General features: G+C 53.5%; 9 protein-coding genes across 17 annotated transcripts in view; 3 read left to right on the forward strand and 6 right to left on the reverse strand.

Moving 5' to 3' along the window:
* The first annotated feature begins 3254 nt into the window (after nt 1-3254).
* Nucleotides 3255-15341, forward strand: NAALADL1 (N-acetylated alpha-linked acidic dipeptidase like 1). Its single transcript, XM_077822372.1, has 19 exons — nt 3255-3478; nt 3917-4103; nt 4550-4663; nt 5743-5865; nt 6503-6692; nt 7367-7460; nt 8982-9086; nt 9852-9937; nt 10343-10462; nt 10654-10739; nt 11020-11083; nt 11518-11585; nt 11675-11766; nt 12246-12336; nt 12756-12837; nt 12938-13114; nt 14124-14214; nt 14663-14755; nt 15173-15341. The coding sequence occupies exons 1-19, from the start codon at nt 3255-3257 to the stop codon at nt 15339-15341; spliced, it is 2256 nt and encodes a 751-aa protein (XP_077678498.1).
* A 5978-nt stretch (nt 15342-21319) lies between these two features.
* On the reverse strand, nt 21320-25519 carry LOC144268356 (prospero homeobox protein 1-like). Its single transcript, XM_077823149.1, has 4 exons — nt 24315-25519; nt 22425-22533; nt 21800-21994; nt 21320-21505 (listed from the first exon to the last, which is right to left on the reverse strand). Exons 1-4 carry the CDS (start codon nt 25310-25312, stop codon nt 21320-21322), a joined length of 1488 nt encoding a protein of 495 aa, XP_077679275.1. The 5' UTR covers nt 25313-25519.
* A 6356-nt stretch (nt 25520-31875) lies between these two features.
* SAC3D1 (SAC3 domain containing 1) lies at nt 31876-34692 on the reverse strand. Its single transcript, XM_077821432.1, has 2 exons — nt 33783-34692; nt 31876-33035 (listed from the first exon to the last, which is right to left on the reverse strand). The coding sequence occupies exons 1-2, from the start codon at nt 34336-34338 to the stop codon at nt 32572-32574; spliced, it is 1020 nt and encodes a 339-aa protein (XP_077677558.1). The 5' UTR covers nt 34339-34692; the 3' UTR covers nt 31876-32571.
* Nucleotides 34693-39174: 4482 nt separating this feature from the next.
* Nucleotides 39175-48063, reverse strand: SNX15 (sorting nexin 15). The gene is made up of 8 exons (XM_077821386.1): nt 47880-48063; nt 47203-47238; nt 46592-46712; nt 45533-45648; nt 44531-44792; nt 42269-42415; nt 41707-41985; nt 39175-39560 (listed from the first exon to the last, which is right to left on the reverse strand). Exons 1-8 carry the CDS (start codon nt 47976-47978, stop codon nt 39454-39456), a joined length of 1167 nt encoding a protein of 388 aa, XP_077677512.1. The 5' UTR covers nt 47979-48063; the 3' UTR covers nt 39175-39453.
* A 1655-nt stretch (nt 48064-49718) lies between these two features.
* Nucleotides 49719-54161, reverse strand: ARL2 (ARF like GTPase 2). Its single transcript, XM_077822220.1, has 5 exons — nt 53072-54161; nt 52297-52407; nt 51360-51522; nt 50763-50843; nt 49719-50392 (listed from the first exon to the last, which is right to left on the reverse strand). The coding sequence occupies exons 1-5, from the start codon at nt 53248-53250 to the stop codon at nt 50258-50260; spliced, it is 669 nt and encodes a 222-aa protein (XP_077678346.1). The 5' UTR covers nt 53251-54161; the 3' UTR covers nt 49719-50257.
* A 1752-nt stretch (nt 54162-55913) lies between these two features.
* LOC144267383 (uncharacterized) lies at nt 55914-78695 on the reverse strand. 8 transcript variants are annotated; one of them, XM_077821319.1, is made up of 7 exons: nt 65711-65858; nt 62236-63236; nt 60712-60843; nt 60092-60162; nt 59913-60003; nt 57540-59183; nt 55914-57044 (listed from the first exon to the last, which is right to left on the reverse strand). In XM_077821319.1, exon 2 carries the CDS (start codon nt 63176-63178, stop codon nt 62255-62257), a length of 924 nt encoding a protein of 307 aa, XP_077677445.1. In that variant the 5' UTR covers nt 63179-63236; nt 65711-65858; the 3' UTR covers nt 55914-57044; nt 57540-59183; nt 59913-60003; nt 60092-60162; nt 60712-60843; nt 62236-62254. The 8 variants fall into 8 exon arrangements, 7 of the variants coding, with proteins under 7 accessions (XP_077677445.1, XP_077677444.1, XP_077677442.1 ...); XM_077821318.1 differs by having other exon boundaries at nt 57540-57679; nt 58950-59183; nt 59913-60162; XM_077821316.1 differs by having other exon boundaries at nt 57540-57684; nt 58950-59183; nt 59913-60162.
* A 349-nt stretch (nt 78696-79044) lies between these two features.
* BATF2 (basic leucine zipper ATF-like transcription factor 2) lies at nt 79045-84706 on the forward strand. Its single transcript, XM_077822810.1, has 3 exons — nt 79045-79121; nt 80950-81051; nt 84453-84706. The coding sequence occupies exons 1-3, from the start codon at nt 79110-79112 to the stop codon at nt 84645-84647; spliced, it is 309 nt and encodes a 102-aa protein (XP_077678936.1). The 5' UTR covers nt 79045-79109; the 3' UTR covers nt 84648-84706.
* Nucleotides 84707-96663: 11957 nt separating this feature from the next.
* GPHA2 (glycoprotein hormone subunit alpha 2) lies at nt 96664-100077 on the forward strand. The gene is made up of 4 exons (XM_077821514.1): nt 96664-96672; nt 98518-98632; nt 99155-99339; nt 99976-100077. The coding sequence occupies exons 1-4, from the start codon at nt 96664-96666 to the stop codon at nt 100075-100077; spliced, it is 411 nt and encodes a 136-aa protein (XP_077677640.1).
* A 5172-nt stretch (nt 100078-105249) lies between these two features.
* Nucleotides 105250-108751, reverse strand: part of PPP2R5B (protein phosphatase 2 regulatory subunit B'beta) — an 18259-nt gene continuing 14757 nt past the window's right edge. For both annotated transcript variants that reach the window (XM_077821159.1, XM_077821158.1), the window contains one exon: nt 105250-108478. In XM_077821159.1, coding sequence (XP_077677285.1) covers nt 108331-108478 — 148 coding nt within the window. In that variant the 3' untranslated portion in view covers nt 105250-108330. The remainder of the gene's footprint in view (nt 108479-108751) is intronic.

Raw genomic sequence — 108751 nt, forward strand, 5'->3', positions numbered from 1 at the left:
ACACCATCTGCACGCTGGAGAGACTCAATGTGAGCTCAGGGGTGGTGGGCGGCCTGGAGAGCACAGACTGGGGGAGCACGGGGCGTGTTCCTGGTGGAGAGGGTGAAATGTGCGCTATGGGGAGGGGGCAGGCAGAGGTGGTGCTGGGAAGGAGTGGGAAATGCTTCCAGCTGTGGAGTCAAAAATCCAGTACCAAGGAAATGTCGCTAGATTCCGGAGCCAGTGGCAGCCATGTATTTTTAAAGCCCAAGAGGTGAGGAATTAGTGCCGTGTATCTCTGGAAAGCTGGGACTCAGCTTTCTAATGGCACAGAGAGACCAGGTCTAACCCCCACGGTGTCAGAGATATGGAAACTCAGTCTGCCACCAGCCCTAGCACTTTGCGACCCTTTCAAACTTCTGTGGCCTCAGGGAAACAAGCTCAAAGGTAATCAGAATGATGTGGCTGGGGGAGCCAATAGCTTGACAATCCTCAGGCTTACACAAAATCCCAGCTTTCCATCAGGGCAAGTCTTGCGTTATTAGCTTGAAGACTTGAGGAGATACTGCACCTTAAACAGCGACGGCTGCAAGCTTTAGCAGTTTTTGAGGCTGCTAAACTCACACCAGAGTTCCAGAGGGTAATCAGACTGACGGGATTGAAAAATCCAAGGGCTCAGCAACCGTAGAGCTCGAAATAAATGCCTGACACCACTGAAAAGCTGAGGGTACAAAGCATTCAGATACAGCACTCGCAGTTAAGGAGATATCGGGCTTTAAACCACCACTGGCCCCTCTGTCTCATTGCGCTGGGCACGGCCGCGCTAGGCTGGTGTGACATCCCCTCACCTGTCCCCGCAGATCTCGGCGCTGCTGTCAGAATCAGCGGGGAAGCACCGTCACATGGAGAAGGCCAATTCCGCCGACAGCCTCTACTCCATGCACATCTCTGATGTGGCGCCCCCTCCCGCCTTCATGGACAGTGCCTCCGACGCCCACACCACCACCACCACCCCCAGCCAGTCTGACTCGGCCACAGAGGCCAACAAGCCGGGCTGCAGCTCCGAGTCGGACACAGCCACGCCCAATGGAGACAGGACTCCGGCGCCCAACTACCACAGCCTCCCACCCCTGGGGCAGCTGGAAAGCCACAGGAGAACCACGGCCTTCATGCCGTGGAAGCAGCAGCGGCCTGGGGAGCTGCTGGAGCACGTCAACTCAACAGAGAGTGAGTGCAGTGCGGAGGAAGGGGCCCAGATCCACACTCTCCCCATGCCGCACTTCCTCTACCTGAGGCAGGAGGCGCTGGTGGCTCCCTCCGGGCCCACCCTCCCGCCCACTGATGCCCTGCGCCCTCCATCCCCGCAGGGCCTGCTGCTCGGTGGGCAGCTGGAACTAGTGCCAGTGCCGGAGCTCAGCAGCACCGACAGCTCTGATGGGGATGAGGCCTGGAGCCAGGGCCTTGGGGAGAAGGAGCCAGGGGTGTCTCTGGATTACCAGTCAGCTCAGAGGATCCTGGACAGCCTGCTGAGGCAGCACCAACACCTGGAGAAGGAGCCGGCGAAGGCGAGTGGAGGGGGCTATCAGGACAGGAGCGAGATGGGCCAAGCCAAGGAGCACCAGCGCCGGATCCACTACTACTGGGACTTCCAGAGCCCGGGCAAAGAGCAGCCCCAGCTGCACCAGCCCCTGCTGCACCAGCCCCAGCACAGAGGGGGGTCCCTGCCCCGGGCCAAGGGCGAGAAGGTGTTGCAAAGGGAGCAGGAGTGTGGGGATGTGGTTATGGACTCCACACTGCTGTAAGGGGGCCCATAGGCAGATGAGACCCCCACCCCACAGCCACTTCATTGTCTACCCCCTGCTGCCCTCTACCACTTCACTGTCTACCCCTCACCACGGCAAGGAGCCCAGGGGATCAGGAGCACCCCACTGAGCATAGGGAACTGTAGTCTGGGTTTGCTACAGACTGCCTGGGAGACAGACAGAACGGGGGGGCGGGGGGACACGTTGACCCAGAGAGATCTGTGGGGAGAGGACAGACAGACAGCCCAGAGAAATGAGAGGAAACAGATAGAGACAGAGACCCAGAGGGATGGGGTAGGAGATGGACAGACAGAGCCAGAGATGGTGGGGGAATGGGATGGGGACTGACAGGCAGACCCAGATAGAAAGGGAGGGGGACACAGATAAAGGAAAGTAGGAGGGAATCCCACAAATCCATGTGGGGCCAGCAGCATCAATCCTGGGCTGACCCCTATGGCTGCACCCCACCTTGCTGCTCTCCCCACCAGCCCCACCTGCATAAACTTGCATTTACCTTGTTGACTGTGATCTGATCCACCCCCACCTCCCCATCCCACTGTATACAGGCTCCTGGACCGAGCCACTAGCATGACCCGACCCCTTTTAATTAAAATTACAGGCACCAACGTTAAAGGAATAAACTCCGAAGGCCAACGGGTGTTTGATTTTAGCCCACGGAGCTGGGCCGGCACACGGGGAAGAGTCACCCGGCGCCGAGATGAAGCCGTCTCCAGGGTGGGACACGGGGATGCTTATAGAGAGATTCCCTCAACTAGTGTTGAGATGCAGGTTCTGTCCCCAGCTCTGGGAGGGGCATGGAGTCAAGTGGGTTAGGGTGGGAGGCTGGGAGCCAGGATGCCTGGGTTCCATTTGCCCGTCTGAAAGAGGAGAGCTATCTATCTGCCAGTCTCCCTGCTCTAACTATCAAATGTCTCCCTTCCCAGAGCCAGGGATCGAACTCAGGAGTCCAGCCCCAACTCCCTGCTCTAGCCAAAATACTCCACTTCTTCCCCAGGACCACATGTATGACCCAGAGTCCTGACTCCCAGCACACACCCCCAACTTGAACCCACAAGACTGCACGCCCTTCTCAGAGCTGAGTATAGAACCCAGGAGTCCTGTCTCCCCTTGGGAAGCTCTCAACCCACCAATGCCCTTTCTAATGGGGGTGGGGAATGGAACCAACCGCCTTTCCATCTGTTTCCTGATTCCCATTTATGGAACACCGGCTTTATGGGCCAGTCCCTGGTGTCCAAAGGGCATCCCTCAGTGCCATGAATTAGGAGTATTGTGTGGGGAGGGAGATAAGGCTGCCAGGCTGGATCTGGGAGCTAATGAGTAACCCCATGAGCCCTGGTGACAGTATCAGAGGCATGGGTTGATCCAGAGGGTGTGGGGCCCCATCTGCTATAAAGGGCCCACCACACACACCTCACTCCCAGGAAGAGGCTGGAGCCCATGGCAGGCTGTGGGATGAGCTGGCTGAAGATCCTAGGGGCCGTGATTGTGGGGGCCCTGCTGCTGACGGTCGGAATTCTGTTGGGCCACTTCGCCATCCCCAAAGTGGGGAATGGCCAGGGGGCACCCAGCCAGGGGATGCCTAACTGGGTGCAGACCGTGGGCCGGGATCTGAATGAATCCCTGCTGCAGAGCTTCATGGATCAGGTGGAAAGCGGGAAGATCCGGGAGAATCTGAAGTAAGGAGGGGAGGAGCGATGGAAAAGCCCCATTGAATTCACCCATATTCAGGAGATCCAGGACTCCTGGGCTGCAAGGCAGGATCATCCCTTACAGCCTATTCCCACCCAGGGGGATGGGATCATCCCCTATAATCTATCCCCTGCCCCACCCCATCCCCTGGGGATAGGACAGGATTGTCCCATACAGTTTAGTCCCTCCTTGGGCCAGCTAGCCTCCTCTCAACCTGTGGCCAGATTGGAACCAGTGCCCCATCGAGGGAGAGGCCCTGTATCCCTAGCTTGTAGCCCCAGTTCTGGGAGAGGAGTGGTGTTTAGTGGTTACAGTGGGGGTGGAGGGAGGAGCTTGGAGCCAGGACTCCTGGGTTCTATCCCCCACCAGAACCTGCAGTCCTGAGGGAGCTGTGATCTCAGGCACTCCCCTGTACCCTTCACCAGGACCCTGGCCTCCCAGCCCCACATGGCTACAACTAAGGGGGATGAGGAGCTTGTGAAGCTGCTGCTGAGCCGCTGGCAGGACCTGCAGATTGGTCTGGACAGCACCAGTGAGGACGTGTACGGCGCATTCCTGTCCTTCCCTGACCCACAGAGACCCAACAGCGTGGCCGTGGGTGTGTGTGGGCAAGTGAGGGCTGGGTGTGTGTGTGCAGGGCACAGGGCTGTAGTGGTGGGATCAGGGTACTGGAGGGAGGGCTGGAGTGGTGGAAGGAGGGCAGGAGAAACTGGGAGACAGGGCAAATGAGTGCAGGGGTGAGGGGGACACTGGGGCAGCTGGGCACAGGGGCTTGTGGGGTGCTAGACAGGCCCTGAGGCAACTGGGGCTAGAGAAGGGACAGGCAGCAGGGACTGGGGCAGGTCTAAGAGGGAGAATGGGGCAGGGGACAGGCCAGGAGGCCGGGGGGGGGGGGGAATTAAGGCAGCGGAGGACAGGGAGCTGGAGGGACAGGACTGGGGACAGACAAGGGCAGAGAGGGGCAGGAAGAGATGAGGCAGATGGGGGCAAAGGTCAGAACGGGATGTCCCACAGCAGGCACCCCACACTGACGAGATCTGCCTCCACCCCCAGTGGAGAACAGCAACCAGATCTTCTCAACCCGGCGCAGCGAGAAGAAAGTGACAGCGGACCAGGCCCACGCAGATGTGGTTCAGCCCTATGCTGCCTACGCCCCCCCTGGGAACCCCAGGGTATGGAGCAGGGCTGGTATAACCCCTCGAGACCTCCTCATGGCCTCAGCTCAGACCCTCCCACTGCACCCAGGGGCTGTCAGCGAGTTATCTTATCTCCTCTCCCAATCAGGACCATGTCCCTTCTTTTATGAGCCCATCAAGGCTGCTAGGAGATCTCTGTCCCTAGGGTGACATGCCAACCACTACGTATCTATGGAGACAGTCAATTCCCTGCCCTGCCCAGCCCAGGTCCTCATATAGCCACAAACAGCTGTCACCAAGCCAACAGCCACTTATCCCCAGCCAGCCACACAGGTTGTCATGCCACATCTCTCCAGATATAAACAGCCACCCAGACAGGTCGCCTTGCCAACAGCCACGTGTCCATGGAGATAGTCACCCCAAATGTCACCACAAGACAGCCACGTATCCCCAGAGACAAACAGCGAGCACTACATGGGTTGTCACTCCAACAGGTGGGGTATCCTGAATGACTGCCCTCAGGCTGTGGTAGCAACAGCCGTGTATTCCAAGCTGCCCCCCACATCCCCATGCTGATGACCACATGACCACAGAGCCAGGCAGACATATTGCCCTGCCGACAGCCACACAATCCCAGAGATAAACAGCGAGCACCACACGTATTCCTGCCAACAGACACCTCTCCAGACAAACAGCCACCCAGACAGGTTGCCTTGCCAACAGCCATGTGTCCAAAGAGACAGTCACCCCAAATGTCACCACGAGACAGCCACGTATCCTGAGACAAACAGCGAGCGCCACATATCATCCTGCCAACAGCCACGTACCCCCAGAGATAAACAGCCACCCCCACATGTCATCATGCCAACAGCCACATATCCTGAGGGATAAACACCCCTAACACACTGCTGTGCCAACAGCCACGTATTCCTGGAGACAAACAGCCTCCCCTCAGCCCCCATCACCAAAGTGACAGGCATGTACCCATGGAAACAAATGGCTGCTCTCACATCAAAGACCCAAGTGGACCCTGACCCCATGACAACTTTATCTTGCCCCCCCCCCATCCTCTCTCCCGCAGCGCCCTGGGGCTGACTCCTCTCTTCTCCCCTCAGGGGAGGCTGGTCTATGCCAACCAGGGCAAGCGCAGTGATTACCAGGAGCTGGTCAACATGGGCATCAACCTGAATGGCACCATCGCCATCACCCGCTATGGGGGGGCTGACCGTGCCGCCAAGGTGAGGGGAACTCAGGGCCTACTGGCCACGGACACCAGGCTGCCCCCTCATGTGGCACTGAAGAGGGGGCCTTTGGGCTCCCTTCCCCCTCATCCAGTTGCTCCCTCTCTGCCCCCCCATCCTTATCCCCCCCATCCTTTGTCCCCCAGTTTTCCATCCCATCACCTCTCTCCCTGCTCTCCATCCCATCATCCCCTCCCCATTCCTCCAATCCCTTTCCCCCCAATATCTGACCCAAGGCCCCTTCCCCCCAAGTCCAATCACCCCTGTTCCCACTCCCCCAGTTCCATCAGCTCCAGCACTTTCTGCCCAAGGCCTGTCCCCCCAAAGCCTGATCAGCCCCAGATGGGGCACTGCACAGATCCAGGGGTGGGGGATGCCAGAAGAGTGGCCCACCTCAAGATGGGGGGCTGGATGGAAGAGTCACGGAATGCCATTGCTGCCCCTCAAGGGGGTGGGGGCAGGGGAAGTCCAACTAGAAGAGGGGGAACTGAGGCAGGAATAAGAGAACAGCTCACCACACATACTCCAGTCTGGGCCACAGTGTGTGTGGGGGACATTCCAGCTGCCATTCCCGTTCCCCCTGGCAATGGTGGTGATGGTGGAGTGGATAATCTGACTGACCCTAACCCTCTAGGCAGTGAACGGGGCAGAGTTTGGTGTAGCTGGCGTGGTGGTGTATACAGACCCTGCAGACATCAATGATGGGCGGGCATCCGAGGAGGAGACCTACCCCAACTCCTGGTACTTGCCCCCCTCCGGTGTGGAGCGGGGCTCTTACAATGGGTACTTCGGGGACCTGCTTACGCCCTACTATCCTGCCAAAGGTAACATGGCAGGGCAGGGCGGGACTGGCTTTGACCCACAATGCTTCTTGCTGTTCCCTCCCATGAAGAGGAGGGGAGTCTGTCACAACCCCCTGCGGATGAGGCCAAAAGCCTCCTTGAATTCATCCCCCCACCCCTGCTCTTGTTCATCCAGATGACACTCCATCCTCTGCCCCCAGCTATATCCTGTAGCAGGACGTTCTGCAGATTAACCAAACCCATGGGGGAATTGCTGCCCTGGAGTGCCCCCTATTCCCTGCACTATAGGAGCCCATCTGGCCTCCTCCACCCAATTCACCTCTCCTTCCGCCACCATCTGCACAGAACCCAAAAGTCTTGTCTCCTAGTTCTACGGCTCTAATCACAAGACACCACGCCCCTTCCAGAGCCAGGAATAGAACCCAGAAGTCCTGACTCCCAGCCCCCGCTGCTCTAACCACTAGACTCCATTCCTCTCCCAGAGCTGGGATAGAACCCAGGAGTCCTGACTCCGCAGACCCTCTGGTCCTCCTTGTGACATACCTCCATCTGGGGTATGTCCCCTGCACCCCATCAGATCCAAGTCTGGACTGCCCACCATCTTTGCAGCAAATGACCCCCCACCATCCCAAACAGGGCACTGGGGGAAGGGGGATAATAAGCCTCCTTCTGATTCACCTGCCTTTCTCTTGTAGAATTCACCTACAGAATCAAGGAGTCAGAGATCCAGGGGATCCCGCCAATCCCAACTCAGCCAATTGGCTTTGAAGACGCCCAGACACTAATCTGGTGGGTGACCAATTCAGTGGAGTTGGGGCAAAGAAGCTGTGAAATCTGGCTGAATCCACCCCCTTAATGCATTTCAGTGCCCACTACCCATTAGACTCACAATCATCTCCCCTGGCCCTGGCGTTGTCCTGTAGCAGGACATAGCAGGTGAGAATGGCTGCTGGCTGGTGCATGGATTGGTACTCAGGACCCTTGGGTTCTGTTCCCAGCTCAGCCACCAGCCTTCTGAGTGACCTTGGACAAGGCACTTCCCCCTCTTTGTGCTTCAGTTTCCCCATCTCTAGAATGGAGATAATGGCATTGACTGAAAAGCACTAGATAAGAGCTAGGGGATATTACTAATCATGGAATAGTTTGAAAGGGGAATACACATGTGCACCATCAGCTTTAGCCACTAGGTGGCGACAACTCAGGCCCCAAGTCCCTTTGTTAAAAACACAGTCATTAAGTGCAGGGAAAGAGTGCAACAAAATTAAATGCAGCCAGACCACTGCCCCTCTGCTTCTGATTCTGGCATTGATGCACCACTGAGGTCAGGAAATTCACCTGAACTGAATTACTTTGATCGTCAGCAATTTGGGGCAAGCACCCCAACCCAGAGGCGGCTGCATCTCAGCCCCAGGCAAGAGATCCCTGTATAAATGGCCCCCGCGCCGTAACCCAGAAGCGGCGGCATCTCAGTAGTGGGGAGGAATCCCTGTATACATGGTGCTTCTGGGCACTACCACAATAAGATAATAAATAACCCCCAAGGCAACGGGAAATGCTTCATTCTCTCACAGTCCTGACTAAGTCCTGACTACACCATTGTACACCTGCTGTATTGTATATGCCATGGCCCCTCCATAGAGGGCCATGTAGATTTTATGAGAAGTGGATTGAACAGCCTAATAGCACAGGTTTATGGTGTAATGTATATATGAAGGGGGTGAGGTTCAATGGGTAGAGCAGGAGGAGCTGGAAGTCAGCACTCTGGGTTCTTTTTCCAGCTCTGGGAGGGGAGTGGGGTCTAGTGGTCAGAACAGCAGACCTGAGAGCCAGGGTTAGACTGTGGTGGAGGGCAGGCTGGGAGTAAGGACTCCTGGGTCTGTCCCCAGATCTGGGAGGGGCATAGGGCCCAGTGGGTTGGAGGAGAGGGGGCTGGGAGTCAGGTTTCCTGGGTTCTTTTCCCAGGTCTGATTCCCTGCATGCCCTTGAATGACACACTTCTCCACCTTGTGCCTCGATTTCTCCATCTATAAAATAAAGACACCCACCGTGCACCTCCTGGGTAGTGTGGGGGTCCCCAGTGTTTGAACTGTTCAGGGGTGTAAAGCACTTGGAGTGTCCTAGGGAAAAGATGCTGCAGAGTAAACAAAGGAAGGTTATTATCAGGAGTGGGAATGCAGCCTTCGTGGCCAGGGCAGAGCTGCTGAGGAGACTGACAGAGGAGGCTTGGTGGTTTTGCGGGGGCAGCAAAAGTGGTTTGTGGGGAGCAGAGACTCTAATAACCCCATATATCTCTGGCTCTATGTCTTCTAGTAACCTGTCTGGCCCTGTGGCCCCTGCGTCCTGGCAGGGCTCTCTGGGCTGCTCCTATCCTGTGGGACCAGGATTCCGCACAGGGGGGCTGTTTCCCAACACCAGGTATGGATGTATACATGTGGTCCAGGATTGCATCCCACCCCGCCCCAGCTCCCACCAAAAGTCACCTGGGAATTTCGACTTCCCCCTCCTTCTCAGTGCTCACTGTGTTAACCCAGGCCCTCAGACCCTGCATTCCCTAGTGGTGTGTTCCCAGCAGACACAGAGTAGTTAGATCAAACCATACAGTCTTCTTGCTGGGAGGCAACACTGCTTTTGATCTCAGGAGTCAGAACAAGAACCCAAACACAGAGAGAGACAAAGCCCAGAGGCTCAGCTCACTCACCTTACTCCAGGCTGGCTTTCTGCAGACTGACTGCTGCAAGGCCCAGATCCACGCTTCACTGCCTCTGAGCCCCCTGCCTGCAAGCAGGACCAGAAAAATCCCTGTGAATTTAAAGTGATCACAATCTGAACAGGTTTCAAGACACCACATCAAGACCCTAGCTGACCCCAAATCCCCTCTTCTCCACTCCCCTGGCACTGACCCCAATTTCCTCCTGCACCAGCTCCCATCTCCAGACCCACCCAACTGCACCAACTCCCCCCGGACCCCACTGCATTGTTACCACTTTCCCCTCCCTGATCCCCATTGCAATGACCCAGACCCCGCAACCTCCCCTAGACTCCTCCCATGCTGGCCCCAATTCCCCCATCCCCTGTTCCCCGCTCCAGCCCCCATCATGTCAATCTCCCACTGCATTGACCCTGACACACACACCCCAACCCCCACTAGGCTAACCCCAGCTCCTCCCGCTCTCCCCACAGCGATGTCCAGGTCAACGTCTACAACCAGCGAGTCATCAAGAATTCCTCCAACGTGATGGGGTTCATCCGGGGCAGTGAGGAACCTGGTGAGTGTGCCCCCCCCGAACAACCACCAAGCACCCCCACACCTACCACCACTCCCACCACCCCAACCCCCTCTCCCCCACCCCACAAACCTGGAGTGTCCCCCACCCTGCCCCATTCACCATACTGGGATACACCTCTCTCCATGCCCATTCCCCCAAACCTCTCATTCCCTTCCCCTCTCCATGCCCTGGAGCACTCCTCAGTGGTCTCCTCTTCCCCCCATGCTCAAGAATGCTCCCCAGTGACCCCCACCCCTCTCCAACACTGCTCCTTTATCATCTGGGCTCACAGCTGGCAAGTTCCCCCCACCACACTCCATCCTGAGCAGCCCTCCCCACCCCCGTGCACTCCCCGCAACATCCCAATCAGCAGCAGGGCTCCGTCTCTCTCCTCGCCCCCCCCAGACAGGTATGTCTTGTACGGCAACCACCGAGACAGCTGGGTGCACGGAGCCATCGACCCGAGCAGTGGGACGGCTGTCATGCTGGAGATCACCCGCGTGCTGGGCAAGATGCTGAAAGAAGGTATGAGGGCTTGGGGGGGCGCACAGGAGTGCAACTATCCCCAGTGCACAGCTAGGGAAACTGAGGCACAGAGTGGACTTGCCTTTGAGGTCAGCCAGCACATCAGTGGCAGAACCCAGGAGTCCTGACTCCCAGAACTGCCCTGCTCTAACCACGACGTCTGAATCTCCAGGCTGTGTGTTTCTCCACAGGGAAGTGGCGCCCCAGAAGGTCCATTATCTTTGGCAGCTGGGGGGCTGAGGAGTTTGGTCTGATCGGCTCCACCGAGTACACGGAGGTAAAAACCCAAGAGAGAGAGGGGAGGGGGATTAACAGCGGCTCCCCTTTGGAGGGGATAAAATGGGAGGGAGGGTGGATGTGGCTGCTGCCCTCTGTTGCATCCAAGCAGACCTGCACCCAGGTATGTGCTGAATGTACTGTAGCGGATCAGGATGTTACAATGAGCCTGTCACTCCCTGCACCAGACTCATGGGCCCAGCGAGCCCAGAGCAGACCCATGGGCCCACGCAGCTCACCCGATCCCATTGCACTAACTGCTGGGTCTCTCCCTTGCCCAGGAATTCTACAGCACACTGCGGGAGCGGAGCGTGGCCTACATCAACGTGGACATCTCTGTCTTCGGTGAGCGTCCGTCTGTCCTGCCTTCCCTCCTCCGTGCTTGCTGCACCATCCCCTTCTCTGCGTTGTGTAGAAGGGCTGCGACACCGGGCCCAGGCGGGCTGGGGTGTTTTGGGGAGGAAGGGGTGAAAGGGAGCGTGCAGCATGCGAGTGCATGTCCAATCAGACGGGCACAAGTGCGAGAGCCTGCATGCAACTGAATACGTGTCTGAGGAGGCGCAGCTGAATGGTGGTGCGAGAGCACACGTGCCAGAGGGTGCGACTGAACAGCCATGGAAGGGAAAGCATGTGCCACATAAGCAGGTGGCAGAGAGTGCAGGTGATGCCGGTCTGGCTGTGCTGCGGGCCAGTTGGTGCCGCAGAGCCCCAGGGCGTGGCGGGTCTCCCTGTACGATCCGGCACAGCCCCTAACATTGCCTCACCTGTGCTTTCCACAGCCAACGCCACCCTGAGAGCCCAGGGGACACCGCCTGCCCAGAGTGTCATCTTTGCAGCTGCCAAGCAGGTACCAGGGTGGATCTGTGGTGGGAGAGGTGTGTGTGTTCGTCGCCTCTCCTACTGCAGGGGAGTCTGACTCATGTGAACCTATTCCAGGTCCAGACCCCGGCCAGTTCCTCCATGTCCGTCTATGACAACTGGAGAAACCACTTCAACCGCATCAGCCCCAGCTACGGCGTCATCCCCAAGTGAGAGCCCAAGTCAGTGGGAACCACCACCCAGGCCCCCACACTCCAAGGGTGGATGATAGGGAGTGGGAGGGACCAGAAAGGGGCCAAGATCTTCTCCTCCCGACCCCCTTCTGTGGCTCAGATTGAAGAGAAAGCTTAATTGTTGGGGGAGTAGCAGATGGGGGGTGGGGGATACTGGACTGGATGGACCCACTGTTCTGATCCACCGAGGGGGATACTGGGCTAAACATGCCCATTGGTCTGATCTGGGGTGGCAGAGAGGGAGAATATCAGGAGCCTGGGCAACTCTGAACCATGACAACAGCCATAGAACATACCAAAGAATGGGGGCTTGGGGATCTCCCCCCGTAGGCAGGGGCCACATCAGCGGAACAGGAGATGGCAAACTCTGCTCTCCACCCAGGGATGTTTCCCCTTCCCACTGTCTCCCCCCTGCCTGGCCCTGAGTCACTCACCCATCTCCATTCCCCGCACAGCTTAGGGTCCTTGGGTGCCGGGAGCGACTATGCCTCCTTCATCCATTACCTAGGCATCACCTCCATGGACATCGCCTACACCTATGACAGGGTAAGGACACCTGCTGTTCTGGGATGAGCCTGCCTGAGCTGCCCCCTCCTGACAGACATGGCCTCAATCCCAGATCCTTGCCCACGTGGGGCATTCACTGGGCGCTGGAAAAGAGGCAGGGAGAGCGCAGAATTGGGCTATCTCGCTGCTACCCTCTGCTCAGTAGGGGGCACTCTCCCCTCAGTCAGTGCTGACCCCTGTGCTGTGCCTGGGGGGCACTGTATTGCAGGGAGTACATGGGGGGGCCCAGTAGAGGGCACTGTCCCTCACAGTGCTGACCCCAGTGTGGGGCTAAGGAGCTGGGCAGGTGAGTCAAGGGGAGGGTTTGCTGGGGGATCTCACCTCACTAGGGGAAAGGGGGGGGCCTTGGGATCTGTGCCCCTTTTGTTTTCAGCTGCTTTGCCCCTTCCCTGCCCTAGAACAAGACATCTGCTCGGATTTACCCTGCCTACCACACGGCCTTCGATACCTTTGACTATGCTGACAGGTTCATCGACCCAGGTAAAGGGGCGTGGCATTCACCCTGGGCAGGCATGGGGGCCTGGGTATTGCGGGGGAGGTTTAGGATGCATCTAATCCCTTTATCCGCATTTGGCCACAGGGTTCACCAGCCACCAGGCCGTGGCCCGGACGGTCGGCAACGTGCTGCTACGGCTGGCCGACAGCCTCGTCCTCCCCCTTAATGTGAGCGACTATGGAGAGAAGCTGGATGAGCTGTACAGTGCGGCCGCCCAGGGGGACTTCCTGGCCAACCTCACTGCCAACAATCTCTCTCTTGGTGCGTGCTGGACTCCTAAGTGTTATCCTCAACAATCTCTCTTTTGGTGCGGGCGGCAGGACTCCTAGGTGTTATCCCCAACAATGTCTCTTTCAGTGTGGGACTCCTAGGTGCAGGCAGGTGGGACTGCTGGGTGTTATCCCAAACAATCTCTCTCTTGGTGTGGGCGCGCAGGACTTCTAGGTGCTATCCCCAACAATCTCTCTCTCAGTGTGGGCGGGTGGGACTCCTAGATGCTATCCCCAACAATCTCTCTCTCAGTGTGGGCGGGTGGGACTCCTAGGTGCTATCCCCAACAATCTCTCTCTTGGTGTGGGTGGGTGGGACTCCTAAGTGCTATCCCCAACAATTTCTCTCTCGGTGTGGGTGGGTGGGACTCCTAGGTGTTATCCCCAACAATCTCTCTCTCAGTGCAGGCCGGACCCCTGGGTGTTATCTCCAAAAACCTCTCTCTCGGTGCAGGCGGGTGGGACTGCTGGGTGTTATCCCCAACAATCTCTTTCTCAGTGTGGGTGGGTACGACTCCTAGGTACCATCCCCAACAATCTCTCTCTTGGTGCGGGCGGGTGGGACTCCTAGGTACTACCCCCAACAATCTCTCTCTCACTGTGCTCCAGGGTGGGGGTTCAGTAGGGGGCGCTCTCCCCTCTGGGTCAGTGCCAGCTCCAATGACCAAGTGCAGTTCTGCTCAGTAGCAGCTGCACTCCCCGCAGTCAGTGCTTTCCTCACCATGGTGCTAGCGGGTGCCGTGCTGCAAGATGGGGGGGCTCAGCAAGAGGTGCTCTCCCCTCTCAGTCAGTGCTAACTCCTGCACTGCGGGCACTGGCTGCAAGGAGCAGAGCAAGGGGCTGCTCTCCCCTCGCAGTCAGGGCTGACTCCAATACTTCAGGGGCCCATAGCCTGGCTTCCCTGGAGAGCCCAGATTGGTGTGGGGAAGGTGCTGATGGGGACCATAGGGAGAAGGGGCTGCAGACCTGCTCCCTTACACTTGGTCCTGCCCGCCTTGCAGACCCTTTGAAGGCTGCGATTGGTCAGTTCAAATCGGTGGCTGCTGACTTCAACCAGCGAATAACGAAACTGAAGGAGGAGGAGTCTCCCAGGTGAGACGTGTCCCTGACTGCATGTGCAATTGCACTGGTGGGTGTCCATGCCCGCCTGCCTCTGTACAACTGCACGGGTGCACAGCTTGGAGGCACTGTCCTACAGGGAGTGGTCACACGTGTTAGCATGTTCACATATACATGCATGGCCATGCTTGTGCAAACATGTCACCTGTGAGGGTTGGGGAGTCTCCCTTATCTACAAAGGGCACATAATCCTTGGACCCAGGGAAGGAGGGGTCTGTTGTCCTTAGTGGAGACCCCTCTGGGAATGGAGCTTGGAGGGGAGGGTCTCTTCCAGTCCTCCAGAAAGGGAAAGGTTGGGACAAGGTCACAGGCCTGGAGAGCAGTAGGCAAGGCTGGATGAGATGATGGAGCCCCCCCACAGGTCATCTGATGTAAGGGGGACCCTAATCCTACTCTGGTCTCTCCTTCCCACCCACCCCAGTCCTCTCCAGATCCGGATGGTGAATGATCAAATAATGCTACTGGAAAGGGCCTTCCTCAACCCCCAGGCCTTCCCCAACAAGTACTATTACAGGTAATGCCATGTGGGGGGCTGGACAGGACACCTGGGTTCCATTCCCAAGGGCCCATCCTCACCAATCCCTGGTGGATCTTGGGTGAAAGGGCATCAGCAAGAGAATGACATCTAGGAGGGGCGTGGGGTCTAGTGGTTAGAGAAGACAAGTCTGGAGTGGGGATTAGGGTTTACAGCCTGGGGGCTAGGAGTTGGGACTCCTGGGTTTTATCCCCAACTCTGGAAAGGAGTGGTGTCTAGTGGTTCAAGCATGGGGGTGCTGATATTCAGGACACCTGGAGTCTATTTCCAGCTCTGCTGCTGACTCCCTGCATAACCCTGGGAGAGCCCCTTCACCTCTCCATGCCTCAGTTTCCCCATGTGTATCACAGGGCTAACATGATACTGACCTCTCCCATTCTCTTTCCAACTCCTCAGCCACGTGATCTGGGCATCCAAATCCTCTGACCAGGCCACCTTCCCAGGACTGGCCGACGCCTACACCAGTGCCCTGGAGACAGGGGACTGGGACCAAGTCCAGAAGCACCTCACCATCGTCGTGCAGGCTGTGGAGAGCGCTGCCTCCACCCTGGAAGCCGTGGCCTAAAATCTTGGGGTCCACCCCAGTCCCACCCTGTCACTCAAAACCCAGCAGCTTATACATCTCAACTATCCTACTCAGAAGGCAGTCCTGGCACCCCATCAATGCCAAATGCCTCCTCCGTGCCTTGTGCTGAACTGATGGCGTCCCCTAGTGTGGGCATTGGGGGGAAGAGCATGACATCCCCAAATCCCAGTGAAGTGGGGTAACCTGCTCTCCCTGGGACCCCTGACAGATTAGCCTCCACCCCACCTCCCTAACCCAGCCTGGACTATTAAAGAACAGATGACAGCAGCAGGTGCTTCTGTTTGTTCATATGGTTGGTGGGAAGAGTGGAAGGTGAAGCTCATAATGGCGCAGGGAGGCCATCTTGGCCCGCAGGAGCTCTGCTACCACAGTGCAGTGGCCAACTTGGACCCAAAGGCACTGCTGCCATCACAGGTAGGGCAGCCATGGTGGGGCCCCTGGGCCTCGTGCCCACAGTATTGCCCCCCCCATGAGATCAAAACTCACCGCTCTGACCCCAACCATGATGGGACTGGCCCACACACCAAGGGAGTTTTGTTGTTTTAAAAGACTAGATTGTAATTTTCAGTCTGTCTCGATATTGAAAGTCCTCTGGCCCATCCCCAAGTGGGGGTGGGGGGACAAGTGGTGTCACTCACTCTACCAAATTTAACGGGTATGGTGATTTTGGCCCCCTGCTGCCTGAGCTCTCACCCCAACATCTGCCTATCCCTTGCTCCCCAGCCCCTTCCTCAGTTCAGCCCCCCGAGCCTGAACTCTGCTTCTCCTGGGGTTCTTCAGCCCCCTCTCCCAGGCATAGGGGTTGTAGTGTGGTCCCCCCCCTTCCAGGCTGGGAGAGGCAACTCCAGGGGCTCTTCACCCCGCACCCTTCCCAAGCCGGGGATCAATCCCAGGGGGAGGAGGGAGCAGAGCCATGCTGAGCTGCTGGGGTCTTTGCTCCCTCCCTCCTGGAGGAGGACTTTTCTGGCTTCCAGCCATGCAAGGGGCTGCAACTACTCATGGCATTATCAGATAGGCTCCAGAAATCCATCCTGTCACTCACAAAAACACTGTGAGTTGGGAACACTTCCATGGCCTAAGGTGACCATCCTGGGCCCGGTGGGCCCTGCTACCACAGCACTGTGGCCGTTAAAGGCCCCACAACCACAACACGGAGTGGGAACGGGGTGGGTCTGGATTCCTGGGTTCTATCTCCACCTCTGGGAGGGGCATGGGGTCTTGCAATTAGCCCAGTGTGGGGTGCTGGGAATCAGGGCTCCTGGGCTCTTTCTCCATCTCAGCCACTGCCTCAAATCCAAGTCCCATTCCCTCTCCACATCTCATTTTCCTCGTCTCCAAAACAGCAATAACAATGCTCCCCCACCTCTCAGCCCACACAGGCCCTGCTGCTGTGGCATGGCAGCCATGCTGGACCACGTGGGCCCCACTCTACGGCTGCTACCTCTGAGGTATACAAATTAGGACGTCCACATGTCACAGTTCAGGGCAACTGCATCTGTATTTCCCCTCAATGGCCCAGCAAGGGCCCCCCCCCCAGCTTTCCGCTCCTCAGCTCTTTACTCTCCTGTTGGAGACCCACGGCCCTCTCCCTTCTGACTGGGAGATTTGGAAGCTGCACAGGTCCCTGCCTGCACAGTGTTCCCTGCAGCAGAGGCACCTTGCCCAAGCTAGACCTGTTTGCTTTCTCTTTAGAGAAAGAAAGAAAAGGAGTACTTGTGGCACCTTAGAGACGAACCAATTTATTTGAGCACAAGCTTTCGTGAGCATCTGTGCATCGTGCATCCGATGAAGTGAGCTGTAGCTCACGAAAGCTTATGCTCAGATAAAAATGTTCGTCTCTAAGGTGCCACAAGTCCTCCTTTTCTTTTTGCGAATACAGACTAACATGGCTGCTACTCTGAAACCTGTCTTTAGAGACGGTTAACACATATCATTGCTGCAGTTATAAGGTACGCCCCAGCACTTCCTAGGCAGGCCTACATTATTCTTAAGGTAAAAAGCACGACAGAGAAAACATTCAAAACAATACGAGAATCCACTCACATGCTGGCTGTTTGCTGGATCAAGAAGAAGGCCTTGAGTCAGGTTAAAACCAGGCTATTTATCCAAAACCGCTTTCTTTGTCTGTTGTGCCCTCGAGAATCCGGTTCGATCTCGTGTACGCGCAGTGCTCCAGGGGGTGTCTCCTCTAGAGATGTTACAGGCTGCTGGGGTGAATTTCCTTTACCACCTCCTGCTGTTCTCCTATTGACCTGTCCCGTGGAAATACATGCAATTCTGCAGTAACACAGACACCATCGCGTTTTCAGTACACGGAGAGCAAAGATGTTAAAACAAATGCAAAACATTTTAATTTAATTCAGTAACGTTCAGTGAAGACATTGCAGGAAGTTATCAGCCTGTCACACCAGGATGATCCTGAGCCCATAAAACCATACAGCTTGCAGTGTGTACCGAACACCTGGACAAACATCCCAGGGCAGGGACAATCCTGGGAAAACCTGGACAGGTGGCCATCTTGGACCACACGGGCCAGGCCCTGTTACCATGGCGCAGCGGCCATCTTGGGCTATACTTGTTGGGCCCAGTTACCATGGCGCAGCGGCCATCTTGGACTACATGACTTTCACAAGGCCCAAGTTGCAAAGAAGCCACTGGCCCTTGGCTTTAAGGTACCAGACACAGCTACAGGCAGCAGCACCAACGGGGAGGGGGAGAGCCTCCAGCCCAGCAAGCCCCACATGCTGGCACAGACTGAAGGAGCAGTCGCACGTTACGAGGGCTCTGTACCAAACCGACAGCTCTCATTTACCCTTTGGTCTCTGTCCCAAGACTATGGGGTCAGCTCCCGGCCCCGATGGAGTAGCAGCAGCCTCGCAGCGATGGCAGCTCCCAGCTTGCGGGTCCTAGGTGTCTCCCACTCTTTCCTGCAGGGATTGGGGCTGGGAAAGCGAAAGGAAGACGTGTTAGTTCCAGCCACTTTGCAATGGGATCCATCTACAGCCACCCCTGGATTTGGGCAGGCAGCCTCTTCTCTGCTCCACCCCAGACTGCTGGCCCCAGCTCCTCCTGCTCACTGCAGTACAGCAGCTATGGGTTGTCATCCCCTCTCTCACCCCTGTGGCCGGTGGCTAAGGGGTGGGGAGATATAATTCTCTAGCTAAGCACTGCTAAGCAGGGGCAGGCTGAGTCGGTGCTGTGCAGGGAGCAGGACAGAGGCTCAGTAGGGGGCGCTCTGCCCTCACAATCAATGCTGACCCCAGTGCCTCGGCTAAGGGGTGCTGTGCTGCTGACCTTAACATGAGATTTCAAAATGAGGCTCACTGACACCGCCTGGTCACTAAACCTGCCTAGCACTTTCCCCAAGAGCCCCCACTATCTGGCCAAATTCCAACATGGCCCATTCAATTTGGCCTCCTACCGACCAGCTGGTTACAGGAGTGTACTTCTTCTGCTGTCCCATCGGTTGGGTAGTGTTTCTGTGCTTTCCCTGCCCCAGAAACAGCTACATCTCAGCATGGGCAAGAAATCCCTGTGTAAATGGCTCCCACACCCCTCCCCAGAGGTGGCTGCCTCTCAGCATTGAGCGAGAGAGCTCTGTATAAACAGTTCCCATGCCCCACCCCAGAGGCGACTGCATCTCAGCACCGATGAGGGAGGGAGCCATGTATAAACAGCTGCGGTGCCCATCCCAGCAGCAGCTACATCTCAGTGCCAGGCGAAGGATCCCTGTATAAATAGCGGCCGCATCTTCGTGCTACCCGAAGAATCCCTGTATAAGCAGCAGCCATCACCCATTCTCCCAACTCCCTCTGACCTGGGGTTGGATCGGGATTGGTACCCAGAGCTGATAGACCCCATATCACATTCCACCCCCCCTCCCTGCGCGGTGGCCACCAGTTACTGCATTTTAAGAGTCCTTGGCAAACTCCACCGCCTCTCAGTACCAAAGCAGGAGACTGCTGGACTCTGAGCCCCTCTGGTCACTCCTCCACCCCTCTGGTCATTCTGCCCCATCCCTCAGGTCACTCCTCCACCCCATCTAATTCAAACTAGCCCCTCCCCCAAAGCTCTTTATGTCCCCTAGTTCCTCCCAGTGTCTTTAAGCAGAAAGCTTTGGAAAAATCCTGCAATGATTGTGCAGACTGAGGTCACCTTTAGCTTCTGCTGAGAAATCCTCCCCCACAGGGACTAGGGGACAGGATTCCACAGCACGGGGGCGGCTCTAGGCTTGTGGGGTTGCCAGCAGAACCTTGGGCTTTGAGGCCATCATGCTAACATCATCCCTCCCTCCCCCCACGGTTAATCGGGTGTATTAATCTGGCCATTTGCAGCTGGGCCAGGCGGGGAGGGATTTGTAATTTTAAAATGCACCACCAGCTGTTCAGCCACCTGAGCAGGGCAGCCATTTAATTATTCAGGATCCAGATGGGGGGTGGAGGAATTGTCCTCCGCACTCACTCTGGCTCTCTCTCTTTCTCCACACTTCCTAATCCCCACAAGTTGGCAGCGTCTCATCCGCATAGGCATCAGCAAATCATCGCCCCACTGGCCCCCCTCAAAGGCAGTATCACATCACCTGAGTCTTGACTCCAGTCTCAGGCCTGGTACTGTTTGTGTACAATAGTAGCTAGAGACCCGCCCCCAGAGATCGGGGCTCCATGGTGCCAGGCACTGCACAGACCCACAACTGAGACTGTGGCCCCCGTCATGCCAGGTGCTGCACAGGACCCGTACTGAGATCGGGGGGCCCATTTTACCCAGTATTGCACAAACACACAGCAAGAGAGAGTCCCTGCCCCAAAGAACCTAAGCAGACAAGGGGAAGGATAATTTTCCCCATTTGATGCAAAAGTCAAGGCATGGAAAGGTTACATGATATGCCCGAGGTCACATGAAGTTTGGCAGAGCCAGGTGTCCTGACTCCCAAGGTAGTGCCCTAACCACTGGACAACACTGCCTCCAAATTCCTCCAGAACCCCCAGACCAGGGGAGTATGAATTGCTGATGTTCTGGGCTCACACACAGGGCTATGGGTAGGGTGATCTGGCACATGCACCCGCTGGAATTTAACCCCAGCACCCCAGTCCCAGACCCAACCCCAGGAGACAGACAGCAGCTTTTCAATGTGTCTTTATTGGCAGGGTCCAGAGGGAGCGTGAAGTCTCAGCAATACATACACTGGGAAGCACAAGCCCCTCTCCCCGCCACCCCCCTCCCTCCTCCCACAGGCCTTAAACTCATGGACGTGGGCAAGTGCAGCCACTAACACAAACCACCCACTGCTTAGGGTGTGGATGGGCCCCATGTGGGTACTGTTCCTAGCTGTAGATCCCACCCCAAGAAGAAACTTTCACCTGTACCTGGTCTGTGCTCCCCATGCCAGCCGCCTCCCTCACTGCTGGGATCCCTCCCCCGGCTCCACTCCCCAGCCTGCGCTCCCCACACCACCTCCCCTGCAATTGCTGGGATCCCTCCTCCATCCCCACCCCCGGCCTGTGCTCCCACAAGCCTGCCTCCACCATCCTGCACTTCCCACGCTGTCTGCCTCCCTCCCCTACTGCTGGGATCCCTCCCCCATCCCCATTCCTTTCCTGTGCTCCCCACGCCGCCTGCCTCCCTCACTGCTGGGATCCCTCCCCCATCCCCATTCCTTTCTTGTGCTCCCCACACTGCCTGCCTCCCTCCCCCATCCCCATTCCTTTCCTATGCTCCCCATGCCGCCTGCCTCCCCCACTGCTGGGATCCCTCCCTGGCCTGCAGTCCCTACACTCTCCCAATGCAACCTTCTCTGCTATGTGTGGGGAGGATAATTTTGAAATGTGGGTGGTGTCAAGGCCACCCCGACCTCAGCCAGCAATTTAGCAACATTGTGGATTACATCAGCAATAAATTACCAGAGCCCTCCCCCCTCCCCCCCCGCCAAGGACCCCAACTCTGCAGCGCCCCTCCCCCAGTCACTCATGCACAGTGTCTGGCAGACCATGGGGGGATCTGAAGGCATCGGGTATGTCGCACTCCAGTTTGCAGATAACCTTGTAGATGGATTTCTTCCAGGAGGGGTCAGCATCACAGCCCCGGGAGATGGCACTAAAGAATTCACGCAGGGTGATCTGGGAGACCTCCAGGAACTTGCTGGGGATCTGGGTGGGGGGAAAAAGACATGAGGGCATCACCCTGTCAGGACTGGTGACACCTGGCGCAGGAGGGGTCTTAGCAGGGCTCTTTTATTCCTCCCCCAAGGTCAGTTTCCTCTTGTCAATTGCTCCCATGCTGCCAAGATCACCCCAGGCCTGCACTCCTCACCTCAGCCGGGATCCCTCCCCAATCCCCAACTTGGCCTGTGCTCCCCTTCCCACCCACGTGCCCCACTTACGGGGCCCCTCCCAAATCTCCACCCGGTCTGTGTGCCCCACTTTGCCTGCCTCCCTGCCCACCTCATAGTCATTGGCTTTGTTGTAGTGCTGGTTGAGGACACGTGCCAGCTCCGAGTCCCGGGTGACAGTCAGCATCTCGACGCTGAGCACCCCATCGCTCAATGCCTGGCGTGAGAACTTCTCCATCTGGATGTAGAAGAACTCCCGGAAGTTGCTGAACCACTTGATGAGCTGGGACGTGATGCAGCGATTGAACTGTGGGGACAGCAAGAGGAGAGAGACGATGCCATCAACGCAGCCCTGGGCCTCAGTCCCGCAATTCACTGAAAACGGAAGAGTGACCCACATTCCCTGCCCCAACTTCCTGGGAAAAGGGGGGGTCCAATCTCCCCTTCCTGCCCCCCAATTCCCTGCAAACAGGGGTCCAATCCCCCTTCCTTCCCTCCAGCTCCCTGGGAAAAGGACAGTCCAATTCCCCCCCGTCACATCTCTCGTCACATGATCTACCTAAGTGTCTGTTTCTGGCAACAGGGTCAGTGGGGGGGGGGGCGGGGGGAAGGGACCCTCCCTCCATGGATGGATGGTGCTAGAGGACCTGCATGGGCTATACAGAAGGGGGCCTGGATCCATGGGGAGGGTCCATGGTCAAACTGTCCCAGAGTTGGGGAGGTTCTGAAGGACCCACCTTGACGTCGGAGAAATAGGTCTTGAGCGTCCCGGAACTGGGGTAGCGAGTGTAGAAGAACATCAGCTTGGCCTTCTTCAGGTGCCCAGGGGTGAGGCCCTCCTGGGAATGATGGGGTTAAGGAGCAACCAGGGTAAGGGCTATAATGGGGGCACCTCACTCCAAGGCCCTCCAGAGAGCAGACTGCCCCTGTCCCCCGCCCCCCCCCAAGAAAGCAGTGACCCCTGACCATGAGCTGAGAATAGAACCCAGGAGAGTCCTGACTCCCAGCCCCTCCTCCCCATTGTACCCCACGAATCTCACCTCTCAATCTCTTATCTCCACCCCGGCAGCTCAGCTCAGGCTGTAAAGAGAGAGGGGGTCAGTGGGTCATAGGTTGTGTGTGTGGGGTGTATGTGTGTGTAGCAGTGTGTATGGGGGCTTTCGGGGGAGGGGCAGTGTAGGGGAGATGGCTGTAAAGGGACAGGGCAGTATGGGGGAGGCAGTCAGGGAGGGGCAGTGTGTAGGGTAGGGGATAGTCGAGAGGGGGGCAGCACGTGGGGCGGGAAGCAGTCAGGAGGGGGGCAGCATGTAGGGCGGGGACAGTGGGGGGAGAGAGCAGTGTGTAGAGCGGCGGACAGGAAGCAGTGTGTATACTGGAGGGCAGTTAGGGGAGGGGGCAGCATGTAGGGCGGGGGATAGCAGCAGGAAGGGGCAGTGTGTAGGGTGGGAGGCAGTCGGGAGGAGGCAGTATGTAGGATGGGGGACAGCGTGCAGGACAGGGGAGGGGGCAGCATGTAGGGCGCGGGACAGCGGGGAGAGGGGGGAGTGTGTAGGGTGGGAGGCAGTCAGGGGAGGGGGCAGTGTGTAGGGTGGGAAGCAGTGTGTAGGATGCAGGGCAGCGTGTAGGGTGGGCAGTGCGTAGAGCGAGCAGTGTGTAGGATGGGGGGACAGCAGGAGTGTCTTTGCCAGCCCACCCCCACTAATCCCGGGGATTATTCCCAGCAGGTGCCTAGTGGGTTTCAGGAGGAAGCTCTTTCTGAGCTGGTGCAATCAGCTTAGGGTCCGGCTCAGCCTGGTTAACCATTAAACCTACGCCAGGCCTCAGGGGACTAGCGGTGGGTGGGTGGTGTGGAGGGAGCAGGTGATGCTAACACCTGCCCTGCCAATGCCTCACAGGTGGCAGCAAGATGAGAGCAGGTGTGGAGTGGAGCAGGGCAAGGCCAGAGGGGAGGGCTGGCTGAGCTGATGGCAGGGCTCAATGAGTGTATGGGGTGTGCGTGAGATGGGGGGACAGGAGTATGTGTATGGGTGTGGGTATGCTGCATATGGGCCGGGGGAGGGAGAAGGAAGAGGCTGTATGTGGATGTCCAGGTCAGTATATGTATATGAGGCAGGGGCCAGTGTGTGGGAGTTCAGCAAGGGGATGCCCGCGTGTGGGTCTATGGGAAACTGTGTGTGCGTGGACGGTGAATGTGTGTAGGTTGGCTTGGGGCAGAGTGTGTGTGTGGTGGATCAGTGGAGGATAGGTTGTGTGTGTGGAGTGAATGCGTGTGGGCTAGTTGGGAGCAGGATTGGGGGGGCAGTGTGTGTGGATCGGGGGGGACAGGGTGTGTGGGTTAGTGTGTGTGCGGGTCAGACTGTGTGAGTGGGTCAGGATGTGCATGGGGGTGAATGTGTGTGGGTTAGTTTGGGGCAGAGTGTGGAGGGCAGGGTGCATTTGAAAGGGGTGAACCTGTGTGGGTTAGTTGTGGGTAGGGTGTATGCATGGGTCAGTGGGGGACAGGATGTGTGTGTCGGGGGTGAATGTGTGTGGGTTAGTTGGGGGCAGGATGTGTGAGGGAAGTGTGGGGCAGGAATCAGATCCTCTCCCCACTCTACCCCAGTCCTGGCCGGCTACTAAAGGATATTGAGGGCCTGTAGAGTGCTGGCTCCTGGCCATGGTGCGTCTCCGTGGCCTGACTCTTGGGGAGTTGGTGGTCAGTTGGCCCTGCCAGCTGGAAGAGGGCACAGTGCGGCTGCAGCAGGTGGCGTGAGGACAGCTTGGTGCGCAGGCTCACGCTCTCCCAGTAGGCCTCTCCTGCTGCTCTGTCCTTGAAGGCAGCCAGGTATGGGGGCACAGCCATGGGCTGGGGGAAGGTGCTGGCCACCAGCTCTGGGGGGGCACGGGGCAAGCTCTTCCTCACCACTAGGGGCAGTGCCTCTGTCTGGTCACTTGGGTAACTGCAGGGGGGCTCCTCCGGTGGGGGTTGCTGGCGGGCAAACACCTGCATGACCGTGTCCACCACCTGGGTCATGGCTGCCCCAAGCTCCTCCTTCAGGGCCTCGGCCAGGGTGCCAGGGTGCCTACTCCCTTCCCCAGGATGCCGGGTGCTGGCTCCAACTCTGCTTGGCTCCTGGGACCAGGCTGCCCCCATGTTGCTTCTTTCCTCCTGGGCCACCCCGCTGTAGATCTGGCACAGTTTCTCCTGCAGCTGGAACACTTGCTCACGCATCTTCTCCAGCTGCTGCTTGAGCTGGCTCCGTTCCTGGGCCCGGCGGGAGCGGCCATACCCAGAGCCTCCTTCTTCCAGGCCCCCATCACGGTATGAGCTGCTGATGCTGCACACGATGTTCTCTACCCGGGCCCGCTTAGCCCAGACAAAGTCCTTGGCACTTTCTGGATCCAGACCCCTCTTCGCCGGGACCTCCCCATCCCCCTGGGAAGACTCGCCCAAGTCACAGGCCTCCACCAGCTTGGCCTTCACACTCCTGCGCAGCCATTGGGAAATGAGATCACTGTCAGGGTAAGGGGCCGCCATGTCCCCACAGCCCCTAGGTTGGTTCTGGAGGCTGAGCTGGTAGCCGGGGTCCTCCAGCTGCTGCTCCTCTAGCCGCTCCAGCTTGAGATTGGTGCCGGAGAAGGACATCGTTGTTGGGAGTCTGCAAAAAAGATCAGACACATGGGAGTTGTGGAGCCGGCTGTGCACTGTGCTCCCTCCTGCAACACAGCGCCCCCAGTACTGCTCTGGGGCATTAGGGTCAACACTGAATACAAGGGGAGAGTCCCCCTACTGAGAACCTGCCCCACTCCCTGCAGCACAGCACCCGCTAGCACCACACTAGGGCACTGACGGTGAAGGGAGAGTGCCCCCTACTGACTCCCCCAACCTGCTCCTTCTTTGGCTTTTCTCAGAGGATCCCGCTCTGTGTGGTGGGGTGGGGTCTGTCTCAACCCCAACCTAAAGGTGGGGCAGGAGTTGGAAGGGGTTAATACAGCTGGCTCATGCAGAGATCCCAGCTGGTGGACCTTGGGCTAACAGGTTAGGGGAGGGTGCAGGGCCATTTAAGGGCTGTAGGCAGAGGTGCCACTAGAGCAAAGGTTCACTCTCCCCCCGCCCCCAGCAAACTCTCCCCTCCATGGTCTCTGGCCAAAGCAAACAGGCCTCTGGCTGCTCCCTGAGAAGGCAGACGCGTGTGGGCCTGATACAAACCTAACAACCCCCTGTTTTGCACCACGCACAGTGCCCCCAACCCTCCATCCCCTGCCCCCACATCCACCCAGGCCTGGGCTATGGCAGACCTCCCAGTTCCCCCTCTGAGAGCGCCCTGTCCCCCTTCCAGCAGCCCCCCCCCCGCCTCTCCTCTGCTGTGATCCCCTCGCTGCCCCAGGCTGTGGCAGGCCATCCTGCTGAGATCCCTGCCCCCCTCCCCGCAGCCCTCGCCTCAGACCCCCCTCCCCGACTCCTTCAGGGCCAGGATGCTGCTCTCCATTGTTTTTATCCTGACACAAGAGTGCAACCCCTCCTCCTCCCACCCCCCTCCCCCGCCCCCCAAACCCCTACTAGGAACAGGCTGTGTTATGGGTAGAAAGCAGGAGGATGGGGCAACGGGCATCTAACAACCCCCATGACGTTGGCTGGAGGGGGGCAGCAGCAGGATTCTGGGATCTGTGACTCTCACTCTGGCTAAACTTTATAGTAAACAGGTAAGTCCCCTACCTCCCTTCTGCCACCCTGCATCCTCCGAACCAGGCCCTGCCTCCCGCAGCATCCTCCACCTGTCTCCCCCCAGCCAGCCCTCTACATCTTCCCACCCAGAACCTGCCTCCTTTCAGCCCTCCTACATCCTCCACCCAGACCTTCCCTGTTCCCTTGCATTTCCCATCCCAGCTCTCCCCTAACCTCTTCCTGCACCCCCAACCCGGACCTTCCTACCCCCCAGCCCTGCATCCCCTCTGGCTCCCCTAATTAGCCCAATCCCCCAGCCCCTCTGCAACCCTGCTTCACCCCCTGCACCGCACCCCCAGACCTTCCCTGGCCCCAAACCCTGAGCATCACCTGATCCAAACTCTGCACCCAACTCCCAGCCTTCCCCTGCTCCCTGTATGCCAACCCTTATATTCCAATTCCAGCTTCTCCTCACCCAGACCCTGCCTCCCCTCAACTTCCCCACCCTGCTCCTGAACCCCCATGACCTCTGTTCCCCCTCCTCCCCAGCATCCCTGGGGTGCCCTGGAAGTCCCCAGTTGACTCTGCCCCTTTTGCCCATGCTGGCACCTGAAGGCAGGTGCCAGGGGCAGATGGTATTCTGACTCACCGCTTGGCAGGTGCCCACCCTGGGGAGAGCCCCTGAGCCCTGATTCCTGATGCCAGCTAGTCTCTGCCACACTGATTGACAGAGCCAGGAAGGACCTGGGTCATTCCTCTGGTGACATCACACCACGGGGACACAGCCCCACGTGGGGGGAGGGGAATGCCAGTAGTAGGGGAGGAGCTGAACCATGATTGGGCAGAGGGTTATCCCCTTGTCAATCCTGAGGCAGAGTGGGAGGAGGGACAAGCTGGACCCAGATGCCAAAAGGAAGAGCCAAGTCCTGGAGACCATTAAGGGAGAAGGAAATGCTAGGAAATAAGTGGACACAGGAAGCCACCCCCCTCCCAGAACTGAGGAGAGAACCCAGGAATCCTGACAGCCCCCCACTCTAACCCATTACACCTTGTTCCCCTCCCAGAACAGGGGGGAGAACCCAGGTGTCCTGACTCCCAGCCCCCCTGCTCTAACACCCATTACACCCCACTGCCTTCCCAGAGCTGGGGGGAGAACTTGAAGTCCTGACTCCAAGTTCCCACTCCTGACCCTGTCCCACTAGAACTCACTGCCCTTCCAGAGCTGGAATAGAACCCAAGAATCCTGGCTCCCAGCTGCTCCAGTCCCCAGACCTTTGGCTAAGTCAGGTGGCTACAGCCCTCGCCTCCCAGCTGCCACTCTGGGGTGCTGTAAATCACACCATAAATACAACGGTACTTCCCCTCAGGCAGCTGGCAGCCGGGGCAGCCTCGGAGCACGAAGGGACCTGCCAGAATCCAAGGGGCCACAGTGAGTGAGTGAGTGTGTGTGTGTGTCAGTCAATGTGACCCCAGTGGGGGAGGGGATCAACAGGGTCTGGGGGGTCCTACGTGGTTGGGATCTGTGGAGTCCCAGGAGGAGGGAAGGGGACAGGGGGAATTGCAACCTAAAACTGCGACATTTATGGGGCAGCTGTTCAAACAGACAACCCCCTCCCCTAAACACATGTACCCACTCGCATTCAGACACCTTCCTCATGCACAACCACACCCAATGCTCACAGCCAGGCGTACCCACACTGCTTCACATAGGGCCCACTATCTAGCTGTCAACACTCCCCTCCCTGAGTCGGGACAGAACCTGCCTCCCAAGCCCTGCTGTTCCAATGACAAGACATCACTCCCATTCCTGTGGTGTGGACACAACCCAGGAGTCCTGATTCCCATATCCCCAATCCTCAATGCTCCACCCTGCTCCCCTGCCCACAGGGTCTTTAAGGGTCTCTTCCCCACTCATCCCAGACCCACTCCCCAGGGCTGGTTTAATGAGCTAACCCTGGGAGAAGCCTTTAGCCAACCCATCAGGAATGCGGGTGGATTAGTCTGGGCCTGTGGCCGCCACAATAACCACCCAGCCCCGTACGTGGGTGGCAGGCCAGGGCTTAGGCACAAGTGCTGTGTCTGCTCCTATATTCACGTCTCGATGCGTCCAAAGGATTTGTGCCCCCCCCCCGCGCTGCCTGGCCCATTCACTGCCTCCATTCAGCCCTTAATCTCCAGCCCCCACCCCGGCCACTCCGCGCCTCTTGTTTTCTGCTTGCTGGCATTATCAGGGCCTGTTTTCATGCCCCTTTGACACAGCAGAGTTCCAGGGACCCATAGGGTCTTTGCACAGAGTTGCACACCCCAGTGCAGGGAGTTGTTCCCCTGGAGGCATGGGGGGAAGTCATGGCTCTGGGAATAGAAATCCTGACTCCCAGCAGCCCCGCTCTAATCACTAAACTCCACTCTTCTGCCCACAAGGTATTTAAGGGCCTATTCCCTTCACCCACCCAGTATCTGCTCCCTGCCTGGGGCAATTCTGGAAGGTGCGCAGATTGGCAAACTCCCTTGCACACTGGCAGACAGATCCTCCTGGTTCTTTGTGACCAGTGCCATAGGTGACCCATGGGACCAGAGACCTGCCAGCTGTTTTCATGTGTGGACACACAGTACCCATTGAGTCAGGCACTGTACAGACTCACAATGGGGATCAGAACCCTTGTCATCCTGGGTGCTGCACAGACCCATGACTGAGACTGGGGCCCCTGTTGTTCTGAGTGCTCCACAATCCGCAGCTGGGACTGGGGTCCCCTTTGGGCCAGGCACTGCACAGACACAGAGTGAGAGACAGTCTCCTGCCCTGAAGAGTTTGCAGTCATGGACAAAGGCAGGATTATTCTTCCCATTTGTCAGACAGGCAACCTGAGTCACAGAGTGGATGATCACCCATAGAATTTGCAGCAGAGCTAGGAATTGAACTCAGCTGTCCTGAGTCCCAGGCCAGCAGCCTAGCCCCTGGAGCACCACCTTAAAGGGCAGACGTGACCCATCTGGATCACTACGGAACAGAGTCACCTGCTCTGATGATGGCAAAATTCCCCAGACTAATAAAAGCTCCAGATAAGCAGATTCATTAATCTCCTGGGAGAGACAGGCCCCTCATCCATTACCTGAGGATCTGTCACTTACCCCGTCACAGACATCACGGGCAGGAGTTTCCCAGGGGCTGGAAGGTCCCAGCTTATCAGTCCCAGCTGGGCCCCGTGAGAACATGGGCCTCCAGTTCCTCTTGAGAGGCTGCTGTGTGTTTGCCTGAGTTGTTTTAAGATTTAATTGGACACCATAAAGGGGAGGGAGGGAGAGGCACCTTGCAGGGAAATAAACACAGCCCAGATTCTCAGGCTGTCGGATTCTGAGTTATAGACACCCCCCACCCATCCTGGGGATACACAAGGGTGCCTGGGAATGGGACATGGGTTTTTTCCTAGATGGTGCTAGCTAGCTCCAGTCTGGCCTGAGTGGGAGACTGGTAGGCTCAGGAGGCCTGGGAATAGGATACAGCACCTTTCACCTCTAGGGGGCACTGGCTTCCATCCAGCCCCAGGTGAGGGGGACCAGCTGGCTCAGAGGGGTAGGTCCTTCCCTCTTTAGGGGACATCAGCTCCGATCCAGCCACCGGGCAGGAAATGGAACATGGGGTCTTTCCCCTATAAGGGGCATCAACTCTAATCTAGTCCCAGGACTGGGGGCCTGGCTAGCTCAGGGGGGCTTGGGGATAGGATATGGGGCTTTTCCCCTATAGGGGGCCCTAGCTCAAATCTGGCCTTACAGCAGATAGACTGGCTGGTTTAGGGGGTTGGGGAATGGGACACAAGCCTTTCCCCATCCCCATTTTGGGGCAGTGGCTCTGATCCAGCCCCAGGTAGGGGGACTGGCTAGATCATGGGTGTGAGGAATGGGACAAAGGGCCTTTCCTCTCCAAGGGGAACTGGCTCTGATCTGGCCCCAGGCCAGGGAGACCAGCAGGCTCCAGGAGGCGGGGAGTAGGAAACGGGAAACAGTGGGAAACCCCTTTTCTGTATGAGCACAACCTCCTCAGGTCTCTGGCCTTCGCCTCTCTCAAGGAGGAATCTTGTGATTCTCCTACTCTTGGCCTGGGTGCTGGGCTACATCTGGGCCCATCCCGGGCCTGCTGTGTTCAGGTACCAGCAGATCTTCCCTCTGGGAGCCTGTAACTAGTGGTTTCAGAGTAACAGCCGTGTTAGTCTGTATTCGCAAAAAGAAAAGGAGTACTTGTGGCACCTTAAAGACTAACCAATTTATTTGAGCATAAGCTTTCGTGAGCTATAGCATCCAATGAAGTGAGCTGTAGCTCACGAAAGCTTATGCGCAAATAAATTGGTTAGTCTCTAAGGTGCCACAAGTACTCCTTTTCTTTTTGTAACTAGTGGGTTACAGCTACCCCTAAGAGCCTTCGTCAAACCCAGGTATCAATTACTGAACCACAGGAACAAAGCACAAAGGAAAATGTTCTATCCCAACCATCGGCCAAGGCGCATGGCTCTCTTTTCTGGCATCCAACTATGCTTCTGGTGGGCATCCTGTAGGGCGCACTACCCCCCAGATGAGCAGGCCTCGGGCTTTAGTCTCAAAAACCTGGGTCATTTTAAACTCTGCCAAGATTTGGGATTCCCATCCCATTCCCAGAGCTAGGGATAGAACCCAGGAGTCCTAGCTCCCGCCCCAGCCCTCCCCCCACGCTAAACCACTAGTCCCTACTCTCCTCTCTGAGATCCTCTGGCAAGGACGCGTGTGCATCCCAACTCTCAGACATCACACACAACCCCCATTCCACACTCAAATTCACACACACACAGACCCCACCTCATAACGCCCCCACTTGAGAAACCTCACACACAACCCATCCCCCAGTAACACCATGACTCCCCACATACACACAAGGCAACCACACACAATACCCCTAGACAAACACAACCCCCCATTTATCCCCAATGATTCACTCACTTCCCCCCACGCACTGCCTCAGAACACTACATACTCAGTCCCCCTAGACATTAACACAATGCTCCAGCATGGCTGGACCACACCACAGACAGAGGTGGATTAAGGTTTCGTGGTGCCCTGAGCCAGAGCAAGTAGGGGGCCCACTCCCCATAGCTTCTGCCTGTGGTCCCGTTCCTGTTCCACCTGTGGCTCCGCCCACAGCCTCACACCTTGTGCCCTGTCCAGTCCCCCCCCGCGGTGTCCAGTCCCCCCTGCGGTGCCCACTCCCCCCTTCGGCTCAGCCGCTGTAAGTGCTGTCTACCCTCCACCCCCGCTAGGGCCACAGCAGGAAGAGAGAGCTCCCCCCAGCCCAGAGGCCACAGCAGGGAACCAGAGCTCCTCCAGTCCTGGGGCCGCAGCCAGGGTGAGGATGCTAGGTCTTCTCCTGCCCTGCCCGGCACTGCGACTCACCCAGCCCCACCTCAGTGCTTGTCTGCTGGGGGTGGGGCTCCCCAATTGGCCAGGGCCCCTGGGCAGGGGTGCTATGGGCCCATTGGCTAATTCGCCACTGCACAGACCCACAACCTCTTACAAATCAACATTTATTGTAAAACTGACTTCTACTCCCTTCAGACACCCCAAAATTCCAGGGGCGCTCTGGGCTGTGTCCTACATCTCCCACAACCTCCCGCCTGGGGCAGGGGACACTGGCTGCCATTCCATACAGCTCCCCGCCATGTGGATCGGGGACCCAAAACCATCACACCAAAGCTCAGACCCAAACCAACTCTCACAAACCCCAAGATCCAAGCCAGCTTCCTGAATCGCAAACCCACGAGGGGCGGGGAGGAGGGGCAAGACAAATTATGCAGCACAAGGGGTCAAATGGAGGAAGCCGAGCCCATCAACAGAGAAAGATTGCCCAGAGCCATCCAGTTGCACTAGGCACAGGTAAGTTACTTCCTTTACCCTCTTTTATGCAGGGGGAAAAAGAGGCAAAGGGAGTGGCTTGGTGGAGGTGACACACAGAGAATCAGTGACCGAGCCACTAAGAGAACCCAGGAGTCCTGGCTCCCAGTCTCTTACTCTAAACCTGATTCCTCTTTCACTGCAAGGAGCAGAAGCCAGGGACAGGAACACAGGAGGCTCCCTCTCAGCCCTTCCCAGAGCCAGCAATAAAACCCACAAGTCCTGACTCCCAATCCAGCCAACTAGACTTCATCCCCCTCCCAGAGCCAGGGAGAGGAACGCAGGAGTCCTGGCTCCCATCCTCACCCCAAGGTCTCTTCAAACCATTAGCTACAAGCATCTTCGATGATCTCCAGCAGGGGGGCCTCCCCTCGTTTACTGTCCACTAGCAGCTGCGAGGGGCTGTGGACCAGCACGTCTGGGTCCCTGAAAGCTGCTTTCTGGAAGACCACGGCTCCATCCAGCACCATGAGCCCATGATGGCGGCAAAGCTCTGCCATCTCCTCAGGACCGTCCACTGCCAGAAGCCGGGCGAGCCAGGTCAGGGGGCAGCGACAGTTCCTGGTACTGAAGCCATGGCTAAAGGTGAGCAGTGCCAGGCGCCGGGCAGGGCCCAGGTGCCGATGGAGGGCGCAAATCGGCAGGTAGGGCAGGGCCTGCACCAGGCGGAAAAAACGTGCCCAGTTGCGCTCCAGGTAAGCCCAGTTGACAGCCAGCGCTGTGCGGAGTTCGAGGGAGGCCCGGACAGGGTCTGGGAGCTGCAGGACCTGGCGCAGGGCTTCCGGAAAGCCTAGGGTGGAAAAGGGGCAAATCAGAGCAGCACCCCCTGCTGAGCCCCCCATGGCTACTTATTGCAGCACAGCACCCCCTGCTGAGCTCCCCCCCACTCCCTGCAGCACAGGGCCCCTACTGAGATCCCCCATCCTGCTCCCTGCTGCACAACACCCCTCCCTGACCGCATGCCCCTCTCCCTGTCATCTGGCTCCCTATGAGCCCCTTGCACCATTCTCTTCAGTCCAGCACCCGCTACTGAGCCCTCTGTGCCACCCCATGCAGCACAAGGAGCCCGCACTTCTCCCCGCAGCACAGTGCCCCATACTAAGCCCCTGCCCCCTCTCTGCAGCCCAGCATCACCCACTGATCTACCCACATTACTCCCTGCAGCACAGCATCGCACTGGGGTCAGCACTGACTGCCATGGGAGAGTGCCCCCTACTGAGCCCCTGACCTTGATCTCTGTGGCACAGTGCCCTCTACTGAGCCACCACGCTATTCCTTGCATCACAGTACCCCCTGCTGAGCAACACGTCCCACTCTCTGCAGCACAGCACCCCCTACTGACCAATGAATGCAGCACAGCGCCCCCTACTGAGCAACCCGCCCTGCGCTCTGCAGCACAGCGCCCCCTACTGACCCCCTCCCACTCCCTGCAGCACAGCACCCCCCCCCGAAACCTCCCCCCACTTCTGCTTGCAGCAGTGACCCCCACTGACTCCCTCCTGCTTCTTGCAGCACAGCACCTCCCAGTGGTTCTCACCCAGGTTGTAGAGGAGGAAAAGGGCCTGGAAGGCCGGCTCCCCGTGGTGACAGCTGTCCCGGTAGCAGCGCCGCAGCCAGCTGAAGCACTCCTGGAGCTGGGTGCAGTGGAGGTGGGGATCGAAGCGGGCAGGGGGTTCCCGGCACAGCTGGTAGCCGGCATGGAGCAGGTAGCCCAGTGATCGCTCCAGCAGGGCCACGCATGGAGCCCCTCGCAGCTGCTGCAGCGTGGCATCCTGGTGCACAGCACGCAACCGGTCAGAGATGAAAGCATGAACCTCAGCTGGGGGCAGGTCGGCTCGCGGAGCCACCTGGCCCAGCAGGTAGTGCACAGTGGCCAGCAGCACTGGGGCAGGGCGCAGCTCCTGGGGCTGGGGCAACTCCTTGCCTGCAGCTGGACGGGAATACTCCTTCACCACACGGGCAGGGTCACCCTGCCGCATCCCCTCCCTCAGCTCCAGCCGGTGCAAGCGGCCCTGGCGCTCCCGCTGTGCCAGCTCACCCAGTGGGCACATCCCAGGGCATGTGCCCACTGGGAACTCATCTGCACCCCCCATTGGGCAGGCACCTGCAGCAGAGACAGAGAGTGTGAGGATCTGGGCAGGGGGGCTGTTGGGGGTCCCCACAGCATGTGGGGCGAGATGAGGAGGATCAGGCCCTCCCTGTGGGGACTCTGAGGAGGGGCAGGTCTGAGGTAAAGGCCTCTCCTTGTGGGGCCTGGGAGGTGGGTGATCTGAACTACACCTCTGGTGGGGCGCCTAGGAGGAGACCTGGGGGTCACGGCTGTCCCTGTGGGAGAACTGGACCAATCCCAGCCGCCCTGCAAAATTATATCCTCCCCCCACACACCTGCCCAACGCCAGGGATAAAACCCAGGAGTCCTGACCCCCAGACCCCCCACTCTCCTCCCCGCTCTGAGGAAAGAGCCCAATCGCCCCTCCCCCCAACCAAGGAACCGTCCCTGCGTCCCACAATGCCCAACTGCCTCCAACCCGCCCCGCAGCCTGCAATTCTCCCACAATGCACTGCGCCAGAGGCGGCTTCCTCCCTGCAGGCAAACGGCCCGTCATCATCATGTGATATCATCATCCAATCCCAGCCGTGCAGGGCTCGGGGCGGGGAATGCTGCTGCCTAGTCCCTTAGAAGGCGGGGGGACGGCGCAGTAAAGACCTGGGTTCTATCCCTGGCTCTGGGGGGTGGGCTGTGAGCCAGGACTCCTGGGTTCTATTCCCAGCTCTCCCTTTGGCTCCCCTCTTGACACCGGGAGGGAGTTCTTTTGCCCTCTTTGTGCCTCAGTTGTTCCCACCCAAGTTGGCAGCTGTGCGCTTTGTTTCCTTGCTGCTTGCAAAGTGCTTTGCAATTGTGAGCAGGGAAGGGAACTCCTGGAGCTCCTTCCCCAGCCATCAGGGCAACGGGACCACATCCCTTCCAGAAGAGGAACCTAGGAAGTACCATGCCCGGGGGCCCATTTAGCCTGGTATCCTATCTCCCAGAGCAGCCGGTCCCAGCTGCTTGAAAGGCAGGTGAAGGAGCCCTTCAGTAATGACATAAGTGGATCATAGGGGCAGATTCCTCCTGACCCCCCATTAGTCAGGAGTGAGCTCTTGCCCTGAAGCATGAGGATTTCAGCCTCTTCCCCAAAACTAGGGGACATTTTACTCTTTGCTCTGGATGTTCTCGTTATTCAGATCAACATCCAAATCTAGTCTGAATCCCTTTAATTTGGCTTCAATGAGACCTTGTGGCAATGAGTCCCACAGGCTGTGTGGAGACATTGTATGATCAGACCCACATTCTCTAACTCTCTGATCAGAATTCACCCACAAGTTCAGCCCCCAAGAAAGCCATAAAGCCAGGTTGCAGCTACACACCAGGACACTGAAGAACCAGGGAGATTTCTCTCCATTGACCCACACCCTCCCCAGCCAAACTTTCTCAGACACATGAGGGGTGGGAAATTTACAGGCAAAATACATTTAACACGCAGAATCAAGACTCCTGGATTCTATTCCTGGCTTTGGGAGGGGACTGGGGACTAGTGGTTAGAGTAACAGGGTCAGGACTCCTGGGTTCTATTCCCAGCTTTGGGAGCAGACTGTGGTCTAAAGGGGGCTGGGAGTCAGGCTTCCTAGGTTCTTTTTCCAGGTTTGGGAATAGAGTGGGATCCAATGGGTTGGGAGGAGGCCAGAGAATCTGGTCTCCTGGGTTCTATTCCCAGTTCTTGGAGCGGGGGGGGGGGGGGGGGGAGGAGACAGGACTCCTGAGTTTTTTATTCAATTTAAAGAGAATCCAACAGACAGCAGCTCTCCAGAACTGTCAGCTCTCCCTGACTCGGAGGAGTCCATCAGAGTAGTTACAAGTCTCAGAAACATTAAAGGATGTACCCTGCCAGTACTCTGCAACTGAGGCACAGAGATGGGAAGTGACTTGCCCAAGGTCACACCCTGAGTCTGTGACAGCACCAGAAATCAAATCCAGGTCTCTGGAGTCCCAGCCCTGGGACCTTAACTACCAGACCTCATAGAAAGGCTCTATCCAATACTTTTCTATGGTAGTCATAGTTGAGAGCCATTAGGAAGGGGACTGAACTCAGGCTCTTCAATGCAATCACCACAGGCCTCTACCAGATAAGCCACAAGAGAAATGCAGCAAATTAGTTGGCAGCAGCAGTAGTAGGCTCTTATCCATTGTGCAGACCAGGTAAAACACAGAGAACCTGGTCATTATGCAAGCAAGGCTGTGAGGCAGAAAGCCCTAAGGATTCCCCCAACAGTTAAGATTACAAATTAAAAATGCCCCCGGGGTAAATAATTCACCCTCTTCTCTTCTTCTCCCAAAACAACAAGACATGCCCCACCCAACATTTCCCCATCTCTGGGTGAGGCTCACCTGCTTCTCTGAACTGAGAGCTGAATTTGATGGGTAGCTAAAGGGATGCAAGATGGAGGACCATGTATTTATAGATTAAGTCCTGCCCAGAGGCGGGATTTACCTGGGGGTGTGTGTGGGGCTAAGAGCTTTACATATAGATGAGAGCCACTAGGCTAGTTCTGGATTGACTGAGGAAGGAGAGTAGAGCTAGTCAGGTAGCAAATCTATATGACCTGGATGAGTGGGGATACAAAGAGTTCCTGGAATAAGAGGAAATGGTGAACCTTGGTATGGCGGGAGGAGCAAAGGGGTCACATAAAGGCCCTAGTTTGTGGGAAATGGAGGGCACACAGAATCCCTGGCATAGGGGAGAGAGGGGAATCGAGGGCATGCACATATTCTGGCCTGGGAGAAAGGAAAAGGGGGGCACACAGAGCACCTGGTATGGGGAGAGGGGTGGGGGGAATCACCATGAGTCATTGAAATAGAGGGCTGTGACCCAAAGACCACTTGATGCCAACTAGCAGAGGGTACAGTGATACATAAGGGTACAAGGATCCCCAGAGTTCACCAGAAAGGTCATGGAAGGTCTCTACTAGAAGCCTGCGTCACACTGATTGTCAAAATAATTGTGAGCTGGATGTATGGAAAACATGAGGAGTTGTGGCTATGCTGAAAATTGTGTTCTCTAGGCCTTGTAGTTAAAGGCAAGGCACTCAAAGCTGTGTGGGAGGCACCTATCTTCCCTGGTTGGGCCATTGTGTGTGCCCCAGGAGAAGTCTGCCAATGCACTGAGTCCAATGAAGAGCTCCTGCAGTCTTCAGAAGGAAATTAACAGGAAGAGGGAAATGGGGGGTGCAGGACGGACCCTGTTTTCAGGAAAAGCTCAAAGGTTTAGTCTGGTATTTCTGGGGTGCAGCGAGAAGCCCTGGCATCCCACAATCTGCAAAGACAGACTGCCAGTGGGCTTGAGCTTATGAAAGGGGGATCTCAGCCATGCTGGCTGAAAAGGCTGGGAAAAGGACTTGGGGCAAGCCGTCCTGCAGGAGACGGGGGCAACGTCTTGTGAGTTAAGTAAGTCTAGGCATGTGATTATTTTGTTTTCTGTGTAACTGAGATGGTTTCCAATATTCTTCCTGTCCCTCATTTGAGTCTCTCCTCTGCTAATAAAGGTGGTTTGTTTTCACTCTGACTGGCTAAGTGCTGGATGTTCAGCGGAGCAGGGAGCCGGAGCTGACTCTTGGAAGTTGCTGTGTGCTGCTCCTGCGGGCATGGCAAAGCTGAGTGCATCCAGTGGGTCAGGGGCTGGGTGCTCCAGGGCGACAGGTGGAGGAGCTGGGGGTCAGTGTGCACCTGGGGCTGAGCTGTAGAGAGGGGGAGGCTGGGCTTGTGTTGCCAGAGGCAGGGGGCTGCTCCACAGCAGGCACAGACAAGACCCCCTCAGGCGAAGGGCAGGTGGCAGGGAGGTGCCTTGCAGCCTTGGGAGGGCGGTGCCCAGAGAGCTGTGGGGAAAACGGAGGGCAAAGAGCCCTTCTCCGCTAGTCCCCGTTACCCAAGCAGCCTCATGTCCACACCGGTTCGTTATTGACAGAAGCCTGCTACAGAACGGCCTGCAAGCCTTGTGGTTATAGATTCTGGGTTGTTGTTGTTGCAGGGTCTCTTGCAATCACTGCCCTGTCCGATTGTGCCTCTAGGGGAAAGCTTGAGGGTTAAATCCTGACCTTGCTTTCAGGGGGAAGATGAGAGGGTACCAGCCCCACAGGACTGATGCAGGGCCACCTGCTAAGGACAGAGCCCTGGCCACATCCTGGGCTCCGCTAATAGCCCCCTGTGGGCTCCAGTGCTGCTGTGAGAGTGAGTCAGCAGCAGTCCCACTTCAGGCTTTCACACCAGTCACCCCATGCAGCTAAGTGAATGGGGGAGGACAGGTGGTGCAGGTCATGCCCACGTGCAGCAAGAAAGCAGGACCACAGGAGTTCCTCTGTATTCCATTCTCCTCTCCTCCCTTCCTGCTATAGATTCCTCCATCCCTTTAGTGTGTTGGCCTTGTCACCTACTAGTGGCTGCAACACCGAGGATAAAAGACCTGCTGCTGTCTGAGGGAAGAGCCTTGCTCAGCTCATGTGGGAGAAGCCGAGCCCTTTGACCATTACATTCCCATGTTCAAGTCCCAGGACTCCTGTGGTCTATGCCCAGCTCTGAGAGGGGAGGGGGAACTGGGAGTCAGGCCCCCTGGCTTCTATTCTATGCTCTGGGATGGGAGTGAGGTCTAGAAAACTAGAACAAGAGGGACTGCTGGATTCTATTCCCAGCTTTGCCACCAGTTTCCTATATGACTTTCGGCAAGTCATGTCTCTGTGCCTCAATTTCTGCAAAGTGGGGGTGCTAACCTCTCCCTCTGTGGTTGTGGGGGCTCCAGGGCTTGTTCATCTTTGCAAAGAGCTGGAGCTTCCTGCCCAATGACGATTCAAAGCACAAGCCAAGGCGGCAGAAGAATCACCCACTGTCTGGAGAAGTGCTGTAGACACAAACATCTTTAGTAGTGCAGAGAGAGATTTCCCCCCTTCACCATACAGCCCTGTGTTAAAGCAAACCATGGAGGCTGTGTGAGTGGTGTGTTTCTAGCCAGGACCTGTAGTCCTGCTTCTGAGCCCGGGCGGGGGGACATGAGAGAAAGGCCATAGCTAAGTCACCAGTATGAGAATGCATTGGCCCTAGATCTCTTTGGAAAGGCAGCTAGGGGTTTAGATCTCAGCTCAGCCCCATGTCCTGGTGGCAGGGAGGGGACTTAGATCCTGGCTCATGGCTGGAGATGGGTCAGATGCAGCTGGACCAGCTCTTCGGCCCGATGTAGATACTCGGCTGTCTTCTTTTTCACCGCTTCCCGGCGGGCAGGATCGGGGTCTCCTGGGCAAGGAGAGGGGAAACGCACAGATGTGCCCATGACCGTAAGCAAAGAGCTGGCTCCCTGCACTGAGCTATGGTGCTAGCCCACTCCTCCCTGCAGTGAAATGTATGACACTGAGGGCTTGTCTTCAGCTGCAGAATTAATGCAAGTGCAGAGGTGGTTTGAACTCAGGCTGGCCAGCCCCGGAGGGGGTTTAGGCTAAAACTCCAGGGAGTGAATCTCACCAGTTGCTAGCACGACAACAGTGCAGGGTGACTGCAAGCTAGTGCTGCTCGACAGCAGCTAATCTTTCAGTGCCTTCCCCCAATTCCTCCCCGTCTATGTGCCTGCAAAGGACAGACAGGTTCTCCCCCAATTCACTAGAAAAGGATGAGAGCCACTCAGCTCACTGTGGTAATAAGAACTATGGGATGCCCCCCACCCCCGAAATCTTAGCAGCTCCCAGGAGTGGGGCAGACACATCAGCTGAGACGAGGCTAACAATTTGCATGCAATCCTAGAGTTAACTCTGCAGGAGACATTGTCTTGGCATGCTGCCAGCTGGTCCCAAGGGACTGGTGCATAATCTGGGTTGAGGACCAGGGATTTCAGGACCAAGACCCACACCTCCAATCTCGGTGAAATCTCGAGAAAGCAGCTGTGGGTTTCTTCTCTACGCTGGCTTGTTTGGCCACAACAGGCCAGATTAAACGTGGGAGGATCCACACTGCTGTTAGGTAGTCTGAGTTAATTTGCAACCCTCCCATGGCAATAAAAGGCCCCCCCCCAAGAATCAGGGAAGGGCAAAGAGCCACAGCAAAATCTGTGCTTAAGACCGAGAGGAAGGGCAGCCCTGGCAAAGGGACATAGGATCAATCTCACACCCTGGGTAACCTTGATGTTGGGTGGCTCTTCCTTGCTCCTGACAGCAGGCTGAGGGTGGCTGGCTCATTGGCAATACCCAGCTGCAGCTGGGAAGCTCTTTGTGGCAGGGACGGGCTGTTCCATGTTTGTGCAGCACCTAGCACACCAGGGTCCCGCACCAGGACTGGGGTGGCCAGGTGCAGCCTCACTCGTGGTTACTGGTCAGGAGAAGGGAGGCCCACCCTGAACTCCAGGGCCTTTCTGTTTGTCTGGCTGGAATGTGGGAACGTATGAAAACTGCCTCCAACCACTTCCAGAATCTCCGGAAATGGTCAAGATGCCAGCACCCTGCGGCTCTGGGGACAAGGAGCAAACCCTGATTTCCACTAGAAATCGGTTCACTTGGTGCTGCAGGCAGAGGCTCACTGGCGCCCTCTGCTGCTGTCTGCACATAGCACAGGCAGCAGCTCACCAGGGGGCCATATACTTTGCTGCTCAGGCAGGCCAAGCTCTGTGTGTTATCCAACTTCTTAAGTGCTAATGGAGGATTGGATGGTGAGGGGTCCAGCTGGGGATGGAGGGGCGGTAAGGGTCGAAGGCCCTGGCTGGGCAGGGGGCTGGACACAGCCGGGGCAAACGAGGGGCTGGCCAGCAATGGGGCGGGGCCGCTGGCTATACAGCTTGGCCTACCTACACCATGAAGGGTGCAATGTTCCAGTAATGACAGCGCTGGCCCAGGCCAATCCCTGGATTGACTCTCATCCCCTCATGTCCCTGTGGGTGAGCGGGTTGGCTGTTGGTTTTCCGCTGTGACGTGGGGAGGGTTGTTCCACCTCAGCTTGTGAGAGCTGCCCCAAGTCCCTGCTTGGGGTGATTTAGGATCCTCCCCGCCCCCCATAGAGAGGGGACCAAGCACGGCCTGATGGAATCAAGGCCTGTGACTCTGCTCTGTGGGGGCGGAAATCGATGGAGGTGTGACACCGCTGATGGGAGGGAGGGTTCCAAATGCAGACACTAATGGGCAGGGGGCTAATAGCTGCCGTGACACACAGACATATCTGGGAGAGTAGGGGAGGGAGCTGGGAGTCAGAACTCCTGGGTTTGATGCCAGGCTCTGGGAGAGGAGTGGAGTCCAGTGGTTAAAGCAACGGGCAGGGGGCCAGGACTCCTGCATTTTGCTCTGGCTGTGCTGCAGACTCCATGCCATGCCTTGTGGGGGATGTCACTTTCCCCTCTATGCTAAGGAGGATACTGGTTTATCAATGAGGTCAGACCAAATGGTTCCCCCACCCCTCCAAGTACCTTGCACCCCCTTCAGCAGGATGTCCACCCCATTGCGGTAGCCACAGAGGGCCCCTGCGTAGTCTTTGGCTGCTTCTCGCTTCAAGGCCAGTGTGATCTCCTCAGTGGCCACTGCCAGGTAGCCTCCAGGGTCCAGTCCCTGTATTGCCTCCTGCTCCGCAGGCTGAGAGATCTGCAGGTCCCACAGGGCATCAGCCGCCAGCTCAATGTCCTGGCCGGGGAGCAGCTCTGATTCCAGGGCCAACATGGCCCCCTGGGAAAGGCTGGCTGAGCATTGCTCTGAAAGCACAAAGTGTGTGTGTGGGGGAGGCATGTTAAAAGGTAGCAGGGACCCCCTGCCTGCTTCATGAGACTGAAACCCTCCGTTCCCCCCCTCCCACTATGGGGAGCACCAGGCAAGCTTCCCACCCCCACATCCTCCACGTGGCCTGAGCCCGCCCAGTTCCCAGAGGAGAAAGCCTCCATGTCCCACTCCCCTGAGCCAGCCAGTGCTCCCATCCTGGGCTTGGATCAGAGCTGGCATCCCCTAGAGATGACCCAGACCCATCTAACCCCCTCCTACCTTCCTTGATGAATGGGTCAAAGAGGGCCAAGTCCTGGTCAGACAGGGGGCCGCGGAGAGGCGACCCACTCTCCTTCTCCTCCTCCCCCATAGAGGCAAAGAGCAGGTCCAGGTCCTCGTCTGATTTAGCAGCCAGTGCAGGGTCCCCTGATCCAGGCAAGAAGCACAGGAGAAAGTGTGGGTGTCTGAATTGAACCCCACCCTGAGAAGCCAGCCTGCCTACCTGCCCAGGGAGCAGCCCCACCATTAGCTGAGGGTCTGGTGCTCAAGGCCTCAGTTTCCCCATCTGTACAACCAGGAGAATCACCCCGTTTGTCTGTGAGCTCTTTGGGGCAGGGACAGCCCCTCGCCACTGTAATACTACAACTAATGCACCCACCACAATGGGACCACAGGCTTGGCTGGGGCCTCTAGATGCTACTGTCTGATTAATAATAAAGCACACACCCTAATGGGGCCTGTGGGCACCACCCTACTCCGACTAATAATGTGCATGCTATAATGGGGTGCAAATCTCAAGCTGGTTTCTAGATGCTACTGTAATGCTACTAATAGACAACAGAATGAGGCCCTGATCTCAGCTGGGGCCTCTGGCTGGGACCATAATACACACACTATAATAAGGGCCCAATATTGGATGGGGCCTGTACATGTTACCATAATATTACTAATAATGCACACGCATAATGGGGCCCAGATCATAGCTGGCGTCTCTAGATGCTATTCTACTACGACTGTGTACCTCATAGTGGGGTCCCAATCTTGGTCAGGGCCTCTGTGTTCTGTACTCTACTGTATTCCACCATAATGGAGCCTCTAGGTACCACCATCACATGAATAGTGCTGCTAAGTGTGTCTAGGCTGGGCCAGCTGAAGAACCTCTGCCCAAGGCAGGAATAGAGCCTGGGATCCAACAATCTTCACTGGCGAAAGTGATGCCTTTCATTATAGGCTCAGGCCCCTGAGCTGCCTCTTGTCCAGTCCCTCCCTGGTGCTGGGCTGTGACTACAGCTCTTTGTTCCCCGCTCCTGACTCGCCTGCTGTAGCAGCAGAATCCTCCCTCACTCCCCAACCTACGAACCACATGATGCATCATCCCCCGTCCCCCCCTGAATCAGCTGAATGTCATGTGCTCATGGTGCATTGTCCCCTAATCCTGCTCCCTGGCCTGCAGAGAAGAGGAGGCCTAGGATTCTGAAGCACCTGCTGCCCCAATCAGAGCCATGGATAGTCAGTGCCTTTGGAAGCCAAGCCCTTGGCAAGGACAAAGTCCTTCACAGAGATCAAGGCTGCGATTGATGTTGTTAAATGCCAAAATCCTCTGGGAGTTGGGGACCTAATTCCCAATCGCAGCCTCCCTACTAGGGAGTGGCTCTTAGCAATTGCACTTGAGACAGCTGATCACTGGGCTGGTCAGTTTCACATATACGGAGATGCAGCATGGGCCAATAGCTAGGGAACAAGGCTGGGCCTCAGGACTCCTGGGGTCTATTCCCAGCTCTGCCACCGACCTGCTGGGTGACCTTCGACAAGTCCCTTCACCTCTCTGTGCCTCTGTTTCCCACCCTTTGTCTATTTAGAGTGTGAGCTCTTCTGGGCTGGGACCATGTAACACAAGGAGCCCTGAGCTCAGCTGGAGCCCGTAGGTGCCACCGCAATACTGGTGAGAATGTGCGCATCATAATGGGGCTCTAATATGGAGGGGTCCTCCAGGACCAACCTTAATACTCCTGCTAAGGTGCACCCCATAATGGGGTCCCTTCATGCTCCCACAATATAAATAAGAGTTGCTTAAATCTTTGCTCTGAAACACAGCTGGCAAGTTTCCCTTCCTGCTCCCCCTGCCATAAGCACAAGGTTGGTCTGTTTGGTTAGCCAGGGTCAGGTTTAAATGGGAAAAAGGTTCCTGAACGTCACAGATCACCAACACAACATTTAATGGCACAATAATGTTTTTGCCCCTCTGTTGTGCCTTTCCGCTGTGGAAGTCAAGAACTTTGCCCATAGCAATTAATTAACCCTTCGCAGTCCTGCTGAGAGGCTGGTCAATATAACTATCCCCATTTTGCAGACTGAGGAAGAGCAGCACAGACAGGGGAAGCAATTTGTCCAACGTCACACCACGAGTCTTTTGCAGGGCCTGAGACTGAACCCAGAAAACCCAGCTTTTGTCACTCGGTCAGACTCCCCTGCTCCCAGAGCTGGGGATAGAACCCGGTCGCCCTGCTGTAACCCACAAAACCAATAGCAAGAATCTCGTACCTGTCTCCTCTCCTTCGTCTTCCCTGTTATGCTCCTCTTCTGCTACTCCCACAGCTCCCCGGGGCACTGGGCTCTGTGGTTCCGTCTGCTCCCTTCGGTGCGGTTCTGGCTCCCCCTCAGGCTCCAGGCTCTGCCGTCCCAGCTCAGCCACAGATCTCCGAGCATCATCCCCAGCATCTGTGCCCTCCTGTGGCACTGGGATCAGAGGGGGTGGCAGGATGCGTAGGTCACAGCCCTCCAGGGGCCTCTTTACCTCCCCTCCCTGGAGGAAGGGAGCAGCATGGTAAAGGGGCAGCCAGGGACTAGAGTGCTAGTCTGGCCATGGGGGCAGGGATGGGGAGCAGCGCAATGATGCTTCCCAGGACATTTTGACACGCACAGTGGGGAAGATGGGCGCAAATGGGAGAAGTGACCTGCCCAGAACCACATCCCAGTTCGCCACTGACCTGCTAACCACATCCCAGATACCAGCCCCACCCCGTAACCCACCAGATCCCACATCCCTCCCAGAGCTGGGAATAGAACCCAGGAATCCTGACTCCCAGCTCCCACTGTTCTAACCCACTAGACCAGGGGTTCTCAAACTGGGGGTCGGGACCCCTCAGGGGGTCATGAGGTTATTACATGGGGGGGTCGCGATCTGTCAGCCTCCACCCCAAACCCCGCTTTGCCTCCAGCATTTATAATGGTGTTAAATAAATAAAAGTGTGTTTTTAATTTATATGGGGGGGGGGGTCACACTCAGAGGCTTGCTATGTGAAAGGGATCCCCAGTACAAAAGTTTGAGAGCCAGTGTACTAGACCCACTCAGTCCTGACTATCATCTTTCAGATGAGTCTCTGCTGTACACTGGGATGGGGAGAATCTCCTCAGCCCAAGCTTTTCATGGGAGGTGTAGAGCAACTGGGTGGGCCGTTGGTACTGCCATGTATGTGAGCAGCTTGATGCATCAGCAATGGACTCGGACCACTCGGTCCCTCAGCCCAGCCCTACCCCATGTACCCTGAAGAACTCCTTGAGCTGGGGGCTGTTGTTCAGCGCAGGAATGTGCACCGTGAACCTCAGCATGGACTCAGCTGCTTTCCTGCGCTCCTCGATCACCTCGGGCTCAAAGCGGCCTGCAGGAGAGAGCTCCTATTAGCATAGGTCCTGCAGCACAACCCCCTCCCCAGACAGACCATCCACTCCACCTCTAGACCTGTGGTAGATTCCAGCCCACCCACCCCTGCCACTGTCTGGTGGGCATCCCACCTCAATTCACTTCACATGGTATGATCCACTGTGTGCCTCGGTTCTGGGAATTTGGTGTGAGCCCCCCTGCAGCATGCCCTGGCATGACCTTTCCCCTTTGGGGACACCAGCTCCAGTCTGTCCCCAGGGCAGGGGACTGGCTGGTTCAGGGTGGCAGGGAATGGGCTATGGGACCTTTTCCTGCTAAGGTGCACCAGCTCTGATCCAGTCCCAGGTCCCTAGTGAATTAGGTCATTCCCATTTGAGGCCCGTTTGGTGATCTGGTTGTGAAGTGACTTGGAGGGTAGGTCCAAGCGCCCCACACCAGCAGTCTCTAGGGGTCCACTGGAGACTCAGGCTGTTGTGCCTGGGGAAATGGGAGGTGGGATGTGTGGATGGCGGGGTGGGGTCTGGGTATGTGGGAGGGGCAGTAAGGGAGCTCTGAGTCTGTGTGGGGACCTATGGGAAGTTGCAGGGTGTTGGTGGGGGGACGGGACAGGGCTGTTGGGGGAAGAGGAGGAAGGGGACTGTGTGAAAAGAGCTGGGTGTGTGGGCAGATGTTATAGGATGTCGTGGAGCACTGTGGGGAGGAAGAAGCTGTGTGGGAGGATGCGAGAGCTACATGGGGTAGGGGGCTGTGCTGTGAGGATAGGAGGAGTTGGGCATGGGAGAGGGAGCTGTGGTGGGGGGGAAAGGTGGAGGGATGGGGAGAGCAGAGTGCATCTGCGTGTTGGGGAGAGCTCTCTCTGCCACTGCCCCTGCTCTGCGGGCACCCAGATGAATCAGGCTCCAGGGGCTGCTGAGTCCCCTACCCCTTGGGAAGCCCCTTACCGAAGACCTGGGCTTTGGGGAAGGCAGGGAACTCCTCCATGCGCCGGAAGAGGTTGCGGTGGATGTAGGACAGGTCCCCATGCAGCTTCTTGAAGTCACTGTACCGTTTCCAGACCGTGATCTGAAGGACACAAGCCCCCCAGGTGCCCCAGTTAACTAGCCACAGATGTGCTCTAACCCTGCAGCTCCCACAGACCCTTCCCTTATTCCCCAAACTGCAACCCTTCAACTCAAACCCCCAAATCCAAACCTATGGACCCAGCTCCTTCCAGGCTGAACTTTGATGTCAAACTCCTGGATTTCTGTTCCCTAAGGCCCTCCTGAATCTCACCCCCAGACCTCGGTCACTCTGCCCCTGCCCCACAACCTTTGCCATAGGACTCAAAACCCCAAGACAAAACCATCCCCAAAACTCAGCTCCACCAGACCTCAAATTTTGGAACTTTGCCCACCACTGCTGAGCAGTCGTGCATGTGGGCTAACCTGGAGTGGAGACCCCCCCAGAATTCTTTGCTCCCTCTCTTTGAGGACACGGATGATGGATATGGATTCCTTCCCACCCTTTCTTGGCACCCCTCCCCAGCATGAGCAGATGGGTTTAAAAGAGTCACCTCCTTGACATCCTCCGGTTTCGTCTTCGAAACAAACTAAGGAGGGAAGAGACAAGGAGTCAGTAACTTCCAAGCCACAAGGAGGAGATGGGGAGAATTAGGGTTAATGAAGGGACCAGCTGAGCGGGGCCATCAGCCAAGGATGTGGGAAATGTGGCAGCCATGGGGTGCAGTGTGGCAGGGGTCACCCCCATGGGACATCCCCAGGGTGTCCCTGGGACATGGGCAATGTGGGACATGCCTTTGACCTGTAACATCCGCAGTGCCTAGGGCTTATGGCAGGGCCTCCCACCTGGGACGCCCCTGGGGTGTGGAGAGCTGTGGCAGGTGCTGGCCACGACACTGTCCCACGTGCGGGACAGTGCGGGACCCAGGGACACAAGGCTCCCCCTGCAGGAAGCTTCCCTCTTAAAGGGGCCACAACCACGACACGGTTCGACACCCCAAAACGGAGACCCGACAGGGCCCACACGCAGCTCCCCACCTCTTAAAGCGGCTACGCACAGTGTCCTTCCCCCTGAAAAGTACCAGGGACAAGTCTCGCCCCACGGAGGCCAAGCGAGGTGCCCCCCTCTCATGGGAGTATCAGCAGCCCCTGCTGCCCAGCAGGAAGGGCCCTTCACCTTAAAGAGATCACGCGCAGCCCCCTGGGGAGGGTCCCAGGAGCTGCCCCTCACCTTGGCTGTCACTTTATACTCGGTGTAGCCCTTGGGGTGGCTCCTCGGCTCCGTGACCGTGTAATGCCGCTGGTACTCATCCTTCACCCTGCAGGCCATCACCCTCTTCCCATTGGGGCGGCGGCCCCTTTAAATACTGAACCCGCCCTCCCACACATCGGCAGCCAGCCGCCCAGCGACTGTGACTGCCACCAGGGAGTGTGGGTTTGCCGAACAGCCACTACGCATGCGCAAGCGATGTAGGCACCTCCCCGCCCATACTACGCACACGCGGCTGGACCTCCTGTCCCCGCCCCAGCCCAGGGAGCGTGTGTAAAGTGCAAGGCTGCAGGCGAGCTGAAAAGTCAAGGGCTCTTCTGGAAAGTGTTACAGGCAGGGTAAGCGGGGAGTTGAGCTTGGAATGGGGAAAGGAATACAGAGGGGAAGACTGGCAGGGGCAAAGAGGTAATTGGGACAGCACTGGTTCTGAACCAGGGGTACACATAGCCCTGGGTGTACACCAAAGACTTCCTGCGGGTACATCAATTCGTCTAGTTATTTGCCTAGTTTTACAACAGGCTACACAAAAAGCACTAGCAGAGTCAGTATAAGCTAAAATTTCATACAACGATTTATTTATACTGCTCTATGTACTATACACTGAAAATGTAACTACAATCTTTATATTCCAATTGATTTAATTTAGAATTATTTGGTACAAATGAGAGAGTGAACAATTTCTCAGTAACAGTGTGCTGGGACACTTTTGTATTTTTGTCTGATTTTGTTAGCAAGTAGTTTTTAAGTAAACCGAAACTTGGGGTACGTAAGACAAATCAGACTCCTGAAAGGGGCAACGTTATCTGGAAAGGTTGAGAGCCACTGGGTTACAGGGTAAGGTATAAAGGGGTGTAATGTTATAGGATTGAAAGTGGAAGGTAACAGGGTAGGGCTAGGGCAGGTAAATAGAAAGTGGGGAGAAAAACGGTGTCACCCTTCTAATGCTGATGCACTTTACAAGCAGGGCAAAAAGCTGGGAATAAGGTTCGAAAACTTGATGCTTCCTGGAACCTCAATCCTCATGTCCCATTCCAACTTCAACCAGGCTGCTCAAGCCCCACAATTCAATGTTGGGGGGCAGCTTTGAGGTACATCCTTAAAGTCGAGGTCTTGCTATTGCTGTATGGACACAGCTGACCAGAGGGTATGTCTGCAGCAGCCCAGGGGTTCTCACTGCCTGAGGGACCTTGGCCAAAACAGTACCTCTCATAGCTCTGCCATCCCTTCTCCACCCCAGAGGTTGCTGCAGCATGAGGGTGAGTGGAGAGCTTGCAGAGCAAGATGAGATTAAATGCACTGGAAAGAGGTAAATTATTAAACTGTATTTGACAAAGATTAACTTTCTCAGTCACTAAAATGCAGCTGCCTCCGGGGTGGGGCACAAGAGCTGTTTTTACAGGGATCCCTCACCCAGTGCTGAGATGTAGCCCCCTCTGAGGTGGGGAGCAGGGGCTGTTTATTCAGTGACTCCTTGCTTGGCTCTGAGATCCAGCCACCACTGACTGGGACAGAGGGGGCTGTTTAACAGCTCATAGTAAAAGTTAAGAACAGGAAGTGAATCTCTCTCTGCTTAAAACCACAGGGGGTTCAGGATAGAGGGTGAGGGAGATCCTTGCAGACACACCCCACTGCCTGCAACTCAGCTGAGGCTGGAAAAAAATATACCAGCATCACTAAGCCCATGTGAAAAACAGATGCTGTAGCTGGGCATCTGGAGCCACCCCTATGGGTAGTCCATCTCTCAGGGGAAGCTGGCACAATAAACCAAAACCACAAGGCAACCCATGCAGGGTCAAGGACTCCAGGCACAGCCAGGACACAGGCCACTGATTTTATTAGCGCAGGAGATGAAAAATGTGAATGAATGTTTTATACAGAGGTGGGTTGTTTTCTTTCTTTTTTGGGGGTTGAGGTGGGAAAGAGTTCCTCTCTGCCAGTACCACTCATGCACACAGTTCAGCAGGCCTTGTGCTCTAGTGATGGGGTCTCAGTTACGCCACGCCCTGTCCCCCCCCACCCATAAATGGCTTGATCCTTCTACTTCCCCCATCATTTTGGTCCAACTGATTGCCAGCATTAAAGGTTCAAACCCTGAAACACATGCACAAGACCCGGGTCAGGGGCACTAAGCCATGCGTCAATCCAGGGGGCAGCTGGGATCTAGGCAGAGTCCAAGGAGAGTTGCTGTCCCGATGACTGACTGTTGGAGGAAAGCATGATGGGAGGGTCCATGGAAACAGCAGCCACATGGTCCTGGGAACTCTGTTCAAAGCTTGAATGCAGCCCCACCCCCACTCCCGCAGCCGCCCACAAAGGAGGGGGCCAGGTCTGGGGCATGGTCAGTCCGCAGTGAAGATCCGGCTGGAAATATCATCCAGGAGCCAGTCGATCCCCGTCAGCAGGTTCTCCCCAGTGAAGGCACTGCAGGCCTGGATGCACCAGTGGTGGCTTTTGATGCTGTCTAGTTCCAAGGCCTTAAGGGAAGACAAGACGACGCTGAGTTACCTGAGTGTGCTGAGACCAAACTTGTCTTCAGCCCACATCTCCCAGCACTAGCACACCCTCCTGTCCCCGTCCTGGGGAGGGAAGGATTAGGCCCTTACTCGCAACCTGGTAAAACTGAGGCACGGAGAGGGAAAAGATCATACAGTGAGTCAGTGATAAACTGGAGACAAGTCAGGAGTCCTGGCTGCCATTCATCTGGTGTAACTCTTCTACCCCACTCCCCTTCCAGAGCTGGGAACAGAAGAGCTGACTCCCAGACTCTGACCCCCGTCATCCAACCAACAGACCCCACTCCCCTCAGTCAATATCCCTGGTTTGCTTCAGGCCAGTGGCTCTCACCTCACGGATGGCATTGGAAGACAGTGCCCCCGGCAGGTCCTGTTTGTTGGCGAAGATGAGCAGGGTAGCTCCAGCCAGGCGCTGTGGGGAAGGAATCAAAGGGTGAGCTGCATGGTCCTGTTGTCTTGGTCCCCCATTCCTGTTAGCCCTTCAAGCACCCTCCCACCCAGTCAGCAGCCAGGCCTACCTCCTCCTCCTCTGTCCCAGACAGGGGGCTGTTTCTCAGTCCTGAGGGACATGGCAGCAGGGAGACTGGGGTCCTCTCTGCAGCAGAGGCAGGTGCTGCCTCCAGCAGGCCAATACCAAACCAGGCACCTCAAGGACCCCAACCCAAATCCCAGCTACCTCCAGCCTAGTTCAGTCAGAAGTTGTCCCACCGACCCACAGGATACAGCCCCCTGAAGGATACTTTGTACAGCCCACTCCCTCATGCCCAAAAGATACACCCCCCTCTCCCAAAACACTTGATATAACCCATCCGATACATATAACTTTTCCCACAGGATACACCCCCCCCATCCCCTCCAAGACAATTGGTACAGCCCCCCACTCCCAAATATAGATCTTCCCTTCCCCCCAGACAGATGCAGTTCCCACCTCTTCCACCAGGAGGCTCTGCAACTCCTGCTTGCAGACTTGCAGGCGCTGCTGGTCAGCGCTGTCCACCACCCAGATGAGACCGTCAGTGCTCTCAAAGTAGTTGCGCCAGTAGGAGCGCAGGGATGTCTGTCCACCCACATCCCAAATGTTCAGCTTGAACCTGAGGAGCAGTAGAAAAAGACACAGACTGTGGAGGTAAAGGGGCAGCCAGGCAAGATCCCAGCATGCAATGGGGAACAGGCATCCTGGAGCAAGGAGGGGATGTTGCCTCTGCATCTGGCTCTGGGGAGACCAAACTTTCTTGGCTCCAAATTCCTTAAGAGCAACAGAAAGTGAGCAAGGGGCTGAGCTGGGGGGGCGGGGGGCAGGGGATCTGTCAATAAAGCCTCATCTTGCTTTGGTTAAGTGAAGCTTGTGAGGGCAGAAAAACCACCCACATGATCTGAAGGGAGTTAAGCTCAAGGGGAGCAGGAACTCTTAGGGGAATGCGGTGAGGGATCTGTACAGAACTTACAGTAAAGAAGACAAAACCAGCTGGAGACCAGGGTTGTTGAGATCTCTTAGGCAGGGGAATCAGCTCTCCAAGGGTGCACTATAGAATCACATAAATGTAGGGCTGGAAAGGATCTTGAGAAGTCATCAAGTCCAGCCCCCTGCACTGTGACAGGACCAAGAAAACCTAGACCATTATATTCAATTTGTGATCCATTGAAACCCCAAGGTCCTTTTCCACAATGCTACCACATATGGCTAAGGGGGTTTGAAACTAGGGTTGAGCAGAGACTGAGGGTTTACAGTGTGGGGAAGGGTGGATAATCCTGCCTTGCAGGTGGCAGGGGATCAGACTTTGGAGGGACAATCCTCTCCAGGGGATGGATGGGCTGGGCAGGTTTGGGGTCCTGTGGATGGATTAGGCACTCCGCTGGGTGCTCACCCCCGGTGCTCCAGGGTTTTGATGTTGAAGCCCAGTGTGGGTGAGATGGTGTCGATATCCTCCCCATTGAACTTCTTCAGGATGGTGGTTTTGCCAGCGTTGTCCAGGCCACTGGGGGAGGTAGGTCAAGGAGATGGGATAGCTCAGTGGTTTGAGCATTGGCCTGTTAAACCCAGGGTCGTGAGTTCAATCCTTGAGGGGGCCATTTAGGGATCTGGGGCAAAAACTGGGCATTGGTCACCCTTTGAGCAGGGGGTTGGACTAGATGACCTCCTGAGGTCCCTTCCAACCCTGATATTCTATGATTCTATGACAGCTCAGAACAGGGAAAGCCACCAGGGGTGGCAATGGCTGGATCAGCTGGATGGTGGATCAGCCCATAAAAAGGAAACTCCCAGTTCGGACTAGTGCAGCCCCTTCCTCTTCCATCACCCCCTCACAGCACTTGGTACAACCCCTCAATTCACTGGATACAGCCCCCCAGGAGAGTTGGTACACCTCATCCCCAAACCCACAAAATACAGCACCCCTCCAGGACACTTGGTAGAGCGCAGATCCCAGCACCACAGGATACACCTCCTTCCCCCAAACCCTTGGTACAACCCAGCCCCACAGGATACACCCCCAAGAACTGTTGGTACAGCCCAGACCCACAGGATACATCCCTCCCCCCAACTCCTTGGTACAGCCGTCAGCTCCCACATCTAAAAGATAGAAAACCCCTTTATCCCGCGATGCTTGGTACAGCCCATCCTCTCCTCCTGCAAAAGGATACAGCATAAGTAGCCGCAGCTCCCGCTCCTTCTGTCGCATCTTCTTCAGAATAGTCAGCAGCCCCATCACCAGCAGTCCAGACGCCTCTTCCGCCCCGCCCGGCACCTGCTTCTCACAGACCAGCGCCCATTGGGTCCCGTCGCCGCCAATCATCATGACGCTGATCCCCATTGGGCACATTCTCTACACCTTCCGCCCCCTTGCCGAAAACCAAAGAGAACGGATCCGCCGCCAGGAGAGATCCTCACAACGCTAGATTTTCCGACATCGCCACCTAGGCGACGGGGCTGAAATTACAGATCCCACCCCCAGGAATCACAGAGGTGGTGGACTGTCAGGTGGAAGAATCCTTAAAAGGAGCCCACAGCGTCACCTGGGGGTGGAGACTGGTATTACAGCCCCTCAAAGGGGTTCATTTACAACTGATGGGAAAGCAAGCCCGAAATGGGACAGCTGGATGGGACCCCATCTAAGCCAGGTGCCAGCCAAGCCCAAGGGGAAAGCAAGCTGCCCCCCCAAGCCAGGGGAAAATGAGAGGGGGCAGTAAGTCACTGACCCCACCCTAGATGGGGTGGGGGGGAACCAGCCAAACAGCAGTGCACCCTAACAGCCAGGCTGGCTACTACTGGCCCTGACCCCACCAACTAGGCTCCTGCCATCTCTGCTGGTGGCACGAATCCCACTGCAGAAGGGAAGTTGCACTGGTGGCTTAGCCATGTCCGCTCCCAGTTTGTGTCATCACAGGTCTCTGAATCATCTTCTGCTGTTGGTGATAGAGCTAATAGCAAACAGGCGACCCTTATCAAGGCCAGGGGTTCCCACACCCCAGATCCCTTAAGACAGGGCAATGATCTCTGCTTTCACTGCTATTAACTCCTCCCAAGCCCCTAGGGATCACCCCTCCCCAACCACAGCTCAGAGCTCCTGTAGGCACTAGATTGGGGGCTAGGACCTTTGTGGGGGTGCTTATTCCGCAAAGCACCCATCACTTGCATAGCTGGTAGATGATATACTATGTTTACACATTTTAGAGTAGTAGCCGTGTTAGTCTGTATCCGTAAAAAGAAAAGGAGGACTTAGGGCACCTTACAGACTAACAAATTTATTAGAGCATCAGCTTTCGTGAGCTACAGCTCACGTCATTGGATGCATCCGCTGAAGTGAGCTGTAGCTCACGAAAGCTGATGCTCTAATAACTTTGTTAGTCTCTAAGGTGCCACAAGTCCTCCTTTTCTTTTTATGTTTACACATCTCACTGTCTACCTTTACTGAAAAGAGAGGGTGCTGCAACAGCTGCAGAGCACCAAGCTGGTGCTAGGCCAGGTGTACAAATGCCTCTGCGTCCCTCGGCTGGAAGGAGGTGCTGCAGCACAACCAGGTAGCTATTCAAGGTGGTGAGCACAGAGAAATACAGTAGCATCACAAATGTTCCAGTAGCAGGGAAATTTGTAGCCATTCTTCACTTCACTGGTTATGGCTGTCACCTCCAAGCCTCCCTCCTCCACAGAAGCCCTTCAGGAACCAGGATGGAGAAACTGATTGAGCTATTTGATCAGTGCAAAAATTGGTGCCCTCTCCATTCTGGGACTGAATTTCATACTAGCACGTGATAGTGGAGTACAAGCTCTGGAGAGTGAAGTCCTCTCTATCTCAGCAAAAGAGCAAACGCCCTCCCGTGTACCTACAGGGGATCCAACTCTCAGGAGTTAGAGACAAACCAGCCCTTCAACCCTCCACAGGAGTGAGGCTGGAGAAAGGAGCCAGAGGGGAAGTGACCTGTTTTTCAGAAGTGCAGAGCAGCCCCCAACTCATATGAAGTACAGGAGCTGGAGGTTCTCAACACTGCTGGCACTGATAAAGGACTGTGAGACTGAATGCCAGACAATGGAAAATTAAAAACAAAACACTTGACTCTTTCACTTTCCTCATAGGAGCGAGGCTACTGGCAAGCAGAGTAAACAATGTTCTAGGAAATAGTACCTAGGAGGGCACTGACTATCAATCATTTGGGAGATCCCCATCCTATGACCACACCCATAGCCTGGGAACTGTGCTCCATGTTTCCAGGGGAAGGAAGAAAAGGCTACTGGAAGAAGTGGGAGGCGGAGTCAGTCTAGCTTCAGAAGTAGCCTTTCCCATTATATAGGATTCCCCTTCTCCTTGCTCTGGGGTAGGTGGCCCTCTAACACCAACTGTTCTGTACTTCTGACCATCTAAGGTACTTATCTGGTCCCCATTAGGAGAGCCTGTGTGGCCCAGGGGATCATGCACCGGACTAGGACTCAGGAGAGTGGGGCTCTGCCACTGGCCTGCTGGATGACCATGGACAAGTCACGTTTCCACTCTGTGCTTCAGAGTTCCCCTGAATGGGGGGGGGGGGGGGCATGATTCTGACCTGCTTTGTAAAGTGCTCTGAGATCTGCTCATAAGAGCCAGGGATTGCCTTTATTTGGTGCCTTGAAGCCTCACCTCTTTTTCCTCCTCCCCATCATGAGGCAGTGTTGAGCTATTATCCCCATTGTCCAGATGGTGAAAACCAAGACAGAGTGGCCTGCCCAAGGTGAAACCAGGAGTCTGTGGCAGAGCTGGGAATTAAACCCAGGTCTCCCAAGCATCCTCACCACTGGGCCATTATCCCACCACAGAAGCAGCTCTATGGACAGAGAAGAGAGGGAGGTGAGGGATGGTGTCTCCTGCATCATGAGATCAGCTGGGAGGAAGATTTCAGGGTCTGTGACTCCTCAGAGAGGAGCCCATTAGCAAAGCCAGCTGGCCCTCTTCAGTGACTAGCAGAGAACCACGGACCGAGGTAGACACGAAATAATCAGCCGCCAGCCCAAATGCTACTGAAAACAAGGATGTTTATTAGTCCCAAGCGTTGCCCCTACAGCCCCTACCTGTGTGATGCTGTACCAGGTGCCACCCACCAACCCCAGAGCCCTATGCCAGGGCGACAAATTTCACTCAAGTGCAGTTTGGGCCTCGGATGAGGGCTGGAGCCAGGTAGCCAATGGTCACTGATACAGCAGAAACCAACTGCTTTCAGAGATGCTAGGGTTCTGCAGAGGGGGCTGCCCCTAGTGCTGATGGAGTTCCAATGTGAAATGTCACAGCAGCTTAGCACCAGCTACACAGAACTGGCAGGCAATCCAGTTCTGGGTCCACACACAGCTCTGCTGATGCGCCTCAGTCCTGGCCCACAGCCCTGATGCTATCCCAGGCTGGGCTCCACTTCAAGCCCCCACCCCGCCCCAGCTCTGCCAATGCTCCTTAATCCCAACCCACAGCCGCCCAGCTATCCCAGCCTGACTCCCCCGCTACACAGTTCTGTCAAGGTCCTTCTCAATCCTGACACACAGTCCCCTGGCTTCCTCTCCCGGCTCTGCTGACCCCCCTCAATACCCATCCCAGACTCCTCTCTCACGCAGCAGCCAATGGCCCCCAATCATGTCCTGTAGCACCACCCTCCACCTCCACCAGTCCATCCTGGGCTTCTCCTGAGCTGACACTAGCTATCTGGCCATCCGGGGGGGGTGGGGGGGGTTAGTTCATTGGGGAGCAGCAAAACAAACTCAACCCGTCTCATGTAGCTCCTGTGGTCAAGTTTAACCCAGATCTCTAAAGGAGGGAGGCTTTATAGTTACTGCTGCTCAGGGCCTCCTAGGAAGTTAACGTATTCCACTGCTCCAACCCACAAAGCACTGAGCTCTAGCCTTCTACCCCGCCCTTGGCCTCCACACACACACCTACCAGCCTCAGGAGCAGCTCGCCATGCTCATCCAATGCAGAGGAGCCTGCAGTCCCCGCACTCCATTCTTCTCTGCTGGAGCCAATTGCAATAAGGAGTCGAGACTACTGCTGAAGGTACCCGGTGGTAGACACGCCTCCGTTCTCGTCCCACACACGAGCTCTGTTGGCCCCATCTCTGATGCGGGACCCCCCCCATGTCAGGGGGCAGGGATCAAGGAGGGAAGCTGTGGAAGGTGTGGTGTTGGTCAAGGCCCCGGGTTAGACAAGGAAGCAAGGTGACTCCCACCTAGAAGCAGCGGTTTAGAGATCTTTCTGAGGCAGAGAAGAGGCCCCGCCAAATCTGAGCTGCCTTGGTATAGAGCGAAGATGCAAGGCTGCCCCCACCAGTCTCACCCAAACCAAAGGCTGCAGGAAGAATTTTATCACCCAGAAGGAAATTGGGACAACCTGGATCTTTACGCCAGAGAATTCCCTCCTGTCCCAACACCCCTAGATGGAGAAAGCATGCCAGCCTTACAAGCCGGCATCCCACCCACCAGGTGATGAGAGTTCTCAACACCTTGAAAGATCAATCCCACCCCAAGCACCAGTCGTGATCACAGGGAAAGACCTCTCCCAACTCCTAGCTCCATGCAGATCTCCCCGGGCAGAGCTGGGCCAAGGCTGAGTTTGCGCCCGTCGCCCGTTACCCAGCAGCCAGGAGGTGTGGAGAATCTCACCGAGCAGGGAGCCTTCCGACAGCATCCAGAGCACTGTGGCGGGGATGGAGCTCGCTGCTTTCGGAGAACAAGGGATGGTGGAGTTGGGCTGGGAGGGAAAGAGAGAGAGACAGAGAGAGAGAGAGAAGGCCCAATCCGCTCTGCTCTAGGAGAGAGTAAGAAGAGAAGAGAATTTCAGCTGGAGGCTCCCCAGCTCCAGGCTTCCTTTCAGTTCTCGTCGTCGCCAAGCCGTTCCACACACGGATCATGTTGTGGGTGGTCTGTTGTGCCAAAGGCCTGGGTGTACCTCAATCTGCCCCTTCCTGTTCAGGTTGATGAGGAAGAGGAGAGCGCACCCATTTTGATGCAGTAGTGCCAAGGAATTGAAGCTGGGAACTGTCAGCTGCCCTAGATCTGTATGTTCACCTTAGGCTGCATTCACCCCACACTGAGCCTGGGCTCATGGCACTAGTAGGGCCACCTAACCAGAGCCAAGGGTCTGTATTTCTTCAAGCAGGCAACCCTAATGTTACGTAACTTAGAAGATGAAGAATGATCTTAACGCTCAGGTGCAGGACTGGGAGTCAGGAGACCTGGGTTTGAGTCCCTGCTCTGCCAGTCTGTCTGCGTGAACTTGGCCGAGTCATTTAGTTGCTTTGTGCCTCAGTTTCCCCATCTGTAAAATGGGGAGAACAGCGTTGCCCTGCCTCACAGAGGTGTTGGGAAGATAAATCTATTCAAAACTGAGATGCTCACATACTGCGGAAATGATTCACTGCTTTGAAGACCAGAACGGCCCATTCTGATCATCAAGGTTCACCTCCTGCATACTATAGGTCAGAGAATCCCTTTTCCTGCATCACTCCTGTAATTCGTGTGAGGTACAGTGCAGGTTTAGGAAAGAGAGCCAGTCTTGACTTAAAGACTCCAAGTGATGGAGAATCCACAACGTCCCTATGTTCACTGGCTAATTCCTCTCGGGGTTAAAAATCTGTCTTATTTCCAGTCTGAATTTGTCTCGTTTCAACGTCCACCGATTGGCTCTTGTTCTGCCTTTGTCTGTGAGATTAAAGACTGCTCTACTCTCAAATCTCCACCCCGGCTGCAGACAGTGATCAAGTCACTATGGGAACCATATAAAGACCTAAACTAGATTACCACAGTAAGGCAGGTGGTACATGTTTTCAGAACATAACCTCTCCGCGGCAGGGATTTCTAATACTACTTGACTCAGCATCAGCCAGTGGAGATCTTAACCAAACTTGAATCAACCCTTCCCCCTTTTATAGAGGAGATCCACAGACTTGCCCGGAGGACAGTGCCAGAACCAGGGACCAGAACCCAGATCTTGTGCTGTCTGTGATAGAAGCACACGACTATTCCTTCCTCTTGGAGTGTGAGTGAAAGGGAAGGGGGGAGAAAAGCGCTTACCTCCTGCTTCATCTCAGGTTGGAGTCCCCATGGGTGTTTAAGGCTCACAGTGGTTAGAGAGAAGAGACTGGGAGATCTTCAGGGAATCCCTCAAGTCATCTTTCACCTCTGCTAGCAGGATGCTTGGTGGGTCCTCCAGAAATCCTGCTCTTCCCCTGACATGTCATCTGAGGCCAAAAGAGTTCCTGGTCTGGGGGTTACCTTGATGTAAGGTCTCTTTGGGATAGGGTCAATCTAGAATAGACGGGGGAGTTAGATTCACTAGCCCCTCCTTCCTGAGTTTCTAAAAGGATCTAGGGGCTTTGCACCCTGCCCTTTGGTTTCCCATTGGCCTGGAGGGGCTTGGGTTAACAGCTGGCCTTCAGCATAGAATGCACAGATTTAAACACAGAGCTCGGATGGTGCATGGTTGCCAGCTCCAAAGACTCTGGGGAGTCAGCAGACTTGACAGTCCCAACAGGATGGCTCAGAAGTCAGGCTGACAAATGTCTGTCCATGAACCGTGCTGAAAGCAGATACCGTGCCCCCTCTTTGGATGGTTATGGAACTAAGACTTGCTCCCTAATGCTCCCCCACAGCCAGATCCAGACAGTTCTGATTGGACGCTCAGAGCGGCTTCCCGTGAGCTGTGGGCTCCTCCAAATCCTGTTCTTGGGACACATCATCCCACCCCCGCTTGGTCAGGGGATGGAAGCAGTCTGACCTTTGAGCCTGGGCTAAATGGCAATGATGCGTATACAGCCCTTTCCATTAGAGGCTCTCCAGGCACTGAAAGGCTCCCTCAGTCACACATGGGGAAACTGACACAGGGAGAGGAAGTGATCTGTCTACAAGCTTATAGTGGTAGACTCTCCCTGCTCTAACCACTACACCATTCCCCCCTGTACCCCACTCCCCTGCTCACAACATCATCTCCAATAAACACAGGCTCAAACACTCATCAGGAAGGTCTTTCTGCCTTACCTCAGTCTGCCATGGACAGATGCCAGAGGGAGACGTTTACCCTGTCGACTGTTTTTTTCTGATGCTCCCACTTCACCTCCCAGATGTGCTGCTGGGGGAATGAAAGGGTCTCTCTATCACTTCTCTCACACACCAGTGGTCCACCTAGTTCTGTATCCCACATCAATAGAAGGCATTACCCAATGCTGTACCAATGGGGGGTGCAATTCCTGGCCCCAGCCGGTGACCATGTTCTGCCCAGAGTCTGCTCCTAGGAGAGAAAGCAGCTCAAGCTGACTATTCAGTAGCACAATGGATTCCTATGCCATTATCTCTGGCAACTGAAGACAGCTACTAAAAAGCAAATGGAAGCAGCGTGTGCTAGCCCTAAGCGGATGCATGCAGGGGGATCTGGAATGACCAAAGCGATCCCCAGGCTGAGACATGCATGTGCTAAGGAGTGGGTCTGTCCCTAGATCTTCAAACCCAGTAAGGGCAGGAACATGAACTAGCCAGAGTACATCACAAGGGGTGGGGTTGGGGTGGGGTGGAGCGCTTTAGATGGGTGGAGGAAGCATCCCCAGCAAGAAGCCAAGATCTCTTTGCACATGTAGTGCTTACTCAAAGATTTAAACACAATCTCTGCTGTGGGAAAACCGAGGCACAGGGAGGGGAAGGGAGTGGCTAGAAATAGAACCCATGAGTCCTGCTAGCCTTGCGCTCTCACCAGAGGGTGCCCTCTGGACTGCTGAATGGTTAACCCAAGAGCACCAAAAGAGGAAGAAGCGCAGGTAGGGGACAAGGGGAGTGGTATATTCACTCAAGCTTGTAGTGGAGGCTTCACGCTTCCTTCAGCAGGGTGGTGGTTAAAGGCATTGCGCTGTCTTGAATCAGCTCTGCCTGCACCTTTGCAGCCGAGATCCCTTTCCCCCTTACGCCTCCGAGCACCGGGCTGTGTATGGAGAAAAAAAAAAAATCAATGGGGTGGGGGAGAAAGGGTTACAATGTTAGATACCTGACAAGTGAGGTCTAAACAAATGTGTGTGGGTGGGGGGGGGGGGGGGGGGGAGTTGGCGTCAACAACAGGAATAAACAGATAAGGGGCTTGCAGTAGGTCAGAGTTACAGATGCCCTGGCTAAGTTAGAGCAAAGGAATGCTGCGGCCAGAAGGCAGGAGGGAAACCCAGGCAGCCTGTGGGGTTGCTAACAAGGCACTCGCTGTGGGGAGGGCACATGGAGACGGGAAGGGAAGAGGGTCGCTCCATTAACTGAGGCAACTGCGGTGGAACACGCAGCGCGATACGGTCAAGCGAAATTGGGGTGTCAGTTTTGCCATATGCCAGGCACAGAGGAGGGAGGCAGAAAAAGAAGAGCCGCACAGAGGGTTGGGCACAGTTAAAGCGACGCAGCAGCTGATTTGACGACGAGACGCTGGGAAGTTCTGTACAAGCTGTTTAATCATCAATGTAAAAAAATGAAAAGGGAAAAAGAAGCCGTGACACGGACAGAGACTTTGGATGCACCAAAAAAATCCACTTCCTTCTGTCATATTGAGGTACAGAAACAGAACAAGGCACCCCTCCCACCCTCCAGTCCTAGCTACGGATCTAGAGACACACATTTCAAAACTCCGCTCCGCAATGCATAACACGGGAAGACCGTGCCGACGAATTAGCCAGCAAAAAATGAAAAAAGAGCACTGCAAGTTACAACAGTTAAAACTGATGAGATGGGAAGGAAATCAAGAAAGGATCAGCGCTGAATTATGAGTAGAACTGCCTTGGCCTTCAGTGCAGAATTGCAGGGGGCCAGTTCGTCACAGTGGGCGACAGATCTTCCAAACTGGGATTATTTTCTTAGAGACCGAACCAAACCAAAACATGAGGAAAGGAAACCAGGAGGGAAAGGGGATGAGGGGGGAAAGTAGAGAAAAGATGCAACCTAACAAACCTCGGAAAGTGGGAGCATTGAAAAGACTGAAGGAAAAAGAAAGCAGGTTAATATCTTAATGGGGAGGGAGGGAGGGAGGCAGGCAGGCAAACTCACTTCTCGCCAGCGCTACTTGACCTTCAAAGGAAATCTAGGCTATCTTTATATATATTTATATATATATATATATAAACACACACACACAAAAGGTTCTCTAGTTCATAGGAGCCTATTTACCGCCTTTCAGGAGGCATGGTAATCTCCATCCACTGTGGATGGCATCAGAGAGCTACTTTAGGGAGGAGTGGCGCTCCCTTACCCCATAAAAAACTGTGCCAATAAGGAGTTCTAGGGCTAGTTACTCTCCACCCCATGCCGCCGCCCCCCACCGAAGCTAAGATCTCTGGTCACTTACTACTATGAGCCCAGTCAGATTAGTACGTCTGGGCATACTGAGTGGCATAGCCGTTGCTGTATTTCTCATAGTACTCCCCTGCACTGTAGGTGGCACCCATGGTGTACTGGGAGTAGGTAGCTGCTGCTGCGGCTGCAGCCGCCACTGCTGCATAACCCGTTTGGTTGTACACTTGGCTGTATGTCTGGGCGGCAGCGTAGGGATCAGTATATTGGGCCACCACAGCGGTCGTCCGCCTGCCCACAGGGCTCCTCTCTCTGTATGCGGTGGGGGTAGAGGGCGGAGGTGGCAGGGCCCTCTCGTATGCTGTCCTGGCAGTCATCGCCCGGTCGTAGAGCTCATAGGCATAGCGGTCGTAATATTCCCGGTCATACCAAGATCGGGGCGCATAGTGGGTATACGGAGGTGGTGGCGGGGGGATGCGCCCCCTGGGAAAGTAGTAGCTGGGGGGGGTTGGAGGTGGCACAGAGGTCACCTTGGTTGTCTTGAGCGAGTTGTTGCTCTTGGACAGCGTTACAAAGATCTTCTGGTCCTCCAGAGGCATGTCGTTGAGGTTCAAGATGGCATCCATGGCTTCCCTCTCCTTGGCCATGTGGACAAAGGCATAGTTCTTTACAATGTCGCACTCCACCACCTTGCCAAACTTCTCAAAGAGCTCCTTGATCTGTGCTGTCGTGGCCTTGCTGGACACATTGCCCACATAGATCTTGGTGGCGTTACGGATCTTGGAGGTGGCATACTCCACCGTCAGGTGGGCCCCGTAGAACTCCTGCTTGTGCAGCTCGCTGATGGCCTTGTGGGCCTCGTCCTCCTTCTCCATGTGCACAAAGGCGAAATTTTTCAGGATGTCACACTCATTCACCTGTCCATACTGCTCAAAGAGCTTCTTCAGCTCATCCACTGTGACAGAAGGGGAGACCCCACCCACGAAGATCTTCACCATGGCGGGAGCCTGCACTTCCAGCCTGCAATGCTCTCAGGAATCACCCACGCAAACTCCACTGAGAGACAGAGGGGAGAAGAGTTATTTCCTGCTTACGTTCAAGCTATCACAGTGATACCAAGTAGGGCGGTCAATCGCAGTTAATGTTGCATGAGTTAACTCAAAAAAATTAATCGCGATTAATCGCACTTACCACAATAGAATACCAATTGAAATGTATTAAATATTTTTGGATTTTTTTTACATTTTCAAAATTGATTTCAATTACAACATAGAATACAAAGTGCATAGTGCTCACTTAATATTATTTTTTATTACAAATATACACACTGTAAAAATGATAAAAGAAATAGTATTTTTCAGTTCACCTCATACAAGTACTGAAGTGCAATCTCTTTATCGTGAACGTGTAACTTACAAATGCAGATTTTTTTTTTTTTTGGATACATAACCGCACTCAAACAAAACAATGTAAAACTTTAGAGCCTACAAGTCCACTCAGTCCTACTTCTTATTCTGCCAATCGCTAAGACAAACAAGTTTGTTTACATTGATGGGAAATAATGTTGCCTGCTTCTTATAATACAATGTCACCTGAAAGGTGTTACAAATGTTTAGCATATCTGACATGTAAATACCTTGCATGCCCCTTCCATGCTTCAGCCACCATTCCAGAGGACATGCTTCCATGCTCGTTAAAAAAAATAACTAAGTAATTAAATTTGCGACTGTACTTCTTGGGGGGAGATTGTGTGTCTCCTGCTCAGTTTTACCTGCATTCTGCATGTATTTCATGTTATAGCAGTCTCGGATGATGACCAAGCACATATTCATTTTAAGAACACTTTCACAGCAGATTTCACAAAATGCAAAGAAGGTACCAATGTGAGATTTCTAAAAATAGCTACTGCACTCGACCCAAGGTTTAAGAATCTGAACTGCCATCCAAAATCTGAGAGGGATGAGGTGTGGAGCATGCTTTCAGAAGTCTTAAAAGAGCAACGTTCTAATGCAGAAACTACAGAACCCAAACCACCAAAAAGGAAAATTAACCTTCTGCTGGTGGCATCTGACTCAGATGACGCAAATGAATGTGCGTTAGGCCACACTGCTCTGGATAGTTAACAAGCAGAACCCAACATCAGCATGGAAGCATGTCCTCTGGAATGGTGGTTGAAGCATGAAGGGCCATATGAATCTTTAGCACATCTGGCACATAAATATCTTGCAACACCAGCTATAACCGTGCCATGCGAATGCCTGTTCTCACTTTCAGATGACATTGTAAACAAGAAGCAGGCAGCATTATCTCCTGCAAATTGTAACCAACCTTGTTTGTCTGAGTGATTGGCTGAACAAGAAGTAGGACTGAGTGGACTTGTGGGCTCTAAACTTTCACACTGTTTTGTTTTTGAATGCAGTTTTTTTACATAATTTTACATTTATAACTCCAACTTTCATGATAAAGAAATTGCAATACACAGTACTTGTATGAGGTGAATTAAATAAAATTTGTTTTTTACAGTGCAAATATTTGTAATAAAAATATAAAGTGAGCACTGTACACTTTGTATTCTGTGTTGTAACTAAAATATATTTGAAAATGTAGTAAACATCCAAAAATATTTAAAATAAATGGTATTCTATTGTTGTTTAACAGCACGATTAATCGTGCTATTAGTTGCAATTAATTTTTTTAATTGCTTGATAGCCCTAATACCAATCTCTCTAGGGGTGAGGATGGTCTCAATTTGTGCTCGCTATGCTCTCCTAGATCAAGCTCTCCTGGGGTAGGGATGTGTCTGATTTGTGCTCTCCAAGCTCTCCCCAACCAAGCTCTCAACAGCAGGAGATGTGTCTGATTGGTAGATCATAAATGTATGGCACTTTACCTAATACCTTATAACACCATGAATGTACTACAGTGATCAGCAGAAAACCCAGCTGCCTGCGTGGGGCTGACAGAACAAAGCTGGACTGGGAATCCTGTGGCTATTTTCACAGTTGCTTATGGAAGTGGATGGCCTACACAGGCTAGCAACTAGAGCGAAACCTGTAGTAAACCCGTAGCTGCTTAGCTTTGGCAGCATGCAGCCCAGACACACAATCTGCACCTCCTCCACTGGGGAAAACTCAGCACGGCGATGGGTACTAGAGAAATGGAGAAGCCAGGCAGGATCTCAGACGCCTTCGCCACCTGCAGTGATCTCCCCACCTCCAGTGGGGCAGGAACGAGGGCTACAGAGGAGGAGCCTGGTGCCCTGGGCAGGGAGGGGGGCGTGGCTCGAAGCAGGGGACTGTGAACTTGAGGGACAGGCAGGAAACCCTTAAGCCTCGTGACCAGGCCACTCGGGGTCTTCATAGGGCCAAGGGACTCTGCCCCTCCTCAGTCCACGGTGCTCCCCAACGTCCCTCAACGGTATCGCCCCCCGTGTTTCCCGCGGATACCATCCCCGCATGCGCACTGAGCACAAGCCAGCCCGGGGCCGTGATCCCTCGGGCTCCTTCCCGTCCCGTTCGCCTGGGACTCACCGCGGAGGAGGGCGGAAGGGCCAGGAGACCTAAAGCAGCGCAGCGCCCGACGGAGTCCAGCTGTTCCCGCAAAGCCACAGAAACAAGATGGCGGTGCTCACTTCCGGTCACCCCCGGGAAGTCCAACTCCAAGCGCGGAAGTGATTAGGGCGCCGCCATATTTGGGACACGTGATGACAGACACGTGATCACCATCACGCTGCCAAAAACTATGGCGAGGCGGAGGGAAAAAAACACTACTCCAGAGACGGCGGGACCATCGCGTAATCATTTGATCGCGGTCCCCCCTCCCCTCCCATTCCTGATAAAGCCGCATGGTGGCGCCGTCTTTGCCTCCTAGGATCAGGAAGCAGCAAGAGAGAGGCCGTCCTCCTCCCAGACTAGAACAGAGTTTGGGGCCACGTTTTGTGCCGGGCAGATCCCCTGCCCCAAGGAGACCTGGCTCAGCTGCTGGGTCTAGCCTCCCTACTCCGCCCAGCTCACTGCCACCAGCCTAGACATAGCTGCTGAAGAGTTTGGCAAGGCAGGTGGCTTCAGGTGTTAGGAAAAGTTACCAAAGCATAACCTGCCCTTTGGGTGGAGGTCTCACAGCACATGGCCCTGCTCGATGGCTAGTAGCAGACTAGGCTCAGGACCTGCTTGAGGATACAATTATTCTAGTGAGAAACAGCACAAACAAGCAAGGATGAGGGGTTGCTTAGCTTGTCTCTACTCCAGGAAGAGGGGAGATACCGCTGTCTGATAGCAGACACTGGCATACAACAAGGATGGTTTCCAACATAAACACACACCAGTGGTGAAGCAAGGATGTCTCAGAAGAGCAGGAATGGGGTATGAAGCCTTTCACCTTTAGCTTAGGAGCTCCAGTCTGTCTCTAGGAGCAAGGGGGGGAGGGCAGGGGAGAGACACAAACCGGCTCAGATTATTCCACCTTTAGTGCACGGATTTCAAATATGACCCATGTCAGGAGTGGCTGAATATAGGAATAGTTACTGCCAGACTGGACCAGCTCCAATATCCCGTCTCTGGCAGTGGCCAGTGTCAAACTGTTTTCCATCTGACACTCGTTCAGTGGCCCCACAGGATACAACTTAATTCTCAGTCCCACTCCCACTGGACAGGCAGCCACAAAACCACCACCACTTTTATTAGCAGCCTCAGTTCAAGCAGCAAAGCGAGGAAAGGTGCCTCCTGGTGGTGGGACACAGAGACAACTTCAGTATCCACGTTGTCACGTGTCCCAAATATGGCGGCCCCCAATTAAAAGATGCCTATAGCTGAACATATGATCTTTCAAGTAACCACAGGTCTGGTGTTAACCTGTGACCCTAAAAAAATAACTAGCCTCTCAGCTTCCCTCACAACAGCACTCAGATATGCCTGACTCCTGAAAACCAGGACCTGGGCCGTGTATAATGAAGGATTAGTGTTAGTAAAGCCCTTTAAGTGTTGATATGTGTCTAGGATTAGACACTTAAGCGGCCCCTCCCCCCCCCCTTTGCCCTCTGGTAGTTCGACACCCCTCCCCCAAATTCATCTGCTGGCTGCTCCCCAGCTCCATCCCTTCCTGCTCCAGCCACCCCGCCAGCACCCCACAGCCCCGTTCTCCTCTCCTGCCCCGGGGGGCTCTCCCCTCCCCCACTGACGGCTGCCCCCACCTGAACGGGGGGGGAGGGGCCACTTCTCATTCACTCACCGGGGAAGCCCCAGAACTGGCGTCTTGCCTCCTCCTCACAACACGCCCCCACCAGCTACTTCTGCTCCAAACCAGAAGTCCGTCACTTTCTGCCCTTAAGTGTCCGAGTCCTCCCAGTGCAGCGCCATGTTACCTGGGTCATGTGATCAAAGGACTATTTTTCTCTCCCTCTTTCTCACGAGCACACACTTTAGTCTCCCTGCCCATCCCTACACAATGGAGTTTCAGGGTGGAGGGGGAGCTGTTGGGGATGATGTGGAGCGAAATATGCCATAACATCCTGTTGGCATGGTGCCCACTTGGGATGAAATAAGTCATGGGCACACAGACCTGGAACACAGACTATGTGCTTTGCAGCATCAACAGGGTGTGAAATAAATCACTGGCCCATGGCATCACCACATGAAATAAGTCACCACAGAGCATCAGGGGTGTGTAAAATAAGTCACTGACCTGTGGCACCCCAGCATGAAATATATCAGCACGTGTTGCCTACATGACATGAAATAAGTCATTGGCTCATAGCCCTACAGCGCAAAATATGGGGAAAGCTGAGGAAGATGAGACCAGGAGTTTGAATGTCACCTCTTCTCTGTGCCCCATGTCAAATATGTAACAATGCAGAGTCAGGGTGGTGTGAAATATGTCACCACTCAACAGCAGCCTGAGCTGAGTCACTGACCCATGGCAACAGGGGTGTTAAATATATCACAGCACCACTAGGAGTTGCTGGGCCTCAGCCTAGTTCCCAGCAGGATGGGTGTCCCCATCACACAAATCCTTCACTGCAAATCACCCACACATCACCACCACTCCCAGAAGCTAATGATATAGCTGTGCACCCAGTTACACCAGAGTCCTGCTTAATCAAGGCTATAGCATCTCTGCCTATTACTTACTATTATTATTATTATTACTAGTAGTAGTCGTAGTTTTATAGCACCAAGGAGGCCCAATCTTGGACCAGGACCTCAGCAGGACCTGTGCTAGGCGCTGTAAAAACACAGAACTAAGAGACAGTTCCTGCCCCAGAGAGCTGACAACCTCAGTATAAAGAACATAAGAACAGCCATACTGGGTCAGACCAATGGTCCCCATTTGGCCAGTATCCGGTCTTCTGACAGTAGCCAATGTCAGATACTTCAAAGTGAATGAACAAATAGGGCAATTACAGAGAGATCCATCCCCCGTCATACACTCCCCTTCTGGCAGTTGGAGGCTTAGGACACCCAGAGCATGGGGTTGCATCCTTGATCATTTTAGCTAATAGCCATTGATGGATCTATCCTCTATGAACTTATCTAATTCGAGAGACTATAAGATGGAGACAGACAGGGGAGTACAACCAATAGATACAGACAGACAGGGGGAGTACAAGGAAACAATGAAACAATACCAGTCAGCATGATGGTGTGTTGAGACCACAGAATAGCAGCCTAACCATTGCCAAGTTTTCTGTAGGACTCACAGTAGAAGAGAATTTTAAGGAAGGTTTTGAAATAGGATAATAGAGACAAACACCTACAAGATCTCTGTCAAGCTTTCTTACAACTACAATACCCACCTGCGGAAGTAAAGAAACAGATTGATAGAGCCAGAAGAGTTCCCAGAAGTTACCTACTACAGGACAGGCCTAACAAAGAAAATAACAGAACGCCACTAGCCGTCACCTTCAGCCCCCAACTAAAACCCCTCCAACGCATTATTAAGGATCTACAACCTATCCTAAAGGATGACCCAACACTCTCACAAATCTTGGGAGACAGGCCAGTCCTTGCCTACAGACAGCCCCGCAACCTGAAGCAAATACTCACCAACAACCACATACCACACAACAGAACCACTAACCCAGGAACTTATCCTTGCAACAAAGCCCGTTGCCAATTGTGCCCACATATCTATTCAGGGGACACCATCACAGGGCCTAATAACATCAGCCACACTATCAGAGGCTCGTTCACCTGCACATCCACCAATGTGATTTATGCCATCATGTGCCAGCAATGCCCCTCTGCCATGTACATTGGTCAAACTGGACAGTCTCTACGTAAAAGAATAAATGGACACAAATCAGATGTCAAGAATTATAACATTCATAAACCAGTCGGAGAACACTTCAATCTCTCTGGTCACGCAATCACAGACATGAAGGTCGCTATCTTAAAACAAAAAAACTTCAAATCCAGACTCCAGCGAGAAACTGCTGAATTGGAATTCATTTGCAAATTGGATACTATTAATTTAGGCTTAAATAGAGACTGGGAGTGGCTAAGTCATTATGCAAGGTAGCCTATTTCCTCTTGTTTTTTCCTACCCCCCCCCCCAGATGTTCTGGTTTAACTTGGATTTAAACTTGGAGAGTGGTCAGTTTGGATGAGCTATTACCAGCAGGAGAGTGAGTTTGTGTGTGTATGGGGGTGGGTTTTTGGAGGGGGGTGAGGGAGTGAGAGAACCTGGATTTGTGCAGGAAATGGCCTAACTTCATTATCATGCACATTGTGTAAAGAGTTGTCACTTTGGATGGGCTATCACCAGCAGGAGAGTGAATTTGTGTGGGGGGGTGGAGGGTGAGAAAACCTGGATTTGTGCTGGAAATGGCCTAACCTGAAGATTACTTTAGATAAGCTATTACCAGCAGGACAGTGGGGTGGGAGGAGGTATTGTTTCATATTCTCTGTGTATATATAAAGTCTGCTGCAGTTTCCACGGTATGCATCTGATGAAGTGAGCTGTAGCTCACGAAAGCTCATGCTCAAATAAATTGGTTAGTCTCTAAGGTGCCACAAGTACTCCTTTTCTTTTTGCGAATACAGACTAACACGGCTGTTACTCTGAAACCTGTGATAATGGAATGGAATGCTAAACTGTATTATACCGTTTTGCCACTAGGTGGCACTGTGCATAAACACCTGATTTAAAGCGAACCTTAGGTATAGTTGCCAGACCATTAAAGGATCTCACGATGAACATATCTGGTGTGTATAAACCAGCTCTGTGACCAGTCCATATCTGGTACAGAAAAACATGACATGGTGTCAGAAGTAAACTGAGAACAGAAACAGAAGGAAAACAGCAACAAAGGTTGCAAACAGAAGGGACAAAGCAACAAAGGTTGTAGGATCTCAACAGCATGCCACTCTTCAATGCCCCAGAGAACTTCAACTTTGACAAACATTAAGAATGGACACACTGAAAACAATATTTTGCAAGATTTTGCATTGCTACCAAGCTGCACAAAGAAACTGGAGATGTACAGGTATCATTTATATTTTATGCTATAGGGAAGCAAGCAGAGCATATCTTTAAATCCTTTTAAAATGTGGTTTAAGAAAGAGCATGTTTCCATCAGAGAATTCAAGAACCAGAAAAAAATGCTGAATCGTTTAAAAGAGCTCTGCATACAGTGGCTGAAAACTGTGATTTTGGGAATGCAAAACATGAAAATATTAGAGACAGGCTGGCTATTGGGTTAACAGGCAAAAACCTTTACAGGAATTAAAAATAGATCTAACCCCACACACAGCTCTTCAAATTGCAAAATAGTCTGAACTGGTGAAACAGCAAAACCTAGAGCAACTTGACTACCTGAAAAACCTGAAACTAGCTTAGAAACTGTAAACAGACACTTGAGCGTTAAAAGTTAGTATCATAAAACCACCTAGGTGAGAAGAGAAAACTCCCAGGCTAAGGCTATGTACACACTACAGCTTACATCAGTATAAATTATGTCACTCAGGGGTGTGAATAAGCCACCCCCCCAGAGCGAGGTAAGTTACACCAACCTAAGCACTGCTGTGGACAGAGCTATGTCAGTGGGAGAGCTTCACCGCTCACGGGGGCTGAAGTAAATAAGTTGATAGAAGAGCTCTCTCCCATTGACTTAGAGCATCTGCACTAGCAGCTCTACAGCAGCGCAGCTGCACCATAGTCTAAGAGGGACAAATTCCAGCCTACGTACATAAGGTGTGAAAAAAGTCATATCCAAAGAGTTTATACATGTCCAGCCAGAGGCACATGGTGTAATACAGGGGTTCTCAAACTGGGGGTCCAGACCCCTCAGGGGGTCACTGAGGTTATACCCGAGGGTTGCAAGCTGTCAGCCTCCACTCCACCTGCTTTGCTTCCAGCATTTATAATGGTGTTAAATATATAAAAAGTGCTTTAAATTTATTATGGGGGGGTCGCACTCAGAGGCTTGCTATGTGAAAGGGGTCACTAGTACAAAAGTTTGAGAACCACTGGTGTAATACATGCATGAAATATGAACATTTTGCAGCTGTTAGTCGCACCAAAGCAGTCAGGGAGTTGATTCATATTACAGACAACCAAGAGCCATTGTTTCTGAGATCCACCTCTTGTGATGAAATAGAACCTAGCTGGAGAGTGAAGCTGAGTATTCATGGCAAGTCTATTGACTTTAAAATGGACTCAGGAGCTGACGTCATAGTCATCTCAGAAGTGACTTACAATCACCTTCAACCCCACCCAGTGCTTAACTCTGACACAGCTCTGACTACCCCTGGAGGTATTTTGAATTGCATTGGGCCAGTTCACCACAGAAACAACTTACAAAGACAAAAACTATGCATTCAGAGTGCATGTGGATCAAAGGATCAAAGACCAGCAACCTTTTCAGCCACAGTGTGGCAGCCATTGTGGGCCTAGTGTGAAAGGTGGAAGACCTTGATGGAGGACTTGATGACATTGGACATTTGAAAGGAGATCCAGTACAAATCAACTTAAGAGACAATTCTCAGCCATACAGTGTACAAGCATCCCTACCAGAGAGACCATGGAAGAGACAAGCTGCAGATTTATGCAAATTTAGAATTAATTATTTCCTAGCCATAGTGGACTATTTTTCCAGGTACATAGAAATAATGTACTTGAAAGACATAACATGTCTCAGTGTTACTGAGAAACTGAAGAGCACTTCTGCTCATTTCAGTATTCCAGAACAACTAGTGATGGAGGATGGATCACAATTCACTGCAGCAGCATTTAGATCATTCCAAATGAAGTATGATTTTGATCATATTACTAGCAGCCCACATTACCCACAAGTGAATGGAGAGGCTGCGACAGTGGTACAGACAGCCAAGAAAATCCTACAGCAGGAAGATCTAGTCCTCACTCTTCTGAGTTACCGATCAACACCAATAGCAGCTATTGGATATAGTCCAGGACAATTCCTGATGGGAAGACAATTCAGAACTACTGTTCCAACTTTGGAAAAGAGCCTCTCTCCAAAGTGACCAGACATGACGAGAGTAGCCAAATCGGATACAGATGCTTAAAGCCCTTATGAACACTTTTACAACAAATGTCACTCATTTAGAGAACTAACAGGTCTATAACCTGGTGACTATGTTCATGTCCAACTGGATGGAGAAAAAGGAAGGACAACTCCATGTGTTGTAAAGAAAAATAATTCAGTGTCCAGACCATATGTAATCAAGCCTGGCAGTGGAGAATGCAACAGAAACCATCAACATCTACAGTTTGTTCCTCAGAATGAACAATCAACAGAGAACACTCCACGGATGGCAGATGCAGAAGAAGATTCAAGGATTCCAAACTAACCACAGCCAGTTGTTGTAGCTAATGGACAGCCAGAAGACCACGCTGTTATATATTCAGGTTGTGTAACTAGAAAACCAGTATGACTAAGAGACACTTAAAAGACTGATACATACTGAATTTCAAAAACAATATGATAGTGTAAATATTGTAAATGTAGGAAAGTGGAACTTTAAAGGGGGAGCTGTAATGGGATGCTAAACTGTATTATATTGTTCTCCCACTAGGTGGCACTGAGTGTAAAATACCTTATTTAAAGCTAAAATTTAGCTATACCCAGCAGAGCATTCAAGGATCTTATGATGAACACATCTGGTGTGTATAAGCAGGGGCTGAGACCAGTCCATATCTAGTACAGGAGCACAACAGATAACGAGGTAGCTCTGAGGGTATTTGCCAGGAGTTCCTCCCAACCCTGAGGGGCAGCATTGGAGAAAGTATGAAGGTGCTTAGTTGAAAATTTAACAAGTGGGTGATGAAGGGTGCATCCTGGGACAGTCAGAGGTGGGAGTCAACCTTTCAGTACTACTGAATGAGAGATGATAGGTAAAGTGGGGTTAGGTCAGGAAGGGCCTTCAAAGTGAAAGCAACCAGCTTATGTTTAATAAGATAAAGAACAGGAGGCCCATGAAGGGATGCAAAGAGAGGAAAGACTTGACAGATGTGATGGGATAGGAAAATAATCTTTGCAGCTGTGGTATTCTGAATGGATATGAGTGGGGCAAGATTGCATAGGTCAGCATAGGCGCCAACTTCTCCTGGTGCGGGTGAGTGCTCGATCCCTCCCTGCCCCGCCTCCACCTCTGCCCGCCATCTCCTGTCCCTGCCCCACCTCCATTCCAACCCCTTCCCCAAAGTCCCTGCCCCAACTCCGCCCCCTCCCTGCCCCTATTGGACTCCTTCCCCAAATCCCCACCCTGGCTCTGCCTCTTCCCTGCCTCCTCCCCTGAGCGGGCCGCATTCCCGCTCCTCCCTACTCCCTCCCAGAGCTTGTTACACCACAAAACAGCTGTTTCACGGCGGCAAGCACTGGAAGGAGAAGCGGGGATGCAGCGCTCATGGGAGGAGGTGGAGGCGGAGATGGGGTAGGCTGGGACAGGGCATGGAGCTTGGCTGCCAGTGGGTGCAGAGCACCCACCAATTTTTCCCTGTGGGTGCTCCAGCCCCAGAGCACCTACAGAGTCGGCGTCTATGTATGTCAGTGCGAGAGAGACGGATATTGTAGTAATTAAGACATGGGATGAGAGCCTGGATGAGCAGTTTAGACAGGCTGTATCTAAGAGATGTTATGCAGAAAGAGTCTGCAAGATTTAGCCATAGACTGGATATGAGGCCTTAGAAAGTGGTCCAAGTTGAAGATGATGTCCACGTTACAGGCCTAAATGACCAGCAGGATGGTGGTGTTGTCCTCAGTGCTCAAGAAAGAAGGTAGCGGGGTGGGCTGGGGGAGGAAGATTAGGAGCTCTGTTTTAGTCATGTTGAGGTTGAGTCGACAGCTAGACATCAATGAGGAGATGTCAGAGAGACAGGGCAAGATTTCAGTTTGGACAGGAGTCAGGTCTGGAGCAGAGCAGTATCTGTGAGAGCCGTCCACATAGAGATGGCAGCTGAATTTATGGCTGAGATTACCAGAGATAAGGTGTAGAGGGAGGAGAGGTCCCTAGACACGGTTGGTGCCAATCAATGATTAACTAAATCTCCCTCAGTTCCTGGTAGTGATGAGGGCCTGCTGCATCTCTTTACCAGAAACACCAATAAAAATCTGATAAGGATATCAGCAAAAGTTAGGGTGCCTGTGGGTGGATGGGAACAGCTTGAAAGTGGTATGTACGATAAACTCATAAACCCACAGGTATTTAACTCTCCTCCAGTATTGGTTGGTTATAGTCAGTTGCAGTGTGAGTGCCACTCCTATGACCTCTTTCACCCTAGAGCCAAGGGTTAATGTGTACCCTGGGCAATACCTGTATTAGGTAATTAGATGGCCCCCATTACCATGGTATCTGAGTGCCTCAAAGTCTTGAGTGTAGTGTTGCCCCTCTGGCCCAAGGAATTAGCCATTACCTGGGGCCTTGCAGGGCTGCTTCCATTAGTAGGAGAAATCAGTGAGATGAGGTAGGTCTATTCCTAGGTGTAATCTCATCTATTCACAAAGAATGCACACAAAGTCCTGTTTCCCGGAATGCAGTAGAAACTAACAACAGCTGCTAGTTACCTTGCTTTGAAATCCCCAAGTCTGCCCCTCCAGTGGGCTCTGTGCCCAAAGAGCCCTGCCTTGCTGCTTCCTCTCAGGGTCCCACCCACGACAGCTTCTTCTCTTCCTGGCACTGGCCAATTTGACCCTCTACAACGCAGGAGAAGGAGCTTGACTGTGGGGCCTATCACAGTTGCAGGGTGACTGGATCTGTATTCCCTCTCCATGGCTTCTCAAGGTCACCCACTTAAGTTTTCTAGCTCCCAGCCATTGCCTTTGTTGGGTAGAGACCCGCGTTTCTCTCTCCCTTCTGACCAGGATTTCTTTTACAGCTGCACTGGTCCCTGCCTCACACTGTGATATCCCCAGCAAGCCAGTCTGCCGAAAGCCCAGTCCTTGGGCTTTGCTCTCTCTCTGAGGGTTATGAACAGTCTATTGCCAGCAGTTACAAATGACCGCATAACTCTTTCTAAGCAGGCGCATTCAGTGATGAGCTGCCAAAATCTTAACAACGGGTTCCCTCCTCACCCTATGAGGGGGTCGTTGCCCACCCCCTCCCCCCGGGATTCCTGCCTCATCCAACCCCCCCGAATTCCTTGATGCCCGCCCCCCAGGACCCCTGCCCCATCCACCCCCCTCCCCTGTCCCCTGACTGCCCCCAGAACTGGGCAGGAGGGTCTCGTGGACCACCGTAGTGGGTGCCCACCCCACCCCTAAGAGCCAGAGGCACCTGCCAGGGGGCAAGGTGGGGAGTCCCGGCGGTGCTTACCTGGGGCAGCTCCCAAGAAGCATCCGGCAGGTCCCTCTGGCTCCTAGGGGCGGGGGAACGTAGCTAGGGGGGAGCAGGGGGAGAGGACGCTCCCCCCATTGATCACATCAAAAATGGGGCCTTAGGCGCCGACTCCCTGGGTGCTTCGGGGCTCGAGCACCCACGGGGAAAATTGGTGGGTGCAGAGCCCCCACTGGCAGCTCCCCACCCGGCCCCGGCTCACCTCCGCCCCTGAACCCACCGGCCCACTCTGCTTCTCCACGCCCCCTCCCCTCCGGCTTCCCGCGAATCAGCTGTTCGGCGGGAAGCCGGGGAGGGCTGAGAAGCAGGCCGCAGCTTCCCATTCAGGCCGAGGGTGGCGGAGGTGAGCTGGGGCAGGGAGCGGTTCCCCTGCGCGCCCCCCCCGGGGGTTATCTTCTGCGGCGTGGGCGGCCCTCCTCACGCCCCCCCACACCCGAGCTCACCTCCACCTCCCTGGGTCTGCTTCCCGCACGAACAGCTGATTCGCGGGAAGCCGGGGGAGGGGGGGTGGAGAAGTAGAGCGGGGAGGAGGCGGAGCGGAGGTGAGGTGAGCTGGGGCCTGGGGTGGGGTGGGGAGCTGCCGGTGGGTGCTCTGTACCCACCAAATTTTCCCCTTGGGTGCTCCAGGGCTGGAGCACCCGTGGAGTTGGCGCCTAAGGTGCCACTTTTGGCCGGTTAAATTTAGAAGCCCTTTTAGAACCGGTTGTCCCTTGCGGAACAACCGGTTCTAAAAGGGCTTATAATTTAACAACAGGTTCTAGCGAACTGGTGCGAACCGGCTCCAGCTCACCACTGGGCACATTTATTCTTAAGGTAAAAGCGTTACAGAGAAAACATATACAACCAATAAAAAAATTTAAACACATGCTGAACGCACCAGGAATCACCTATCAGTCTCACAGGGCCCTAGTAACCCAAAATCTTTCTAGCCCCTCCTCCGGGGTTGAGGGCCCTTGGATATAAGGTCCTGGCCAATCGCTGGATCAGAAAGAAGGCCTAGTGTCAGTTCAAGGTCATCCTTTTATACCAAAAGCCTTTTCCTTTGTCTCCCAGTCTCTGGAAAGCCCAGCTTGAGCCAGTATATGCAAACCCCTCCAGGGGTCATACCTCACTCGAGTTGTTTATCTTTAGGCCAGGTCTACACCTGGAAATCAGGTCAGTATAACTATGTCACTCCCGGGTGTGAAAAATTCACATCCCTGAGCGAAGCAGTTCAACCGACCTAACCTCTGGTGTAGATAGCACTAAGTCAACAGGAGAATTCTCCCATCAACATAGCTACTGCCTCTCGGGGAGGTGGATTTCCTACACTGATGGTAGAATCCCTCTTCTCAGCCTAAGTAACATCTTCACTGAAGCGTTACAGCAGTGTAGCTGCAGTGTTTTAAGTGTAGACCTGCCCTCAGTGATTCACCTTAATCACCCCCCACTGTCTGTAGTCCCTGTAGGGGCTGTAACCCACCCCCAAGGAGTAGAGTGCAATCATACATAAACCAATCATAGACTTAACACAAAATGGTCCCCAAAGATATTGCAGAGGGCCTATTTCCGTTCTCTTGTTGCCTCACATCTCTGGGCAGAGTTCCTCTGGGCAGCATCCGCTGAGTCCTTGGACTCCTTTGTGGACAGCTGGCCGCTGTCTAGGGTTGCCAGGGAATTCTGATTCCCAGTCCCCACTGCCATGGGTGGTGGGTGAAGCTTCCCCTGGGGGAAGCTAGCTCCTTGCCCCGCCTCTTCTACCCATGACCATGCCCATCCTCCACCCCAGCTCTGCCCCACCATCTCCCCCTTCCTGCTCGTCCCCTCCTGCCACCACTCACCACATTCCTCCTCCATAAGGCCCCTACCACCCGCCGCTCCCTGTGTCCCTCCTCTCCTCCACACACCCTCTTCCCCTGAGGTCCCTGCTGCTCGCACTCTCCACATCCCTCCTCTCCTCCCCCACACGAGGCCCCCCCACCCCGCACAGCATCCATCCTCGCCTCCACTCCCCTCCCCTGGAAGGCCCCCCCTGCCCAGCCCTTGCTGCAGAGCAGAGGCGGGCCCATCATGGCCCAGGCGTCCAGTGGTGGGGCGGCGGCAGCTGCGCCAGGGGAGGCTTAGCCTCCTCTGGCCTATTATACCCGCTGCCTATGCCCATTGTTCTAACCGCTAAACTGCCCCTCCCCCTACTACATACATTAGAACCAGCAAAGGAACCCAGGCATCCTGCCTCCCAGACCTGTGTTTAAGCAACTAGACCTCACTGTCACTTTTTACTGCTAAATAGTAACAATATATCTTGAAGGGAAAGTATCCGCCATGGGACAGATCCTCGCTGGTGCAAATCCCGCATGAGCCTTCCCTCCTTTGGCTTGGAAGGATCTGCAGATTTGCACTATCTGAGGATATGCCCCAGGAGGATATTTAAAGCTTGAGGACTTGTCTTCTCCCCTAGTGTGGCCTTGAGACCTGGGACTGGCTGCCAGGCCAGCAGGGTGGTGAGGAAGCTCTGAACAGACCTGGGGACAGGGGCAATCATGGGCAGGAATAGGGTGACCAGATGTCCCAATTTTATAGGGACAGTCCCGATATTCTGGGCTTTGTCTTATATAGGTGCCTATTACCTCCCACCCCCATGCCCCGTTCATACTTACTATCTGGTCCCCGTAGGCAGGAATGAGGAACCAACTGCCTGCAGAAAAGTGAAAGGACTTAGGGAACTGGCCAGGGGACGCTGCATGTTCTGTCTCCAGCCAGATAGGAGGAAGCTCTTGGGCTTGCCCACAAAGCAGGAAATTCCAAACACGTGTCTTCCAGCTGAGCCAGACTTTTCTGAGCAAAGGTCTGGTTTAGGATAAATCGAAACTGAGGCTGGCGTCACGAATATAAAGGCTGGCGTCTCGAATGCACTGGACTCTTAGGAGATGGCTGGCAGCCTGTGAGGGAGAGCTTGGCCAGGCCAGCGAAGCACAGGGGCTCTCGGGATGATCCCAAGGTCCTAAGCACCCCTCTGCCTGAGGACACTTTTCCTTGGTGGTCTGTCACCTCAAGAGCTAACCCCATGCATGTCCACAGCATGGAGCGGTTTGGGACTAACCCTCTGTCCCAGAGCAGCACTAGCTGCCTCTCTGAGAACTTGCAGGGTGGGAATATACTAATGTCTGGAGTGGTAAGTACAGAGAGAGCTGTGTGAGAGAGATTGTGTGAGTGTGTGACAGAGAGAACTGTGTGAGTGTGCCAGAACTGTGCATGTGTGACAACGTGTATGTGAGACACAGAACTGTGTGACTGTGTGTGTAAGAGAGACAGAAAGATCTGTAAAAAGAAAAGGAGTACTTGTGGCACCTTAGAGACTGACAAATTTATTTGAGCATAAGCTTTTGTGAGCTACAGCTCACTTCATCGGATGTAGCTCACGAAAGCTCATGCTCAAATAAATTTGTCAGTCTCTAAGGTGCCACAAGTACTCCTTTTCTTTTTGCGAATAAAGGCTAACATGGCTGCTACTCTGAAACCTGTCAAGAAAGATCTGTGTGAGACAGAGACCTGTGTGTGTGTGTGGCAGAAAACTGTGTGTGTGAAATGTGTGTGTTTGCCAGTGTGTGTGTGTGAGAGGGAACTGTGTATGTGTGCAAGAGCATGTGTGTGAGAAAATGTGTGACAGAAAGAACTGTGCTTGTGTGTGTGACAGAGACCTGTATGTGTACGTGAGTATGTGTGACAGTGAGTGTGATAGACAGAGAACTGTGTGTTGTGTGACTGTGTGTGTGTATGAGACAGAGATCTCTGTGTGTGTCTCTGAGAGAGAGACCTGTATGTGTGTCAGTGTGTGTGAGAGAGAGAACAGTGTGAGACAGAGACCTGTGTGTGTGACAGAAAATAGTATGTGTGTTTGACAGTGTGTGTGTGTGAGAGAGAGAGAACTGTGCAAGAGAGTGTGTGAGAAAGTGTTTGTGTGACAGAGACAACTGTATGGGTAGGAGTGTAGTGTTTTTGTGTGTCACAGAGAGAGAGATTGTGTGTCTGAACATTTGACAGATATTTTGTGTATCTGAATGTGTGTGTATGTGTCTGCCTGTGTGAAAGGGAGATTGTGTGACTGTGTATATGACAAAGACTGTGTCTGAGCCAGATTGTGTGTGTGTAAAAAGTGAGAAAGATGTGGGGAGACAGGCAGAGGGTCAGCTGTAGCTGTCTGTCACCCAGGAATAACCAATTCATGCCCAGCATTGACTCCAGGTTCCCCTCAGGTAGTTGGGATCACAATAGGGAGACTGACTGCCAGCCTGGGTGGGACTCGCCACAGTGCCTAGGTCACCTAGGAGCCCCAACCCACAGACAGTCACTGGGCCTGTGCTCCTAAATCCCCTGGGGGCTTTCAAAAGCCACAGCCCTTGTATGCATGAAGGAGTGTGCCCATGGCTGCCATGAGGCATAGCGGGACAGGGTCAGCCCTGAGCAGATTCACCATTGAGCCATGACTGGTGTGTGTTCAAAGTAGCCAGTGCCAACAGCCATAGTCCTATGTGTTCTATTGCCCCAGAACTCTGGTGCTTTGTTGTTGGCTTGGGTTCACTTGGGATGATAAAGAGAAGAGAAGAGACACCTCTAAAGTCCTGAGCGCCCTCCCCAGCTCTAACCACTAGACTCTACTCCCCTCCCTGAACCAAGACTAGAACCCAGGAGCCCTGACACAGTCTCCTGTTCTAACCCAGTGGATCCCACAGCACCCTGTTTCTATCCCCAGCGCAGGTACAGTGTGGGTAGCAGCAGGGCAGGTATCCTCCCTTCTCCCCTTGCTCTTCCCCATGGTTGGCTTCACTTCACCCAACTTCTAGGAGGGGAGAAGGGGGTCAGCCCCAGTGGCCCATCCAGCCCTCGGCCTCACTGCTAAGAGGGTGGGTTGGGGATCAGCTAGTGCCCTCTATTTTGGGGAGCCCCCTCAGCTGAGGCCCAGCCAACTCATCTCGTGCCTCACTGGTTGATTTGTCTCCCAGAATTCTTTGGAAGAAAAGAAGCTGAAAAGACGTCAAAAGAATCGGGCAGCTGCCCAGAGGAGCCGACAGAAGCACACGGAGAAGGCGGACGAGCTCCATCAGGTCAGTGAAGGGGGCTAACAGTGACAAGACAGGATGAAATATAGGGGCGCTGGTGCAGGACCCCCCAAAGGGAAGGCTCCCCCATTAGCAACTTAACAAGAACTGATGGTGGGAGTCAGGGAATTCATAGGTGCGAGGACTACTGCCCTCTGGTGGAGGTGATCAGAACTGTATAACTATGTGTCCTAAGGCCTATACTTCTACCGGTGAGCAGGGATTCTCTGTCAGCACAAGTGGCAAGGCCCTGAGGTGGGATTCCTTAGTAAGACATGCTGGAACCACAGCCTTGGAGGAGGGAGGATCTCACTCTCTAGCCCTGGAGCAATCGCTGGCTCTTTAAGACCCAAGCATGGGATGATGGGGTGAGGTGCCATCCCGGCTGTCCAGAGCCAAGGATGGGAGGCAGGATGAGGAGCTGGGGCTCTGCAAGATGGTTTCCTGCAGCACCAGAAAGTTGGGGTTTTGTGAACCAAAAATAGCCACATGCATTAAGTGTGGCCCCTGGGCCCCTCACAGTTTGCTGGTGTGGGATCTGGTGCGTTTGTGTGAAGTCAGTGCAGGCCCATGATCACAGCAGGAGACTGGGAGTCAGGACTCATGGGTTCTGTTCCCTGCTCTTGGAAGGGAATAAGCTTTAGTGGCTAGGGCCAGGGGAACACTGGGACTCATTCCTCCTGGGCTCAACTGCCACCTTCATGGAATTGATTCTGAGCCCTCTCCCTGCTCTAGCCCATGAAACCTCCCCCTCCTCTCCCAGAGCTGGGGCTAGAATCCAGGAGTCCTGGCTCCCGGTCCTGCGTGTTAGTCCTTACATCACTGTATGCCCTGAAGAGCTGACAGTTTAGATAGACAAAGGGTGGGAGGGGAAAGAGGCATAAAGCGGGGAAGGGACTTACCCAGGCTCACCCAGCAGGTCAGTGGCAGAGCTGGGATCAAGCTAGGAATGAGCTTCTCTGGTTTGTGCTATGCAGGAGGTCAGACTAGAATCGATCATGATGGTCCCTTGTGGCCTTAAAATCTATGAACCCAGGTGTCCTGACTCCCAGACCATGCATACCCATTAGACTCTCACAGTCTCTTACTAGTCTGTTCCATCACATTTGTGAGCTGCAGAATTTCTAGCCCTCCATTCTCTATTACATCCCAGTAGCAAGGTACCCAGGGGGTTTTCCAAACCATTCCCTTTGCATGCAATTGGTTAAGGAGACACCGTGTCTAGCAAGGACACAAGGCTATGTCCAGCTGAGCTGTCAGAGGGAAAGTGATAGCAAAAGCGCTCAGTGGTCTGGACTCTGCTGGGAGCCAGTGAGAGACAAGAGACCTTGCACAGAGCAGGAACATAGGATGTGCCAGGCTGGCCCAGTAGCCTGTCTCTGACAGTGCCCAGCAACAGATGCATCAGAGAAAGGTGTAAGGTTCCCATAAAAGCAGCTATTCCTGTTCTCCATATCCGTTTCCACACTCCTTTTTCAGAGTCTTCCTAACCTCTTGGCCCCAGTGACTTGCTGTGGCAGAGAGTTCCACAGTCAAATGCCATGTTGTATAAGTGAGCTTCTCCTTTGATTGGTTGTGAATTTCCCTCTTTCAATTCAATCGAACAGCCCCTTGTTCTTATGGTACGAGACACATAGAACAGAAGCTCTCATCTCCCTTCTCTAGACTAGTCAGTATTTTAGAGACTTTGATCATGTTCCCTCTCCTTTGTCTTCTTGAAACCCATCCCAGTCTTTTCAGAGAGTGTTTTCAGGCCTCTAACCCCCCTGCTCATTCTGCGATGTTCTTTTGGAGATGGGGTGACCAGCAGTGCACACAGAACCTAGCTCAGGTACCTGTCTGCACCCCATTACCCTAGTCACTGAGCATTTCACTGGCCTTAATGCATTTTTATTCTCCACACCCCAATGAGGCAGGGCAGTGCTATTATCCTCATTGTATAGAAGGGGAAAGTCAGCCACATAGAGACTAAGGGACTTGCCTAAGGCCATAGAGGAAATCTGTGGCAGAGCAGGGAATTGACTCTGACCACTGCGCCCACCTTCCTCTGCTATCCAGTATTCCAGAGGAGGCCGCACCGTTGATGTACAGAACAGCACTGGAAAATTTTCCTTATTATTCTTTACCCCAGGGCCTTTTTGGCCCCTCATCAACCCCCACACCTCACCTTCAATGCAATCAAGGTGCCTAGAAATCCTCAAGCCCCATCCATGCGAGGGGAAGGCTGTGGAGTTAAAGGCCCGGGAAGGGATGGCAGCGCTGAGGGCAATGCTAACGCAGCCACAGGGCGTATAGTGTGATGAATGTGCTGGCACAGCAGCGTCCCCTGCTGGATAGAACCGGAACTGTTCAGCCAGGAGTCCTAGATCCAGCACAGCCAATAGCAGGTGGAGGGTGGGGGAAATCAGGCGTCTATCCTTGCACCAGCAGGATTATGTTATTGGCCATGGATTATCTACAGTTTTTAGGGCCCAGTTCTGTCCCTCTGCATGACCCTGTAAAAGCAGATATGGGGGTAACTAGGAGCAGAATTTGGCTCATGAGAGCCAGTGACCAGCCTATTCACCCGGCACCCATGTCCTGCTGTATGGGCATTGATGTGAAAGCACCATCAGAGCCTGTGCCCCGCTGTTTGGAGTCAGCTGCGTACCTACTGTTGCTGTTTGCTATTCTGTGACTGTGCCTGCCCCCACATCAACCACTAGGGATCACTGGTGTTCTGCACAGAATTGGCTAGAAATAATTAATAGAGCTGATCTTCCTAATAATTAAGGAGAAGATTACATCATGGATTCCATGACTTTTAGAGACCTCTGTGACATTTTCCACTTCAGCCCTGAGGGGACAGGCTGGAGCTGTCAGCCAGCAGGGGCCCTGGAGCTCCCAGCTGGCATGGGGACCCAGAGCTCCAAGTCATCAGTCCCAGAGCTTTCAGCTGTGGTGGGGGGTCCCCGGAGCTCCCAGCTGCCACGGGTGGCCCCCAGCGCTCCAAGCCACAGCAGCAGTGCATGCTGGACCCCTCCCCCCTTCCACAGCAGGGCTCAGGCTCTTCCCCACCCCGCTCGGGCTTCAGTCCTCCCCCCATCAGCCCTATTTTGTCACAATTATTTTGATAAAAGTCAGGGACAGGTCACAGGTTTCTGTGAATTTTTGTTTATTGACCGTGACCTGTCCCTGACTTGTACTAAAAATAATGGTGACAAAATATTAACCTTACTAATAATCAAGTAGTAAGAATGAGAATTGAGAACAGAACCCAGGAGTCCTGACTCCCAGCATCCCTCTCCCCTTCTAACCCATTAGACTCCACTCCCTCTCCTTGCTGAACCTGGCCTCCTAGAGACCCATTCTCCAGTGTTGCCTGAATTTTAGTCTAAACCCTTCTTTCTTTGCTCCCTTCACCCCAGCAACATGAGCAGCTGGAGCAGGATAACACAGCCCTGAAGAAGGAGATTGAGACCCTGAAGGAGGAGCTGAAGTACTGGACTCAAATGCTCAAGAACCATGAATCCACCTGCCCAGACATGCTGACTCCCTCCTTGCCAACACAGACTCCCATTCTGCACTGGCTGGCTGAGGAGCTGAACCAGGGGATACAGTGACCCTGGCTACCCTTTGGGAGTCATAAGATAAGGAGGGCTGTTAAACTGTGAGAGAAGAGCTGCTGCACTGAATCAGACCCATGGACCCATCCAGTCCAGTATCTCTCCCTCCCTGCTGCCCTGGCTCAGGCCCATAGCCCATGTAGTTCCATCTTTGACCTCAGCCAGAAGCCGATGCTTGAAAGGACAGCACCAAACGTAATCTGGGAGGTGGGCTGGTGAGTGGATGCAGCTTTGCTTCCTTCCAGGCAGCCAATCTCTCCACAACAATCAAACCATCTTCTGCAGGTCATGGTTAGAGGGGGAATTCCTGACCAATCCCTGAGGTATCCCAGAATGGGATCAGGCACAGACAGAACCCAGCACAGAATGGGGAGCAGAAGACCCTGTCTGATGCTGTCTAACACTAAAGCCAAAACAAACTGGTGCCATGTGAGGAGACTCATAAAATTCACACTCCCAACCTCCAGCCAACACCTGACCTTGCTCTAGCCAGCCTGGTTTCCCCCCTACCACAGAACTGGGGATGCCAATCCACTAGGATTCCCTAAAAGGTGCAACTCAGAGGGGCTAGTGCTAGGCCCTATCCATTTAGCCCTCAGTGCAGCTCTGTTGCATTATGGTGTCCAGGCTTTTTCCCTAGCCTTAAGTACAGGGTAAATTTTACCCTAAGGAGCCATTACCAAGCTGCTGTCTGGGCAATTGTTTGGACTGAAAAAGAACTGTTATTTTCCTGGGTTCTTTGCTAACTGGGTGCCATGTTTAATGAGACAAGGGTGAACTTCTGACATTTTTGTAAATGTCTGTTCTATGTAATAGACACTGTGTTTCTGCATGAGAGTCTATTGGTTTGGGGTTTGTGTCTGCACAGGTGTGAACCTTAAATTAAACTGGGTTTATTCTCTTGTAGGAGGGGGTTCAGTTTTTGAGGCAGAGGCTCACTTATTAGATTGGTATATTATGAGCCAGGCATCCCATTATGGTGTACACATTAGCCATATAATCAGAGTCCAGGAATGTCACTCTCACAGGAAGCCCAGAAGGGACCACAGTGATTATCTAGTCTGACTTCAGGCACAGTGCAGGCCACAGAACCTCCCCCACATACTCCTGTGATAGACCCATAACCTCTGGCTGAGTCACTGAAGTTCTCAAATCATGATTTAAAGACTTCAAGGGACAGAGACTCCACCCTTTACACTAGCTTAAACCTGCCTTTGATACATGCCCTAGACTGCAGAGGAAGGCAAAACCTCCCCCGACTCTCTGAAGACTATGATGGCTATAGAATGAGTGTGAAGCAATGGAAACAGCTACAAGCATGCTTGAGGGCTCTTTTTGTTCAGCAGGGCACCAGGTTGAGGCATGATGGGCTTTGCCATGTGGTACCAGCCATTTTTTAATGAGTGCCCCCTTGTGATGCACAGCTATAGTAAGGCACTTATCTGTGCCATGGCAGGAGTCCTAGCCCATTGGTCGAGTTACTTCTGAGATCACCATCCTTACTCTGTAGCTATGCTGCATTAACAATTTTCATTGGTTGTATGCGTGAGACTGTACAGACGCTGGATTACTTGATTCAGCTACCACAATTCTTCAAAACTACCCCCACCGCAACCCCACGCACACAGCCCCAGCACACATGCTTCACTCACCACTGACACACCAAGACAAGCCTTCCAGGACTGCCATTGAGTCAGCACACAGCGAAGCAGCGCCAAGCATGGCAGAGAGTGTTTTTCGCTTAGCATATCACCAGGTTCAATCATCCCTGGGCCATGGGAGAACCGGATGGGATGCTGGAGGCCAAAGGTTCTGAGGCAGTTGAAGTATGACAGCTGATCAGAGAAGATGGGCACAACAGGGCTGTGCCTCACTACACCACAATGGATAGAAACCCAGGGTCCCAAAAATACTACTTCCCTCCGTAGCTTTACTGCTGCTATTCTCTATTTCCTGTTCACAAATACATGGCACTTTGTGCTGCGTTAACATGTTTGCTGCTGCAATGTTCAGTGAATAGTAGACAGGAATACTGGGGAAAGCCTCCCACGGGTACTGAAATAATCAGATTCCAAGCCCTACAGAATTGGGCACAGTGCCCATACTTACCGGTATATGGCAGCACTGTTTCCCATGCCACTCTAAGCTTTGGTCACACACACAATGCAACAAAAGAAAGCTACCCTCACCAGCCACAGAGAGGCTAAAGGAAGGAGAACCCTAAGGAAAAAATGCCACGTGTACAAGCATGGGCGTTTAGCTACTAGTTAGTAGCACAGTAGCATGTAGGACCAAAAAGAAGCTCAGGGCCCAGCTGGGGTGTGTACATTAGTTGGGCTCAGACAGAGATCAGGGCCCATATTATGGTGTGTGCATTATTAGTATTTGGGTAATGCCTAGGCACTCCAGCCAACATCGGGGCCCATGATAATACGTGCATTAGCAGCCGTAATATTACAGGAACATCTATTGAGCCCAATCTGCTTCAGAGCATAAACTCACCTCTAACTAATGGGGGTCAGGAGGCCACTGTCCCTGAGGGCAGGTTATCCCCTAAATGCAGAGTTCCTTGCAGCTTCCTGGGAAGCAGCGAGTGCAGCCAGTGTCAGAGATAGGATACTAGGCTAGATGGGCCAACAGGTCTGTACCTCCTGTAGTGTGACCAGCACCAGCTAAAGTGCAAGTCCAGGAATGCCCTGTCTGGATGGAGCTTTCCAAGGGAAATTAACTAGAGCTAGTTGGGATCCGGAATCCCCCTTTTGAGGAAGGTTCTGACATTGCAAATGTTTCATTCTGAATCTAAAAGCTGAATTTTGGAAGTTTTCCTGAGAAACAAAAGATTCAAACGCATTGAGTCATTTTGTTTCAAGAAGACAAAACTGCGTTATTTCAACAATGACAAGTGTTTCATTGAAACTTTTATATAATAGTAAAATTCACTTTACTATTGGTTATAATTCTACATGTTCTATTTGTAACATACCATATATATGTTCTGTTGAATATTTTAACATAAAGTCTAAAGAAAATGAATCAAAAGAAGAAAGTAAAAATAAAACACTTCTGACACTGATGGAAATTTCTCACTTTGTTTCAATGTTAAAACAATACTTTCTGGTTTTGAGAATTTTTCATTTTTTTTTTCTTCTTCAAAAATGGAAACCTGTTTGGTTGAAAAATTTTCAACCAACTCCAAAATTTACCCTCACATACTGAAATGCCAAGTGGAAATTCTCACACAGCTCACCAGCTTCAATCAATACCAACTCCTTTGTGCCTGAAATGCTGCCTTTTGTGTCATCCACTACCTTAGGATGAGATCTCTGCCAACCCTATACCCCTCCTGCACTTACCTGCTGCTGGGAGACTGTAGACCACAGAAAGCCATCATTGTACCCTGTCCATTCACCACCCGGATTTGATTTCAATTGCTGCTTCCCACATGGCCAGTTTGCTTAAACAGAGAGAAATTTCCACTTGATGTTTGCTGAGTTTCTGTGGGGCTGAGGTCTCCCTAGGTTCTTAGCTGGCCTGATGGCTTTATCCTCACAGCACTCCCCCTAGTAGGGGATCACCGAGATTTGGGACATACTCCCTGAAAGGCAAGTACAGTTAAATGGACGAAACTAGGTGTGACACAGAGGTGGTTCATTACTGTCAACAACGCGTCAGGCCTCACACACACACACACACACACTACACCCAACACATAGTGGTCATGATATAGACCCAGAAGGTGGCATGTAATATACCACTGGAAAACTAATAACTCCCTGCAACTGTCCTCCCTTTCAGGGTCAGGGTGTCACCTCTTGGTGGCATCAGGGAGTTGGTATGTGCAGCTGCCAGGTAGAATGGCTGGCGGACAATCACCCAGATACCAGTTCAGGTCTCCAAAAAGGAGGAATGGACATGTCAGCTGGTAGCCCCAGCCTCCTGGCTAGGGTACACGGCAGAGTCTAAGTCTCCGGTCCTGTGGGTGAAGCATTCTACAGCCCTCTGCCTCCTTGCAGGGGCAAATAGCAACAATTAAATTGTCCGTTGCTGGGCTTTGGACCTAAAGGTTAGTGGGTGGCCAGCCCTGAGCAGGGGGCTGGGGTTAAGGGGACCCAGCCCTAGGCCCTACCAGTGGCAGGCGATCCTGCCACTGGGGAAATACTCGCTGCCTTACATCCCAGCAGCACAAGCAGACCAAAGTCTTGTTTCCTTGGGCTACTTCTGACTAGTTCCTGCTGTTGCTGCTCTGTGACCATTGGGATCTGTCTCTGTCTCACAGTCAGGCGGCCCTTCCTCTGGTTTCTCCCCAGGGTCTTCATCTCCTGGGGCCATGGGTTGCCTTTTCTTCCCTGCTACCAGCCACAGGCTCAGCTGAGGGCTCAGCTCCCTGGGAGGGACATCTGCCTCCTTCCCTGGTCCAGCCACAACTGAGCTAGTGCAGGGCCCTATTCTTATAGTTTCTGTCCACCCCCAACACTTCCTGCAAGGGAGGTGGGCATGGCAAGGTTGGCAACACCCACCAGGAAGCATTAAACCCCTCTGTGGTGGAGGGAGGCCACTCTTCCTCACTACACTCCCTGATCATTAATATTCTTGTGTGATGTATGTACAGGGTGTGTACAAGTAGTCATGAATATGTGCTAGAATTATGTTCTTAAACAGTGTTTGGCAAGCACCACATAAGCCCAGTCTGCCTTGGACAATGGGATGTGTATTTGCTTGTCTGACAAGCCTGGTCGTCAAGCAGAGACATTGAAGATGTATTTACATATGCAGTAAACAAAGCCATCAAGCTAACAGGAGAAGGAGGTACCAACTCATCTCTCACCAGCAGGGGAGGAACCAGAATGAAGTTTTCTCCAGAGTGCATGGCAACTGTTCCGAGCAGGAGGAAAGGAACTTTATCTGAGAATCCATTTCAATGGTTTACCGGGCTGTAAAGACAGGGGGTCTGCACTTCAAGTGCTAAGCAATTGACTCAACTGATTTTTATAAAATTACTGTATTATAAAAGTGTATTGAGTATGTTGGATTGAGATTTACTTACTTAGCAGATGGGTTTAACAAATTTATTAAGGCAAAACACCCGGCAAGCCATGATCAATTACACACAAGTGGGAAGCTTATCAGGACAATCTTATTACAGTTGCCTTTAGCACCTGCCAATACAGCTTCAACCTCCCTTTGTTACACAAACTTATTTATAACTTGGTTATTTTTTTACATATATTCGTTTGTTTTTATATTAACTTTCCTCCCCTGGTTTAAATTGTTGGTTTAAACATTTTTTCTAGCTTTTTAGTTACTTTCTTTGTTTTGGCAAACGTGATTGCTTTTCATTTTTTAAAACACGTGCGCACCACTAAACATAATTACAATTTGTTACACATACATAGTTCTACTTATGCTTACTCTGTTAAACATTATTAAAACAAACTTAAAATTCACAGCAGGATTTGTTGGGTCTAAATATGCCTTTGCTTCCAACAGAGTAAGGTGTTTTATGAAAGCCTGTGACACACTGGTGATTAATGTCATGCTGCATTAACACTGAGGAATGATGGATGGTCACTGATATTATACTTTAAAATTTTTGACCAAACTCAGGGAGAAACAGGTTCTGTGCCAGAAATGAGGGAAGGCAGCAATTTACTCTTTCCAATATGTGGAATCCAAACAATAGGAGCCCCATTTACATACGAATCAGCAAGGCGATGGGAAGCCCACAGAAAGGGAAGAACAGCAAGAAACCTTCTGGCTCTTGAAACCTAGACAATGAACTTTGGGAGGATATTGGGGGCCACAAAAAGTCTTTTACGTAGAGACTGTCCAGTTTGGCCAATGTACATGGCAGAGGGCAGATGGCAAATGATAGCATATATCACATTGGTAGATGTGCAGGTGAACGAGCCTCCGATAGTGTGGCTGATGTGATTAGGCCCTGTGATGCTGTCCCCTGAATAGATATGTGGACTCTACATAAAAGAATAAATGGACACAAATCAGACATCAAGAATTATAACATTCAAAAACCAGTCGGAGAACACTCAATCTCTCTGGTCATTCGATTACAGACCTAAAAGTCACGATATTACAACAAAAAAACTTCAAAAACAGACTCCAAAGAGAGACTGCTGAATTGGAATTAACTTGCAAACTGGACACCATTAAATTAGGTTTGAATAAAGACTGGGAGTGGATGTGTCATTACACAAAGTAAAACTATTTCCCCATGTTTATTCCCCCTCCCCCCCACTGTTCCTCACACGGTCTTGTCTACTGCTGGAAATGGCCCATCTTGATTATCACTACAAAAGGTTTTTTTTCTCTCCTGCTGGTAATAGCTCACCTTAACTGATCACTCTCGTTATAGTGTGTATGTTAACACCCATTGTTTCATGTTCTCTGTTTATATAAAATTGTCCTACTGTATTTTCCACTGCATGCATCTGATGAAGTGGGCTATAGCCCACGAAAGCTTATGCGCTATAAATTTGTTAGTCTCTAAGGTGCCACAAGTACTCCTGTTCTTTTTGCAGATACAGACTAACACAGCTGCTACTCTGAAACCTGTACTTAGCAGTGAGTCAGTGGCAAGATTAGAAATAGAACCCAAGAGTCCTGACTCCCTCCCACGTCCCCTGCTCTAGCCACTAAACCACATCCCCCTTCCAGAAACAGGAACAGAACCAGGAGTCCTGGCTGCCTGCCCCTCCCCCTGCTCCCTTCTCTAGCCACCAGACACCCCCTCCTCCTTCCTGCAGTTACACTGCTCTCAATGAGATCAGACTCCGGCCCCGGCAGCTATTTGGAGACGAGTCACCTTAGCTACAGCTTTTATGATGGAAAAATAAAGCCAGCCCCAAACTCTGACCAGTCCCTCACTGATTCTTTAATCTAAGCCCCCTGCTCAGCATTTCTCAGTTAACTCATTTTCCTTCCCCCTACACGCACAGACAGGTACTTGCAGGAACAAGACCCAGCTCGAAAGGCCTTTGTCTTTCAACACAGGCAGCCACTGAGCTAATGTCAGCTTCCTCCAAACTGTCATTCAGGCGAGGTGGCTACCTGCCTGCTCACGTCCCCCCCAGTTCCTCCCTGCTCTGAGGGGGTCAGCAGTAGGGCACTTCCACATGGGACTACCCCAGCAGCACAGCTGGCCCCACCGTATATCATCAGATGGGCCTGATTCTGATCTTAGCGCCTCCGGGATCAATGCAGAATCACCCAGTGGGGGCAGGGCTGGATTCTGATCTCAGCTCCTCCAAGGTCAATTTGGAGTCACCCCCCAAATGCATTGGGGTCAGGATCTGTTTCTGATCTCAGTTACACTATGTACATTCATAGTCACCCTCACTGGCTTCAGTGGAGGCAAAGCAGATTCTGCCCTGGTGTTAACCTATTCTGCTGCTTACCCAGCAAATAAAAGGCAGCCCCACCCTTGATCCAAGCTCCCTCACTCCTTCCCTGGACTCTGGGGTGTTCCAATACAGAACAGAACTTGGCTACGTGGACCTTTCTTTCCGGCAAACCACAATCCACTTCTCTTGCTACAAACTTCCCAAGACCTCCCCTTTAAAAACCACACCCCACAGATGCAACATAGAACAATTAACCAAACAGAGAGCAGCGATGGGTCAGTTGTTAGGGCCCCTCACCTGGGTTATGGATAGACCAGGGTTCAATCCCCTGTTCTGTCACAGATTCCCTGTGTGATCTTGGGCAAACTAGCCTCTGTGCCTCAGTTTCCCCATCTCTACTGCCCTGCCTCACAGGGGTGTGTGGGGATAAATCCATTCAAGACCAGGAGGTGCTTAGACACTACAGTGATTGGGGGAGGGTGCAGATGAGTACATAGGAGAGACAAAAAAAGCAGAGGGATATTGATATGTGCTTGGCTTCTTGAATGGACTAAAGGAGAGTGGGCAGTTGGTATTTCCACAGGCTGAGAGTAATACAGAAATAGCCCCATGAAATATTTATTGTAATGACTCTTTTTGCATGATCATTTCCCATAAGATTGACGAGGCCCTGGGACGGGTACATGTACATGTACAAATCTATGGCTTTGCTTAGAGAACGAAGTGTAAGCTCAGGGATGCTAGAGATGGCTTGATACAGGATGCAGTTACTTTTCCGCAGTGATCTTGTGCTTTCTTCCTTGGGACCAATGGCCAAATCCTGATCTCTGCCAGTGCCAGATGTGACCCACACTGCACTTGGAAATAGCTGACGCAGGATCTGCTTGCTGCACTGCAAACCAGCAGGCAAGGGTGAGATTTTTCCAAAGAGCCCAGCATCTACAACTAGGCTTGTAGCAAAGCAAACTTCTGGAAATCAGGCCCAATTGGGGGTCCTGAGCCCTTGGGAAACATAAGCAAGGAACAGCTCAAAGTGAGGAGCTGTTTACAGGCCAGAACTGCAAGGCAGAGGCGTCTCACCTGAAATTCAACATGAAGCCACGGCCCTTGTGGGCTTCAGAGATCCCTTGGCACTTCCCCCAGCCAGGGCATGAACCTTGGCATCCCAGCCCAGCTCCAGTGTTTTGCCTCCTTAACTAACCCTTCGTTGTTTCAAGATCCTTAATTTCCTCCCCTAAACTCTTGCCTGTCAAACAGCTGCCCTGCTCCACCCCAGAGACGGATGGATTGAGCTGAAACACACAAGCAGAAGTGCCACTAGAAACACAGCTGATGATCTCCTCACAAAGAACCCAACTCAGTCACGCCAGCTTTTCAAAGCCCTCTTTATCCAGGGAAGTCTGACATCTCAGCCCTTCTGGCCAAATTCCACTTTCTTTACGCAGCATTAAGCTTTCTGAGCCAACCCTCCATTTAGAAAAAGCTTGGCCCCAAGACTCAATCCAACAATAGCAGGTTTATATATTGAACTTAATCCGATGCCTAAAATATGTCTGGGTGATATAAATAGTTGCTGGTAAAGAATTGGAGCTTTCTCCCTGCTCTTTTCCAACATGTTAAGTCACAACCCCCCTTAGTTTAATTCAACTCTCCTGGAATTAAAGATTTAATTGGCTTGGAGGAGAGAGGTGTTAAGAGCCCTCAGTGCTTTGAGGCTGGGCAGAGCTCTGCTAATCGAGTTAGTGTCTGGTTTAGTGACCCCACGAATACAGAGGCCCAGGGGAATCACATTCTCCAAAGATGCTTATGCCCCATTTTCAAAAGGACTCCAAGTCACTTTTGAAAATGGGGCTTAGGCAATTTGGAAAATTTGATCTTTAAGATTTTAAAAGTCAGGATCCTAAATCCATTATCCCCTAAATAAAGACAGGCCAGTGCTATTCTTACAGCAGGAAGGATGGTCTTGTAGCTAAGGGGCTGGACTAAGCCACAGGAGGGCTGGGTTTGATTTTTGTCTCTGCCACTGACTCCTTCGGTAGCCTTGTGCAAATCACTTCCCCTCTCCGTGTCTCAGTCTTCAGCTAAAAAACAAGGCTAATTCACCTTCTTTTATCTATGTAGACTGTGACCTCTTTGGGGCAGGGACGGTCTCTCGCTCGCTGTCTGACTGCCTGGCACAAGGGAAGGCCTGATCTTGGACAGGGGTGTGTACGGCACCCACCACAATGGGGGCCCCAATCTCAGTCTGGGTCTGTGCAGCACCCAGCACACCTGGGGTTCCCCAGTCTCGGTCAGGGTCTGTGCAGTGTCTGGCCCAACTGGAGGTCCTGATCCTGGCCAGGGCCTCTAACAATCTTGCCCTACCATGTATAGCAAATAAGAAACCCCACCAAAAAACCCCCAAACAAAACCACCCAAGTTGTTGTTTTGGTTTGAAAAAGAATCTTTAAAATGAGTCCCCTCTCCCCCAGATCTCCTCCTCCGCCATTGGTCAACTTCAGCCATTTCCAGCCTGGGTTCAACTGCCTGTCATCCCCACAGCTGGATTTAACCTCCTCCAGAGGAGACACTGGGATCCCTTTGTTCTATAGTGGCAGTTTTGTACTTTTGGGAAGGATCCTTCCCTCCCCCCCGCCTCTGGGTGGCAGGTTTTCATTTAGCTTTCAGAAGCAAGATCAAACCTGTCAGTAAAGATTAGGAGAAGGCAGCCATTTTCCTAGATGATAAGGCCAGAAGGGACCACTGGGATCATCTGGTCTGACCTCCTGCACAGCACAGGCCACAAGACATCCCTGCATTAACTCCTGTGTGAACCAGAGCAGACCTGCTAGAAATACCGACAATTTTTAAATCAAGATTGGATGTGGTGGAGAATCCACAACCCTTCCTTTTGGAAGTGGTGAATTCCCCCTCACTGTTACACATTTGTGCCCTGCTTCCAGTCTCAATTTGCCTAGTTTCATCTACCAGCCACTTGATCTTGCTTCACCTTTGTCCATTGGAATCCATTGCTCTGAGAACTGACTCACCATTTCACCTTGGGCAAGTCACTTCCCCAGCTCTGTGCCTCAGTTTCCCCACCATTAATGTGACCCACCCCACAGCAGAGCCAGAAAGGTTGATTCTTGTTTCTAGGGTACTAAAGGAGGAAGTGACGTCATCCAAGGGCTGCAGCAGGCCAGGAATAAACCCAGGTGGCCCGAGTTCTAGCCCAGCATACTAGCCATTGTACAACATTGTCTACTTGCCCATGCTTTTCCTGGAAGGTGCTGGGGTCTCTGCAGAGCTGGCACCGTCCCCTATCAAGCAAGAGACAGCTCAGTGATGGATGGAGAAGAGCAGGGATTTTGAGGGTTAAGGCATTTGGCTGTGGCTCAGGAGATCTAGGTTTTGGCTCAGCCACAGACTCCCTGGGTGACCCTGGGCCGGTTGCTGACTCTCTCTGGGTCTCAGTTTCCCCACCTGGAACATGAGGTTGATCATTCTTCTTTTGTCTTATTTATTTAGATTATAATTATCCCTTTAATCACAGATGGGGAAACTGAGGCCCAAAGAAGGGTGGTGACCCACCCGAGGTCACTCAGCAAGTCTATCACAGAGCTTGGTTCTAGAGACCAGTGATTAATTAATACTCCCTGGCACACCAAGGAGAGCCACTGGACAAGGACAAGCCATTGTTCTTCGCTGAGCTGCCCATGGAGCCAGAGCTGTGACCTGGAGTGACCCTGCACCAGTCTGGAGAAATTGTTATTAGCAAGAAATGGGCACATTTTGCAAAGGCAATGCAATTATCTCCCTAATGCACCGGTAGTCAGATGCACGCCGGGGTGTCTAGCAGGGGACTTACTCCTGAGCTGGAAGCACCTACTGTGCTCCTGAGCTGGAAGGCTGCCTGCAGGAAGACATTATTGCAGTTTGCTTGGTCTGCAGAAGCACAGTTTGCTTGGTCTGAGCGGGCGCTTGCCATTCATTGGTTCTTTGGATCGCAGCATCTGGTACATCAGATGAGATGCAAGACCCATGTCCTCAACACTCATTAAAAGTCCCCTGGCTCGGTACTGTTAAATAGCTGCTGCTTCTCACTGGTGGATGTATAAGTCTCACCCCACCCCAGAAGCAGCTGCATCTCTTTGGGAGGTAAAATGGGGTGAATACATAGTTTGCACTGTGCTCAAAACAAGACATACAAATCTAGCAACACCCCTGTTGTCTCTAGACAGCATGCACAGCCGTGTGGCTAGAGCTCCAGGCCTTTCCTTCTACAAGGACAGGTCTGGAGTTTACAGATAATCCCCATTGGCTGTTAGCAATATGGGGCTTATGAAACACACTTGAGTCTTTCCAATTCAGTCTAACAGAGGACAGTGGCACTTTCTGTCATGCACACGCGCATGAACTTTCTATGCTAACAAACTATTTCTTGCGCTGCCCCCGAATTGATGGTTCTAAGGGGAAGGGAGTTTACTGTAACCACGAGTGGTCTTTTACCCAGCTCCAAAGCCCCTTTTAAGCCAGAGCTAAGAAGGGCTTGGCCTCAGAAGCTGATGGAAGTTGTTGGGGTGGGATCTCTGAAAAAGTGAGTGGCTCTGGAAATCCAGAGAGCAATTTATTTCTCTTAGCTGGGAGGGCTGGTGGGGGCGGGGCAGGAGGTGGAGATGGGAAAAGTAAGAGTCCTAAAGGGGCAGGCTGAGGTGTGGAGATGCAAATACCTGAGCTAGATATAGCACCTGGGAGAGCTTGCAGCAGGATACCATGACTCGGGAGCTGCCCAACAGGACCCTGGTGCAAGACAGCTGCTAACACCCTCTGCTGTGGACTTCCTGCCAGCCAAGCACAGATGGTAGGATACACTCCTGGCTGTGGGGAATTGAAGGGGGCAGAAAGCTGGGGTCTGAGCTGCACTGAAGGCAGAGCAGGTTCCTGGGTCCTTTCAATCCTTGAGGCAGGAGGAGTTTGTAGGTGAAGAGAGAATAGTCATTAGAGGGAACAATTGAAGGCTCACAGGCTTGTGCTAGCCAACTTGGCTCCCAGAGCGGGGACTAGAACCCAGGATGCCCAGCCCACTGCTCTCACCACTAGACCCTCTCCCAGAGTTGCTGATAGAATCTAGGAGTCCTGACTCCCAATCCCTGCATACTAGTCAATGCACCTTTGATCACTGCTCTTTTGATTTGCAAGAGAAATTGAGTTGAAAGAGCTTGCTATAGCGAAAAGGAAAATCTATTTTACTGTATTTGCTGTTCAGTTTTACTCCAGGTAGAACTGTACAAATCTGAGTGGGCACAAGCAAACAATATGTGCTTTAATTGGACTAAATCGATTACTTGATGAGGGACTCTATCCTGGGAAGTTGCGGCTCTGAAAAAGATTTGTGGGGTGTGGTGTGGTAGAGAATCAACTGAATGGGAGCTCCCAGTGTGATGCTGTGGCCAAAAGGGCTAATGTGATACTTGGATTCACAAAGCGGGGAATCTCGAATAGAAGTAGAGAGGTTATTTTGTCTCTCTATTTGGCACTAGCGTGGCCAGAACACCCTGTTCTGGTTCCACAGTTCATGAAGGATGTGGATAAAGTGCAGAGGGTTCAGAGAAGAGCCACAAGAAGGATTAAAAGGAGGACTTGTGGCACCTTAGAGACGAACAAATTTATTTGAGCATGAGCTTTCGTGAGCTACAGCTCACTTCATCGGATGCATCCGATGAAGTGAGCTGTAGCTCACGAAAGCTTATGCTCAAATAAATTTGTTCGTCTCTAAGGTGCCACAAGTCCTCCTGTTCTTTTTGCAGATACAGACTAACACGGCTGCTACTCTGAGAGAAGAATTAAAGGATTAGAAAACCTGGGTGACAGTGAGAGACTCAAGGAGCTCAATCTACCTAGCTTATCAAAGAGAAGGTGAAGGGGGGGACTTGATCACAGTCTAGCAGTACCGACATGGGAAACAAATATGGAATAATGGGCTCCTGAGTCTAGCAGAGAAAGACTGGAAGAAGGTGCACGTTTTTATCAGTGAGGATAATTAACCACTGGAACTAGTTCCCCAGGGCAGAGGTGGATTTTCCATCATGGACCATTTAAAATCAAGATTGGTTATTTTTCTAAAAGATCTGCTCTAGGAATGATTTTGGGGAAGTTCTCTGGCCTGTGCTGTACAGGGGGTCAGGACAGATGATCACAATGGTCCCTTCTAGCCTTGGAATCTATGAACCTGAGTGTGTGGGGAGGGGGGATAGGGACAGCCCAGACTCTGAAGCTTGGTCTATGGCCTTTGCCTCAGCACATCCCAGTCTCTTCTGTTCCCAAAGGCTAGAGCCCTTCCACTCAAGAAGGATCCCCATTAGCAGTATAGGAGCTAGGACACACAGCTCAGAGGTTCAGATTCCAGCCAGCAGAGGGTAGCTGTGCACACATGCATGCATGTGCACACCATTCTAATCAGAGCAGTCCCTTCGCTCCCACCTCCTGCTGCCCTGATTCTGTACCCTGAACATGTGCCATTCCCGTTGCAGAGCCCAGGCACCATGCCGTCCTGCCATGCTGTCATCATCATCTCCCTGCTGCTGATCCTGATGGCTTCCACATGCTGGAGCTATGAGACCATCGGGCCTGGCTGCCATCTGCACCGTAAGGACAGAGGAGGGGGGAAATGGAGCGGTGCCAGGGCTGAATATGGCACCAGGGAGCCAGGATCTCCCTAAACCTGGATCTGATGCTGACCCCCTCCCCGTGGACTCCTGAAATTGCTGCATTTTACCATCTGGGAAACTGACGCACAGCAGGGGGAAGTGACTTGACCCTGAGGTCAAGCATAGACTGTGACAGAACCAGGAATAGAACCCAGGAATCTCGGTTCCTAGCCACTCTGCTCTAACCACTATAGCTCCCTGCCCCCCACAGTAGACTTTTGTACACCTGTACTTTATAGGGATGCTCATGGCTGTAAACCCACTTGAGTGTTCAGTGCAGGGGATGGGTCTTTTGGATCCTAAAGTTGCCAGTTCAAATCCCAAGCAAGTAGGGTCCTTCCTGCTCTGTGGGCCTGGTGTGGAATGAGTTAGTTGGCTCTCTGCCCAGCCCCTACCTCATCAGCACAGATGTTGAGGGCAGGCCAGGCCATGAAGACTGAACTCTCCTCTGTCTCCATAGCATTTGATGTAACCATCAAGAGCGACCGCCGTGGGACCTGCCGTGGGACCCATGTGGTTCAGGCCTGTGTGGGCTACTGCGAATCCAGTGCCTTCCCCTCCAAGTACTCCGTCCTGCTGGCCAGCAGCTTCAAACACAACATCACCTCTGTGTCCCAGTGCTGCACCATCAGCAAGATGCAGAAGGTGAGCGGGGCTGGGGGATATGCCATAGATCCTGCCCCACAGTGTGGGCCCAGGCTGGTATGAGTCTTCCCACAAACTAAGCCAGACTGGGAGACATGGGGCTCCCGTGTGCATGCAAAAGCTGGGATGATAGATAGAAGCAAGAGAGAGGGGGCTCGTTTCGAGGATACACAGGTATGGGGGAATCCAGTAGCTCCCCAATGATTCACCAGATCCCAGAGACAGCAGCTGGGATCGAAGCACTTAGGGGAAGCTGGATGGACACAGCAGGGCTGATTCTCAGCTACTTTGGGGATTTGGTGCACGCTACAGCCACACGAGTGATGTGACTGGCAGAGGTGCAGCGCACCCTGGTCTGGCACAGCGCTCACGAGAGGGGATCTTCAGCGCTGGCTGGAATCTCAGGGCTACTCTGTGGCCCTTTCAGAATCCATCCCTGCCAGTCAGTGTGGCGTTAAAAGGGCTCTGCTCCTAGGAAGGGGCGTGGCCAGAATGCAACATTCTCTGGCTATTCTCTGCTCCCAAGGGATCATGGGAAGTGGCATCCGCTCTAACTTGCACCAGGGCCTGGAATTCAGGGTGGGCACCGGGGGTGGGCACCAGTCCCTCTCTCACCCTCCCATCCCCCTGCCACAGATCAAAGTCCGCCTGCATTGCCGGGCCGTCCGCCACGAAGAGATAGAGATCTTCACTGCCAAGAGCTGCCAGTGCGACATGTGCCGCCTCTCCCGATACTGACTCGGCCAGGGAAGCCCTCTCCTGCGACACCCAGGAACCCACAGCCTGGGCTTGTCTAGAACTGTGCATATGAACATGTGTCAGCAGGGGCCACTGCAGTCCACACCAGGCTTGCTTTGCCACCACGAGAGGGCACCCCGGCTGCTCCCAGCTTTACCTAGAGCTTCAATTTGCCAGTTTGCTGCTGCTGTAGGTTTGTCTTTGCAAACAGATACCATTAGCAGTCAGCCCCCAGCCGGAACAAACCGCAGAGCCAGGCTCCCCAACCCAAGTAGGGCTGTAAATGGGTGTTGACTGTACGCTGGGCCTAGTCAGAGAAATTCATGGGCTCCTTTCCCCTCTGCTGTGTTGCCAAGAAGCCAATACCTGATCTCAGGTTAATGTATCTGGCTAGAGCAGGGGTGGGCAAACTTTTTGGCCTTAGGGCTACATTGGGGTTGCAAAACTATATAGAGGGCCAGGTAGAGAAGGCTGTGCCTCCCCAAACAGCCTGGCCCCTGCCCCCTATCTGCCCCCTCCCACTTTCCACTCCCTGACTGCCCCCCTCAGAATCCCTGACTCATCCAACCCCCCTCCTCCTTGTCAGGAGCTCAGGGGCCGGGTAGGATGGGCCCGCGGGCCGGATGTAGCCTGTGGGCCGTAGTTTGCCCACCTCTGGGCTAGAGCATAAAATATGTTCCTTCCTGACCCTAGAGAAGAGATCAGCTCATGCCTTGGCCCCTGAGAGTTGATTGTCATTCGCAGGAAAGATCCCTCCATGAGTAGAACATGACTGAATCCTGACCCCATAACAAACGGAACTCTTTAAGGCCCCTTTATTTACCAAGCAGAGCATCCTAGTACAGAACCAGAACCTAGGCCTCCTAAGGAGTCTATGGAAGGAAAGTGGGTTCCCATTGCTCATTTTTATATGGGAGTGCCAGAGGCAGAGCCAGAGACATAGCTTGAGCCTGCACACATCTGACCTCACCCACACCTGGTAAAAGGCCAATTGGAGCTGGTATAGGGCGTAATGTAGTGGGGTAGCCAGAGGGCTGTGTTTTATATACTGGTGATATGGGGTCTAGTCGTTCTGACTTGCTTTGTGACCATGTGTACGTTCTTTCTTCTTACTGTGCTTCCCATCATTTGCCTATTTCGATTGTGAGCTCTTTAAGGCAAGAACTCCCTTTCACTCTGTCTGTGCTCCCTGATGGGGGCCCTGATCTTGGTCAAGTTGCCGAGACTCTAATATGAATAACAACACTGCGTTGGGGCCAAGGCTACCTGTGCTTCCGCTCTCTGGCTGAGTGCTATAGTATGTGAGCTATTCAAATAAATGATCTTGCTGAAGAAACTTCAACTTGCCCAGCAGTTTCTGTGCCAAACAAACCTTTCCAGCTGGGCTGCTTAAAGGTGTCAGGCCCAGCTGCTAAAATTAAGCAGCACTTTAAAAAAAATCCCACTCATCTTGGATCACCTACAGTCTTGGTGACCAGGAGTTTTGCTGGCTGCAAGAAGCAGCATCTCCTCTTGATTCTCACGTCATAGGTGTTAAATCCCTAGATGGGTTCTGTACAAGTCATAGAAATAGGCAGGGCCAAATTCAGCCTCAGACCATGCCCCCACCAGGGAATAGTGTTATACCAGGGAGCCAGTCTGCGTAGGAAGAGGCAGAAAGGGCCAGTGGCCAAAGCCCAGACCGTGAACAATTAGAAGATAAGAATTCAGTCTCAGCTTTGGGGGGTGGAGGTGTGGGGGGTGGGGGAGCGAATCTAGGGGTTATAGTGTGGGGTTTTGGGTTCTATTGCTCACTCTGTGAGGGGAATGAGGTCTAGGGGCTAGTGGTTAGAGCAGAGAGGGACTGAGAACCAGGACTCCTGGGTTCTATTCTCAATGCTGAGAGAGGAGTGGAATCTAATGGGTTAGAGTCGGAGGGGCTGGGAATCAGGATTCCAGGGTTCTATCCCTGGTTCTGGGAGGGGAGTGGGGTCTAGTGGGGTAGAGCAAGTGAAGAGGGGAGCCAGAACTCATGGGTTCTATTGTAGTCTCACCATGTGACTGTTGTCACTCAGTGCCTCCGTTTCCCCCTCTTTAAAACAGGGATAGCAACCTTCATTGCACTGGTGCAAAGGTTAACATCATCAGAGGAGGGAAGGGGACTCTGGGCTGAGATAGCCTCTTGCTGAGCTGATGCCCTAGACCCACAGTCTGGTTGTGTAAAGGGCCTCATCTCCCAGCCAGGTGTGTAGGTGGTTCAGAAGTCTGAACTGGAGCCCCCACCCCACTCCCAATGTGCTCAAGCCATTGTGTTCCCAAGCCAGGAACCACTTGGCCTTCAAGGAAAGCTCTACTCTGCACACGTGGTGGGGGTAAGGGCATGGGGTTGTGGCAGAGGGGGACTAGACATGGGAGCATGGGGCAGAGACCAGGGTGGGGCTGATTTCTGTGTCAAGGAAACTGACTTCAGCTAGGAAACTTTATTCTGATTAGAGAACACTAGGAGACCTGCCCCTCCAAAGGCTCTTTCCCACACACAGCTGCTATCAGTCCAGGCCACTCCTGCAGGGGCAGCAACAAGCCACGGGGGGCATGATCAATGGAGATCCCTGCAGGTCCATGAGCAGCTGGTAGCTACTGCCCTGCTGGGGCATCCAGGCTAGGAAGAATTCAAAGCCTTCACCGCTGGCCCATGGTAGGGACCCGCTGCCTCACTGGTCCATGGGGGCAGGTGCTCCTGCTGGCTGGTAGACAGACATACTTGCAGGGGCAACTCATTGGCTGCCCAATGGGGAAGGTAACGCCCGCTCTGGAAGCCTGCTGGTCTGTTGGAAGTGGTCTGCCTACTGAAGACGTATTTGTGGCTTGAATCTCAACACCATGCCTCCATTTTCCCAGCACCCTCCAGGGGCAGAGTCCCACAGGTTCCCCACCTCTGTTTCCCCAGCATCCTCCTGGAGGGGGCTTCCTACTGGCATCACCCCTAAGTCAAGGCACTGGCTGAGGGTTCAGTTCACCAATTTCTCCCCCCCTGGTGGCACATGGGTGAAAACACTCCCCTCTCCCCTGCTGCCAGCATCCATGCCTGCAGGAAGGCAGACAATGGGTTAATGCTGGGGTAGATGTTCCAGAAGCGGCCAGAGGTGCAGAGCTGGTGATAGGGTTCCCTGTAGGGCACTCACAGGATGGGCTTCTTCAGCCTCCTCTGACATACGACTACCTATGGTATGGGGAGTGATGTATCCTGCCCTAGGATGGAGGTGGGGGAAAAGCAAAAGGAACCGAGTTAGAATCAGACCATATAGATCAGCACTTCCCAAAGTTTTGCTGGCACAAGTGCATTTCAACAAAGTACTTCCTGCCGGGACCCCAGCCAGTGTGGAGGGCACCATTTTGAAGAGCAAAAGGGCATTGTCCGCACTGAGTGACCAAGACCATGTACCCACTACGTATGCAATGTCACACTGCATAGATGCGGCCATTTTGCTCTACAAAATGGCAGCCTCTACAGTGTGATCTCATCCATATGGAGCAGACGAGGTCACACTGTGTGGAGGATACCAGGCTGTAGAGCAAAATTACATCCTCCATGCATCATGACCTCTCACACACAAGGGTCACACTGTGCAGAGACAAATGGCATCCTTTGCATATTAGGGACTGCCCCAACCTCATCTGCTGATGGGGTCAACCCCCCTTTGGAAACTGCTGATATACAGGCTCTTTAATGGGGTGGCTGCTGCTGCCCTCTTCTGGAGAGAGTCAGCTGTGCCTGGAGTGTGACTTGAGCAGTCCTGCTAGTGGAATAGCAAATGAAGATCGCTATTGGCTCAGACATTAGAGTCCTCGCATCCCCTTAGAGTATCTGACCCTTCCAAGTGTGACTGGGATTATACCCCACTGGAAACGCTCTGATCCCCCTCTTAGAGACAGGGAAACACCACACACAACTAGGATTTGAAGCCAGGACTCCAGGGTCTCATTACAGAGCTGTATCCACAAGGCCAGCCCTTCCTAGGCTGTAGGGAGAAAATAATGCTGGTTTCTATTCGTACAGGGGGAGAGCTGGAACCAATTCATTACTGGGTGCTCCCCACTAGGACACTGATACCCCCTGCCAACAAGCAGAGCAAAGAGGGATAACAGGCCACTCCCCAGCCCCAAGGCACAATGAGCATGGCTGGCCTTCCGACTTCCATCCCCTGCAGAAGGATTTAGAGCAGGGGTGGGCAAACTTTTTGGCCCAAGTTTTGCAAAACTATACAGAGGGCCGGGTAGGGAAGGCTGTGCCTCCCCAATCTGTCCCCTCCCACTTCCCAACGCCTAACTGCTCCCCTCAGAATTCCCAACCCATCCAACCCCTCCACTCCTTGTCCCGACCGCTCCCCCCCCAGACCCCACCCCCTATCCAATCCCCCCATTCCCTGAGCACCCACCCCGAGAACCCCCAACCATCTCCTGCTCCCTGGCTGCAGCCCTGGGACTCCCCACTCCTCACCCCCTTACTAGGCCAGAGCCAGCCACGTCACCGCGCTGCCCAGCAAGAGCAGCCGGACAGAGCGCTGGCAGCGTGGCGTGCTCTGGCTGGGCGGGAGGGGCCGGGGGCTAGCCTCCTCAGTCAGGAGCTCAGGGGCTAGGCAAGACAGTCCCACGGGGGCCGTAGTTTGCCCACCTCTGATTTAGAGCAAGCTCTGAACACCATGGACCTGCCCCTCCCCAACAGAGGGGACCACTAGCATCTTCTACCCATCAAACTCCATATGCTGCTCATATACAGATTCCGCCCCAGTCCCAGCCCAGTCACCAATTGTGAAGGCTGGGGGGTGGGGGTGGGGAGAGGGGAGGACTGGAACTCGGAGTCCAGAGTTCTATGGCCAGCTTTGGATGGGGAAAGCCTAGTGCTCTTCCCACCCGGCTTTTCAACTCGTGTTTCTCTTTGCCCAATGAGCAGTTAATACTTTGCCCTCATCTACTGCCACCCAGCAATTAACACTGCCACCAGCTGTGGTGAGTATTTTACATAGCAAGAGAACTCCGTGATCTGCAACCTGCCCAAGGTCACAGAACAAATCAGTGACTGCGAAAAGAACCCAGGTGTCCTGACGCCCAGTCCCCACCTACATGCCCCTTCTCCCACCTTCACAGCCTAACACTTTGTGAATGGAATCTGCAGAGCCCAGTGACATGAAAGTATCTCTTTATTGAATACAGACTTATCCAGCAAACAAAAATAGGGGGGGGGGGAAGAAAGAGGGTAGCTTTAAACCAAATTATCTTAAATATAGTAATTTAACTTCTTGTTTTTCACTCCACCCCTCCCCCCGAATTCCTCCTCCCTCAAAAATAACCCCTGGTGTCCATCCCCAACCCCAATTCCTCTCATGGTAACTAAGTCGCCGCTGTATCTAAGAGACAACAATTGTGCACCCGGTTACTACAGTCACCATATGGTGTGAGTTGCTACAAATAAATTAAGGTTTAAATTAAAAATATCCCACTACTCCCACCAATAAAATAGTAATTAAAAAAATAACAAACCCCCCAGGGAACTGTAAAATATTTTAAGTCATGCCTAGTATTGAGGGCACGATGTGATACCCGGGATGCCTTTTGGCCAGCGCCGGCACTCAAAGATGGGAAGAAAATTAAGACATTGGAGATGCAAGAGCATGGGCTCAGCAGGACTAGAAATGGGGAATTTTTCAACCCCCACGCCCCAAAATGGTAAGTCTATTCAACACCCCCTTCAAATGGCATAGTCTATTCAGGCCCCTCCTTCTCACCCATGAGATACATTACCATCCACCCAGCCAAATGGTGTAGTCCATTCAATGTGAGACAGAGCAGTCAACTGCCCCCACCCCCGCAATGGCAGGTTCCATCCAGCTCACCCCCTTTAATATAGTAGAAACTATGCACTTATCCCTTTCCCAGTGCTGGAATGCTGAGTCCAACCTCCCTTGCCCTGCGACCACACAGTCTATTCTCCCCCCCACACCCAATTGCTAGACTTGGAAAAGTCAAGTTTAACTTCCCCAACCCAGCAATGATCATCCATACAGTTCTCCCTGCTCCCAGAATGAAACAGTCCTAAATCCGTTTCCCCTATCTCCTGAGACGGCACAGCCTATTTAACACCCTTCTCCCAGTTCCATGGCAGGGCCTATGCAGACCCCTCCCTCTTTAGCCCCAAAGATGTAACAATTGATTCCAGATGGTACAAGCCACTCAAAGACCACATCAAATAGTAATCTTCAGCTCATCCCTTTATTTCCCCAGATGGTACAGTCTTTCAAGGCTCCAAGCTGGAAAAGGGGTTGGTTCAACTTGATCACTCCCTAAGGAAATGGAGCAGAATGGACCATACCATCTAAACAGGGAGGGGGTATACTGACTCTACCATCTGGGGAATGCTGCAGGATAGAGTGCACCATGGGGGGAGGGGATGTTTTGAATAGACTGACCCATGTTTCCAACGGAAATTGAAAAGGAAGAAGGAAGCAAACTTTTAAAGTGACAGTAGCAGCTGACAGCTGCTGCGGGGAGGGGTCATGGCAAGAAGGAATGTACCCCCAAGAGCTGAACCAAGAGGACTGGGAGGAAGAGGCAGGGGAGATTGATATTAGCTTTCAGGGCTGTAAGGCTGCTCTCTTCCTTGCCTTTCTGCACCACCCCCATCTCCAGGGAGGGGTACCCCCACCCTCACATACCCATGGACCCCAGATCCAGTTCTCCAGCTGCTTCCCTCTCTGTCCCTTAGCAGTGTACAAAAAAAAAAAAAAATCAGATAGTGGCTGACAACAGGCCCTCCACTCCTGCCTCCCCACTAACAATCCCTTCTGTCCTCTGAGCTGCCACATCCATGGCTGCTTGTCTTGAACCTGAGGGCACTACACAGACCCCTCCAACATCTCTGCTATTGAGGCATTTGTGCTAGGGGAGATACATTTGCCTGTTGGAGCAGCAATGGAGGGCCGGGGGGAGAAAACAGGATCCCATAGAAGCCTGAATTCCATTGGGGCGTGGGGGGTATGACAGGGGAATCTCCCCTAAGTATGTTTGTGCAGGGCAGTCAGGATTGTGCACAGATATATAGGAGAGGGGGATCTTCCCCACGCTGTTTGTGCAGGAGACTGAGATAGGGGTGGAAATGGGAAGGATTGTGGGGTGCGCAGATGTATGGATCAGGATTGTGGGGTGCCCCAATGTATTGGAGGGGGGAGATCTCCCCCAAGCTGTTTCTATAGGGGAGTGAAGTGGGGTGCAATGATGAATAAGGGGAGCTAAGAGTGCCCCACTAAGCTAACTGCCAAGTTTTGGGGAGCAAGCTCCAGGGCTGAGAGATGGATCTGCCCCAGGGGCGGTAATGGGCCAAGGGGACAAATGGAGGAGGATTAATGTAAGTCTCAGCTGATCTTTTTCAGAGTCCTTCCCATCACAGCAGCTCAGTCTCACCACCTCCAGGCTCATCAGTAGACCCTGCCCATTCGTACTAGCATAACACCCATCCCACAGAGGGGGAGGGGGGCAGGAACTGAACTCCCAGCCTCTCAAAAGGAGCTCTACTCCCTCCCCTCTTACATTAGGAGCCCTAGGTTGGAACAGGAGGGTCTATTGCTTTAGGAAACACAGAGCCCCCCCATCCGGCCCCTACAGCAGAGCCAGCCACAAGCCACTGCAGTGTGGTGGGGGGCTGGGGGTTCAGCTTGCACTGGGACTAGCTAAGCTGGGTCCCCCATCTAACCCCTTGTTATATCCCATATGCCAAACAGAGGTGGCTCCCTGGACCAGAACAACGGAGACAGGCTGATTGCCAAGCAACTCACCCTGTCCCTAGCAGCCATGGGGACCCCTTCACCAGAGGTCCCGTGCCCCTGCAGCCTACTGCATCCCTACCCTGCTCCTACCCCAAGACGTAGCCTGGCCCTGCCCCTTTGGCAAGGGGCTGAGGCTGGACCCTGCACCCCCAAGGAATGGGGGGCACTATGGCTACCGCCAACAACATGCCCCTGTGCCAGCTAGGACCCACAGAGGTCATGTGGGGTGATGTGTTAAGTGTACACCATGGAGATGTGATGAGGAGAAGTGCCAGCCCAAGTGGGGTGCAATTGCTGAAGCAGGGGTGCCCCCCTCCAGTCCTGTTTTGGATCCGTGTCCCTGGTAGGATGGGGATGGCGATGGCTGGGGGGCCTGTGGGCTCCTGCAGCAGAGGGGCCAGCTCTGGTTTGGCACAGGCTGGGCAGGGGAGGGGCTGGTGGCCGGCTGGGTATCTCTCTAACTCTTGTTGCCACCCTGCAAGCCCAGGCTGTGCTGGAGATTGAGTCGGTTCATTTGCGCCTCCTCCAGACCCTGCAGCTTCTTCAGCTGCAGCTCATCCAGCTGCTTCCAGAGCTCCTGACGCTCTTTCTCCTTCTTCAGCTCCCTGCAGAGACAGGGTGGCAGAGTGAGGGGGGAAGGCGGTACCCAACTTGGCCCCTTGCCGATAACCCAAGGCAGCACCTGGGGTCAAACGCCCTCACAGGAGCTCTGGAGAAGCCCTAAGGAAACCCAGGCATTGTGGGGCATGGGGCATGCCCTCGGGAAACCCAGGCCAAGATGAGGGGAGCACCACCCAAGGGCATTGTGCAGGGACAACCAGCATAACTCGGCAGCATCCTCTGGCCTTCCACTTCTGCACACTGATGGGGGCGCTTAC

The sequence above is a fragment of the Eretmochelys imbricata genome, chromosome 7, assembly GCF_965152235.1.
Source record: "Eretmochelys imbricata isolate rEreImb1 chromosome 7, rEreImb1.hap1, whole genome shotgun sequence".
NCBI lineage: Eukaryota > Metazoa > Chordata > Testudines > Cheloniidae > Eretmochelys > Eretmochelys imbricata.

What these genes read in the sequence shown, in the direction of transcription:
- ARL2 (XM_077822220.1), bottom strand. Translation starts at nt 53,250, where the DNA reads ATGTGCCCAATGGGGATCAGCGTCATGATGATTGGCGGCGACGGGACC. An exon ending in GAGCTGCGGCTACTTATGCT is followed by an intron (nt 52,408 to 53,071) that starts GTATCCTTTTGC and finishes TACCTCCCCCAG; the next exon opens with TGGCCTGGACAACGCTGGCA. An exon ending in CTTCCAATGCCATCCGTGAG is followed by an intron (nt 50,393 to 50,762) that starts GTGAGAGCCACT and finishes TCTTCCCTTAAG; the next exon opens with GCCTTGGAACTAGACAGCAT.
- GPHA2 (XM_077821514.1), top strand. An exon ending in GCCTGGCTGCCATCTGCACC is followed by an intron (nt 98,633 to 99,154) that starts GTAAGGACAGAG and finishes CTGTCTCCATAG; the next exon opens with CATTTGATGTAACCATCAAG. An exon ending in CCATCAGCAAGATGCAGAAG is followed by an intron (nt 99,340 to 99,975) that starts GTGAGCGGGGCT and finishes CCCCTGCCACAG; the next exon opens with ATCAAAGTCCGCCTGCATTG.
- LOC144267383 (XM_077821315.1), bottom strand. Translation starts at nt 63,178, where the DNA reads ATGGTGAAGATCTTCGTGGGTGGGGTCTCCCCTTCTGTCACAGTGGAT.
- BATF2 (XM_077822810.1), top strand. An exon ending in AGGCGGACGAGCTCCATCAG is followed by an intron (nt 81,052 to 84,452) that starts GTCAGTGAAGGG and finishes CCTTCACCCCAG; the next exon opens with CAACATGAGCAGCTGGAGCA.
- NAALADL1 (XM_077822372.1), top strand. Translation starts at nt 3,255, where the DNA reads ATGAGCTGGCTGAAGATCCTAGGGGCCGTGATTGTGGGGGCCCTGCTG. An exon ending in GCCCTACTATCCTGCCAAAG is followed by an intron (nt 6,693 to 7,366) that starts GTAACATGGCAG and finishes TTTCTCTTGTAG; the next exon opens with AATTCACCTACAGAATCAAG. An exon ending in TGCCAACAATCTCTCTCTTG is followed by an intron (nt 13,115 to 14,123) that starts GTGCGTGCTGGA and finishes CCCGCCTTGCAG; the next exon opens with ACCCTTTGAAGGCTGCGATT.
- LOC144268356 (XM_077823149.1), bottom strand. Translation starts at nt 25,312, where the DNA reads ATGTCCTTCTCCGGCACCAATCTCAAGCTGGAGCGGCTAGAGGAGCAG. An exon ending in CCAGCACTCTACAGGCCCTC is followed by an intron (nt 22,534 to 24,314) that starts AATATCCTTTAG and finishes TTAACCCCATCA; the next exon opens with TTCCCAGGAGGGCCTCACCC. An exon ending in ACAAAGCCAATGACTATGAG is followed by an intron (nt 21,506 to 21,799) that starts GTGGGCAGGGAG and finishes CCCCCCACCCAG; the next exon opens with ATCCCCAGCAAGTTCCTGGA.
- SAC3D1 (XM_077821432.1), bottom strand. Translation starts at nt 34,338, where the DNA reads ATGGGGGGTGCAGATGAGTTCCCAGTGGGCACATGCCCTGGGATGTGC. An exon ending in TTTCCTCCTCTACAACCTGG is followed by an intron (nt 33,036 to 33,782) that starts GTGAGAACCACT and finishes TTTCCACCCTAG; the next exon opens with GCTTTCCGGAAGCCCTGCGC.
- SNX15 (XM_077821386.1), bottom strand. Translation starts at nt 47,978, where the DNA reads ATGGCCTGCAGGGTGAAGGATGAGTACCAGCGGCATTACACGGTCACG. An exon ending in TGACCCATTCATCAAGGAAG is followed by an intron (nt 41,986 to 42,268) that starts GTAGGAGGGGGT and finishes TTGTGCTTTCAG; the next exon opens with AGCAATGCTCAGCCAGCCTT. An exon ending in CCTGCTGAAGGGGGTGCAAG is followed by an intron (nt 39,561 to 41,706) that starts GTACTTGGAGGG and finishes CTCCTTGCCCAG; the next exon opens with GAGACCCCGATCCTGCCCGC.